The sequence below is a fragment of the Hyaena hyaena genome, unplaced genomic scaffold (assembly GCF_003009895.1).
Source record: "Hyaena hyaena isolate Hyena2069 unplaced genomic scaffold, ASM300989v1 scaffold_651, whole genome shotgun sequence".
NCBI classification, from domain to species: Eukaryota; Metazoa; Chordata; class Mammalia; order Carnivora; family Hyaenidae; genus Hyaena; species Hyaena hyaena.
The window spans coordinates 644,765-788,943 of record NW_024081282.1 but is presented as its reverse complement, the minus strand read 5'-3'; the positions used below and the strand labels follow the sequence as shown (position 1 = coordinate 788,943).

Below are 144,179 nucleotides of genomic sequence, written 5' to 3'. Positions count from 1 at the left end.
CATTCACTGACTGAAGGACGTGTTGGTTGTTTCCAAGTTTTGAAACATCCATGTGCAGTACAGGTTATGGGGTAGAAAATAACTTTTCAAATCTTTTGGGTAAATACCAAGGAGCACAATCACTGGCATAATATTTAGTTTTGTAACAAAGCACTAAAGTGGCTGCACCAGTTTTCTTTACAACAATGATAAATAAGAGTTCTTGTTGCGCCACATCCCCAGCACTTTCTGATATCATCAATGTTCTGGATTTTGACTATTCTAGTAAATGGTGTCTATTGTTTTAATTTGTAACCCATGGTGATTTATGTTGTAGAACATCTTATCATATGCCTACTTGTCATCTGTGTATGTTCTTTGGTGAAGTATCTATTAAGGTCTTTAGCCCATGCTTTAATATGGGTTTTCATTTTCTTGTTGAGTTTTAAGAGTTCTTTGTGTATTCTGAATAATAGTTCTTTATCAATGAGTAAATTATAATATTTTCTCTCAGTCTATGGCTTATCTTATTCTCTTGACATTGTCTTTTCCAGAACAGAAATTTAATTTTTTTATAATGTAGTTAACAAGGAAATCCAGTTATTTCTATGACACACAACATTTAAATTATTAGAATCTCAAGTGATGACTTTATATTAGGACATGTTAAAACTTCAGAGATTTCATATGGTTTCTAGAACGATTATAGCATCGACTCATAAAATATAAGCTAAATGGTTTATTAACCTTTGTTTAATAATGTTTCCCATGTAACATCACACCAAACACACAAACCTAATTAGTCATAACGACTTCACTTAGGTTTGAATTTCTGGAAAGTCGGTTTAAAAACAAAAACAAAAAACAATACCCCAGAATGTCTAAAGAACATGCCTAAATAGGATCACGATTATTATAAGACTTAAAACTTAGTTATCTATTTAACCAAGATGGCAATAAGAGATTTTAAAGGCAAATACAGAATGTTGCATAGTTTCTAGCAAAATTTATCTCTTTAATATTGAGAGGAGTCTTAACCTTATTAAGTAATCTGTGAGCTGATAAAGACCAAACATGGAAACTTTGTTTTATGGGAATTTGTTTACAAATTTTTTTTATCAAGAGCAGAATAACAACTCAAGAAAGTTTTGTCTTTTTGACAGAGATAAAAAGTCAGATTGCATTCTTATACCAGTGTATTTTTATTTTTTTAACATTTTATTTTAATTCCATTAGTTACTTAACATACAGTGTTATATTAGTTTCAGATTACAATACAGTAATTCAACACTTACATACACCATCCGATGCTCATTACAAGTGACCTCCTTAATCCCCATCACCTATTTTCCTATCCCCTTATCCACCTCCCCTCTGGTAATCATTAATTTGTTCTCTATAATTAAGACTCTGTTTCTTTATTTCTCTGTCTAATTTTTTTCCCTTTGCTTGTTTGATTTGTTTCTTAAATTCTATGTATGAGTGAAATCATATAGTATTTGTCTTTCTCTGAATGACTTATGTCACTTAACATTATACTCTTGCAAATGACAAGATTCAATTCTTTTTGTGTCTGAATAATATTCCATATTATATATTTTTATATATTATTATTATTCCATATTTTATATATATATAAGTATCATATATATATATCACATCTTTTTTATCCATTCATCAATCGATGGACACTGGATTGCTTCTATATCTTGGCTCAAGTAAATAGTGCTGCTATAAACCTAGGGGTGCGTATATCTCTTGAATTAGTTCTCTTGTATTTGTGTAAATACTCAGTAGTGCAATTGCTGGCTCATAAGGTAGTGCTATTTTTAGCCTTTTGAGGAGCCTCCATACTGTTTTCTACAGTGACTAAACCAGGTTGTATGCCTGCCAACAGTGCAGGAATGATTTCCCCCCCATATTCCAGAAGTTTTAAAAAATTTAATGAAGTTCAGTTTATCAATTATTTCATTCGTTGGGATCCTTCTTCTGATATTGTATCTAAAAAGGCATTGCCATGCCCAAGGTCATCTAGGTTTTCTCCTGTGTTATTTTATTTTATTTAATTTATTTATTTATTTCTAGGAGAGAGAGAGAGACAGCGTGAGCAGGGGAGGGTCAGAGAGAGAGGGAGATAGACTCTGAAATTGGCTCCAGGCTCTGAGCTGGCAGTCAGCACAGAGCCTGACGCGGGGCTCGAACCCACGAACTGCGAGATCATGACCTAAGCGAAAGTCGGACGCTTAACCGACTAAGCCACCCAGGTGCCCCTCCTGTGTTATTTTCTAAACATTTTATAGTTTTGTGTTTTACACTAGACCTATTATTCATTTTCAGTGTATTTTTGTGAAGGGTGTAAGATCTGTATCTAAAATCATTTTATTGCATATGGATGTCCAGCTGTTCCAGCACCATTTGTTAAGGAGATAATCTTTATTATATTGTTGTCTTTGCTCTTTTGTCAAAGATGAGTTGAGCATATTATTGGAAGTTTATTCCTGGGTTTTATATTCCATTCTCTTGATCTATTTGTCTCTTCTTTACCCAATACCACCTGCTCCTGAATACCAAAGCTTTATATTAACTCTTGAATTCAGATGTCAGTCCTCTAATTTTGTTCTTTTCCTTAAATATTGTATTGGGTACTCTGGGTATTTTGTGTCTCTATATCAACTTTAGAATCAATTTGCCAATATCCAGAAACCAACTTTCTAGAATTTTGTTTCATCTTGCATTGAATTGATAGATCAAGTTCAGGAAAACAGACATCTTGATAATACTGAGTCATCATATCCATAACCATGGTATATCTCTCTATTTATTTAGTTCTTTTATTTTGTTAATCAGTTTTACAGTTTCCCTTTTATAAATATTGTGCATATTTTGTAGAATTTATACCTAAATATTGCATTTCAGGGATGCTAATGTAAATTGTACTGTATTTACTTTCAAACTCCTACTGCTCATTGTTGTATATACAAAAGTTATTCAATTTTGTATATTAACCTTGTATCCTACAACCTTGCTATAATCATTTATTAGTTCCTGGAGCTTTTTGTTGTTGTTGATTTTACTAAACTTTCTATTTAGACAGTCATGTCATATGTGAACAAAGATTGTTCTGTTTCTTCTTTTCTAATCTGTATACCTTTCATTTCCTCGTCTTCTTGTAATAGATAGGACTTTTGGAACAGTGTTGAAAAGGTGTGGTGAAAGGGAACATCCTTGCCTTCTTCTAGGAAAACTTCTGGTTTCTTACTGTTCCGTATGATATTAGCTATAGGGTTTGTTATAAATATTGTCTATCACATTGAGGAAATTCTCCTCTATTGCTAATTTTCTGTGAGGTTTTATAAAGAATGAGTGTTCAATTGTTTCACTTTTTCGGCATTTATTAATATAATACAGTTTTTCTTTTTTAGCCCTTTTATGTAATGGATTAATTAATTAAGTTTTTATTTTGAATCAGCCTTGCATGCCAAGGATAAATCCCATTTGGTCATGGTGTATAATTCTTTTCATACGTTGTTGGGTTTAATTTGCTAATATTTTGTTTAGGATTTTTGCATTTATATTCATGAGAGATATAGGCCTGTAGTTTTCTACTCTTTAAATTCTTTAAGATATATCTTGTAACCCAGAAAGCCATCTATTTTGGTGAATGTTCCATATGAGCTTGATAAAAATGTGTATTCTGCTGTTGTCAGATGAAGTAGTCTATAAATGTTAAATATACCCAACTGACTGTTGGTGCTGAGCTCAATTACATCCTTACTGATTTCTGTCTCCTGGATCTGTCCATTTCTGAAAGAGGGATATTGAAGATGCCAACTATGATAGTGGACTCATCAATTTTTCCTTGCAATTTTAACAGTTTTTGCATTTAGTTTGGGCATTCCCTTTTTCTATTTGTTTTAAGTGCACTTTTAGTTGCTTGTTTAAGTATTTTTATTATTGTTCCCTTAAGATTTTTGTCAGATAATTCTGCCATCTTTGTCATTTCATTGTTGACATCTAATGCCATCTTTTTCTAAAATTTAGATCTTTCTCATTCTGGGTACAAAGAATGATTTTCTATTGAGACTTGGACATCTCTGTATTATATTATCAGACTCTGGATTTTATTTGAACTTTCTGTTGTTACTAGCTTTCCTGATACTATTTTGATAGGAGAAATGGGATGTTTGTATTGTTTCTAACAGACTAAAAGAGTTTGGGTTATCACTGAAGCTGGGTGATGGTATATAAGAGTTCATTGTATATTTCTCCACTATTGTGTTAGTTTGAAATTTCCATACCAAAATTTAAAGAAATAAGGGGAAATACTACATACATTGAAGATGTATTTTGTTTATCAGAGCCTAACATATTCAACGGATACTCAATACATAATAACTGAATAAAGTAACATACAATAAAATTTCTGAAGCAAAAAAAATTATATTGGGGCTTCACCATGAAAACATAATAAATTTTTAGGCTTTGTTATGAGCATTAAAACTATAACAAAGATTTAGGTAAGTTTAAAAATGACCAAATCTGAGACTTCAAAATATGATAAAAAACTAGCAATGAGAAACAAACTCTTGTTTTTTTGTGTTTTTTTACATGAAAACTATCTTATTCTTTAATTTATTTTGCCATAATTTCTATGGGTGGGAAATGTCAGTATGACAGCACAGTTCAGATATATTTAGCGCAAAATGTAATTGTCTGCTTCTGGTTTCTTCTCTTACTAAAGTTTCATATTAATAGCCTGTCATATTAAACTATATGCTTAAAAATGTCACATTGTAGTCTGGAACTTTAGATAAACTCATATTACTGGACATTTTATTATTTATTTATAGTGTCTCCTTTCCTTCCAAAGTAACAAATTTCCTATAGACATTTTTAGGGACTCTGGAAGAGGTATATATTTGGAACTAGACAGTACCTCAGCAATCATGTAATGCAAAGATTTCATTTTACAGATAAAATCATTTAGTCCCCATAGAGAATGTGTATTTGATTGGTTTGCACATCTTTTCTCTCAGCTTTCCTGAGAACTACATTTCAACTATCCTATCCACATGACTTCTATTTCTATATTCTTAAATTTTTCATTTTACTCCTGGCCACAGTTTATTGTTCCAGAAGTTGGTATCTTTATGAAGAGTGTTAGATTTTGATAAATTCCATGTTATAAAACTGTTAACATCCATGTTTTCTATCATATAAGAAAAAACTGGGCAACAAGAGAGAATGGTGAGGCCAATAAAGAGGAACAAATACGAGAACTACATCAGGACTCAAGTTTCTGACCTCTGAGTCCTTGAACCTCTGTCCAATGTGAGCTTACTTCCTTAGATACTCCAATATCCTTCAAATAAATTTCTTTTTTTGTTTTGGTGAATCTTACTATAGGTCATGCCAGACAAAGAACCCTAAAACACAGTGCTATCAAGGTTAAGTAACTTACCCAAGCCTTCAAAGCCAGTTCAAAAGTTGTTTTGGAAGTCAGATAGTCTTCCAGCTCTGTAATAGTCAATAATAAATTTTTGTGAAATAAAATATATTGTAACATATTATATTTTACATATTATAATAAAATATTATAAAATATAAAATGTCATAGAAACATTTTGATGCATTTTATATATGTTTATGACTTTTCTTTCACTGTCTTCAGTAGAAGTTTGTCTCAAGTAATAAAGTAATATACTGTATTTGTAACTTTTAACACAATTGGATAATATTTAGAGTAAAAATAACATTGTATCTAGAATTTGCTTTAAAATACTTCAGCACAGGGGTGCCTGGGTGGCTCAGTAAGTTAAGTGTCCATCTCTTAATTACTGCTTAGGTCATATCTCACAGTTCATGAGTTTAAACCCCACATCAGGTTGGGGCTCACAGTTTGAAGGCAGCTTGTGATTCTCTCTCTGCCCTTCCATTGCTCACCCTCTCTTTCTCTCTCTCTCAAAATAAATAAATAAATAAATAAACATAAAAAATACTTGAGCACAAAAAGATAAGGAGGCAGCAATACCTAAAACAAGATTAGTAAAATAATAATAATTAAGAAAGCTGAGGTGTGGGTTATTTGGAGTTCTTTATACTGTTTACTCTTCTTTTGTAGAGGCTGGAAATCTTTTATTATAAAAAATATTTTAAAACTATATCATAATATCTGACATATGATAGATTCTCATTAAATACTGTCTATCTCTAGCTCCGTAGCCCAATTTTGGAGAAAAATAGAAAGAAATAAGAGTAGCTAAATGAACTGAAGGCTATAATTACTAACCCTGAGTACATTTGCTTTCTGAAATGTGAGTGTTAGAAGGAATTTTAAAGTTCAGATTTCTTAATAGCTAGTCCCAAATTCTAGATACTTTTTTCTCTTTCATTATTTGACCATTTCACCATCTGACAATTTCCACGATACATTTTTATTGCATTTTATTACAATTTCATTTTTTGACTCACACTTTTACAGGCATAGAAAATGAAAACATTTCATTTGTAAAACTAGGGTTTTTTTTTTTTATCACTTGTACTTTGGTACATTTTAAGTACATGGGTTTTTCCTCTCAAGCTTCTTTGTTGTAGCTAAACTTAAATGAAGCTGGAGATTCTCCAACTGTATTCACTGGGGAAAATATGTATAAATGCATACATATACTGTATATTTTATTTTCTTCAGTGCTTTGCTTTAAAAATCAAGAAAAACCCCAATGCTAACAGTAGATAACAATACAGGATACCAAATTATATAACTCAAGGAGCCTCCATTCAGACTGTGTGACTAGATAGTACAACTATAGTGATTTCTATTTATTTCTCTATTCTTATCATTCCATACACGTGTTCCTCATTAAACAGGTATTGCTTTTATAGTCAGAAAATATGTATAAAATTTTAAGTAAAGACTTCTGCAATGTATTTCTTAAAAACATTATTACAGTCTGGATAGCAAGATCATTTTGGTTGGGATACAAAATCATCCAACAAGATCAAGGGTCATGCCCTGAGTAGGGCTCTGTGCTGAGCATGAAGCCTGCTTAAGATTCTCTCTCTCCATCTGTCCCTCTCCCTGACTCACTCTCTTCTAAAATAAAATAAAATAAAATAAAATAAAATAAAATAAAATGAAATAAAATTTTAAAAAGAAAACCTGTTGGGAAAGTCCATGGCAACTTCGATTAGACTGAGCAGACTAATAAATATCTACTATAAATTGCTTATTATTATTTTTAAAAATAAACATATCTCTATGTACATGAAGTATAAAAATTCACTTATTGAAGAAACATTCATCAAGATACCTATTATGTGTTGGATGATTGAGATGCTGAGGATGCAGCAGTGAATAAACCAACATTTCTACTCCCAGTAGTTTATAGTCAAGTGAGGAAGAAAGGCAAAATACAAGTCCATATCTGCCATGTCAGGGCACTGAGGTAAAGAGTGAGTAGTCAAGGAAGGGGTCTCTGATAAGGTAACATGACTGCTGGAATCTCTAATTGGAGGGTTTTGCCTTTTCATGTAGGACTATACAGTTTTCTCTTCTTTTCTTGCTCCTCTTCCTTCTTACTTCCAAGAAACTAATACTAAGAATTTTCAGAGGACTGGCTCATTTCAGGTTAACTACAAAAGACATACCTACAAGACTGGCATCCTGTCCACAAATGCTAGCATGACTGAATCATATGTTAAATCCAAAGTCAAGAAGCTTATTTATAAACACAAGCTATTTATAAATGGCAAGCAGGTTCATTCAGGATTTGAGATATAACTTAATTATCCCTTGAGAACATACAATTTTCTAAGCTTAAAAGCTGTTGTGCTAAGCTTTCTAAAACTGTATTTTTGAACTAATTCCATCTCTCTTGGTAACTTCAGGCAGGAAGGCTGTTTTTGGTATTGTTCTTTCCACTTTACACTTGTGAAGGTGACTATTTGCCTTTAGCAAACTTTTATCCTTATTTGTCTTTCCAGACTGCTTAATGAGCATCACCTCTCACCTTTTGGCTTCTGTAGCTCAGATACTTTATTCAGAGAGTACTGTTTTCATGTAAAAAATAATACAGTGTAATTAAAACTATAGCTATAGAAACAATAAGCATATACTCAGTAAAAATAAGCCTAATTGAGTGTTTCCCAGAGAATATAAGAACATGTGATGTTATATTACTCGTTTTCATTTCAACTTTGTGCATATAAGATGTACTTTGACAGTAATTTCTGTGACACTTCTTTTTTGCTAAAATACCAATTCAGAATCTTAAACATTTTCTTTTTCTTAAAATTAATAATTACTAACCTGATGGACAAATGCTGACTGTCACATCCTAATAATGACACTTAGTAAAATGGAATCAATTATTTTCTTAACAAGTCAGTAAAAAATGAAAGTAAAAAATATAAATATTATGGTCTGGAATGTCTGTTTGCTTATTTTTTCCCGATGGGCATTAGATTACATTAGTATGTCTGAACTTAATCAAAGCTGGATGTTTGAGAGGAGGAAATTCAACAGGACTTTGTTGAAAAAACAAAAAGCAAAACAAAACAAAATGCAAAAAATTGTAGCCAGTAAGCAACATTAATTGTAAATGTTTCTCTCTAAAAGTTTATCTGAGATCTAAAATCCTTAAAGTACTATGAAGTAATTTTAAAAGATTTTAAACATTTTAAAAGATCATCCAATAAAAAAAAGTGTTAGATATAGCCTCATATTTGAAATAGCAGTGCCACCTTGTGACAAGATATTTCAGTATAATTCTATTCCATATTTCCTTATACTTAACCAATCCTCTTGACCTATATAACATATAAAGATATGATGAGAAAAATAAGGTACTTTGGTTCCTTTAGGACACTTTAAACTAATTTATTAATGAAAAAGAGTCAACTTTTCTTTATTTATTAACCATTAAACTAACAATCATCAACACTTTTAAGCAACCATTATATTCAAAACATTTTCCTAGGCTTTACAAAAATTTTTAAAAGAAATAGTAATTGGTTCTAACTATTGCTCACAGAAGCAAATAGAAAGCCTGACAAAATAAGCTCAAGAAACAAAAAAAAAAGTAAATAAATTAAAAAGCAAAACACAGTATTTATCAGAGTACTTTAGACAAGAACGGTATTCTGGAGAGGAGAGAAAATTTCTTTTATCTCACAATCTTTTGCTTAGAATGAATCAAATATTTTAATAGAGGCCAGTTAGGAAGAACATTTCATTTACCTTATTTTAGTGTTTTTATTTTGTTCTATATTTCTATTCCATTTCTCCAGTGATAAAAGATGAAAAAATATTCTGAAAATTTAAATTTATATATAAAAATGCAAAGACCCCAATACAGAGGTGTGTGTGTGTGTGTGTGTGTGTGTGTGTGTGGGTGTGGGTGTGGGTGTGCATCCACATGCTGGAGGCCTAAACTAATGGGCACCTTAAAAACTTTTTAATCTTTTCCAATGCATTTTTTCTCTCAGCATGTATTTGTTATATTCAAAAGGAGATATTTTAAAAAATCTACAGAATAGTTAAATTATATAATATGTCCTAAGGTGACTTGAAAACTATAGTGAGGTTTAGTGCATATGATTCAATCCAAATCAACAACTAGATTGAACATTTAATAGACAATAAAAGGAATAACAAGTATATTTATCTTCCTGTTGTGCAAGTTACTTTGAGAAAATTCTAGCTAATAGCAAGGGAAATTGCCCATTTCTCTGCCTTAAATTCAAACTCTATTTTTCTCCCATCTGGAGGGCCAGACTAGATTATTAGGTATGATGAGGGAGCATGAGGCAGGCTGAGGGGTAAAGTAAAGCTAGCACTCCCCCACCCCAGGTGGGATCTGTATGATATTCCTTGGACACTCCTGGCAACAAGAACAAAGGAAAGGGGTTTAAATGCTTGCCATGGTGATGTGGGAAACTAAGACAAATGAAAAATTAAATTCCTTACTGCCTATAGCCCATTGGCAAGTCCTTGAAACTGACAAAGTGACCTCTCTCTAGGAGCTCAGCTTGATGATCACTTGCTAGAGTCAAAAGAGAACCTTAGCTTAACATTATACCAACTTCAAGGATCCTGGAAGTCAACTTCGTTTGTCTCCACTCCCCCAAGATATAGGCTGGCCATCATACTCCAAGCTTATGGCCCCCTGATATACATCTGAAGGGTCTCATGACTGAGGTTTCATTAAGTGGTAATAAATAGGGTTTCCCTAGCAACAGCTAGCCCCTCAAGGTCCTGGAAATTTTGCTTCCAAAATTCCTTAGAGACTTATTCTATCCTTGAGCCCCTCCCAACCTAAGGATTATAATGAGTTACCATCATGACCCCATGCAGCTCTTTCTGCTTATGGGTCCTGTCCCAATGCTTTAGTATAATCAACTTTTTGCACCAAAGATATCTTCAAGAATTTTTTCTTAGCTGTCAGCTCCAGACTCCATGAACCCCACCATCACCTCAAAACTTCATCAGCTAGACTAAAGAGCTCTAATTTTGGAGAGAAATAGGAAGCAATACCAATGAAAACTGTGTCTAGTTCTCTTCTTCATCCTAGTCAATAGTATTATAATTTAATCTTTTACTACAGTATCTAATTTGGCAACCAAAAAAGCAACCAACAAGAGTAAAAGGGTACGTAAATTGGGCAAAAACTGTTTCCTTAATTAAATTTTAAGCTTTGTGAAAACAGCATCTTGGTGTCTGTGACCCAGTGTAGGTTTAAGCAGTAATAAATATTCATTAAATTAAAATTTTTAATTCCTTCATTAATGCTGTTAAGATAGTAATTTCAAAACTTTTGGAGTGGTTTTATTATGCTGGTGATAAGATATTTAGCTATCATTAGCCTTAAAAATAGTCTTATCCTCCAAATAATTTTTATAGCAAATAGGTATTTATTAGACACTGAGTTGCTTATAATTCATGTCTAATCATAATTTAAAAATAATCAGAGAGGGGGCTGCCTGGGTGGCTCAGTCAGTCAAGTGTCCAACTTTGGCTCAGGTCATGATCTCACTGTTTGTGGGTTTGAGACCTGTGTCAGGCTTTGTGGTGACAGCTCAGAGCCTGGAGTCTGCTTCAGATTCTGTGTCGTCTTCTCTCTCTGTCCTTCCCCTGCGCTCACTCTGTTTCTGTCACTCTCAAAATATAAATAAACATTAAATTTTTTAAAAAATGATCTAAGAGGACCTTTCCCCCCTAAAGACTGCTAAATATAAATCTCTTCCTAAATCTACTGATATTTGAATACAGAAAATTAAAGAGAAGTACATTTTTCCCCTAGGCTAGATTAAGTGGAAATGAGAGAGATTAAAGAAATTCCTCATTACATAAGTTGTGAGAAAATAGAACATTTTCCTTTGGAAATTTGTACATTGATGAGCCACTTTCCCTCTTGGCAGTAAAAGACATTTATAAGTAAGCTGCAAGACAAAAAAAGAAACAGTATACAAACTAAGAAGACAAAGAATGAATCTAGAGGTGAAGATTTAGGCTGGTTCTAATTATTTCAATTTTGATTTCTTCAATATTTTGTTTGTTTCTTTTTATTAGTATTCACTGATACCAAAAAACATACTTATTTAATATCTAGCTCTATATATGTCAGTATAAAAATTCAAATGTAGGGCACCTGGGTGGCGCAGTCAGTTAAATGTCCAACTCTTGATTTTGGCTCAGGTTATGATCTCACAGTTTGGGAGAAGGAGCCCCATGCCTTAGCTCCATGCTGGGTGTGTAGACTGCTTGGGATTCCTTCCTTCCCTCTCCTTCTGCCCCTTCCCTACTTGTGCACATGTGCATGTGTATGTGTGTGTGTGCATGTGCTTTCTCTCTCTCAAAAACATTAAAGATTCAAATGTAAAAAAACAATATATACAATTTTTAAATTTAAAATTAATATTAAACTTTGGCTTATTTTTAATTTGCCTTAGGGAAAGAAGTGGAGAAATATTTATTTAGTAGTTGAAAATTAACAAGGATATTGGATTTCTATTTCAAAATTTAGTCATGAGCAATCATCTGTGTCACAAGTAATGCTTATTCATATTTTTAGGATGAAATAATAACAGCAACAGAAAAAGAAAAAAAATTGAACAAAAACAATACAACAGTGTTTTTAGTTTTGAGCTTTTTTCTTATGTGGCTACTTGGAAACATAAAAGAATACTGTGTTATACATATATCACATATGACTTGGTTATATAAATATATCCAGTGTAAGATTAAGTAAAATTAAAATAAATAATACTGGACATATTTATAATGCCAAAAACATTAATATAAAAATAGTATATAATAATGACTATAGTATCAATAATTTTTTATTATTAAATTATTTATTTTTCTATGAAATACATTATGTGCAGCCTGGAATGGGATGTTTTGAAATTGGGAGAGTTAAATGATGAGATTGAGCCTCATATATGTCTGAACTATATACCTGCTGGAATCTATCTGGTTAGTTTTGTGCTCTATTTACACGTTGCTGACTATCTGCTGTTCTCTAAAGTGATAATGTTATAAAAATGGAATCAAAAGATATCTCCTGCTCCTTGTTATTTCTGAATATCAACATAACTTTAACCAGCTGAAAAAGATAGATGTTCACTATTGGCTTACACTCCTGCGTATGTTAATAGAATTATATTTTAGAGTCATGGAGGCATATTAAATAACTTTTATAATTATAAGAAGCCATTCATAAATTTCTTACATCTTCTGTCAGAAAATTAAAGCCACTTTCTAACATAATAAAGATGATGTTAAATAATGGTTAATAACTATATATTTACAATTTTCAGGTAGAGATGGTGAGTGTAAATTATTCAGAGAAAATATCTTTTGCAGTAGAGATGAGATTGTGCAAGAAGGTGTGACAAACCAAAGGAAGAGAACAAATCAAACCTCTATGAAGAATCAAGTATTTTTCAATATGGACAAAAAGTCTGTGCAATTTTCACTAAATTTGTCAATTTTAGGAATTAACTAACAAGTTTTAACAAATTTTCAGAAATTAAGTAATAATCTTTAACCTAAATATTGAAATTTGTTATTAGTCCCATTGATATTGTAATGACAAAACCCTGTGTCAATCATTTTATGACAATATCACTTCTCATACGAATGGCCCAATCTTACTTCTACACAACATATTTAAAATATGTTAACCTTAGTATTAATAGTTGAGAAGAGTACCAAGAAGATTTGCTAAAATTTTACTTCCTTTTATATCACATTTCAGAACACACTTCTCACCTTTTCATATATTATTCACTTATTCCTTAAATTTGCAAATAAGTACAAAGCACTAATGACTTATGACACAAGGTGTCTAGGTTTGAATGATGCATCCAATTGGCTGGGACAGCAAAACTAAACAGCTAATTACGTAACTGTTTACTACTGTGAAGAGAGGAGAGAAACAGGAATGGGCTATATGGAGGGCACATGAAGAACATGCTCGAGAAGCAAGTATAAATGTCCTGAACTGGAAGACAAAAACATGACTTTTTAGGTAAATACATTAAAGCCAATGCGACTGAAACATAAAAACTGACTGTGTCATGGAATGAAATATGTGAGTAATCTGGTCAAGATTGTACAGAGCTGAACAGTTGTGCTATAGATTTGAGTCTTTATCCTCATAGCAAAGAGAAACTGTTGAAGACTTTTAAGCAGTGATTGATATGACAGATTTGCATTTTGAAACACATCAATCCAGTGTTAATAAAGCCAACAGTCATCCACTACTTAATTTTAGACAGAGAATAGTCATGTCAATGTATGAATATATGAGGCACAAATTTGATGTCTCTACTAGACATTAACTTCAGATAATAGTTAAGACTGTGTAACCACAGGTTGTGTGCATTAATTAAAAATTATTTACAAAACACCGTAAGAATATAATTAAAAATCAAGTTTCTGGGACACGTGGGTGGTTCAGTCAGTTATGTGTCCGACTTTTGGTTTCGGCTGAGGTCATGATCTCACAGTTTGTGAGTTCAAGCCCTGTGTCAGCCTCTGTGCTGACAGTGAGAAGCCTGTTTGGGATTTTTCTCTCCCTCTCTCTCTCTCTCTGCCCACCTTCTGAGGCTCTTAGTTTCTCTTTAACTTTTTCAAGATATAATTTCTCCACCTTAGTAGTTTGGGGCTAACAAGATGACAGTCAACATATATTCCTGATATAATATTACATGATTCTAGATTCTGCCTTCCTTTGCAATCAATTTCTTACCAAAATTAAACATGAAATCACCTGAAATTCAATAGATAATATTTAGAACATTAATTGACCTCCCTGACACTTAATAAAAGTATCTGACTCTGAAATAAAAAATTTAATTCTAAAAACTTTCTTTTTAATTAAGTTGTATCTGTATAAATAGTTGCTGTAATTTTTCCTTTTTCTGTGCAGAAGGTTTTTTGAATATATCAAATGTTCAAATCTATATTAGCTTCCTATAGCTAGGCAAACCACTTCCTCTACACTAACTTGTCCAGGTAACAGCAAAAAGTAACTTTGAAAGTCATATTTGTATAATTGGATGTATTCATAACACAGCTGCAAATCTCTTAAAGTTGTTATAAACCATGCAACACCACTTCTTTCTGACAGTTTGCTGAGCATTTAAATGGAAATAAGAGAACCTAAGCTATCTATTTCAATTCAGCGAGCAATTCTGCAATGCTTAAAAATCTAAATGCCACAGTACTGTGAAAACACAAACTATCAATATTTATACAATTAAATTATCTTCTATAAAAATAACTATTTTCAAGCATTTCGTAATCTCTTTATAAACATACATTTCTCTTATAAAATAATTTAAGCTCCATAATACCCATATTATGTGCATTGTCTTCAAATTACTCTTATGTTCTGATTGAATTTAAGCTTAAATTTCTAAACATGGTTATTTGAAACTGTTCCTCTTCCCCATAGGATTCTTAGATAGGATGCTTCCAATGTGCCACTCTACAGTTAGTGCCAAGGTCACCAGTGGCAAGGTAACCAGTTGTCTATTCAACTTTTCTGCTCCTGTGCCTCTTATGACTTTTTTCCTTATTTTAGCTCCTTTGTTTTTATTACACTAATAAGCCCTAATTCTGACCTCCAAACCCATTTCTTATCTCCTTTATTAACTCCTTTTTCCAATCATTCACTATTTCCCTTCCCATCTTTTCTACCCCCTTTTCTTCTCTTCCTTCCCTTTCTCTCCTCTTTTTACTCTGTAAATATAAGTAAAACTCCACGTAAGACCACAACTACACTTATATATTGAAAACTCCTAAATACATATTTATAGCAAAGATTTTTGTCATAAAGCCTTAATCTGTATGTCCAGTTATTCTCTGAACATCACTACCTGGAGACTCTTGTGTTCAAAGCTGAATTAATTATTATCTTTATCCCATTTCATTCACCTCCAATTCTTCATCCTTTTCAATTCTTTATTGACCACCAATTTTCCATTCATATTCATTATGCTTCCCATTTTAGTGATGGCACCATCTATCTCCTAAACTAAATCAGAAATTTACTGATTATTTTTTATTTTATTTTATTTTTTTATTTTTATTTATTTCTAGGAGAGAGAGAGAGACAGCGTGAGCAGGGGAGGGTCAGAGAGAGAGGGAGTCACAGACTCTGAAACAGTCTCCAGGCTCTGAGCTGGCAGTCAGCACAGAGCCCGACGCGGGGCTCGAACCCACGAACTGCGAGATCATGACCTAAGCGAAAGTTGGACACTTAACCGACTAAGCCACCCAGGCGCCACTAATGATTATTAAAGCATTTCTTCTTCACCATCCGTATTCCATTTCATTCTCTTAATTCCACTTCCTGAATACTTTTAAGATCATTTCCTTAACTTATATCCTCATGATACTGTCTATACTTAGGTTATCCCCATCCTTTACTAGCAACATCCTGACTAGTTTCCCAACTTCATCAAATCATCATCCTTACAAATAACACACTAACAATTCATTTTTTTCATTTTTTTAAATAATAGTTGTTAGTTATCTCCTTTATCAAATCATAGGTATTTAAATATACAGAAAACACAGTAGTCTCTGGAGAATGAACACTCAATGTGTTGCTAAACATTTGACAGTGAATCTATATACTTACTACCTAATCAGAGGTCATGCAATTGGTGACAGAAGCACAGACACTGGTTTCTCTGAGAACATGTCTGAGTGGTAGTGCTGGGCCATAACCATCTTCTATATTTATCCTTCATTTGCCATACTTCTAAGAATTCTCTTCTACACCATTTTGGTGGCATTCTTGCAATATGCCATTGCTAGATGCATGTACTCTGTCTTAGAATTTCAATGCTCAAGTATATCATAGGTACAGAATATGGATGGAACATGATGGGGGCTTTAAGCCATCAAAGAAATCTGCTATGGACCACCTTTAAGCAAATCTCCAACCTTTTAAGAAAGTATGTGTTACATATGAAATTTAGGATCATCTTTCCATCTTTGTGAAAAATGCCATTGGAATTTTGATAGTGATAACACTGAGGTCTGTAAATTGCTTCAAGGAGATGGACATTTTAACAATATTAATTCTTCCAGTCCATGAATTTTCCATTTATTTGCTTCTTCATTTCTTTCAATGATGTCCTGTGGTTCTCAATATACAGGTCTTTCACTTGTTTGGTTAAATTTATTCCTAAGTATTTTATTGGTTTTCATGCTATTGCAAATGGGATAGCTTTCTTAATTTCTCTTTCAGATAGTGCACTGTTAGTGTGTCGAAAATGCAACTGGTTTCTGTATACTGACTTTCATATCTTTCAACTTTACTGAATTAGTTTATTAGGCTTAATAGTTTTCTGGTGGAACTACTATGATTTTCTATCTATAAGATCATGTCATCTGCAAAAAAGAGACAATATTACTTCTTCCTTTCTAGTTTAGATGCCCTGTATTTCTTTGTCATGCCTAATTATCCTGGCCAGGACTTTCAGTACTGTGTTGAAAATAAGTGACAAAAGCAGGCATTATTGTCTTCTGGTCTTAGAGGAAAAGCTCACAGCTTTTCACCTTTGAATATGATGTTAGCTCTTTGCCTGACATATATGACATTTATTTTGTGGAGGCACTTTCTTTCTATATTTAATGTGTTGAGATGTATTATTGTAAAAGTCTATTGAGTGTTGCCCAATGTGTTTTTAATTTATTGAGATGATAATTTGTTTTTTTAAACTTTATTGTTTTTTTAATATTTTATTTATTTCTGGGAGAGAGAGAGAGACAGCGTGAGCAGGGGAGGCTCAGAGACAGAGGGAGACACAGAATCTGAAACAGGCTCCAGGCTCTGAGCTAGCTATCAGCACAGATACCGACATGGGGCTCAAACCCATGAACTGTGAGATCATGACCTGAGCTGAAGTCGGATGCTTAACTAACTGAGCCACCCAGGTGCCCCAATAATTTGTGTGGTTTTTTTACCCTTCACTGTGTTAATGTAGTGTGTCACATTTATTGATTTAGTATATTGAACCATCTCTGCATCACAGGTAGAAATCCCACTTGATCAGAGTATATGTTCCAAAAGGGTGTGCTGTTAAATTCTGTTTGTTAGTATTTTGTTGAGGATTTTTGCATCTGTGTTCACCAGGGATAGTGGCCTGTAATTTTCATTGTTTTGTGTGGTACTACTGTCTGGCATTGATATCAGAGTAATGCTGGCTTCATAAAATGGGTCTGAAAGTGCTCCTTCCTCTTAGGTTTTTTGGAAGAGCTTGAGAAGGATTGATGGTAATTCTTTTTAATGGTTAGTAGAATTTACCTGTAAAGTTATGTGCTCCTTAGCTTATCTGTGTTGAGAGATTTTTGATTACTGATTCAGTCTCCTTACCTATGATTAGTCTGTTCAGTTATCTATTTCTTCATGACCCAGTCTTGATAGGTTATATGTGTCAAGGAATTTTTTAATTTCTTCTAGGTTTTTAAATTTCTTCTAATTTGTTGGCATATAATTGCTAATAGTAGTGTCTTAATATCTTTTGTATTTTGTGGTATCAGTTATAATGACCTCTCATTTCTGTTTTTATTTGGTTGAGTATTGTCTCTTTTTTTTCTTAGTTACTCTAGTTAAGTTTGTCAATTTTGTTTAATTTTTAAAAAAAGCTCTAAATTTCATTGATTTTTTTCTATTGTTCTCCTAGTCTCTATTTAACTTATTTTTGCTCTGATTTTTGTTATTTTCTACTTTCTTCTTACTTTGGGCTTAGTTTGTTCCTCTTTATCTAGTTCCTTAAGGTATAAAGTTAGATTGTTAATTTGAGATATCTCCTTTCCTTAAAGTAGGCAATTATTGCTAATCTTTCCCCTCAGGATTGCTTTTGCTATATCGTATAAGTTTTGGTATGTTGTATGTCCATTTTCATTTGTTTCAATATATTTTTTATATCTTTGTTGATTTCTTCTTTGACTCATTGGTATGGTATGGAACCACAAAGACGCTAAACAGCCAAACCAAACTTTGAGAAAAACAAAGCTGGAGGCATCACATTTCCTGATTTCAAACTATATTGCAAAGTCATAGTAAATCAAAACAGTATGGTAGTGGTATAAGAACAGGCATATAGACTGATGCAATAGAATACAGAACCCAGAAACAAACTAACACATATATGGTCAACTAATCTTTGATAAGGGTGCCAAGAACATACAATGGAAAAAAGGATAGTCTCTTCAATAAAAGTGTCTGGAAAATGATATCCACATGCAAAAGAATGAAACTGGATCCCTATATTACAGCTTTCACAGAAATTAATTGTAAATGAATTAAAGACTTAAATGTAGAACCTGAAGCCATAAAATGACTAAAATAAAACATGACATTGGTCTTGGCAATGGTTTCATGGATATGACACCAAACTACAAGTAAAAAAAGCAAAAGTAAACAAGTAAAATTACATCAAGTTAAACAGCATTTGCATAGCAAAGGAAACAGTCAATAAAATGAAAAGGCAACCTACAGAATGCGAGAAAATATTTGCAAACCATATATCTGATATGAAGTTACTATCAAAAATATATAAGGAATTCTTACAACACAACTGCCAAAAGAAAACAAACAACCTAATAAAAAATAGCAAAAATCTGAATAGACACTTTTCCAAAAAAGGCATATAAATGGCCAACAGGTACATGAAAAGTTCTCAATAATACTAATCATCAGGGAAATGCAAATTAAAACCATAATGAGATATTACCTCACATCTTTTAGCATGTCTGTTTTCAAAAAGAGATAACACATGTATGAAGAAACGGGAACCATTATACATTGTTGTTGGAAATGTAAATTAGTACATTCACTATGGGAAACAGCATGGGGGTTCCTCAAAAAATTATAAATAAAATTACCATGTGATTCAGCAATTCTACTCTTGGGTATATATACCAAAGAAACAAAGTCAGTATTATAAATGGGTACATGCTTTCATTTTCATTGCAGCATTACTCACAGAAATAACCTAGGTTTCCATCAATGGATGAATGGATTAAAAAATATGGTATATTTCTTGTCATAGAAAAGAAAGAAAAACTGCTATTTACGATGACATGAATAAAACTAGAGGACATTATAGTAATTGAAATAAGCCAGAGAGAGACAAATACTCAATGATTTCTCATATTTAAAAAAAATAAACTCATAAGAAACTCATAAGACAGTAAAATGGTGGTTATCAAGGACTGGGGAAATGCGGAGGTGTCATTCATAGGGTACACACTTTCAGATATAAAATGAATAAATTCTGGGGGAGGTCTATGTACAGCATGGTGTCTGTAGTTAATATAGTGAATATAGTATTTAAGTATTGTATACTTTAAATTTGTTGAGAGTAAATCTTAAGCATTCTCATCACACCAAAAGCACAAACTATATTAGATTGATGAGTGTATTAATTAACTTAATGATGGTAATTATTCCATTTTTAAAGATCCTCAAGTCTTTTACTTTGTTCCATGTGTCCAACATTTTTATCACTGTTGACTTAGTTTAAGAGTGGTGATTTAATTCAAAGTCTTTGTTCACATGATCTTGGATAGGCTCCCAAAATGTGTCTAGATGTCAGTAAGGGTTTGTCTGCCCCTTGAGAACAAGATAAGACTTGATAACACTCCCAATCCACCTTACCTTGGAAATCCAAAGCCATCAGGATTTCTGTTAAAAGATAGTAGGGAGGGAATGAGATTGTGTGCTCATGATCATCTCACTGGCAATTTTAAGTCTCTTTCCTCTTTCAGTCCCTAATTTTATTTCCCTTCATAGAAAAAAAATTACCTCCTTTCTAGAACAGACTAGAAAAACACATTTACTCTGAGGTCTTGTCTCAAAATCTCATTCATTATCTGCCAATGGTTTTTCAAGATATCTTCTTAAAGAGGAGCATTTTATCTATGAGAGATTTGAGATGCCAGATACAAAAATAATACATTTCCAACTCCTCATAACTGTCTTGTTACTCAAGTTCTATAATTTGGAAAGTTATCTTTTAACTGTAAAGTAGGCTCCATGTAATGTAGGCCCTATCAAGTAACATCTTGCCCAGCATCCTGAGACCTATAGAGGAAACTGTCTTTCCCAAGGTCCTACCATTAATATCAGAGCCATACTGCCTCTTGAGCCTCTGGATTCTCATTCTAGTGTTCTTTCTATTACATCATACTGCACTTATATTCCAAATAAATGCAATCATTATTTTAGCAACTCACTGAAAGAATTTTCTTTTACTTAATCAAATGATAAAAATTCAAAGTACTTGAGTGCCTGGGTGGTTCAGTCAGTTAAGTGTTCGACTTTGGCTCAGGTCATGATCTCATGGTACATGGGTGCAAGCCCTGCATCGGGCTCTGCTCTGATAGTGCAGAGCCTGCTTCTGAGCCTCTGTCTCCCTTTCTCTCTGCCCCTCCCCCACTCTTTCAAAAATAAACTTTTTTTGAAATTCAAAATACTTAAAATAAGATTTAAACTTGTTTTTCCTTGAATATTTAAATTAATAGTAACCACTCATGGACCAGATGTTCATTGTGAGTTTACATTTAAAAAGTGATTATGTATACCTATAATTTATAACTCTTCCAAATCATAGTTCAAAATGACACAGAGTAATACAATTGCTAAATTAAATTGATCAGTGCTGTGATGTCAATTTTTATCTGTTTACATTTTTAGTTCAATATGTGTAAATTTAATTTAAAAAAAAATTAAAAAGATACTTAAGGGGTGAGAATCCATTGAAGTAATTAAATTAAATTGGTTAGTATCGACCCAATTTACCAAATGTTTATTTTTTATTTTTGAGAGAGAGAGAGAGAGCGTAAGTGGAATAGGAGCAGAGAGAGGGGGCAGAGGATTCAAAGTGAGCTCCCCACTGGTAGCAGAGAGCCCAATATGGGGCTCAAAATCATGAACCAAAAGATCACAACCCGAGTTCAAGTCAGAGTTCAACTGACTGAGCAACCCAGATGCCCCAGTATCTACTCAATTTATATACATTATTTATTTATTCTTTCTAGTCAAGATAAGAAGGTTTTATTATAATAATAACTATAATTTGTTGTACATTCATTGAGGCAGGTACTGTGGCCTATATATATCTCATTTCTGTAACTTCTCTCTAAGTTAGGTATTTTTTAGAAAAATTAACTAAGAACACTAAGGTGCAGAAAGGTTATGGAAAATGCCTACAGCCACACAACAAAGTAGCAGGTATTAAATTCAAACCAGTCCGTTTTATCCAAAACCCAGACTTTTACAAATGGGAAAATTGATTCTTTATTTATGATTATCAATATCTTGGTACTATCTGTTTGTATCTATTTGCATGTAGGTCATTTTTCAGAGGTTGCATGTTAGTATCTAATGAAGAACTATAGTCTCTTTCAATTACTCATCAATTCAGTTAACAGATAATTATTTAAAGCCTATTTTGTAACAGGCACCATGTGATGTGCTAAAGATTTAGTATATCCTTAGATGTTAATAGATATTTGAATAATTATAAAGATTTGTCCTCTTTTTAATTTTTTTAAAATTTTATTTTTGTTTCTTTTACTTATTTCTGAGAGAGAGAGAGAGAGAGAGAGAGAGCATGAGCAGGGGAGGGTCAGAGAGGGAGACACAGAATCCGAAGCAGGCTCCAGGCTCTGAGCTACCTGTCAGCACAGAGCCCGATGCAAGTCTCGAACCCATGAACCATGAGATCATGACCTGAACTGAAGTCAGATGCTGAACCTACTGAGCCACTCAGGCGCCTCAAGATTTGTCCTCATGATAACATTTTTAGGAGCTATTCTCAAATGATGTATTTCCCAAAATAGATAACTTGAAATGCTTAATGCAGTGATAAATTTTGAAAATCTTTTTCTAAGCTGTCTGATATATTTTCCCCTTATAAACTTTGCCAGTTCCTCATTTAAATTTTTTCATCCAAAATCTCTGGAATAATAAGAATGCAGTTTTGCCTGACCTATACAAGGACCCAGTCTCCCAATTATACTGAAACTATTTTCATAGATTTTTTAATGTCTCCTAACATATAGGTTCATTCTTGCACAGTATTAAACTTTAAGCTATAAAATCTAGGACAGGGTGACAGGAAGACTACCTAATTGGCAATATATCAGCATTTTTCTGGGTGACATGTAATGATGGACTTAGTGGCAATAAGAGCATGGGCATAACTGACCTAGCAGCATGTAAAGCACTCATGTAACACATGATTTAACTATATGAACAGCCAATATTCCCAGAATAGATTTTCCTCATAAAATAAAGTGGCCATTTTTTAAAGGTTTAAATCCATGTGTTAAAATACAGATTTGATTTTTAATCATCTACCAAGGATGGGCTAAATGATATACATTTGTTCCAAAATCTAATATGACTTAGGTTTCAGAGAAACTCTTGTTTTTGGGAATTGTCTAGAACCCACACAAGGGCCTCCATTTAAGCTTTTGCACCTCAAATACAAAATGATACAAGGTATTATCTGAGATGTGAGAAAAAGAATACAAAATCCTTATAGGGATAATTCTAATATACTTCCAAATCTTTTTTAAAAATTTTTAAAAAACGTTTTATTTATTTTTGAGAGAGACATAGAGACAGCGCGAGCAGGAGAGGGTCAGAGAGAGAGGGAGACTCAGAATCTGAAGCAGGCTCCAGGCTCTGAGCTAGCTGTCAGCACGGAGCCTGACGCAGGGCTCGAACCCACGAACCGTGAGATCATGAGATCATGACCTGAGCGGAAGTCGGACGCTTAACCGACTGAGACACCCAGGCTCCCCCTAAATATCAGTGTCACCATTTTATGGTATATACAGAAAAAGAACCATTGTCTCACATATATCCCTGGATGCCCCACCATACAAATACTCATCCTTACTGCCTCAAACTCTCTTGTAGGCCACTATTCATGTACCTGTTTATCTTTTCAGAGACCTTTTGAAGAATGTTGCCCTTTACACTCAAATGGCAAGAGTAGGCTCTGGCCACGCTTGTGTTTTACTGCCATGATTCTTGATCCTCTCCTATACAATTCAGTCATTACTAAGATTGGGAGAAAATAGAGTAAACATAGGAGAGGAGGAATTCAAGACAGTAAATTTTATTTTCGCCATAGTTCAAAGAAAAGGCACAAAATCAGATAAACACAATTTCTTCTCAGAAACATCTCATTCCTAAAGACTAAGCCATTCATCAAGTTCACTCTTCACTAGGAGTGCCTATTTCTTTAAAGTGCCATATTACAGTTCTATAACAATCATTAGTAAAACCCAACTCTGTCTGCCATGTTGGTCATACTGTAGAATCATGTGTTTCTAAATCCCCAGTATGCAGTGGGACGAAGATCTAGGATTTTCCAAAGTCTGTGTAACACTCTTAGAAGATTACAACAGGACTACCTATGTTTTAACCTGAGATTGATCATGCAATAGACAGATTAGTCTATGCTTGTGGCTTTGGAAACGCTGAAATAGAAAAAACATACATAGGTTGGAAAATTTTATATTTATATAAACTTTCTCCTTGTATTTATAAGCATTTGTTTCTTTTTAAAAAATTATTATTACAAAAGAATGTGGGTCCAAAATGGCTTCAGTAGTTAGTGATTCTAAAAGATTGAATATACAAAAAAAGCAAATAATTCAGTGAAGAAATGGGCAAAAAATATGAACAAACACTTTTCCAAAGAAGACATCCATTTGGCTAACAGACAACATGAAAAGATGCTCAACATCACTCATAATCAGGCAAATACAAATCAAAACCACAATGAAATACCACCTCACACCTGTCAGAAAGGCTAAAATGAAAACTCTGGAAACAACAGATATTGGCCAGAATGAGGAGACAGAGGCACACTTTTTCAGTGCTGGTGGGAATGAAAACTGGGGCAGCCACTCTGGAAAACAGTATGGAGCTTCTTCAAAAAATTAAAAATAAAACTAGCTTACGAGCCAGCAATTGCACTATTAGGTATTTATCCAAAGGATACAAAAATGCTGATTCAAAGAGGCACATGAAACACCAGTGTTTATAGTAGCACCATTGACAATAGCCAAATTATGGGAAAAGCCCAAATCTCCATCAACTGATCAATGGATAAAAAAGATGTGCCATATATATATATATATATATATGGCACATATATATATATATATATGTGCCATATATATATATATATATTTCATTCTTTTCAATCCAAAAGAATGAAATCTTGCCATTTGCAACAACATGGATGGAACTAGAGTGTATTATGCTAAGTGAAATAAGTTAGAGAAAGACAAATATCATATGACTTGACTCATATGTGGAATTTAAGAAACAAAACAGATGGACATAGGGGACGAAAAGCAAAATAAGATAAAGACAGAGAACAGAGAGGGAGACAAATAATAAGAGACTTAAATACAGTGAATAAACTGAGCGTTACTAGAGGCATGTTGGGAACGGGGATGAGCTAAATGGGTATTGGGGAGGGCATTTGTTGGGATGAGCACTGGGTGTTGCATGTGGGTGATGAATCACTAAATTCTACTCCTGAAAGCATTATTACACTATATGTTAACTAACTTGGATTTCAATAAAATTAGAAAAAATCAAATCAAATAAATAAATAAATAAGAAAAGAAGTTTGAATCTATCACTGGCTTTGGCACTCTAGTTCAGGTGACCTTTGATATTTAGAAATAAATGTGAAGTGAAAATAAGGATTCTTCTATTATTTCAAGGGTATACCTATTATGAAAATATCTATGAGGGCATCAGGGTGGCTCAGTAGGTTATCTCTCTGACTCTCGGTTTCCACTCAGGTCATGATCTCATGGTTTTCTGAGTTCGAGCTGCACTGTGCTGACAGTGCAGAGACTGCTTGGGATTCTCTCTCTCCCTCTCTCTCCCCCTCCCCAACTTGTGCTGTTTCTGTCTCTCTCAAAATAAATAAACTTAAAAACAAAAAAAAGAAAATGGTTATCTCGTCTCTGTCTCTCTCCCTTTCTCTCTATCTATCTCTGTCTCTATTGTGGATATTATGTATTCACTTCTAAATTTAGAAGACTATAATTTAGCATTATAATATATCCCTCAGACATACACTTTTTCTGGTTCCTATCCTCCCAATTTGGTTTTATTAGTTAAATCCAAATTTACTGCCTTCAATATTATGTGTATGTAAACATCTTTCATTCTGAGCCAGGTTTTTCATTATCTTTTGTAGACAAGGGTTTTTACTTTTCCAAGTTCATTTTTAAATTTATTTTTACTTGTTTGACATTCTTCAGAATCTACTGAAGTTTTCTCTGACCTCCAACATTTCTCTCTAATGCTTTTTAATCAAACTATTCACATGGTTAAAACTGTCAGATAATGCAATAACTTTATTTTTGTAAAAAGATCCAACTCACAAATCCCACTAATGTCCTGATCCAGTATTTACTGGTTTACTTTTAGTTTGGTGGAACCCTACTGTCCTGGGACTTTTTGTCATATTGAAAATTCCCTTAGTTTCTTTTTGGTATTTAATTCTATCTCAGAAATCTTATTTTCCGCTTTCTGGGTTTACTACCTCCTTTTGGTGAAAAAAGTTATATTTCAGATTTTCACATGTGATATCTATTCTCTCCCACAAATCATGACTGATGGTTTGGCTAGCTACAAAATTCTAAGTTAAAAATCATTCTCTTCAAGATTTTAAAGATATTATTCTACTGTGCTCAAGCTTCCAGTGTTGCTATCAATAAAGTTTCTAATAATAGCTAACTTAATTTAGCACCTCCTATGCACCAAGTTCTAAACTAGCTTACTTATTTCTTATAACAAACTTAAGAAAAATAGTATCCTTAATGACAGATAAAGAAATTGATATCCAAAGAAATTAAGTAGAGTGTCTCCTTCCCCCACCTCGGTTTTCTGAAGTATTACAATATGCATTGCTCTCAATATTTCAATATTAAATCTATGTACAGTCCTTGTATGCTTGAACTCACAATTGCCTTTTTCCTGTTTTCCCTATAGTCTCCTCAAAAAATCACTGCAATTAATTGTTGAGATTCCTGGAATAATCCTCTAATTTTCTTATCTCTTCTATTTTCTGTTGTCTTTTTCTTCTATGTCCTAAGATATTTCCTTAATTTTACATTTTAAATTTTCTATTGATTTCTTATTTTAGCACATTTTTAATTTCAGAAATCTTATTCATATGTATAAATATATTTCCATTTCTTTTTGTGTGTCTTACATGTTCTAAAATTTTCTTTATAGTATTAATTTCTATTTTTGTTACATTTATTCTTATGTTCCTTATAGTTTTGTTGTTATTGTAAATCATGTTTTTAAATTATCTCTTCAAAATTTGTTGGTGATTTTTACAAATGCCATTGATTTTGTACTGCTGTCTTTTGTTTATCTTCTTTGCTTCTTTTATAATTACTTAACATGGGCCATGTGGCATTCAGGTTTTATTTAAGTTTATTTAATTATTTTGAGAAAAAGAGAGAGTGAGAGGGGAGGGGCAGAGAGATGGAAAGAGAGAGAATCCCAAGCAGACTCTGCAATGTCAGTGTTTAGCCTGACGCCAAGCTTGAACTCACGAACCATGAGATCATGCCGTGAGCCAAAATCAAGAGCCAGACGCTTAACAGACTGAGCCACCAAGGTGCCCCTGTCATTTGGTTTCTGATTATTAACAATTTTTATTATCAGTAGGTCTCAATCCAACTAAAGGTTTGTATTTGAATGTTTGGGTTTAGGGGGCCCATGTCAGCTGGGACAGCATCATTTTGTATATATTGTCTCAGGACACTTTTTCATCAAACTAATGAATGGATAAAGAAGAAGTGTTTTATGTATATACAACTGAATACTACTTGGTAATGAAAAAGAATGAAATCTTGTCATTTGAAACAACATGGATGAAACTGGAGGATATTTTGCTGAGTGAAATAAGTCAGTCAGAGAAAGACAGATACTATATGTTTTCACTTATATGTGGAATTTGAGAAACTTAACAGAAGATCATAGGGGAAAGGAAGGAAAAATAAGTTACAAACAGAAAGGGAGGCAAAACCATAAGAGACTCAAATACACAGAACAAATTGAGGATTGATGGTGGTGGGGAAAATGGGTGATGGGCATTGAAGAGGGCACTTGTTGGGATGAGCACTGGGTATTGTATATAAGGGATGAATCATAGGCATCTAATCCTGAAGTCAAGACTACACTTTATGTTAGCTAACTTAAATATAAGTTATTGAAAAACATTAAAAAATATTAAAAAAACAAACACAACAAAACATAAAAACAGTATTTTGTTGAAACATTCTCTTTCTCAGAAAACTTCTACTGAAATATTAGTCCTTTTTTGCCACCCTTTCTAGGCCTTTTTTGTTAAATGCATACACATTTCTTTTCTAGCTTTTTACTTTCAGAAAAGCAGAAAATATAGCAAATGATTTTTGTCTCAAATGAAAATTATTTTCATTAAAGGGGAATTTTACTGGATATAATTCCGTTTTTAAAATTTTAAAACATATTAATACTCTTGACATAGGAGAGCATTTTTTTAATGAACTTTCTTCTACTAAGCCAGCATTATTGTAAAAATTATTAGTTCTTGGCAGATTGAGGGGCTTTTTTTAGTTTTATAGTATGTTTGAGGTGTCACTTGATTGACAGTTAAATCAAGGGATAGTTCTATTATTTCCATCCCCAATGACATAAAAATAGAAAGCAGGAAGCAGGTTGTCATTCAAAATCAATTATTTCAACATATGACAATAGAAGCCTGGAGTGACAACTGACAAATAAAAGTTCATGAAAATCTGAAACAATTCAAAGACTGGCAGACCTATATGATACTGGACTGAAGAATTCAGTTTTGTTTAAACTGCATAGCTGGGAGCTGGTGGGAGGAGGGAAGCAAGCCAAAACGGTAATATACAATAAAACTTAATAAACTAATTCTTTATTAATATAAGGAATGATAGTTCCTACGATTTCATTATCTTGCATAGTGATATCCTTTATATTCAGAAATATCAGTGCTGGTATTAATGTATCAAACCCAATAGAAAAATCTTGACAGAATATGCATTCTGTTGTTAGTCTTACTCTACCTTTCCAACCTATTTTCCATTAGTATCCCATAAATCCCCTGATCTCCAGCACTAATCAACTGATCTATTCACTGCCATAGTCTTCAGTCCTTTGTGCTTTTGCTATACCTTTTTTATTCTTGGTATATCCCTCCCTGCTTTCTCTTTCTTACAAATCCTCTTTATCCATATGAAGATCTTCCTTTTCCATAAAGCTTTCTCAGACCATTTCAGCACATGCATTATCTCCCTCCTTTGAAATCAAACAACCTAGTATCCACACTCGATTATGAATAATTTTAACTATTTTTCTCTAGTTTCATTAATGTATCATGTAGTTATATTTTGTTTTCCCAATGATACTATGTACTTAAACATGAAAAATATATTTCAAAGCACCTAAAAGAGTGTTATGCACTGAATTAATATGTTGCATTGATTGATGTGTGTTTTCATTATAACATACAATATTGTTTAATCTTTATTTGTAGCTCTTATAGCACATGTGAAATTATAATATACAAAGCTGAGGCTGAAGTTTCTGATAGAAGAATTCCTACAGATAGGACCTAAAACTGAATTAGAAACACTATACTCAAGATAAGGATATTCTGTCAACTTTCAGTGAATGTCATACAGGTTGAACCTGGCAAAATTTCAGATTAGTATAGATGTTATTTTCTGCTCCAAATTCCATTGGATTTTTGGGGGGGATTTCCCTCTTTTTGAGTTAGATTTTAGGCAAATATCAAGTTGCCAGCCCTCAGCATTAAGAGACATATCTTTAATGATGAGATAAAGAAATGTGCATTTAACCAGAAATAGTGGTTAATATGTTATATACAATTTCTCATTCAAAACACCAAACTAAAAAATCATATTCTAGTTTCACTTTACTGATGAGGAAACTGAGTTTCAGAGATGCTGGCGAGGATGTGGAGAAACAGGCACCCTGTTGGTTGGAATGTAAACTGGTGCAACCCCTCTGGAAAACAGTATGGAAGTTCCTCAAAAAATTAACAATAGAACTCCCCTATGACCCAGTAGTAGCACTGTTAGGAATTTACCCAAGGGATACAGGAGTGCTGATGCACAGGGGCACGTGTACCCCAATGTTCATAGCAGCACTCTCAACAATAGCCAAATCACAGAAAGAGCCTAAGTGTCCATCAACGCACGAATGGATCAAGAAGATGTGGTTTATCTATACCATGGAATACTACATGGCAATGAGAAAGAATGAAATCTGGCCATGTGTAACAACATGGATGGAACATGAGGGTGTTATGCAGAGCAAAATAAGTCAGGCAGAGGACAGATACCACAGATACCATATGTTTGCACATATAGGTGGATTAGGAGGAAGTTAACGGAGGACCATGAGGGAGAAGAAGGGGAAAAATAGTTGGGGAGAGGGAGGGATGCAAACCATGAGAGACTCTTGAATGCTGAGAACAAACTGAGGGCTGATGGGGGTAGGGAATGGGGAAGGGGGGTGATGGGCATGGGGGAGGGCACTTATTGGGATGAGCACTGGACATTATATGGAAACCAACTTGACAATAAACTAAGAAAAAAAAAGACATGAAGGGGCCTGAAACATATATTACTAAGTGAAATAAGCCAATCTGAAATGGCTGCATACTGTATTATTCCAATTATATGACCTGGAAAAGGCAAAACTATAGAGAAAGGAAAAAGATCAGTGGTTTCCAGAGGTTAGATGAGAAGGATGGATAAATGGGCAGAACACATAGAATTTTTAGGGCAGAGAAACTATTATGTGTGATACTATAACAGTAGATACATGTCATTATATGTTTGTCAATACCCATAGAATATAAACCCCAGGAGTGAACCCTAATGTAAACTATGGATCATAATAGTAGGGTTCATAAGAGTATGTCAGCATAGCTCATCATCTATAACAATGGTACTAATTTGGTGAGGAATGATAATAGTGGGGTGAGGGGGTGTAGGAGTACATGGGAACCTTGTATTTTCTGCTCAATTTTGCTATGATATAAATTGCTCTAAAAAATAAAGTCTATTTTTTAAAAGGTAAAAAAAATAAATGCCCACTGAATTATGAAAATATTATGATTTCATGACTCCAAACAAATCTTTAAAAATATCAAATAAAAAATAATGAGTTGGATTTGACAGATTGGCACTTATAGAGAAATAGTAAGTGTCATCTTTTATTCTAGTGTAAGTGGTGCTATACGAATACAAACCTTTCAACAAACCTATTTTTACCTAAGTAGGTTATGTGTGTGGCTCCAAGCCACACTTTTTTTTTTCTCCCTTTGAAGGTTTAAGTTCAGGGACAAGAAGAGCAAACAGACTGTGTATTTGCCCATCTGTTCCATTTCTTGGGAAAGACCTTTAAAGGTCTGTTAATATATCACTTTCCCTTCTGTTTTCGTTAAGTAATGTTTGTATTGGAGTTCTTAGATGATTTCTTCTAAAACCTCAGGATTTTCTACAACAAACTATAAGCTACATCTGATGTATCTAGATTTTTCTGCTTTATATGTACTTTATTATTATTTTTTTGTAGAGACTTGTAAGGGCAAACAAAAGAAAAGTTTAGATTCACTTAATTAAACTAGCCCTGAGTTAAAAACCTGAAAATTTTTTCCCACTCACTACCATATTGGAAGAAGGAATTTATTTTAAAATATCCAGAAGAATAAAATGCAAATGTTCAAAAATTTTAGTTTAAATACTCAGATATTTTACTATCATTTGCAAAAACTATCTCATTTATCTCTTTATGTCACAGAAAGTGATTTCTTTAGAGATCTGGTGTATTGAACATAAGTGTCTTTTTGGAATCTCTTATCATGTATTGGTCCAGCATCTAGCTGTACTTTATTTGGAAGTTTAATGATAATAATGATACTAATAATCATAATGTTGACGTTACTCTGGAAAATCACTGATATTGCCTCAAATATTCTTTGTGATCATATTCTATGATGATGTTTAGTGGTTCAGTTTTGATGTAGAAGTGAAAGTCTAATCATGAACAATAATTTTTCAACATAGTTATTTTCCCTTCCATAAGAAGAGAAATGACTCAGTATTGCTTCTATACATAAAAATAAACATCTAAAGGAAGAAACTGTTAACACTTTTCTAAGTACGATAAATCATTAAGAACATAAGTGGATTTTGGGGCGCCTGGGTGGCTTAGTCGGGTAAGCGTCCGACTTTCGCTTAGGTCATGATCTCGCGGTTCGTGGGTTCGAGCCCCGCGTCAGGCTCTGTGCTGACTGCAGCCTGGAGCCTATTTCAGAGTCTGTATCTCCCTCTCTCTCTGACCCTCCCCTGCTCACGCTCTCTCTCTCTCTCTCTCTCTCCCCTAGAAAAAAACAAAACAAAACATAAGTGGATTTCAAATGTATTATATCCTCATCAGTGTGGCATTATTTTCCCTGTTTAAAGAATATTAGGTTGGAGGCTCCTGGATGCCTCAGTGGATTAAGCATCAGACTCTTGATTTTGGCCAAGGTCATGATCTTGCAGTTTGTGAGTTCAAGCCCTGCATTGGGCTCTGCACTGACAGTACAGAGCCTGCTTGGGATTCTCTTCTCTCGCCCTCTTTTTCTTTCCCTCCCCCGCTCTCACTCACTGTCTCTTAAAATAAATAAATAAACGTTAAAACTTTAGAAGAAGACTACTAGGTTGACATACTAGAGGCATAGCTAACAAAAAAAATTTACTGCTTTTATAACTTGAAAACATGATGGGATAAATAGCCAGGAATGACATTTCTGGGTCATATGTAGTTCTATTTTTAACTTTTTGAGGAAACTCCACACTGTTTTCCATAATGCCTGTACCAATTTACATTCCTAACAGCAGTGTACAGTGGCTCATTTTCTTCATATCCTTGCTAACATTTGTTATCTTTTCAATAACAGACATTCTAACAGGTGTGAAGTGAGATATCCTTATGTTTTGATTTGCACTTCTCTGATGATTAGTGATGTTGACCACTTTTTATGAACCTATGGGCAATTTGAAGGTCTTCTTTAGAAAAATGTCTATTCAGGTTTCTTGCTCATTTTTAAATAGGTATCATTGTTTTTGTTATATTAATAATAATAATATTGTTTTTGAATTGTAAGAGTTCATTATATATTTTGAACAAGTAAACTCTTATATATTTGGTTTAGAAATATTTTCTCCCATTCTGTAGGTTGTCTTTATTTCATTGACTGTTTCCCTTGCTATGCTAAAGCTTTTTAGCTTGATGTAGTCCCACTTATTTATTTTTGCTTTTCTTATCTGTGCTTTTAGTGTTATAGCCATGAAATCATTCCAAGACCAATATCATGAAGCTTCATCCTTATATTTTCTTCTAGGAGTTTTATGGTTTCAGGTTCTACATCTAATTCCTTAATTCATTCATAATTAATTTTTGTGTTATAAGATACGGGTCCAGTTTTATTCTTCTGCATGTGGATGTATAGTTTTCCCAGCACCATTTATTGAAGAGACTGCCCTTTCTCCATTTTGTGTTCTTGGTGCCCTTATCAAAGAATAGTTGACTATATATATATATTCCATCAGTCTATGTGCTTATATTTATTCTGATACCATACTGTTTTGATCATTATACCATTGTAATATATTTTGAAATCAGACAGTCTGATGACTCCAGCTTTGTCTTTCTCAATACTTCTTTAGCTATTTGGAGTCATTTGTGGTTCCATATGAATTTTAGGTTTTTTTCTATTTCTTGAAAAAACATTATTGGAATTTTGATGGGTACCTTATTGAATCAACTGACCATTTTGGGTAGTATGGACATTTGCCTAAATATTTATTTATGCTGAGAGTGCAAGTGAAGGAGGAGCAGAGAGAGATAGAGAATATCAAGCTGACTCTGTGCTGTCAGCACAAAGCCCAACAAGGAGCTCAGTCTCACATACCGTGAGAGCTGAAATTAAGAGCCAACACTTAACTGACTGAGCCATCCAGGTGCCCTGATAGTATGGACATTTTAACATTAATTTTTCCAATCCAAGAACACAGGATATCTTCCCATTTATTTATGTCTTCTTCAATTTCTTTCATTAATGTCTTACAGTTTTCAGTGTATAGATTTCTTTCACCTCCTTGGTTAAATTTATTCCTAAGTATTTCATTGTTTTCTAGCCTGTTACAAATGAGATTGCTTTCTTAATTTTTCTTTTTGATAGTTCATTGTTAGTGTATTGAAATTCAATTGCTATTTGTATGTTTATTTTGTATCTTGCAACTTACTAAATTTATTAGTTCTAATAGTTTTTTTTTTTGTGAATTCTTCAGGAGTTTCCATATATAAGATTATGTGATTTGCAAAAAGAGACAATTTACTAATTTTCTGATTTGGAGGCCTTTTATTTTTCTGTCTTGCCTAATTTCTCTGGCTATGACTTCTACTATGTTGAATAGAAGTGGTAGGAATGAGCATCATTGTGTTTTTCCTGATTTTAGAGGAAAAGCTTTCAGCTTTTCACTATTGTACATGATGCTAGCTGTAGGTTTGTCACATATGGCTTTTATAATGTTGTGGTGCATTCCTTCCATACCTAATTACTGAGAGATTTTATCATGAAATGATGTTGAGTTTTGCCAAATACTTTTTTGCTTCTATTGAAATTCCATGACATTTGTGACCTAACATATCAGGGCTAACCAGGAATTAATTTAATTTGGAAAGAACTGGGGAGGGAATGAGAAGAATCACTAGCATTCCTTCTCAAAAATTGATATATTTTTCTTTTATTCTCCTTTATGACATCAATTTATTTTATAAATAATTATTGAGCTTTTATATAATATGTGCCAAATACTGTCTTGACTCAAGGATTAAATAAAAAACAAAATAAACATTGTCCCATAGTACTATGATGAGTGATATAAAGAAAAATACAGAAAGTTATGACATAATAGAGGATTTGACATAATCCTGGGTAAATGCCCATGTATAACTAGTTTTTGAACTAAAATGTGAGTGTTGAATATGATTTAATGAAGGGATGAGGTGAGAAAAAAAAAAAAAACTTTCCCAGTAGAAGAAGCAGAATGCCCTTTGAGTTGAACTCAAGGAGAAAAAAAAAGTTGAGGAAAAATAAAGCTTGATGAGTAAGTAAAAAGTTAGTATGTCTAGGGAAAAAAATTTGGTGAGGGTAGTCTTCAGACATAGACAGGTTTTATAGCCCTGCTAAAAATTTTGGCCTTTTAAGGTAAGTGGTAATGCATTGGCAGAATTTTGGAAAAGTGGTAATGGTGGTGTTGATGGTGGTTTTCTCATCTGAAAAGATCACCATGGCTGCATGATAGAGAATGGAATGATTAGAAAAGGGCTACAGCAATGCTGATGCTGCAGTCAGACTCTCCATAATCAATAGAACTTGAATCAGCTCTAGTGGTCTGGTATTCTAAAAGTTAAGATTTCAACTAATAGACATCCTTGATGTTTCATGCTCCTGGACAAGTTCTTTAAGCTCTATACAAATATACTGTTACCCCATGATAGAACCCCTTCTGAATATTCCTACCTTATGCCCTTAATGTTCATCTTCTCTTCCCTTGCTGGGGATATAAATATCATTACTTGCCATTATTACCTGACTACCCCATCATTACTTATCATGGACATTCTAGTCCCCTGCTAACCACCAGTTCATTCTTAAAATGAACCTCTAGATATAATCTTATATAAAAGCATGTAATTCTGATATGTTACAAAACTGGTAAGAGGTAGTCCCAGTGCCTGGCTTGTGATTATTCTCCCTGTTTCCATCCTGAAAGGCATTTGTTGTAAACAATAAAGTCTGGCTTTAGTGGTAAGCTTGTGGTCTTTCTCTCATAATAATGTAGTTAAAATAAAATATTTTAGTTATTTAATAAAAGGATGAATAGATGGTGGCAGTAGAGAGACAAAATAACATAGTCAGGACATATTTAGGAGGTAGAATAAAACGTAATGATTGATTGGATGTAGGAGATATAAGAGAAGGGGATTTCAGAGATGAGACCCAGATTTCCAACTTGCAGAACTGAGTGAATGATGATTCCAGTCACTGATTGAGGGAACTTTTTTATAAAGAACAGGAACCAGCCATACTAAAATCTAGATTATGGGCATTCCACAAAGTATAGAGGCAAACACCCAAAAAAGTCTCCAAGATGAAAAATAACATGGCATATTCAAGAAAACAAACAAACAAAAAAGCCAACATGGATGAGGGTGTGAGATTGCCAAGGGAAAGAGCAAAGCTGAGTTTGGAAAGCTAGGTTTATACCAGAGAATGTGTGGTTTTGTAGGTTATCAACTGGGATTTTATTCTAAATTCAATAAAAATTTGAGTTTTAGACATGAAGGTGGTAGTTTGATTTAAAGTTTATGAAAATTCTTTTGTGGTTTTTAGTAAAATAGACTGAATAAAACAGTAGAAATGGATCAATCATTTTGGAATGCAAGTGAGAGATAAAGGTGATCTGGATGAAGAGGCATATGATACAAATTAAATGCAAGAAATCAAGAGATAATTTGAAGATACAATTAATAGACATGCTAAGGTTTATGTGAGGGGATTGAAGAGTTGTTGAGAGAATTAATACAAGTGAAGAGAATGGCCTTTGGTAGAATGAAGTACATTTTCTTTATTATGACAGGAGAGAAGAAGAAAATAACAGGGACAAGTACAGATAAATTTACAGGTAAAAAGAAGAGAAAGTTTTAAAATTGTGGCTTTTATTTTATCATTCGAGCATAAGAAAAACAACTGAGAGTTATAAGACTCAGATGAGATCCTTAACCAAATTACACATTTAAAGTCAAGGTGAAGGAGAATGAATAGCTAGCGGATCACAGCATATAGTATATTGAAAGCCCTAAATAAACATCCACCTATACTAGGAGTTAGAAGATGAAAGAAAAAACACCCACAAAAACATCAAGTTAAAGGCATTCCAAAGGGAAAGAGAAAAAAAAAATAGAGAAAGAAGATTCCTGTAAGCTCCATATAGTTAAGAATGATAACTTGCATAACTTAAGCTTATTTTTCTTAACTTATTAATTGTAAAAGAACTTTCATACTGTTAAAATCACTCAAATTTTCTAATTCTAATTAATGAAAATTCTAAAAATTTTCTAATTTCTAATTCTAATCTAATTAATGATGATTCTATGGGAATCATCATTAAATCAACTATCCCTAACTAATTCTTAGAAATACTTGATGGAAGAAATACAAAAATACATACTGGGCAAATTGTATTAATGGCAAGAGACATACTTATCAGGATGCCTCTATGAATTCTTCAAAATTCCTTTGAAAAATAAGTCATCATGAGTCTTCTAAAATATAACATGATGTTGATTGTTAACTACCTTATAATTATATATTATATGTATGCTTTTCTGAGCTTTTCAAGTTGATTACTCATAGCTTTTATAAAAAATTAATGAAGTATAAGAACACACACACACACACACATAAAAAGAAATACACTTGGTTATTTCTGAGTATGTGTATTTACTTACTTCAAATTTTATAATTTAGATTCAGCATGAATTGCAATAAATGGATCTTCAGCAGAGTTACTAACAGAAAAATGAGCATTGCCATCCCCAGAAACATAAATTTTAATTCCAGTACAATTGCCATCAATTTTGTCTCCAGAAATAACATCACAATATGTGCCAGCAGGAAGACCAGTTTGCAAAGTTAAAGATAATGGCCTGCAAAATAAAATTTAAGATTTAACTTGAATTTAACACAATTAAAAGCAAGAATTCAGACTATCTCTAAAAGCTTAGCTTTGTGCTGTAGAACTCTAAGCAGTGAAAGTCTCAGTGAGAAGAAAATCCCAATACAAAGACCTCTCCAGTAGATGTGAATCTAGTTTTCTAGGACTAAAAGTAATCTTACAAAAGATTTAGTAATTCCCTAGTCAACAGTGAATATTACCACAAAATTAAGGTTGAGGAATATTAGTAAAGATTTGAGTGAATTGTCACCCTTCCATAAAAGCAATTACTGTGGTAAACACAAGTTTTTAAAATTTGTTCTCATCTAAACTTAAGAAAATACTAATTACTTTCAAAAATTTAAATTTGATTATTTCTTCAAAATATTTTTCGCAATATAGTAAAAGTAAGAGGCTAAAATGAATTTGGGCTGGAGATAAAGTAATCTGGCATTTTTGTGAAGTATATGGTTTTAAATATAAAGCTGTCTCATAAATTTATGGGGTGCCTGAGTGGCTTAGTTGGTTAAGCGACTCTTATTCGGCTCAGGTCATAAAAGACTTTTGACTTCGGCTTAGGTCATGATCTCACTGTTTGTAAGAGTAAGCCATAAGTGCAGCTCCTCACTGACAGAGTGGAGCCTGCTTGGCTCTCATCTCTCTCTTTGCCCCTCACCCCACTCTCACATGCTCTTTCTCTCTCTCTCTCAAAAATAAATAAAAATTTAAAAAAAGAGATCTCACAAATTTATTTTGCTTCTCCCATCCAGAAAAGATGGTAATTAAAGGACTAGCCATGGCTTCTTTTGGCAAGAAAGAGAGATATTCAATTTATTTTTTGTAAGCAAAATATAATTTAGTCTAGAATGAGCTACACATGAGTGAAACCTGGCATTGGTCTGAGACATTTCAACTGTTTGCAAAGACATCTTCTAAGCTGTAGTTCTATATATTAGGGAATCAATATACTAGAGGCAGAGATAACCAATGGAAGCCAGTAAGAAGTCTCAGAGTTAAAACTCAAAAATCTCCTGAGGTAGATCAGTGACTGACCATAAGATACATGTTCTTTATACATATGCTTTAAAAAATATATTATTTGTCAGAGAGATCAGGAAATGAAGAAAGAAGACCAAAAACTAGATACAAGAGTACTTGAAAAAAAGAGCTTAAAAAAGGTACTTCAGTACTGAAGCAGTATTTTTCCATTATTTGAAAAGGGGAGGAAAGGGGAAAAGGGCTACGGCATGTTCTTCTAGTGATTTCACAACTTTTATATTAATTACTCTGTGTATTTTGTGTGGGGTGTATATGTGGGAATACACATGTGCATCATATCTGCACGTGATATGCACATAAAATAACTCCACTTAGAACAGAAAGACATCATAAGGAAGAGATCAGAAGAATAAGACTCATCATTTTTCTTCTGGTCCTTTTCAGATTCTTGTGTTTTTCTTAACCCACTGACTAAATAATTTTTCAGATATAATAAAAGTAAGTGTGCAACAAGAGAAAGTAGTAAACCAAGAACATACTAGTATAAATCTTACTTAAAATGTTATTTCTAATTGATATCTACTTACCAGTCATCATTGTTAAAGACAATAAATCCTCTGTTTCCTCTTCCAAAAGCTACTTGATTGCTACCATTATCCCACCAGTTTGTAAAAGGTTGACCATCAACTACATTACGGAACATAACCATGTTCCTAAAAATAAAATACCACATATAATGCTGATGAATACTTTTAAACAGTTTAAAATAAAATGGTAAGAATGTTTATTATTAGAATCGATCTCTAAATAAGAATTCCCACCTTATTTGACGCCATCGATGTTCACAGACCCAGTCATTGCCACAGGTAGTGTCTGGATTAATAGTAACTTCTTTAATTACTCCATTATTATTTGGTGGCCCAACCCAATCATTAACATCCTTAATTAAGAAAAAAAGAAAAAAGAAAAAATTTTTAAAAGCTTAGATTTTTAACATTTCATGTATTTGTCCCTTTCTTCTTTAGTACATAGACAAAACCCATCTGTCTTACTATGTCTGCAACGTCTTCATTTAGAATCCAACTCCTTCAGTATTTTTATAGCCCTTTACCAAGTCCTCACCATTTTCTTCCCAATTTCTAATTCTCTAGTGCCATATATTAAAGGTCAGATTTTTTTCTTTACCTTTTCACTTTCTTTCCAAGGAATTGCTATGGTTAAGCTTGAAAAGAAAGTGAATGACATTGAAATGACAAAGACCTTAGTGTCAGACACAGCAGAATGAAAACATAGATTCTATTACTATTAGTTAAAAAAAAAAATTAGATAACATTTGAGTGCCTGGGTATCTCAGTCGGTTGAGTGCCATACTCTTGATTTTGGCTCAGGTCATGATCTCATGGTTTGTGAGTTCAAGCCCTGCACTGTGCTCTGTGCTGACATTGCAGAGCCAGCTTGAGATTCTGTCTCCCTCTTTATCTGCCCCTCTCCTGCTCATACTCTCTTTCTCTCAAAATAAATAAATAAACATTAACCCAAAAAAAGAAAAGAAAACATACATAACATACATAACTTCTTGTGCCTAATTAAATAATTATGTGAAAAATGTCTTGAATATGATAATTGCTGAATAAATATTCACTTCTTTCATACTTACTTTTGGATAAATGTGCTAATCAATACATCACAATATTCTTTACAAAATTGATCAAATCTTTAATCTTGTGATTTTCTGACTGGTACTTTTAAAGACAGAGAAAAAAAAAAACCCAGAAGAAACTAGGTAAATATCAGTCTGGTTCGTAGTTAAAAGCATTTTTACTTTAGGTATGAAGTTGCTGTACAATGCTGCATCTGCAATCTTCAGTAAAAAAAAATTCCACTATCTTTCCAAATACATTCATTGTTTTATTTCTTAGTTCCTAAAATTGCTACTCAATACCACATGTATTATCCCAAATATTTTCCTCATCTTTACCTTTCCAAAAATAGTCTACAAATTTCTCTTCTTTAACTTATGTATTTTCCTTCCACTTATAAGATACTTTCCCTATTTAACTTCAGTTCAACTGAATAACTTCTTTGCATTCCATAAAACTTTTTTAAAAAGTATTTAACAAATATTTATATTGTTCATACTATGGGTAGGTGCTGTTTTAAGTTCTTTACAAGTATTAACTTGTAATCCTCATATCAACTCTATGAAGTAGGTACTTATGAGAAGTACATATTTTACTTACTATATTCTTATTTTTAAGTTTTTTTGGGGGGAAGAGGTATGTTTGTCATATTTCTGATATAGCTTGCATACTCTTTGGCAAGAGAGACCATAATATCAACTGCCTTGCTAAAAGCACTCTGCATCAGGTTTACACTTAAATACTTTATGAATAGTAAATATAATAGCATCATGTACAATTACAACACAACTGTCTTTCCTTTCTTGGGAAAAAGGTATTTTGGACAACATAAAAACTTACTCTTCCATTTTCAAAATATCTTGGCCAACGGAAGCTTGACATTACTCGTGTAAATCCATATGGATGAGCAAGCATAAATCCAACTGCCATTTTGTACAGTCTGAAGGTTACAAAATGATATCATCATAGAAGAAAACAATATTTTTAATGTCATTAAAACGTAGGTAAAAAAAAATGGGGGGGTATTTCCTACCTAGAGTCCCAGAATGTTAGAATAGATGCTCCTCCAGCTCCATGTCCTCGCTGATTGTCATGATTGTCCACAAAGACAAGGGCTCTGTCAGAAGGCATGAAACCCCATCCTTCTCCCCAGTTCCTATTAAAACACATATACACATATATGTATTCTTTTCCAGTAGCCTTGGGGTAACCTAAATTTGTATTTCTTTTGGTATAGCATCCCCAAATGAAATTCTTTCTCTAATTAAATGATTATTCTATAGGAGGGTTAAAATATATATATATATATATATATAGAGAGAGAGAGAGAGAGAGAGACTATACATTCCATGTATGTATATATGTATAGACTACTTGTATTACATTCATGTTACAGGTATAAGATTTTTGCTATAAAAAGTCCTTTTAGGGGTGCCTGGATGGCTCAGTCAGTTAAGCGACCGACTTCAGCTCAGGTCATGATCTCATGGTTCGTCAGTTTGAGCCCTGTGTTGGCCTCTGTGCTGATGGCAAGCTCAGAGCCTGGAGCCTACTTCGGATTCTGTACCTCCCTCTCTTTCTGACCCTCCCTTGCTCATGTTGTGTGTGTTTCTCTCTCTCTCAGAAATAAATAAAAAACATTTTTAAAAAGTCCTATTAGAGGTTTCAGTATAATTTAGATGACACTTCAGAAGGAACAACATCCATACCATATCATACAGAATGGAAAACTGGGTTAAAAATCAGGTTTCAATATTATTGTTATAATATAAACATTCTAATATTTGAAATTAATTAATTGATATAATATATGTAAACTCCATAGTATAGCCACATTTTAGGTACTTTATAAATGATATAATCATTTAATAATAACATGGCCTTCACATATTGTATGCAAACACTGGTCAAATATAGTAGAGTTATATAAGACATAGACTAAAGTCTCTAGATTATATTTGTGGTTTCTAGACATCCTCTTAATTGACATTCTAAATAATAAAGATGATAAATTGGAATTTGGGGAACTATAACCCTTATATTAGTAATTGAATCCATAAAAATTCTAAATAAGTTCCAAAGAAGATAACTCAGATTGGGAAAATAAGACTAATACATCTGTGAAATAATTTAAAAGACAAATCATATTTCATTTACTTTAAGTAAGCCATCTTCTCTCCATTCCACTTGCGCAGAACTGTGCCTAATTTTGCACCATACTTGAATTCTGTCACACGGCCATTTCCAAAGTACTCATTGCTTTTAATTGGCTCACCACCAAGATCAATTACCTAGTAGAAATACAAGGGAAATATTACTTTAAATAAGAACTTTAAAGAATTGTAACCAAAAGGTTAACATTATATAGAAAATGGCTTGAAACTATTTGTGTTATTTGAAATACCAAAAATGGGTTTCTTTATGTCAAGATTCTCTTTTTATTTCTAAATTATATGCTACAATATTAAAAATAACATAATGCAAAGTGGTCTGTTGTCCTGTGAGAATGTTGACTTAATTTAGTTTTGCACATAAATGATAATAACAATGGCTCATACTTACATAGCACTTGATATCTGTCTGACAATATTTCTAACTGCTTGATAAATATTAACTCATATAATTCTTGGACAAAGATAAAGACATAACTATTATCATTCATCCCTTTTCTTCACTTGAAAAAGAATGCTACATACAGAGGTTAGTCAATTTGCCCAAGTTAACACAGCTAATAGTGCAATTGCCAAGATTTAAACTCACGGTGGCTCAAGACAGAAACTATGTTATTATCTGTCTTTTCTAATGGTCTCTGGGGAGATGGTAAATGACATAGATGTTTGCAGCCTAAATAAATTCTCTGCACTTCCATAAAACCTCTTGTGATAAAGAGTTAGATGTTAGATGCTGTTTCAATGAAAGAAGTTTAAAGAACACTCTTCTATATAAATGATACAGCCATTAAACTATATAAATTATATCTTTAATTAAATCTGCCATTTATTTTCTAATGAATTAAATTATATTATTTCATACAACTATGAAATACATATACATATATGTATTGATGTACCTCCTGGTAAATGAAGGGTTTACTTCCTTCAGGGAACCAGTTTGTATTTAGATTATGCAGTTTATCTAAAATTGCCTTCATGTCTCCAGGCCACATGTGCTTAGAAGCATCAATTCTGAACCCTGCTACACCAATGTCAATGAGGTGGTTCATATATTCAGCAACCTTAGAACGCACATAATCTTTCTCCAGTGCAAGATCAAGAAGACCAACCAGACGACAATCTCTGACCTATTGAGATAAAAATGTTGTGACCAATACATAAAACAGCACATTAACCTGACAATCCATTTTATTATTCATTCATTTATTCATTAACAGGTATTTCTATAGTGTCTTCTTTGCATTGGGAACTGGAGATACTGACATTCTAGTATGGACGTACCTTTGAAATATTTTCTAGTGTAAATATGTAGTATGTAGGAAATAAAGTAGATGAGTTTTTTGAGTGGGACAAATTTAATTGAGAAAAATATTTTAAGTACTGATTTCAGTTTCTAATTTTTAAAGAGTCAAATTTGGAATCCTTATTTTCATAAGGAATCTAAACCAGCATTTTAAATGAAGATCAAAAAACTCTGTGAGGATAATTAAAGGCACAGATAGCTCTTTTTTCTGATCACTGTATTTTTTTTCTTTAATTACCTGATAGGGGTCATTATAATTCTCAATGTCTCCACTTCCAGTTCTACATTTACCATCATTAAAATCCCAACCAGAGAATGGGACTGCTGGAAAATCTCTATTTCCAGGGTTGAAGTAACTTCCACAAGTACTGCTTGTTCCTGCAACCACACCATTCCCGGTCATATGATTAATTACAGCATCCACATAAATATGCACCTGAAAAACAAAGTTTCTATTTTAGTTTGACTTTAGAGAGGTAAAAACCTATAGTATTACCGATTAAAGTTTACAGCATGTTAATCACACTCCAAAATAGGTCTTTGTTATTTTTTTTATCTTCCTAGTAAACCAAAAGTCAAGTGTGAAGGGAAATCAATGTGAACTGAATACCTATTTGCATTTTACCCTCTTGGTAAAATATTTACATGTATGATAAACTGGTAGAACTAAAACTACCATAACTATGAAAAAATACAAAGAGCCTTTTTGGCGGAACAGATAAAAATCAGCGAAGACAGTAGAAAACATTGGTTTTTGAAATTTGCATGCATCATCCTAAGAAAGAAGCAGCTAGCCTCTATTATCTATTAGCATCTGAAGGGAGGAAGGTAAATCTCTCATGATATAACAATTTACCATAAAAAACCTACAGGAAGAAGACCCAGAAATGTAGGCATGTATACAAGTCATATAAAAATTATAGCAAATATTGCAACTGGAATTTCCAATTCCTAACTAGAAAAGTATTCCCCAGAGATGCATTTAGTTATATTTGCCTTATATGTAATTTTGGCTTTAAACTTTGACTGAAATTTTCTTTAGTAGATAAATGGCACATATACAAAGATTTACAAAAGCTGAACATAGGTAACAATTAAGTTTTAGTTATAGCTTAAGTGTAAAGTAAAATTAAAAAAAAAAAACTATGGAAAACATTCTGCTCATAAGGAACAGGAGACAGGAAAGATAAATTATTTTCCTGAATAATATTTTTAGAGGAAACTTTAATTCACTTACACCAACGTTGTTACATCTAGTCACCATGTCTTTGAATTCATTTTCATTTCCTGATCTTGTGCATAACTTGTAGCTAACTGGTTGGTATCTTTCCCACCAAGGTCTGAAAGGGCTAGTAATCACAACATTTTCATTGGGTGGAGATATCTACAAATAAACAATAAGTATTAAATTATGGGTTACTTTATATCATCGGATATTCTAGAATGGAGTCAGTGATCTAAACTTATTTCTGAATCTTTGCATTTACAGTTACATTTTTAACTACCACATTGGAAATGTCCTCCTGAAGAAAGTTTATATCAGAAATAAATCATAAAGTTGTCAATAATACTAAATTTTTTTCTTCCTTAGTAAACTGTTTTAGAGTACTTATTTGTGCAGTAAAATGTTTCAGCTTCACAGATACAGATCATAATACCATTTACCATTGCAAACTCTGCAATTTATACTAAAAATAATACCCACCTGAACCCCTCCAAATCCTTTGGGAGCTAAGTATCGCTCACATTCAAGAGCAATGTCAACCCAGCGCCACTCAAACAGATGGACAATAGATGTCCGTCCAGGTTTGGTATTTGGGGCATACTGAGCCCTGCAGAATCCAATGATTGAAAGCAACAGCAAGAATTTCATTTTGCTTTGAAGTTGTCAGTGTTCTTTGCAGCACCTATTTATCTTCCTGTAAGAAACACATTTTACTAAGTAAATATTAACATGAATAAATACATAGAGCATAAAGTGTTTATTCATGATCTGAAAAGGATTATCAATAATAATATTAACAGGCAAAGAATATCTAAAAACACTTTTCCAGGAAAACAATCTAAATGACCTCTTAGAACTTAATGTTTTCTTTTTTTTTTTTAAATGTTTTTTATTTATTTCTAGGAGAGAGAGAGAGACAGACAGCGTGAGCAGGGGAGGGTCAGAGAGAGAGGGAGTCACAGACTGAAACAGGTTCCAGGCTCTGAGCTGGCAGNTCAGAGAGAGAGGGAGTCACAGACTGAAACAGGTTCCAGGCTCTGAGCTGGCAGTCAGCACAGAGCCCAACGCGGGGCTCGAACCCACGAACTGCGAGATCATGACCTAAGCGAAAGTCGGACGCTTAACCGACTAAGCCACCAGGCGCCCCAGAACTTAATGTTTTCTTTACTGAGGGAATGTTAACCTTTTTCAACATTTGGCATTTTATATGTAAAGAATCCTTAATCAAATATTATTTAATTAGGATTAGATTTTCTTTCTTAAGTCCTCACAAATAGAAGGAAAATCACAATCAAAGACAGTTGAATTTATAATCAAAACATTGCCTTAACTATCTATTTGCAAACATTGTAATGTTTCAATTTCAAAAAGAAACAGGATATTCAATTAAGTTCTTTTTTTATACCACCAACCCTAAGTTTAAGTTATTTAGCTTCTAAAATTAAGATTTAAGAAACTATTTGGAAGTTGAATGCTCATGAAATAAAGAAATAGACACTTTTCCCCACTCCATCAAAGCATATGCTTAATGCAATGGCTATAGTAGTAGAGTTTTGTTCCCCCCTTATAGGCAAATATCTCATACCTGATATGACACTAAATTAATAAATTCACATTCTATTTCCTTCTTGATGTAAGTAAAAATCTATGAAAGAGAATAATAGTACAGGTGGAAAATACTTACATTAATCCAACAAGCATTAACTGAATTTTGCTTTTTGTTTAAGCATGTGCATGATATCAGTGATGAATAAGACAGGCAGGATACTTGTTCTCAAGGAACTTACATTCTAGTGTGGAAAGAAAATATATGAGTAGATGATGATGGTGATGATACAATTGAAGATATCAGTAAGAACTAGTATGAATTAATAGTAATAAAATAGAAAGTGATTTTGCCATTACGGCATTTTAAACTAGATAGGCAGGAAAGATTTCTCTGTGGAAATGACTTTCAGCTAGGATTTGAAGGATTAGAAGGAGCCAGTGATTTGCAGATCAGAGAAAAAACAATCTAGAGGAAAGTACAACAGAAAAAGCCCAAGGAAAGAAAAACTCAAGTGACATTAAAAAAGTAAATAAATAAATAAAAGTCAATATAGCTAAACAATATGTTATAAAGGGAAGGGCAAAATGATACGAGGTTTGAAAATTAGGCCATAGCATTTAGGATCTTGTAGAATATAATGAAAGAGAGAGCCATTGAGTCTGTAAGAAAGGGAGCTAAGAACCTCGTGTACTTTAAAACAAAATCACTCTTGCTGCTGTGAAGAACTGGTTATAGGAAAACAAGAGTAGAGGTAAGGAGGTCTGTTGGAAAGAGGTGAGTAGCTTGGATTAAGAGCACTGACAGGATATATTTCATAGGCAGAAAGGTAATAGGTTTATGGATAGACTAGAGCTGAAGAATGAAGGAAAGAGAGGGGTGTCTGGATGGCTCCGTCTGACTAAGCAACAGACTTCAGCTCAGGTTGTGATCTCTCCGTTCATGAGTTTGAGCCCCACTTTGGGCTCTGTGCTGACAGTTCAGAACCTGGAGCCTGCTTAGGATTCTGTGTTTCCCTCTTTCTTTCTGCCCCTCCTCAACTTGTGCTCTGTCTCTCAAAAATAAATAAGCATTCAACAAAATTAAAAAAAAAAGAATAAGGGAAAGAGAAAAATTAAAGAACTAGGTATTTGGTAATGATACCATTCATTAAGATAAGGAAAAATAAGGAAGTACCAGCTTTTGGAAGGGTTACATAGAACACTATGGTCCATAATTATTTCTTTAGCAACTCTAATGCTCTCCTTTGGTTCTTGTTCCAACTCACCATGTAAACATTATGTGTCCTACTTTGTTAGTCAGCTCAAGTTGCTATAACAAGATTATCACAGACTGGGTGATAACCAACATCAAATATTTATTTCTCATAGTTCTGGAGGCTAGGAAGCCTAAAGTCAAAATGTTGATAGAGTCAGTGTCTGGTGAGAGCCCCCTTCCAGGTTTACAGATGGCCATCTTCTCCTTGTACTTTTATATAGTAAAAACCAGCAGAGCTCTATCTCTCTTCTTACAATGACACTCATCCCATCATGGGGCTCACTTAATGAATTCATCTAAACCTAATTACTTCCCAGACTTCACAACCTTATACCATCCTCTGGGAGTTAGGGTTTCAAAATGTAAACTTGTGGGGGAGGAAACACAAACATTTAGTGCCTAACACATATCCATTGCAAAACTAAAATTTCCTCATATTTCACAAGTAATTTCATTGCTTCATAATTTTCTAAGTGTTTTCCCTTCTATGACCACCTTCCATCATCCTTGTACACTTAGTAACTACTCTTCCTCCTAGATACAGTTGAAGCAACATCTTTTAAGCCTATCCTGCTATTCCCAGGCATAGTTATCTATAAGATAGCTTTTTAACATATATCACAATATTAAGTTGTATTTGATTTATACTGTAAATATAAGTAATTAAGTATTAAGTATTTACAGGTCTTTCATTCTGGACAAAACTTCTTAATGGTAGGTTTACCATATAATATTCTTAGAAACTAGGAAAACAAATAGCATAATGGCTTATGTGATCAACAAATTGTTGTAACATAAGCTCTAAATTCTAGGCACTGTGCAAGGCTTTGGCATAACTTGGGTTACGACCCCAATGATTTTTTAAAATAAACAAACAGTTGGAAATTATGTGATACAATGTAATCTTAGCAAAAAAACCCCACCCTTTTTACATATAAAGGACTAAAGCCCAGATAAACTGAGTAAGTTGTCCAGGCTCATATAGTATATAACAATCCAGAATTTGGTAATAGATCCTACCACAAATCAATATTCTCTATATTACACCAATATTCCTCATAGTATTCTAGAGGTGTGACATCCAACATGGTAGCCACAACAACATTTGGCTATTGAGAACTTAAAATATTAAGTCTGAACAGAGACGTACTATAAGTGTAGAGTATACTCCAAATTTTGAAGAGTGAAAAATTAATATAAATATTAATATTCTTATGTCATTTATATGTTGAAATAATATTTTGTGATGCATTAGGCTAAATATAATTTATTATTAACCTTAATTTCCCCAGTTTCCTTTGGTTCTTTTAATATATGGCTACCCAAAATTTTCAAATTACATATGTGGTTTTCATTATATTTCTAATGGACAGTACCATTCTAGAGACAATGTTAAGTCAGAGAAAGGACACATCTGTATACAAACATAAGTAACAATAAAATGAAGAATATGATTACTATTTTAAGATACAAGTAAAGTGCTTCAGGATTTCATTGAGACAAAATAATTTGTTTTGGATGAGAACAGAGGAAGATACAGTCAATTCGAAGAATGGGTTTGACTTTAACCTTTAAATAAAACAGAGAAGGTAAAATAGCTCTGACTAAGAAAAACAAAAACAAAAACAAAAATGAAAACAAATGTAGGAAACGGGCAAAAAAAAATGTGAAGAAACCAATATAGTTTTGTAGAACATTAAATTAGGTGCAGGGGAGCCACAGGAGTTAAGGGAGGAAAGTCATATTGGGATCTCTTAAAGTCAAGAAGAAGAAAGTAGTATTTCTTCCTACAGCTATAAGAAACTATTTAGAAGGGTGTTCTTCATTTGTGTTTCTTTGTTTTTTAAAAGGAAAGTAACATGATTAGAGCATTTAGAATATATCAGATAGATTGAGAGACAAAGAGAACTGAGATAGAAACAATTGAAAACTTGGGCTGTAGTAAATGAAGTAGTGAAAATCTGAGCTAGGATTATAGCAGTAGGAATGAAATTGGGATTATAATAAATTGTCTCAGTGAGACATTGAATTGAATCAGTGAGACATTGAATAAATTGAATCAGTGAGGCCCAGTGAATGACACTGCCTGTATCCAAATATTTTTGGCGTCTCTTCCTTCATAGGCAATGGAATTGGTTTATAACTTGTTTTGTCCAGTGGATGTCAGCAAATAAGACACAGGCAGAAGTTTGACTGGCATTTGCACAATGGATCTTGATCTCCTGAAAAACTAAGACCATGGTGTTGTTTGGATAACTAGGACAAATTACCACATGAAGAGATCTAAGTGTTCCTATCATTCCAACCATCTGAGTTGATCTACCAACTAACTGTAGTTGAATGATTACTCCAGGGCAAAAGCAGCAGAAGAACCACCTAGCCAACACATAAAATTGTGAGGCATAATACATTATTACTGTTATTCAGCAATAATTCATTAATATAAAAAGGAAAGATGTAATAGATTTGGTGGAGACCAATCCTACATGAAATGGTAAGTAACTCGATGTTGGAAAATAAAGAAAAGGAAGAGTCAAAAGGGACTCTGATTTAAAACTTAGTGAACCAAAGAATGACAATGCAATTATCATTCATAGTACAATCCAGAAGCAGACTTGGTTACGGAAACTGAAGAACTAATACCAGGATATACTGAGTTTGAAGTATAAAAATTTATTAGAAATGAAGAAAGAAGCAGACAGATTTGGGAATTTTCAACAAAGCAATGATAGTTTCAGAAATGGGATACAACTGATATTTAACAACTGATTTGGTCACAGACACTGACCAATCAGAATAGATACCATCTATAAGCAACTAATATATATAAGTCAGTGAACATGAATGAATAATCAGGCCTGGAGAGTTGGACACCTGAGAGTTGACAAAGTACCAAGAGAGCTATTGAGTCCAAATTTACAATTTTGGGTAAAGCCTAGAAGTGTATATGAATAGGCAGACTGGAGGGAGCATATACAGAGGTGCCTTCATAATAGGGAAAGGACTTCCATTACCAGAGAAAGGTTTTCAAAAACAAATAGGAAGGAAATTTTGCAAGGAGGACAAGAGACTAACTGGATGTAGATGAGCATTAGAATAAGAATTGGAGAGAAGACTGATGAGACAGTGGATGATATAGGGCTGATGATGATAAAGAGGTGGGTATTAGATAAGAGGAGCATGGTTTGAACTTAAGGTTCATATTTGACTTAAGGTTCCAAATGTTAAAATGTAATGGTTAAGAACATGACCTTAAAAGTTAGACAAACTGCAGTTTAAATTCTGACCTTGTCATTTATCAACTGTGTGACCCTGAAAAATAATCTCTTTACCTATGAACTAGAAACAGCAATATGTACCTCATAAAGCTGTCATGATGATTAAGTGAGTTAACACCAATAAAGCTGTTATCCTGGTACATGGCTACAGTAAAAACTCAGTATCTTTGGTTGCTGTAATGTTGTTATTACTGTTTTGTTATTTTAACTGCTGGTATTGTTCAAACTGCTTTAAACTCATGCTCTCTTTCTACTTCTACTAATTATCACTTGGACATTCTCTCTTTTCATTCCACTCTTTCCAAACTCTAATCATATTTTCTACTTCTCAGAGCTATTTGCATATCCTCCCCCTACCCCACAGAAGAATAGATAGTGATAAGAAGGAACTGGCAATGTTTTTTACCTGCTATTTTTTCCATTTCTTTTCTTTTTCTTTTTACCTCTTTAGAGCTTCTAGCAAACACATGTTAATTTTGAAAAAAACTTTTCATCAATGCCTCATCAGTTAACTCTAAACTAACTGTTCTTTTAATAACAATGTGTTATTCACATGTATGTTAGGATGTCATTTTAATAAGGGATAACTTGCAGGCGCAATTTAAAGAATTTAAATTACATAGGTACAACCCAGCATAGTTGGGTAATCTTTATCAAGGGTCAGTCATTTTCCTATATTTTCTCATTTAATCTTAATTTTCCTCTCAATCTAAAGAGCTATAAACTCCATTGGCATTAAAACAACTAAAGCGTGCTTGTTTTGTGAAGTAAAATCTGCAACCAAATCCTTGACATCTTTGACATCAATAACAAAACAAAACAAAAAAAATAAGAACTTGAGATAGTTACTATGCCTTCTTCTCATTATGGATTTCCTAAAACTGTTATCCTCAGAGAAGTTATTCACCGATATTAGTACTGATATCAATGCTCTGCTGCCCACATCTCATATTTCTTGGATTGCTTTACAAAGAAGAAATTTCCTTTTAAAGTTTTAAGGGCTACTATAATAAGTCATATGAGATGTCTTGGGAGTTCCTTAAAAATATGAGCTAGAACATTTGATAATATCCTACCAACAAAGCAAGACTCCTTAAAAAGTATTTATATCTGAAGTGCCAATAAACCTTTTCAAATGTTAAAAAGAAAAAAATCTATTAACTCAGACTTCTCCATAAGTTTTCAAGTTTCTGATGTTCTGAAGTATTTTTTTCAATCAGTATTATATAAAACACACTTATTATTTTATTTAATGTCTACAATATAAATGATATCATAAGACTTGGAAAAAATTCAGGATTTCTCTTAACACATGAAATACCATAAATTTAGTCATTTAGCTTAAAGTCTACTTAAATCATATCACATTTTAAATAGAATAAAGAAGCTGTATTAAAATGTTAAGTAAAAAGTAATAGTCAAAAAACCAGTATCTATTTCTATAGCTCCCTTTCTACCTTTATAAATGTCAGTTACCTATATAAGTATAGATATATACCTATGCTTAAATAACATACTTACATAGTTCTTTCCCCTTTTCCAAAGCAGCCTCGCATCTCAGGTATTTACTAATATATTTTTTTAACATTTGTAAATAAATTAACATTAACCAAGAATAAACAAGTTATCTACTCTTGTCATTTGTAGTTATTAGCCTAGACACTTCATATCTGTATAAATATCTTTATAGCAAGTTGTTTAAAGTATTATTAAAAATTTAATGGAAATAAATGTCCTATCTTTGCTTGATATTTTGTCACTTTTATTTATCTGTTTTTTTTCTATTTTTCTAGTTTTCAATATTCTAGAGCTTTTGATAGTATTATTAATATTGTATTTGTTCAAGTTAGTGGTTTCTCTTACTGAAAAAAGTCATAATTCTTCAAATTTTACATTGAATCATGTACAATTTTCTTAAAACAGTATCCTGCCACCTATGAGCTCTCTACCTCCATTTAAAAAAAAAATTAAAGGAAAAACAGGAAAATGAACCTGAACACAAGATAATAAATCACCTGTGAAGTTAGAGAAAAGAAGTCAAATATAATCATATAATCAAGTTTGCCTACCAGATTCATTAAATGAGAGAAACATTTTGAGCCAAGACTCAGACACACTTCAAACAGAAACAGTACATTTTGTGCTGCTGGAAACTGAAACTTGAGTTGTCAACAAACCTAAAATAGACTGTGAAACTCTAAACCATATCAAATCATATGACAGAAACCACTTATTTCAAGACAAAAAATGAGGGGTAGGGACTATAATACTCATAAAACATTAAGATAACTTACCACATCAACTTCTTTACACCAGCAAACTCTCAAATTGACAGGTCAGTCTTTACAATCATACAGTAACAGAAATTGTATAGTTCTTGGTTTGCTTTCTCTTCAATGAGAAAAAATGCTGAATTTAGGACTTTATAGATTTTCTATAATCCTCTTCTTCTCAATAGGTGCTCTTACAATGCTGTTCCAACTCTCCAAACCAAATCTGTAAAAAAGAAAAACTCTAATGTGAGCTCCACAATGACTTGATTAGCTGCTATCACTCCTGATTCCCACGAAAACCACTGTCTTCCCTCCTCTGCTCAGTTTGCTTCCCTGCAACCTCTTCTAATAACACTGTACCTTTTCAGTTATTTGTTCTTTTGGTCTTACTCTCTCTTTCTCAGTATCATTTCCCAATCTTCATTAGTCTTTTTATTTCCTAAACCATTTATATCAATCTATAAGAAAATTTGTTTTCATAGGATAACCTTAAAGACGCAGATTAAAATGACTGTGTTTTATTACATAAAAAAGTGTGACTAGGATGTAAACGAAGTCCCTAAACCAAAAACCTAATTTTGCATCTGAGTTGTGCCACCTAATATGTGAACCTGAGAGAAAAGAGAAGCCTATATTGCATTTAGGTCTTAGTTGGAAAATGTGGGTAACAGTATTATTGACAAATGTGATAAAAATACAAAAATAAATAAAACCAACTAACAATATGCATTGAGTGTTACTATGTGCCTTTTCCATTTAATACCACTTTGGTTCCTTACACAAACATAAATGCAAGATAGAATTATGATTATACCTAATTTTAAAGAAGGAAACACATTAAGTAAGACAATTTTTCCATGGTCAAATTTTAGTAAATGCTGAGACTGAAATTCAAAACCAGGCAGTTTAACTCCATAGCTCTTAGCCATTACTCAGTCTTATCAGTCTCCGTCACTGAGCTGTAATAAAAGTCAAATAAAATCCTTTATGTGAAGACATTTTAGAATCTGGAAATTTCTGTTTAGATAATACTAATAAGTTTATAAGCAAAGGTAGTAAGGGTTATTAGTTTCATATTTCCTGTTTATTAAATTTTCACACTAAACAAAATTAATATTTCTCTGTTACAAATGTTTTAATTCCTGATTTCATTCCCACAGAAGGTATTATTATTCATAAATATTCAGTGCTCCTCCATGAAGGTTATATATACACCTTGTCCTATTGAATTTGGGAATTTTCATGTCATTTGCTTTGGCAATAAAATACAAGCAGAAGTAATATGTTTTACTCTAGGGCCTCAGTATTAAAGTTTCAGTGGCAGATTGTAAAGTGACTAATATGAAAAGTCCCCTTGTTGATCTAAGATAAACACAAGAAACAAACTTTGCTACTGTAAGCCACTGAGAATTCAGGTTTTTTGTCACTGCAGCATAACCTATTCTATCCTGATTGACACAACCATTAAGTTCCTGTAAGCTCTATATGACATTTCTTTTTTCTTGGGATGTAGGAAGAAAAAATAAATGATTAGATCAGAGAATATTATATTGAAAGAGACTACTGGGATAGTTCAATGGTTTTCAGATTTTGAGCTCTAAGTAATCAGTAGAATTTTTAAAAGATTGTATTAAAAAAGACAGAGAACCTGTGGAGGACCAGTCAGCCTGCTAGGAGAACCTGGCACACCATCAGACTGGTATAGAGCGGAGTTTGGAGGCAGAGGAAAGACTGGAACTACTGAGGCAGGCTCCCTCTCCAGGACACCTATGCAACACTCTGGGATTTTAGGAATAGGAGTTACCTCTCTGGCAGAGGAGGTGAAAAGCAAAAGAAGTGACAGACTGCCCAGCTGCATGTGGGTTGCAGCTGGAGGGGCTTGTTTCTCTCCTGCATCACCAGAGTTCTAAGAAATGACTTCCATGACTTGGAGGAAGGAAAGAAAATGGAAGGAGGCAGACAAGGAATATCAAATGGCATTTAAAGAACTCATTTCCTTCTGTATGCTTCAGGATTTCAGCTGTAGATCCACTGGTGGACCTTTTGAAGTGCCCTACACTAAGATCCACTTAATGGGCTGTAGGCACCCCCAAAGTCCCACATCGCCCTGAAATCTGCTGACAGCTCTTTTTGCACACTTCATCCTAACAGCCATCTACCATAGGAGAAACCAAAAACTTGAGCTATAGAGCCATCTTCTGGACTACAAAAGAAAGTTTTCTAATTGTTAGCCTGTTGAACTATAACAAGCCAAATTACACAAATTCTTAAGTAGGAAAAGTGCTGCTTCAAATGTAAAATCAGAGGCATATCTTGTCAAACACAATGAAAAATCAAGGTAATATGATATAATGGAAAGAAAATAATTCTCCATATACTGAACTCAAAGGCACAAAATACTGAGATACAACTGTTAAAGAATTCAAAATAACTTTTATGAAGAAATTCAGTGAGCTACAAGAAAACTGAGAAAGGTAATTAAATGAAGTTGGGAATAAAATTAATGAACAGAAGGAGTTCCTTACCAGAGACTGAAATTTAAAAAAAAAGAACCAAACAGAGGTGCCTGGGTGGCTCAGTCAACAGACTCATGATTTCTGCTCAGGTCATTATCCCAGAGTCGTTGGATCGAGCCCCACATCAGGGTCCATGCAGAGAACATAGCCTGCCCAAGATTCTCCCTCTCTCTCTCTTTCTCTCTCTCTCTCTCCCTCTGCCCCTCTTCCTAGCTTGTGCTCTCTCTCTAAAATAAATAAAGTGAAAAATTAACAAACAAATTCTAGAGCTGAAGAAGTAAAAGAATGAAATGAAGAATGCATTAACGAGCACAGATAACAGGGAAGATAAGATGGAAGAAAGGATAAGTGACTTGAAGGACAGGAATTTAGAAATGATTCAGTTAAAAGAGGAGAAAAAACTAAGATTTTTTAAATTAAAAGCAAAGAGGGGTGCCTGGGTGGCTCCAGTCAGTTAATTGTCCAACTTCTGCTCAGATCATGATCTCATCATCCCCATGTCAGGCTCTGTGCTAACAGATCAGAGCCCAGAGCCTACTTCATATTCCTTGTCTCCCTCTCTCTCTGCCTGTCCCCTCCTTGCACTGTCTCCTGCTCTCTCAAAATAAATTAACATTCAAAAAGTGAAAAAAATCCTATGAGTATTATAAGATTGTATCAGAAAAGCAAATAGAATAATTAATGTACCAGAAAAAGAGAAAGGGAGGGGGTGAGAGAGTTATTTAAATATACAATAGGGGCACCTGGGTGGCTTGGTTGGTTGAGCTTCTGACTTCAGCTCAGTTCATGATCTCATGGTTCATGAGTTCAAGCCCTGCATCAGGCTCTGTGCTGAAAGTGTGAAGCCTGCTTGGGATTCTCTCTCCCTACTTTGCTCTCTGCATCCCCTCACTTATGCTTTCTCTCTCTCTCTCTCAAAAATAAATAAATAAATAAAACTTAAAAAGAAATTTATATATAATATATATTTGTGTAAATATATATATAATAGCTGAGAACTGCCCAAACGTGAGGAAGAAATTGAACATACAAGTCCACAAAGCTAGAATGCCCTATTATTTCAATGGAAAAAGACAATATCCAAGACAATTTATTAAAAAAAAACTGTTAAAAATCAGTTATAAAGAATCTTAAAGGCAGCCAGAGGTATCAAAGGAAGTAATCTACAAAAATACTCCCATTAAACTATCTGGACTTTTTACCAGAAACTCTATAGGGCAAGTGAGAATGTAATGAAATATTCAAAGTATTAAATGATAAAAATTGACAGCATTTATTTAATGAAAAAACAACCTAAATAAAAAATGGTACAACTAAATAGATATTTTCCCAAAGAAGACATCCAAAATGTCAATAGGTACATGAAAAGATGATCAAATTTACAAACCAATCAAAACCACAATGAGATATCACCTCACACTTGTTACAATGGTTATCATTAAAAAGGCAAAAGATAGTAAATGTTGGCAAAAACGTGCGGAAGAGGGTACCCCTGTACCTTGGTAGGGATACAAATTGGTTCAACCACTGTGGAAAACAATATGGAGCTTTCTTAAAAAATTAAAAATAGATCTAAAACATGACTCATCAATTCCATTTCTGGAAATGGAAATAAAAACAAGATTTCCAAGACATACATCTACAATCCCATGTTTACTGCAAGCATTATTCACAATAGCCAAAATATGGAAATGACGAGTCCCTCAATGAATGAATGGAGAAAACATTGTATATATATACTATGGAGTATCATTCAGCCAAAATGTGTTTACTCTATCTTTATTCTTCAAAATTATTTTCTCTGGGTAAAATTACATAAGTATTTTATTTCACTACTTTGAGTATATTCTACAAACATCTGGCTTCCTGTGATGCTATAGAGAAGTCAGATGTCAGTCTGATTGATATTCCCATGGAGGATATTCTTTTTTCTTAAAATTTTTCTGCTTTAAAAATATTGTCCCTGTTTTATGTCTAAATATGGGTTTTAAAAAATTTATCCTGTGTTCTTGGAAGTATCTGTGTGTGTGTCTTACCAGATCTAGAAAATTCTAAGAGCTTATTTTATATACCCATGCTCTCCACAATACACTTATTTATTTTGCTTCTTTTGGAACTACAGTTGAATATGATAGTTTTCACTCTATCCACCCTGTCTCTTAGTCTCTCTCCTATATTGTCCATCTCTTATTATTAGCAGTCCCCCAAAATGAAATACTTAGGTCTAACAAGATATATGCAAGAACAATATGAAGAAAATTACAAAAGTCTCATGAACAAAATCAAGGAAAAACTAAATAAATGAAAAGCTATTCCATATACATAGGTAAAAAGACTCAATATTGTCAAGATAGTAGTTCTTCCTAATTTCACTTGTCAATTCAATATAATCCCACTAAAAATACTAATAAGTTATTTTGTGGATATCTACAGATTTTAACATTTATATGGAGATTAAAAAGACAGAAAAACACAATATTAAAGAACAACAGTCAGAGGATTGACACTCCTGACTTTAAGACACTATAAATCTACAGTATTCAGGAGAGTGGTATTGGGGGGGGGGGGGAGACAAATCAATGGAACAGAATAAAGATCCTAAAAATAGATTCACAGCTATAGTCAACTGACCTTTAACAAAATAGTAAAGGCAAAGGCAGTACAACGGAGAAAACGTTGTACTGCCAACAAAACGTACTAGAGCAACTGGACATCCCCATTCCCAAAAAAGCAGGGTAGGGGTAGTATTCTAGACACCGACTTTACACACTTTTACAAAATTTAACTCAAAATGGACTATAGACTTATATGTAAAATACAAAATATAAAACTCTCAGAAGATACTATAGAAGAAAATCTAGATAGTCTTGGATTTTATGATCACTTTTTAGATACAACATCAAAGGCACAATTGATGGACGAAATAATTGATAAGCTTGATTTTGTTAAAATTTAAAACATTATGTCAAGAGAATCAGAAGAAAGCTACAGTCTGGGAGAAAATATATGCATAAGATATATCTGATAAGGATTATTACACGAATATATAAAGAACATTAAAAAATCAACAAAAAAATGAACAATGCAATTAAAGAATGAGCAAAATATCTAAACAGACACCAAGGAAGATATACAGATGGCAGGTAAGCATCTGATAAAATGCTCAATATCATATGTCATTAGGGAGTTGCAAATTAAAACAACAAGATATCACTACACACTGGTTAGAATGACAAAAATCTAGAACACTGACAACAACAAATGCAAAGGAGAATGTGAAGCAACCCGAATTCTCATTCATTGCTGGAGCAAATGCAAAACAGTACAAACAACTTGGGAGGCAATTTGGCAGTTTCTTACAAAACTAAACATACTTTCACCATATAAGCCAGCAATCATGCTTCTTGATATTTATCCAAATGAGTGGAAAACTTATGTCCACAAAAAACATACATGCAGATGCTTATAGCGGCTTTATTTATAATTGCCCAAACTTCAAAGCAACAACTTATCCTTCAGTAGTTGAGTGGATAAATGACCATGTCACATCCAGATAACACAAAAACTTTTCTGTGATAAAAAGAAATGAACTATGAAGCCATGAAAAGACACAGAGGAGCCTTGTATGCATAGTACGAAGTGAAGAAACTCAATATGAAAAAGTTACATACCGTAATGGAATATGATATTCTGGAAAAGGCAACAGTTTGGAAACAGTAAAAAGATTAGTAGTTGTCAGAAGTTTGGGGGAAGGAGGGATAAATAGGTGGAACTCAGAGAACTTTCAGAGCAATGGATCTATTCTGTATGATAATGTTGGATATATATTATGCATTTGTAAAAACACATAAACTGTACAATGCTAAGAATAAACCTAGCATAAGCTTTGTGTGATAATAATGTGTCAATGTAGGCACATTAATTATAATTAATGTACCATTCTAATGCAGGATGTTGATAGTAGGGGAGATTTTACATGTGTGAGGGCAGTGAACTCTTTGTAGTTTCTCTGAATTTCGTTTTGAACCTAAAACTGCTTTAAAAATAAATACCATTAAAACTTTTTAAATAAATAAATACCTTTTAAAAAAGATACTAGGCCCTATTCTCTAGAACCTATAAATGTTTTTTTATTTGGAGAAAGAGTCTTTGCAGATGTAATTAAGTTAAGGATCTTAAGATGAATAGAGTAACCTGAATTATCCTAGTGTGTCCTGAAAACCATCATATGTATCTTATAAGAAACAGGAAGAAAAAGTTAATGCCATGGAGGTATAGATTGGAGTGATGCAGACACAAGTCAGTGAATGCTGGTAGCCACTAAAGCTGAAAGAAAGAAGGTTTATTTTATCCTTAGAGCCTCTAGAGGTTGCATGGCCCTGAAAACACCTTCATTAGTGAAAATATTTTGGATTTCTGGCCCCTAGAATTGTAAAAAGGTAAATTTCTGTTGTTTTAAGCCATGAAGATTATGGTAATTTGTTACAATAACCATAGGAAATGACTACAAGCATGTGCTCTTTTGTATATCGGTAGTTGTTTTAATCATGTTATTGTGGATTTGGTATGGTGAGGTCAGACTCGTATCAACAGAGAGAAACCAGGAAGTTTTGCAATTTGTTATGCTCACAGTACCCTGAGGAGAAATAGGACACCACACAGGGCCACTAAGGGGAAGCACACCAGTTGGTCACCAAGCAGAGAAATGGAAGGAAACTATGTGCAAGTTCCTTTTTTATGGTTTCTACAGGAAGAAATGGGTGAAGCGGGGTAGGCAAGTTTAGGATGTCTACTTTTAATAATTTCAGTAGGTTCTGGGGTATAAAGATACTCTGATTGTACTTGGATGATTAGGGAAGGTATACGCAGAGTGTGAAAATCTGATAAGGGAAGTTGTTTCTGATGTGGACTTGGGATCAGATCCCCAAGAAGGTCTGACTCACCTGTAGTCAGGTCCTCAAAATTGAATCAGACAGCATTTGTAAAAATATATTACAGTAATCTGTTTCTTTATATTGCTGGGTGGTAGTCTATTATACACATGTACCATCATTTGTTTATCTAATGTGTTGATGGCCATTTAGATTGTTTATGTTTTGGCAATTGTGTATAAAGCTGCTGTGAAAAAAGATAAACAAGACTTTTTATAGGCATGTATTTTCATATTATATGGGCTAATACCTGGATGTAAAATTGTTGGTTCTTATTATATGTAAAGTTTATAACGATAGCCAAGCTATTTCCAAAATGATCGTACCACTTTTTACTCCCACTAGCAATCTATGAGTAATCCAGTAAAATTCTTTTTTTCCTAATGTATAAATCTGAGTTTAATAAATGTATAGCATATCCCCATCTCAACCACAATATGCAATATTCCACCACACCCCAAAATACCCTCATCTCTTTGTAGTCAATTTAACCACCCACATCTAGCCTTTGGCTCATTAGGTTTCTGTCCTATAGTTTTACCTTTATATAATTTCATGAAAATGGAGTCACACACTGTATGACTTTTTGAGTCTGGCTTCTTTTATTGAACATGATGCACTTGAGATATATCCATACTGTTACATGTATCAGTCATTAGTATTTCATATAGAGGTATGATAGTTGAAGAACATTTTGCATTGTTTTCACTTTTGAGAATGATGAATAAGGCCACTACAGATGTTCACATACAGTTATTTTTTATTCAAATTTCTATATTGTGGTAAAATACATATAACAAAGTTTATCATTTTAATTTTTGTTAAATGTACCATTCAGTGTAGTATATTCATAATGTTGTGCAACCATCACCACCATCAACCTCTACGGCTTTTTTCAACTTGTAAAACTGAAACTCTTTACCCATTAAACAGAAACTTGAGGGGCACTTGGGTGGCTCAGGCCATTAAGGGTCCAACTCTTAATTTCAGCTCAGGTGAAATTCTCTCTCATCCTTTGTGAGATCAAGCCCTGCATTGTCAGTGTAGAGCCTGCTTGGGATTCTCTTTCTCTGCCCTCCTTGGCTCATGCTCTCTCAAAATAAACAAACACTTGAAACAAACAAACAAACAAACAGCCAGAAACTCTCCATTCCTCCTCCCTAGTTCCTGGCCACTTCTATTCCGCTTTCTGTCTCTATGATTTTGACTACTCCAAGTATTCCATATAGTGGAATCATACAATATTTGTCGGTGACTGCCTTAGTTTATTATAATGTCATCAAAGTTTATCTCCACATGACAAAATTTCATTCTTTTTAAAGACTGAATAATATCCCCTTTTACGGATAGACCACATGTGACTTATCCATTCGTCTATTGATATACTCTTGCGTTGCTTCCACCTTTTTGGCTATTACAAATAATGCTGTTATGAACATGGGTGAACAAATATCACTTTGAGAACTTATTTTCAATTTTCTTGGGTTTATATCCAGAAATGGAACTGATGAATCATGTGGTACTTCTATTTTAAATTTACTAAAAACTGCCACACCATTTTCCATAGCGTCTATCCTTCCCACCAAAAATGCACAGGGTTAAATTTTGGCACATCCCCATAAACACTTGTTTCTTGTTTTTGTTTTGATAGACATCCTGAATGTGATGTGGTATCTATATGCATATTAATCATTTGTACATATTCTTTGGAGAAAAGTCTATTCAAATTCTTTGTCCATTTTAAGAATATATTTTTAATGTTTTTATTTAATTTTTGAGGGAGAAACACAGCGTGAGCAGGGGAGAGACATGGAGAGAGGGAGACACAGAATCTGAAGCAGGCTACAGGCTTTGAGCTGTCAGCAGAGCCCAATGTGGGGCTTGAACTTTTGAACCATGAGATCATGACCTGAGCTGAAGTTGGATGCTTAACTGAGCCACACAGGAACCCCAAATTCTTTGCCCATTTTTAAGTTAGACTGACTTTTTTTGTTGAATTTTAGGTGTTCTCTATGTATTCTGGATATTAAACCCGTATCAGATTTATGATTTGCAAATATTTTCTCTCATTCTGTGTAAATTTTTAAAAATTTTTGTGAAGTCCAATTTGTCTATTTTTTCTTGTTACCTGAATCTTTGGTATCATATCTAATGAATCACTGTCAAATCAAATGTTGTGAGCTTTTGTTGTTTTAGGTTTTTTAGTTCTTTCTTAAATTTAGGTTTTTGTTCCATTTTGAATTGTTTTTTTAAGATTTTTTTTAATGTTTTATTTTTTTTCTGAGAGAGAGAGCGAGAGAGAGTGAGCAGGGGAGGGTCAGAGAGAGGAGACACAGAATCTGAAGCAGGCTCCAGGTTCTGAGCTGTCAGCATAGGGCTTGATGCGGGGCTCGAACCCACGAACCATGAGATCACGACCTGAGCCAAAGCCGGACGCCCAACCAACCAAGCCATCTAGGCGCCCCGCTGAATTAATTTTATATATCTTAAGTAAGGGCCCATATTCAATCTTTTGCATGTGGATATCCAGTTCTCCCTCCATCATTTGTTGAAAAGACAGACCTTTCCCAGTGAATGGTCTTAGCATCATCCTTGTCAAGAACCATTTGAACATGTATGTAAGGATACATTTCTGGATTTTATTCTATTCCATGGGTTTATACATCTGTCTTTATGCCAGTACCACAATGTTTTGATTACTATAGGCTTATAGTAGATTTTTTTTAAAAAAATGTTTATTTACTTATTTTGAAAGAGAGAGCATGCACACACAAGCGGGGAGACAGAGAGAGACAGAGAGAATCCTAAGGTGGCCCCACATTGTCAGCACAGAGCCTGATGTGGGCTCAATCCCATGAACTGTGAGATCATGACCTGAGCTGAAATCAAGAGTTGGAAGCTTAACTGACTTAGCTACTCAGGCGTTCCTGGTAGTAGGTTTTGAGACAGAAGAGAGTCCTCTAGTTTTGTTTTACTTTCTCAAGATTGTTTTGGCTACTCGGAGTCCCTTGAGATATGAATTTTAGGGTAGGATTTTCTATTAAAAAAGAAAAGCCAGTGGGATTTTGATAGAGACTGTATTGAATCTATAGATCACATTTGGGTGTATTGATTTAATACTATTAAGTATCCCATTCCATGAAAATAGGAAGTGTTTCAATTTATGTCTTTAACTCTTTTTCAGCAATGTTTTGTAGTTTTCATTGTATAAATTTTTCACTTCTTTAATTCCTAAGTATTTTATTCTTTTTCATGTTGTTATAAATGTAATATTTTCCATAATTTCCTTTTCATATTGTTCATTAGTATATAGAAGTGCAACTGATTTTTTTAAAGTTTGTTTGTTTGTTTATTTGGAGAGCATCTGGGTGGGACAGAGAAAGAGGGGGAGAGAGAAAATCCCAAGCAGGCTCTGCACTGTCCACACATAGCCTGATACAGGCTCAAACTCATGAACTGTGGGATTATGACATGAGTCAAAAACAAGAGTCAGATGCTTAACTGACTGAGCCATCCACGCATGCCAAAATGCAACTGATTTTTGGATGCTGATTTTGTATCCTAGTACTTTACTAAATTAATTTATTAATTCTTAACAGGTTTTTTTAATGGAAACTTTAGGGTCTCCTACATATAAGATCATATTTACAACTTGATAAAATAATAAAATAAAAAGTCAACAAAGAGCCTAAATAGACATTTTTCCAAAGAAGATATACAAATAGGGAACTGGTACATGAAAAGATGCTCAACATCACTAATCATCAGGAAAATGCAAATAAAAACCACAAAGAACTAATACCTCACACCTGTTAGAATGGTTATCATCAAAAAGATAAGAGAGATAAATGCTGGTAAAGATGTGGGGAACAAAAAGAGAATCCCTATACATTGTAGATGGGAATGAATGTAAATCAGTACAACTATTATGGAAAACAGTGTGGAGGTTCCTCCAAAAACTAAAAACAAAATTACCATATGATTCAGCAATCCCAGTAATTTGTGACAACATGGGTGAGCATGAAGGGCATTATAGTAAGTGAAATAAGCCAGACAAAGAAAGAAAAATACTGCACAGTATCACCTGTAAGTGGAATCTAAAAAGAAAAAAAAAGAAAAAAAAAGTCAAACCTACAGTCAAAGAGTAGAAAAGTGGTTAACAGAACTGGAGGATGGCAGAAATACAAAAAAGGTTGGTAGAATATAAACTTGCAGTTATAAAATGAATAAGGTCTAAAGATCTAATATATAACATGATAACTATACTTGGTAACAGACTATAATTGAAATTTGTGGACAGAACTTAAAGGTAAATATGTCAGATAATGGATATATTATTTAACTCAATTGGAGGGGGGGCAGATTCTTTCCACAATGTATATGTATACTAAATCATCACACTGTACAGTTTAACTATTAAAATTTCATTTCCCAATTATAACTCAATAATGCTGAAGAACATATCATTTGTAAACAGATAATTTCACTTCTTCCTTTTCAATTTGATGCTTACCCACCCTCCACCCCCTCCCCTGACTAGAATTTCCAGCACTATGTTGAAGAGAAATGGTGAAAGCGGGAATCCTTGGCTTGTTCCTGACTGTAAAAGAAAAATTTTCCCTGCTTTTCAGCATGGAGTATGATATTCACTGTAGGGTTTTCATATATGGCTTTCATTATGTTGAGGTAGTTTCCTTCTATTCCCAGTTTGTTGAATGTTTTTATCATGAAAAAGTATTAAATTTTGTGAAGTGCTTTTGTGTATCATTTGACATTACCATGTGGTTTCTCTGTATTTTTTTTTTAAATTTACTTAATTTGAAGGAGAGAGCACACGCATGACTGCAAGCAGGAGAAGGGCAGAGAGAGAAGGAGAGAGATAACCTCAAAAAGGCTCCATGCTGTCAACCCAACATCGGGCTTAAATTGACAAACCATGAGATCATGACCTGAGCAGAAATCAAGAATTAAATGCTTAGACTACTGAGCCACTCAGGCACCCTAGTCCTTCATCCTTTTAATGAGATGTATTACCTTGATAAATTTTCATATGTGGAACCATCCTTGCATTCCAGGAATAGATCCCACTTGGTCATGATGCATAATCCTTTTAATATGCTGCTGAATTCAGTTAGTTAGTATTTTGATGAGATTTTTTTTCATCAATGTACATAAGGGATATTGGTCTGTAGTGTTTCTCTTGTAGTGTTTTTGGCTTTGCTATCAGAGTAATCTTAGTCTCATAGCATGAGGCAAGAAGTGTTCACTCCTCTTCAATTTTTGGGAAAAGGGTAGGAAGGAATGGTATTCTCTCTCCCTTAAATGTTTGCTAGAACTCAATAGTAAAGCCATCAGTTCCACAGCTTTTCATTCAGATTCTGGTTACCAATTCAATCTCCTTACTAGTTATAGGTCTATTTTTGTGTAATTTAGTCTTAGTAAGCTTTGTACATCTAGGAACTTGTCCATTTCGTCTAGTTATCCAATTTGAGTAGAATTTAGTAATGAGTAGAATTTAGAATTTAGTCATTATTAGTCCACACAATTTTAAGTGTGTCAAGCAAGTTTGTTCATGTTTTTGAACAATCAACGTTTGGTTTCATTGATTTTACTTTTCTATTCTCTATTCCATTTATCTCTATTCTTTGTTATTTCCTTCCTTCTACTAGCTTTGGATTTTTCTTTTTCTAGTTCCTTAAGTTGTAAAGTTAGCTTGTTGGTATATTTCTCTTTTTTTTAGTGTGATTTATAACAATTCTCCCCTTAAAAATAACTATCCCCTAGTTTTGGTACACTGAGTTTTCAATCGTCTCTGAAGTATTTTCTAATTTTTTTTTAAATCTTGTTTCAAACTTTATTCCCAGGCTTCTTCAGCTTAATTAGCTGCAAAGAATGAATTGTGTATAAGCAAAAACTGAAAAGAGCTGCAGTGTCCAAGGGGCTTGGGCTTAAAAATATTAGAGATTTAGATTCTATCAGTTCCATGAACAAACTTTTTAAAAAGCAGTCATAATATAAAATAGCAGCTCCCAGTAACTTTTTCAAGTTTTATCTTCTTCAGAAGCTGACTCAATTCAGTTTGCTTCATTCTTGGAAGCTTCATCAAAATTATCCACAAGATCTGGAACTTCATCATCATCATCCTCTCTGGTAGCAAGTGGTGCCTTTCCATCCACAGATTGTTTGGGCAGAGCTTCAGCCAGCCTTCTTAAACTAGTCAGACTGTCTGCACCAAGCTGGTTTAAGATATTGGGTAGCATTTCTGTCAGCTGCTTTGTCTCAGCATGGCCTGTAATGGTGAAAGTGTTCACTGCCAGGGATGCCTGAACTTTAAGGTTGTTAAAGTGGATCACTGTTCCTTGGTTTGTAAACATATTCACTTCCTCAATACCAGAGATATTGTTTACCCCTAACTTCTTTAAGGAGAACTAAGTTTTTTTTATCATCTGCTGTAGCTGTTCTATGAACCACCTTCTTCTTTCGGTGAGCAGTTCCTTTCCCACCAATGCGCACTTTTACTTGCAGTTTGGCAAGTTTCTCCTGGTTCATGATAGTCTCTTTCATCTTGTTGGAGCGGAAATGGGACCGTGTGGGGGACTAGGATTGGCGCTCAGGGGGTCTCGGGTGGACCAGCTGAAATTAGGCGCACACACGCGGGGATGCAAGATGGCAGCTACAGTATTTTCTAATTTTCTATGTGATTTCTTTTTTGAGCCACTGGTTGCTCAAGAATGTTGTTTAATGTCATTGGTAAAGTGAATTTTCCAATTTTTCCTGTTATGGATTTCTAAACTTAATCCTGCTGTGGTCAGACAACATACTTTTATGTATCTTTTTATAAATCTATTGAAACTTAATTTGTAGCTTGATATACGGTCTACCCTAGAAAATGTCCCATGTGCATTTGAGAAAAATGTGTATGTTCTTGGTGTTAGGTAGAGTGTTCTGTATATGCTAGTTCTTGTTAGTTTATTGTGTGAGTCCTCTCTTTCCTTAGCTTCTGTCACACTCTACCCATTATCATAAGGGGAGTACTAAAGTTTTGAACTATTATTGTAAAATTGAACATTTTACCCTTCAATTCTGTCAGTTTTACTTCATATATATTTTGATGGTCTGTCATTAGGTGTATAAAAGTTTACAACTGGTATATCCTTTTGCTCTATTGAAAATTTTATTAAAATTTAATGTTTGTGTCTCTTGCAATCTCTTTGATTTAAAGTCTATTTTATCTGATATTAGTAAAGCCACCCCTGATCTTTGGATTACTATTTGCATGCAGTATCTTTTCCCATCCTTTCATTTTAAATCTCTTTATGTCTTTTGGTCTAAAGTGTGTCTCTTGTAGACATAATATAGTTGAATCAAGTGTTTTCCTATATTCTCCCTACTGTTGTGTTTTTAAGAGTTGAATTCATTTATACTTAAAGTACTTACTAAAAAGAGGGACTTCTGTCATTTTGACTGTTTTCTATATGCCCTATGGGTTTTTGTTGTTGTCATCATTTCCTGCTTTACTGTCTTATGTTGATTTTTTTGTAGTCACATGTTTACTTTCTCATTTCCTTTTGAGTTTATACTGTAGCTTTTGTGATTACCATGGGGTTTACATTTAACATTCTAAACTTTTAATGCTTACCAACTTCAATAACATACAAAAACTCTGCTTTTACAGTTCTGTCCTCTTTTCATTGTTGAAGTCCCCCAAATTATGTCTTCATACGTGTGTTCCCCAAAATATAAATAATTATTTTAAATGTCATTAGTCTCAAATTGTGTAGAAAACAAAATGTGGAGTTATGAACCACAGTTACAATGCTGGTTTATAAATTAATAATTATTTAAAAATGTATTAAGTCTTTTAAATCATATAGAAAACAGGTGTAAACCTGTTATAAACCACTATTATAATGTTGGCCTTTATTACTGCCTATATATTTTCCTTTAATGAGATCTGTATTTCTCCAAGCAGCTTTGAAGTGCTGTCTAGTGTCCTTTAAGTTCACTCTGCAAGACTCCCTTGAGTATTTCTTGCAGGGCAGGTCTAATGGTAACAAACTCTCTCAATTTTGTTTATTTGGGATTGTCTTAATTTCTCCTTTTCAAATTTGTTAAACATTTATTTAAAAAAAATTTTTTTTAATGTTTACTTTTGAGACAGAGACACAGAGCATGAGCAGGGGAGGGGCAGAGAGAATAGAGGGAGACAGAATATGAAGCAGGCTCCAGGCTCTGAGCTGTCAACACAGAGCCCGACTTGGGGCTGAAACCTACAAACTGTGAGATCATGACCTGAGCTGACATCGGACACTTAACCAACTGAGCCACCCAGGGACCTCTATCTAAACACTTATTTCTTCTTGAGAGACAGCGCACGAGCAGGGAAGGGGCAAAGAGAGAGGGAGACACAGAATCCAAAGCAGGCTCTGAGCTGTCAGCACAGACATGAACTCAGAAACCATGAGATCATGACCTGAATTGAAGTTGAATGCTTAACCAACTGAGCCATCCAGGAGCCCTCTCCCTCATTTTTAAAGAACGGTTTTGCTAGATATAGGATTCCTGGTTGAGAGTTTTTTCTTTCAGTATTTTTATCTATCAGTCCATTTCCTTCTGTTCTCCAGAGTTTTGAGGAAAAAAAAAAAAAAACCTGATAATCTCATTGAAGATCCCCTGCATTTGACAATTCACTTCTTTTTTGCTGTTTTCAAGACTCTTGTCTTTGTCTTTTGAAAGTCTGATTATGGTGTATCTTGATAGGGTCTCTGAGTTCATTTTACTGGAAATTTATTGAGCTCTTGGATCTCTATATTCACAATTTGCATCAGATTTAGGAAGTTTTCAGCCAGTATTTTTCAAATACTATGTCCCTTCCTCCCCTTTTCTGAGACTCCTGCAGTGCATGTACATCCGTTTGATGGTGTCCCACATACCCCTTAGGCTCTGTTTATTTTTCTTGAATCTTTTTTGCTTCTGTTCTTTGGACTTAATCATTGACCTATCTTCTTGTTTGTTGATTCTTTCTTCTACCTACTCAGCCTTCCTTGGAATTCCTCTAGAGACCTTTTCATTTCATTTATTGTCCTTTTCAGCCAGGTTTGTGGTTTGTTTGTTTTTTTTTTTCTCTAGCTTTCTGTGCACCTTCCTTTAATCTTTTGAGCATCTTTATAGTTTGTTTTAAAGTCTTTGTCTTTTAAATGCCATCAGGTCTACTTCAGGAACAGTTTCTGTTTTTCATTTCCTTTTGGATGGATCATACTTTCCTGGGTGGTTTTTTTTTCCCCCCTATGTCTTCTGGTTTTCTGTTGAAATAGCATTTTAACCTTACAATATCTTAGTTCTGGAAATCAGTTTCTTTTCTTTTCCGAGGATTTACTGAGGGTTTTGTTGTTTTTTTTTTTTTGTTTTTTTTGGTAGTTGTTGTTACTGTTTTTTGTTTGTTTGTGTTTTGATTGGTTTTGATGTCTCTATGCCAAGGATTAGCCCAAGGTATAACACCTAAGGTTTTCTCATATCTTGTTTGAATCCTTCCCTGGGCATTTGTGGTCAATTTCTAATTTTTCCCATATAAGCAGTTTTTGAATTACCTAGTATTTAATGTCTAGCTCCCAAAAGGGGGGAAAAAAAGAAAGAAAAAAGAAAAAGAAACAGGGGAATATAGGGGGATCAGTCTTTTTATACTCTTGGAAGTCATTTCACAAGGGGTTGGGGGACTGATTACAACGTTAAGAGATAGAACAAACATGGTTTCTCAATTCTTTGCACCTCCATGATCAAAAGCATAAATCAGCCATCAGCACTGATTCCCAATATTCTGAGGTGAAAGTTCTTTTTATCTATACTGGCTCCCACTGTGTGTAAGCTGCTCCAGAAATACATGCAGAGCTGCCTGCTATATGGTTGGGGTTGAGAAATGGGCATCTGCTACTCTTTTAAGAGCTAACTTTGAATAAAATTAACTTCAGTTTAATGTCAGAACTTTCCCCTGTAAGTTGCAAGGCTTCAACAGACTCCAGAGTTCCAAAATAGTTACATCAAATAAATACTACTAGTGCAATTGTCATCTAGATGGGGAGATGGATTACTGGTGCTTCCTACTCTACCATGTTTCCAGTATCCTTTCACATACAAATTTTTTTGTGTGTGAACAGCTTTTTGTTCCTCTTAAATACTCCTTAGTATGATAGCTAGGTCACATATAAGTGTACGTTTAACTTTATAACAAACTTCTTCAAACTGTTGCAAAACAGCTGGACCACTTTGTACTTCCATCAGCAATGTATGAAAGCTGTAGTGCTCCATTCTTGGCAATTGTTGGTATTGTCGGAATGCATTTTAAGCCATTCTAGTAGGTGTGTAGTACTATATTATTGTGGCTATTTTACAGTTGTCTGAAGGGCTCATTAGCACATCATTATGTGCATCTTTTCATGAGCTTATTTGCCATCTGTGTTTAGTAAAAGATCTTCAAATTTATTATCCTTTTGCGGGACTTTTTTTTAAACTGCGTTTTGAAAGTCTTTTATATATTCTGGATAAAAGTCAAATGTATGCTTTGCAAAAATGTTTCCTAGTCTGTGGCTTGACTTTTTATTTTCTTAGTGTCTTCCAAAAAACACAAGATTTTTATTTAATGAAAGCCAATTCTTTCTTGCTTTCCTTCCTTCCTTCTTAGGGGGCTGTACATAAGAACTGGTCTAAGCAAGGTCATGCAGACTTCATCCTGTTTTTCTCCCCTAGGAGTTCTACAGTTTTACACTTTATATTTAGGGCTATAATTCATTTTTGAAGAATTATATTTTTGTGTAAAGCAAAAGCAATGTACTGAGGTCTTTATTTTTTAGTTTATGGATGTCCAATTATTCTAGCATCCTGTTGAAATGACTGTCCTTCACTGAATTGCTTTCTCACCTTTGTAAAAAACTACTGCACATGTGTGCATCTATTTCTGGACTTTTCTGTTCCAGTGATCTATGTGTCCATCTTTTTGCCAATACCACACTAACTTGATTAGTTTGTAATAAGTCTTAGAATTAGATAAAGTTATGCAATTAAAATTCTTTTTTCAAAACTGTGCTGGCTATTCTAGTTCTATCGTTTTTCTAAAGAAATTTATATCAGGTTGGCAGTATCACAAAATACTGTTAGGATTTTTGAATAGTAATGAATCAATCAGGGGAGCTGATATTCTTAAGAATCATGAGTCTTTTGATTCATGTACACAGTATCGCTCCCCTTATTTAGATCATCACTTTTCATTATCAAAATTGGTGAAGGGTTGTAGGTTTAGTACACATTATGTAGACTTATACTTAATTGATACTACTGCATTTCATCTTGTTCTCAATCTTGGGGGAAAACATTTAGTTTTTAACCATTGTCAGGATGTATGTAGGCTTTGTAAACACTATTTACCAGATTAAGGAGGCTCTTTTCTAGTCCTATTATTATTGAATTTTTATTAAGAATGTTTATCAAATGCTTTCTTTTCATTTATTAAGATGATCATATGCTTTTTCTTTCTTTGCCTGTTGATATGGATTACCTAATTGGTTTTCAAAGGTTGGACTAGCTTGCATTTTCCAAGAAAAACTGCATTTGGTCATGATTTATAAAATTCTTTACACATTACTTGATTCAACTTAATATCTTGTTCAGGATTTTTGCATCTACACTCATGCTAAATATTGGTATGTCATTTCCTTGTAGCCTGTCTTGTTTTAGCATCAAGGTAATACAGGACTGTCATTCATTCATAAAATGAATCTGGAGGTGTTCTCTTGTATAGAATTGTTGGTTTCTTCATTTAATGTTTAGCAAACGTCACCAGTGAAGCTATCTTGGCCTTCAATTTACTTCACAGGAAGACTTTTAACTAACAAAATAAATTCATTAAGTAGATATAGGATTGTTCAGGTTACCTACTTCTTGAACAATCTTTGGTAGTTTGTCACTTTAATGACATTGACCTATTTCATCAAAGTTGGAAATTTATGTAAGTATATTTTCAAAATATTCTAAATATTTTCTTACAACTTTGGGTTTTTTTTTCTTGGTAATTTGGCTAGAACTTTTTCAATGTTCTTGATCTTTTCAGGCACTGGTTTTGTTTACAATATTTTTTACTGTTCTGCTTACAATTTCACTGATTTATGCTTATTTTTAATATTTCTTTTTTCTGATTGCTCTGGGTTTAATTTGCTCTTCTTTTTCTAATTACTTAAGAAAACTGAATCATCAATCTGATTTTTCTTCTTTTCTAACATAAGCAAATTCTCATTAACACTTTTTTTGGTGTATTCCACAAATTTTTTATGAATTTTCACTTTCATTCAGCTCAAATACTTTTTAATTTCCCTTAAGAATTCTTAGTCCAGGTTATTTACAAATATTATTTAATATACAGAAATTTGAACATTTTTCACATTTTTCTGTTACTGACACCTAATGTAGTTCAACTAAGGTCAGAGAATATACTTTATATAATCTGTTAAGGTTTTGAACTTATTAATGTTTTGTCAGTACCAAATTATGTGTCTTCTAAATGATTCATTGTTTTTTAGTTCTTGAGATGGAAAGGAAAAAAATCTTACTATTTTTATCCATAAAGACAAGCTTACAGTTCAAAAACAAAAAGTATACTGTGATATTAAAATTCCATGTAGAATGATTAGTGAAAAAAATTCTAAAAATGTTCCTTTGGGGAAGACCTCTGAAAACATAGCTGCAAAACACTGGACTAGAGGTGTTCCACTATTTTATTTTGATTTAAGTTTTGATAAATGTCATACAGAAAAATGTAAAAGAAACAAAAAAAAATACAGACCCCATGTCCCAAGACCCAGATTTAACAGATATTAATATTTTACCAAAATATTCTTCAAATAACTTTTTGAAAGAAAGGTACAATATATAGAGCTACCCAAACCTCAATCTTTCCCTTCTCTTCTTTTCTTCCACAGCAAGACTTTAAATGCTTCCATAAATAATAATGGTATTTTACAGATCTTTTTCTAAGCTCTGAAAAGTTTCATATAATAAATTACCTTTACTAAGACTTGCTTCTTGAATTCTTAAAACTTTCAAGTATCCTAGTATATCAGTGCTATATCATAATTTAAAAAATTAACATTTCTTGTGTAGTCAAATACCCCTTTTCTCATTTTCAGTTGATGTAGTTTTTAATGGATGTAATCCCTTTTAATCACAGATGTTCTAACATGTTAATTCATCTTCTAGATTCATCCCAAGGCCTTAAAGCTTCTGCTTGTTGCATACAGGGTCTCCCTTTCCCGGTATTTTTTCAATATTTAATGAGTTTGAGCTATGTATTTTAGTTTTCTTACTAGCCTTTATGTGAATCCAACACCTCTACAATAGTTTGCTTTCAGGAAATGTCAGAGTAGGATACATACAGAGGATATGTAGTAGCTTCAGTTCTTGGAATGAGAACACTATTCCTCTTGAGATCATCAGTTCTCTTATGCACCTAACATATGTGGTTAACTGTCACCTCTCCTGAACAATCATACTGAGGTCAATATTTTTTGTATATGTATTAGTAAGTTATAAATATAACAAAATAACTTACAGCTAAAGTTTATTAAAAGAAAAAAACCCTCCTCCATTACTCACAGTGGGAAGTATTCTCTTCTTATAGGGTGGTGAAGATCAAGTAATTACTATAAGCACACAATACAGTAGCTTTTGAATTTCAAGTGCTGAATAAATGTTATTTTCCCTTACTTCTTTTAAAAGCCTTGATGTACCTTGATACTGATTTTAAAGGAGTCTTATTTGTATAGCATATACTTTCCAAATCATCTAATGCAGCAACCTGAATGCTACTGCCTTCTGTCTGACTTACCTAATCAGGATTACGCTGATTCTCTTTATGTTACTAATAGTAGGAGGCAAAGCCATGCTAGGTTGAGATGAGGAGCATATACATTATTCTGTGCCTGACTCCTTAAATTTTATACTCTATGTGTCTCACTTCCCTCATACTTTTCCAAGTCTTTACAGAAGGCATAAATGGAAAACTACCACATGGAAATAAAAGTCGTGTATATTGTATATTGTAGACAAACATTTGATTTTGGCTGTCCAGTACCTACTTTCTTAATTTATAGCACTGTGCTTTTCCTTTGGAAAACAAATCCTTTCTCTTATTTCATGTGATTTATATGAAACTTCACTCCTTATGCTTTAAGGGTAACACATATGACCCATAGTCAGCCCACAAGACTGCCAAATCCCTCCAGCAAAAGGAAAAAGTACTTATAGTTTATTTGTAAAGTAACTAAAAAATTCAATGACAGACTAGCTGTTAGGGTTTTTGCTATAGGTTTAAATTATTAGTGCTCTCCATGATGACTCTTTTAAAAAAACTCATTGATAATGAATAATTATCACAATTACCAGGATAATGGTTAGCAGCTCCAGGTATTGCTCTACCCAGTTTAAAAAAAAAAAAACAAAAACTGTAAAGCCCTGGAAATCCTTTGAATTGGACCTATTTGGGTCATATACTTAATTTATTAAATAGACACAATGGTGGGATGGTTGTGCATTATCCATAAACAGGTTAATTCCTGGACAAAGTTCTTAAACTTGTCAAAAAGTCTGATGGTTCAAGTGTGGCAAGGAAGTATGAAGACAAAGGACAAGCTGTCCCCAAAATCTGCCACTTTGGCATACTGATTATTAAGAATGCTCTGCCCCTCCCCACCTTGTCTCCAGAAAGCAGAAAATAAATGAAAGGGACTCTCCCTGAGGTATCTTTATCATCAGATATAGGATATTCAGAGCTAAGAATGTTGTATGAAAGTGTCTTGTTAGTTTTAGCAATTTACCATAGCTCAAATTCTATTTAGATTTCTTTACTATTTGAAACTCCCAAATTAAGTTTTGTTTATCTTGTCAATTCCTCATTGATTTACGCCTCTCTGTATTGGAGTAAGCAGTTAGGTTCTAGCAGAATACCTGGAGGGCATCAACAAGGAAGTCACGGCCAGCTATTGGGAAAGTCAGAAGCCTGTCCTGGCAAGCAGTCCACAAGAATCTGGATCAAACCAGACAAGCCCAAGATGGCATGACAGGAAACCTCTGACCAAATTAGTAAGAAAAAGTATCAAACACTACTTCCTGCCCCCAGGTAATAAATATTCCACCCCCTAGTTAAAAGCTAGGGGGATAAAAGAAACCCAATCCCAAGGTACACAGCTCTCTCTTGAGCTCATTTGCTCTCACATCTCTAGAGTGTACTTTTCATTTTAATAAATTTTGCCACTTATGTTGCTTGTCCACTATGTTGTGTGCCTGGCCTTGAATTTTTTCTCAAGACAAGAGAGAGCTCTTGACATATTCAGGGTGGGCTGGGTTGAGGGCCCTGGGCCCAGAATCTCCCTGGTTCTCTCCAGTTCACTTGGCAACATCTGCCTAAAATGTATAAAGTCATACAACTTGGATATTTCTTGGAGACTCCATGTTATTATTGGGCCTCCATGTAATTAAAATTTATTTTTTTCCTACAATGAATTTGTTTCATGTCACTTCTTAGTCCAGGTAATAGAATCTTGAAGGAAATTTTTTTCCTCCAACAGTTGGCTAGTTGGCAGGATCAACTTTAACTGGCTAAAATACTACTCACCCTGAGATTGCTGTAGCTGAGAAATCCTGGCACATCTGATAAACAGCTAGCCAAAGGTAAGATTTCTTACCATGTCCTCTTCCTGGAATCTGTCTGCAGCGTCTGGTGGAACAAGTGGCGAGAGTCCTTTTTATTTCTAAATTTAGATTAGCAAGAGAAAATATTCTTGGAAATAGCTCCTTGGGCTTAGCAACTCTGATAATTTGGTAGAGTACTCTTGGTTTTTACTAAGTGATTTCCTTCCAGATATGGTCACTCTATTATTATGCAAAGGAATCACTACAAGTTAAGAATACCAGCAAAGGCCCTTATAAGCCTGCTGTTCAAATTGGCATTACAGACTTCTGAGTTCACAATTCTCATCAGACTGGCCTATGTTTCAACAAACTTTGCAGTGTGGGTCTCCCACGTGAAAACTGGATGAGGTTTTTCCTTTTTTCTTGCTTATGTCTTGAGAACTTGGCTTTGTGATCAGTGAAAATATTCTCTTTGGTCTCCACCACTCTGGAGGACGCACTTACTGGGGTGCCCCTTGGTAGCCAAGTAGAGTGGGGTTCTGAGATACTAAGTTGTAAGCAGAACTCTCTTTGTTCATCCATCCCACCTCTCAGAAAGGAGAGTCAAAAAAGGTCCCAGTCCATAGCAGCTTTTGTAGTTTTTATTACTGCTGAGAAGTCTCATTCCAGTAGCACCTGCCTGGTGTCACAGATTAGTGGGTCGATGACTGGAGGCATCTCAGGTTTTTGTGTGTGATCAAAGACCCATCCACACTGCCTGTGTAAAAAAGGCTTTTGGTTTCTTAGACAATTTTTGGGAATAAACTTTGGGCTCATGAGGACTATATCATCTATGCCTTCTCTAGGGATGCCCCTTACATCCATGTTCTAAGCCTAGAAAGTTGCCTATGAATCTTTCCATAAAAAGGCTTATTGGCTTAAATTGCAATTAAAATTAGTAAGATCTTGGAGTGCCTGAGTGGCTCAGTCAGTTATGCATCCGATTTTGGCTCAGGTCATATCCTTGTAGTTCATGAGTTTGAGCCCTGCATCAAGCTTAGTGCTAGCAGCTCAGAGCCCAGAGCTTGCTTCAGATTCTATGTCTCCTGCTCTTTCTGCCCCTCACCAGCTCGTGTTCCTTCTCTCTCTCTCAAAAAATAAATATTAAAAAACAAAAAAAGTTTAAATAAATAAATAAAATTAGTAAGATCTTACTCATCAATGGTCAGACAATAAATCCTTTAGATTGGCTATGTTTCAAAAAAAAATTCTTTATAAAGAGACCTCAATTGTCTTAATAGTATAACTAACAGCCTTAGGGATTCCCTTGACAAGATGAAAGAAATTAGACTTAAGAAAATACTGATGTCTACATCCAAGGTAAATCCCTTTCTTAAAATGTGCCCCCATCTGCCTTTTTTAACTTCCTCTTCTGTACAAAAAGTACTTCAGCCTAAACTCTGGATTCAAATTCACAGGTTACTCATGTAAATGCTAAATAAAATCCATGACATGAATTTAACAAAAGCACTGAAGACAGGTGATAGAGCTCACTTTCCTGTTTCTTAACAACTCCTACTTTCCAAAGCTCTGTAATCAGGCTCTGCCAGATTTAGGCATTCCTATGTAATGTCCTTTGCAGATGTATCCTGAACCCTCCCACCTAAGGGGAAAATAAATTTCATGTCCCTTGGACAGCAGTGTACCTTAAAAATTACAAAGCCCATTTTAACCTTCACTATAAGATCCCACCAAATTTAGAAAGAAATTAGAGGATTAGTAGACATTCACAACCTTCCTACTACAGAATAAACAGACGACCTTAATTTTTCCTTGCCTTTCCACAAATGAACAGCAGAAAGCTGATATTCAGTGGCTAATAGAAGCCAAGATTGAATTGTGAAGAGGGTTTTTGTTGAAATAATTTATACAGAACTTTTTACAAAGATATAAATCTTCTGAATCCCACATTAGTTGGAAATCTCCTGATCTAAAGATGCATGTTTAGTTGAAATGGCTAATCAATCCTGATATTCTAGCTATAATTCAGTTCTTTGTGGGAATTAGAAACAAGTTTGCCTGCCAAATTTCTACAAAACCAAAAATGCAACTTAGAAGCAAATCGAAACCCCCCAGTCTCTACCAATCCCAAAACTTCACCTATTCCTCTTAACACACTTATAGATACTATAAAAGATCGGAATATTGAAGCAGAATTGTCCTGTATTTTAGAAAAGGAAGGTAATTTCTAAGTAGAAATTACCCTGTAACTCTTAGAAAAAAACCCACACAACTTAACTTCTTTTTCAGTCCCTTTAAGTTATAAATCTTATATGTCTGAAGTGTAAACACAGCCCACAACTGCCAAAGTAAAGGAAAAAAAGAAGGAAGCAGGTCTTTTTTTGTTTTAATGCTTATTTATTTTTGAGAGAGACAGCACACAAGTGGGGGAGGTGTAGAGAGAGGGAGACACAGAATCCGTAGCACGCTCCAGGCTTTGAGTTGTCCATACAGAGCCCAACGCGGAACTCAAACTCATGAACTGCGAGATCATGATCAATCAACTGAGCCACCCAGGTGCCCCTGGAAGCAGGTCTTTTGAAAAATAGAAATTGCAAAAAGGGCTCTCTTGCCCTGTTATCTCTTCAAATATTACTAACTATAAGGTTTCTGTATCTGTCAGTATATGTATCTATTTTGTATACATGGCTTTTTCTACCTCTAGTTGGTATTGCTAAAATGAATTTGTAAAAGGGCTTTCTACTTAATTTGCTTAAAGAAAATGAAGCACATAATTTTGAATTCCCTAAAAATTCTCAAAAATAAAGAAGAAACTCAATCCAAATGAATTTCAACTTCATGTGATCTGGGAAAATATCTGGCATTAAAACTAAAGATTTTTGGTTTAATTAAAAAAGACATGTCTTTAGAGTTATCTGCATTAAAATAATACTTTTATTCTGCCTGGATTTACCAAAAACCAAATAAGTTCATGTAATCTCTACTGCAAAACTTGTCAACCCAAAATAATATAAACTGAGAATAATGTCGGACTTTGCAGACAAAGCTGTTTTTGTGGGCAACATACACATATTGGTTAAGAACAAGTAAATTAAGTAGATATAGATATAAGATAAAAAGGTTTTAGGTAAACTTTTTAAATATTGTCCCCAAATCTTTTTGGTAATCTGAAACCTAAAAGTTTTGCTAAGTGAGAAGGTAAATTCAAGGAATATCTAATAAATCATTCCCAAATATGATAAAGTAATGAAACATTAATTACCGAACACAGGTGTATCTACTTTTGGCTTCCTTATTACAGAGAAACTAAAGATAAATTTGGGTCTGATACTAAACATTTTCTTATGTTTTACTGAAAGATTATACTTTGAAGAATCGCCATTTCTTGAAATTATGAATTATGTTTCATGTCAATTTAATTCTTAGATCACCTAGATGAAACTTTAAGAATAGAGGAAATTTTCCTGCTCGACAGAAGCAATAGAAATTCTGGGCATCACAATGAAAAGATGACTGAGGTTTGTCTAAGATCTCAAAATCTTTACATCACCTTAGGAATCGGTGTACTACTACTACTACTAGAGTTAATATTTATTGACAATTTGACTATATATTAGATAAACATATATCAGATTTGTTTTAGGTATTTTTATATTCATCAAACCATCTCTAAACAACTGTATTATGATTATGCCTAGGGAAACTGATAGAGAAGATAAACTTGTCCAAGGTCATAAAGCAATTAAGCCTTAGAAACAAGATTTGATGTTAGAATCTACACCTATAAAACCACTATAATACACCACTTTTCAGTTATTAAGCTGAACTTCTGTCATTGCAGAAGAGTTTTATAAATTGAGTTTGTAAAATACTGTTTTTTTGGCCATACCTAACAGAATTACATGTTCCAAGGAATAATTTTATTTAGTTCTTAGCTCACTACTCCTGTCATAAATCCTAATAATTTCAAAATCCACTTATATATTTCTTTTAATAGCAAAATTTTTCAATATCTTTAATTCACATCTTTCCATGACCTTGCTGTCACTAAACTACCATGTCCACATCCTTGAACTTATAGTCACTAAATACTGTATTCTCTCTACTATTGTCAACTGCAGTCACCTTATTCTCTTATTTCAACCTCCCAAATTTCTACTTCCTACTCTTGTAAGTAACTCCAACATATCTTTAACCATACTGCAATCTGTAATTTATTATACCACTTCTCTATTGTGCCTCAACCTTCATTTTCTCACTTTGCTCTGTACCCAGATCTCTTTCTATGCCTCTTCTTTATAATCATTCCCTTGGATAGATCAACACCTTTTCATTTCTTCCACTTTGTTGTATTAACCTAGGGAAATTCCAATTCTAATTAAATTCAATTCTGTCTACTTAGTGATAGCACCAATGTCAGAATAGTTGGAGATTAAATACAAAACCATTTGACTAGTCTCACTTAAATTAACAACAGACTTCAAATGACCATTTTATGTACCTTTTAGCTAGCCTTCTAAGAGTCTATTTACTCTGCCACTCAAGTATCTATTTTACACCTTCCTTTTTTCCCCTCGATCCAATACTCTTTTCCTCTTAATGACATTGCTTCCTTCCTATTTCACTGAAAAAAACCAGAACACAATTTCTACATGCTCCTACCAAACTATAACTATTTAGACTTACAGTCTATTCTTCTCCTGTTGCTATCAATGTGATGTTTGCATGCCCATCTTTAAAACTAACTCTTCTATTTGTATACCATATCTGTAATTCCGGCAATCTTCCTTTCCCTCCTGCATCTTGTTTTGTTTTTTCCTCTACTGGGTTAGTCCACATTAACATACTACAACCTCAATCTTTATAAAACAAAACAATCTTTATAAAATAAAAAACCTCCTTGATTCTGTATCTCCCTGGATTAGGAGTGCATTTTTGTGTTTCCCTTGAGAGTGAGACTCTTCAACACAGTTTTCTTCATTTCTCACTATATTAAATTCCTCTCTACTATTTTAAGACCTCTCATTTCTTCCATCCATCAAATCAGTTTGTCAGGAGGTCTGTTAAGAACAGATCTGATATAGTTGATCACTCTGTCCTACTTGAGATAACCTTCTCCATTTGGCCTCTACCTATTCCTCAGTCTTCTTTACATACTTGACATCTAAACAGGAGCATGTTCCCAGTTCACTTTACCATACTTCTAATGCTTATCTTTAAAATTCCCACTTTCCTCATTTCACAATGCTGTGAGGAAGAAGCTGTGATTCCCAACAGCACTGTAACAAAGACCCAAATCTTTGGGCAATGATTCTAAGGTGAAGCTATTATTACACACTCACAGGAAACTTTTAGTAAGAACATATTAAATATTATCAAAGTTTTCTATTACCACATACCTGAAACTAATTTCACTAAGATAATAGGATACTTTTGTTCGGGAAACATTTACACCTTTTAGTGATAATCGTATCGATTTGGGGGCACCAAAGTAAAAGACTAAATTAGGGCAGGAATACAAACCCCGGGAAAAATCTCCCACTACTAAAACAAAACAAACATTAAAAACCAACAAAACTCGTAGCCAAACAAAATCACTCATAAAATAATTACAAAAAATAAGTAGTAACATTACTATAAAGAAAAGTATGTAAGTGCATTGGTATTCAGATGAGAATGAAAATAGAGCTTTTTCTGTAATCATAAAAGAAAACTTCTATTTAGTATTGTAAAATTACCTTAAAATTTTTTATGTAATTATCAAATTACACTTTCCAAATGTACTAAACATAAAGAGAAATTAAGAACATTATTTATTGGAAAGAAAATAATTTATTATATATGAGGAAGATGATTAAAATACATGTAATATATCCCAAATAAACAGATTTAAATGCACATAAATCTAATTTTTAAATAGACTTTAAAAGCTGTTACGCACAGTTCCATAGTCCAGGTGTCAATTTCTTCTCAAAGTTGGAAAGCAGTTGGAAGACATGGAATCAAAAGGAACCTAAAACACCATGAGAATTCATTAAAAATAATGATGATTATAAAGCATTTCAATAGTTTTAAAATAACTAAAAGCTAAAACATTTATATTTAGAAAATTAGTGAATCATGTCAGTACTACAAACTTGATTGTCTAAATAAACAGCTTATACAGAAACTGATTTATAACATTAAAAAACATTTTAACTATTTCTATTAAAATAGCAATTCCAACATCGTCAAATATTTGTACTCAGAGTGATAATTATTAATAGAATTTTGAATTATTTTTATAGTACTAGTAATTACAGGATTTGTAAAAAATATAGAGGCTCCAATTCTTGGTTTTCCTGCTTGCAGGAAGCTGGATGGCTAGGCATCTAACCATTTTAATCTAAGTAGTATCCATACTGGTTAGCCCTTGTAACTACTAAAGGAATCTTTTTTCTTTATTTTTATTTTTAAAATTTATTTTATTTTTTTAAATGTTTTATTTATTTCTGAGAGAGAGAGAGATAGCATGAGCAGGAGAGGGTCAGAGAGAGAGGCAGAAAGAGAATCCGAAGCAGGCTCCAGGCTCTGAGGTGTCAGCACAGAGCCTGACGCAGGGCTCGAACCCACGAACCGTGAGATCATGACCTGAACCGAAGTTGGACGCTTAACCAACTGAACCACTGAGGCGCCCCTAAGGAATCTTTTCAAATTAGATTCTTGGTCTCATTCCCAGAAATTCTGATTTATTAGTTTTAGGAGAGACTCCAGGATTCTTTATATGGAAAAATTGTTCCTTAGTGATACTCAACCTTGGTCACACATTAGGAGGGTTGAAAAATTCCAGTATCTATGTTGTGCACTAGATCAATTAAATCAAAACGGAGACAAACCTAAGCAATGGTATATTTTTTAGCCTTTTTTCTTTTATCAGTATTTTTCAAAAGTTTCTCAGGTGATTTCCAAAATGTGGCCAAGATAAAAAACCACTGTTTTGAGTAATTCTGGTCATCAACCATTCTGGAAACCACTGTTATTCTGTATACCTACCAGTACTGTTTCTTTTCACTTAATGTGCTACCCTGAGTCAACATTATGTCTTCTTCCCTCTGTTCCTATTTTCTTATTCCTTTTGTTTTGTTTAGAAAAAGAGGAAAAGAGATACTTCTGCTTGCTATCTATCTCAAAAGAGATATCAGTAATAAAACCTCAGATGTGAGGTCTGCTCCTTTTACTTGGAATTTACAAAGAAATCTAGTTATCTTAATTTTCATTAAATGTACGTTTTTTTAAAAGAAAAAAAATCCTTTCCCCAAACAAAATTTAGAACATGTTATATAAAACACCTAAACCAGATACATCATAAAACAGAAGTCATATGTTACTGAATTAGGTTTAGGAAATACATAATATAAGCAACAAGACTAAATTCTGTGTTAAAGCAAATGCATACATTCTCCAAGTAAATACATTGACCTGATTCACTAACTTTCCCTGGAAAATTTATGTAATCTCAAGAACAGCATAGAAAATTCAGTAAATAAAAAAAAACACAAATGATTTGTCCAATTAACACTGATAATTTTAAAAACTCATTTGAATAAATTATAAAAAACTGCTTATTCTGAATCAATGAGTGGGAGAGGGACAAAACATTTCTAGGAAGAACAAAAAACACTGCCCCAAAAAGGATACAACAAGAAAGGATACACTTTGTATGACAGTATTACAGCAGTATTTACGCAGGAATGCTTCTAAAGAAGAACAGCAGAATGTAGTTTAATTTTTTTCTCAGTTTTCACATTATATTTACATAAGATTACTTTTTTAAACACACACTGAAAATTGTTAACTTCTAACTGGTCCATTAAGGTATTTGTAAGAATTCTGACTAAATCAGTATATATACTTCACAAAATTCAAATTAACAAGGCATTTCGTAAAAGGAATAAACATTATGCAAAATTTTCCCTATTTATATTTTTTTCAGCTTAACCAGTGAAGCTGACCAAGTTATTTCATGTTCTTCCAGTTTATAAAGGCAGGAAGATTTAAAATAAAACAAAATGAATATATTTTCACTCAACTTCCTAAAATCAAACAATGTAACATAAATTTTGAGGTTTAAAATGGTTAATTCTACCATTTTAAATCATTAAATTACTTAAGTATGCATTAAAATTACTTATTGGAAAGGCAAAAGATTTCATACCTCAAAAAATATGTAAATAGGTCATGACATGTAAATTAGTAATGTAAAATCTTAGGCCTCATTAAGTGTGACCAATTTGTCTCGCTTGGCAGACATTTTCCCAGTCTCAGCACAGGAAAACTACCCAAGACCCTTAGCCCAGACCTATTGCCCAGACCATTTTTTTAGCCCACAAAATGTGTGAGGGTGAGGGGAAGTCTAGTGAACTGTTTTATCAGCCCTTCAGATGATTGTAATACATATTAAAGGTTAAGAAGTATTGCTTTCCTCTAGCTAGAAAAAGTTTTAAGACACTCATTCTTCTCATAAATTCATTCTCCAAGCTAAATTATTACATACATATGGGATTTATTCATAAGGTAGTTATAATTTTGAAATTCACTGGGAATTAACTGCACAGTGACACAGAGAGGGAGACATGGGCTGATTGATCAATTAACTGATATCCTTTAAAAATTTTCGGAGATAACCTGAATTATCACTCTATCAGGTTTTTATCCTTCCTTAATTTTATCTCAAGACAGTCTTGTTCTTTTATTACGTTATATCCATACTTACCTTTATTAATTTTTAGCACTTTCTTTTTCCTTCTTTAGAATCTTGTTTTGGTCTAGCAGATCGAGCAAATTGCTAATATTTAAAAATTAAGGTTTCCTTCACAAACATGACAGTAATCTTCTCTAAATAATTATTAAGAACTTCCTAATGTAGGGTGGAAGTACAGTTTTTAAATTTTTTGTAATGTTCATATATTTTTGAGAGAGAAAGAGCATGAATGGGGGAGGGGCAGAGAAGGAGACACAGAATCCAAACCAGGCTCCAGGCTCTGAGCTATCAGCACAGAGCACGATGTGGGGTTTGAACTCAAGAACCATAACATCATGACCTGAGCTGAAGTTGGACGTCCAACCGAGCCACCCAGACACCCCAGAAGTACAGTTTTTAAAATTTATCTCTTATACTTGTCTTCTTAGTCTCAGCCATTTGTCAAATACTTTCTTGAGTGCCTACCTGCTGCCCATGATTTGCAGAAGTAAAAAATTTACCTTTTCTTTATATATTTTTTACACCTGGACCTTCACTATATATATCCCTCTGATTTCTAGCCTGCAAACCACATTAACTACTTAAGGCAGAATGTTTAATCAATGATATATATTGGTAAATTTTCAAATAGAAATATGAATTATATAATAAAACAGTAAAACTACAGTGAGTCATTATCTCTTCTTAATGACTCCAAGTGGATTTGTGGATACTATAGTCTTTTAGGCTTAGCCTAAGAATGTACTACTGAGATGTAGAAATGAAATGTTTAAACACGGCTAAATTTTAATTACCTTATGCTGCTAAGGTTCCTTTATTCTCTAATAAAAATCTAAACAACCACCTGACTCAGCTAAGTATGTTTGCAACTTAGTGTCAAGCTAGAATGCCAAGTGTTGAGATTTCTAAACAATAAAATAAAAATAAGTTGCAAGTATACCCTTCTACTTAAAAGACACACTATCTTTGGGACAGATTGTTTAAAGGATACAACCACCATCGGTTTTCCAAAAAGAACATATCCATTAGCTTCCTTTAAGGCTTTTGCTGCTGCTTTTTCATTTGGAAGTCCAATGAAAGCTTGTCCTTTCATGCGACCTTCTTTCATCAAACGGATATCAAACCTAGAAGACAAGGAAGAAAAAGAGGTTTTGATTTAAAGAATGTCAAACAATTTTGATGACAGGAAAAGAAATGTGTTGAACATTTAAATTTTTTTCTACTGCAGAGTATAAATGATTACACTCTCTGATTAAAACATTACTGAGGCTTCCTAAAATTATGTTTTATATTCCGTTCTAAATTTGATTCTAAGTAATTTAAGTTTGATAATGTGCTTTTATCTAGCTTTTTGAAGCTATGTTAAATGTATTTATGTAGCTTAAAAATTATAGTTAGAAACTACGAAAACAAACTTAAATTTTTGTTTCGTAGCTCTATTTTTAAAAAAATTTCATGTCAGCTCAATACTATGTACTCAAGTGACAAAAAACAACTACATAATCAAGAACAGAAAGGCTGAGAAGAACCACAGAAAAGTAACAGAATTTCAAAGTAGAAACTGACTTTATTGATCATCTAGTCAAAATCATTTTGGGGGTGCAGGGGTGGCTCAGTTAAGTGTCCAACTTCAGCTCAGGTCATGATCTGGCGGTTGGGGAGTTTAAGCCCCACGTTGGGCTCTGTGCTGACAGCTCAGAGCCTGGAGCCCATTTAGGAATCTGTGACTCGCTCTCTCTCTGCCCCTCCCCCACTCACACTCTCTCAAAAAAAATTAAATATCAAAATCATTTTTACAAGTGACGCCTACAGAGAATGACTTCTTTAAGGTCATATAGTTAAAGCTGGAGTGAAAAAAAATCAGAATTTTTTATTCCAAATATAGTGTTCTATTATTTCATAATGTATTCATTTTTCAACATTTTTGGGAAAACTAGTTTAGAAAATCAGAAAAACCAACTGCAATTTAAAGTACTGCGTACAACTGCGATAGTCCATACAAAGCATTTAAAAATGCAGTGATTTTTTAATTCACATGACTAGTCCCATGGAAAACATTATTAATTGATCATTTTGATGTATTCAGCTCTCTCCATATAGAATTCTTTCCCCTCAAATTCTATATGCAACAATAGAAAAAATAGAGGAAATGGGTACATACACACACACATATGTATTTATGTACACTAAACATTTTCTACATACATTTATTTTTTTGTTTCTTATAATTATGATTCAAAGGTAGCAACAATAAAAAGCAGTATTTTGCATGCCTAGCAAAAGTAACTATTGGTATCCTGATAAGAACAGATATTTGTTACTAATGAGTATAAACAAGGTTAACTAGTTACAGTTACTTTTACCTCTACACTTCTACCTCCACTCAAAAATCTCTTTACCTTTTCTCCTTTTCCCTACTTCTAATTTATATGGCTGAAGGTCTTATAAATACTTCAGTTAACTAATTATGGCATTTTAAAGAATGAAATTCTAACTCTAAACATTAGCTTTTATATCATTTACAAATCACATCTGTCTCTTTTTGCTCTCATAAAAATGGGAGAGTTGCTTAACGCAGACTAATTAAAAGAAGGGAAGTTCCTGGCAATGTTAAGAATCTGAAAAATTAGCCCTGACTGCTATATAGTCCTGAATGAGTCATTAAAGCAGTAGTTTGCGAAGTGTAGTCTTTGGGCCAGCAGCTTTGGCATTATCCATGAGCTTTTTAGAAATACAAATTCATGGGTCCTACATCAACCCAGATGGACTGAAGGAACTTTTTACCAAGCTCTCCAGGTGATTTTTACTCAGGTTAAAGTTTGAGAACCACTGCTTTAGAATTAAATAAATAAAGTTTTATTGGAACTCAGCCATAAATATTAGTTTATGCCAGCTTTCATACTACAAAAGTAGAATTGAGTAGTCCTAACAGACACTGTATGGCCTGTAATAAATTAAAAATAGAAAATGTTTGCTATCTTCCCATTTACAAAGAAGTTTGCTGACTACTACTTTAGACATCTAAAACTTATGCAACAGGGAAAATGTTGGGATAAAACAGTGATAATTTGTAACAGATAAAAACAAAGCATAATTTAAGACAGGACTCCCACTTACATTATCCGTTGTGTTTCTGAAGAAAAGTCAACATATCTCCCAAAAATAAACTTAAGGTCCTAGGATTTTAGTAAGAAAAAGACAAATAAGAAGGCTTGGAACAAAAAAGTAAAGTAAAAAATCAATTTCTAAATTTCAACTTACCTTTTCTTGAACATGTTTAGCTAAATTCTTTACGTAAATTCTACAGTTCGGTTCACCAGGTTCATAACTTCTGAAAACTGAAAGTGTTTCCATTTCTTATTTAAAAGCAAAACAAAATGATATGAAATTAGATTTTTTCATTGTTTTTTTCAAAGAAAAACCATAACAACATTCAAATACAAATGTTAATAGACCAAAAGCATTATGAAAATGTCAAAACTATAGCCACTAACAGCAATGTTATTAATAAAAATACCCACTTAAGATGTTAACTGATAATATAAAAGTTTAAAAACTTCAGGCATCTTGAATAACTAAAATTTATCCAATAAAATATCTACTATTGAAGTTCTTTTATAAGTTATTTTATTAAAAAGACAAGCAATTTAATATGTTATCAATCATTCATGTCACTGTTTTACTTAAAATCAATTTCCCAAACCACCAGGCACCAACACAGTCAAATATAAGTATGAATTAGTCGAACCTGATACTTAAGTATTTCCTACAAACTGTGGCTTCTGAATCCCTATAGAGCTACTCCTGTTTAGTGTCAATAATCAGTTCCTAACAATTGATATTCTATCCAAAAATACTAGTTGGAGATTTATTTCCCATTATTATGGGAAAAAATACAACATTACACATCAGTCAAAAACCTCTAGGGGTGCCCAGGTGGCTCAGTTGGTTAAGGGTCCCACTTTGCCTCAGGTCATGTCTCACAGTTTGTGAGTTTGAGCTCCGTGTTGGGCTCTGTGCTGACAACTCAGAGCCTAGAGCCTGCTTTGGATTCTGTTTCTCCCTCTCTCTCTGCCCCTCCTCCACTCACGCTCTGTCTCTCTCTCAAAAGTAAGTAAATATTTAAGAAAACCAAAAAACAAACCTCTAATTTCCAAAAATGTAGTAAAACAGGAAAAAATTCTTAGAAATAAAAAAACTGTCATTATAGCATATAAAATCTTTAAACAGACTTTTAATCACTACAAAACTGAAATATTTTTTAAACAAACAACTGCTTTGCATGCATCTCAAACACAATATTGTGATGATATATTTATTGTATTTGGAAATACAGAACTACAAACTATGGACCACTAGATTTTATTTAATGTCATATAAAAGTTTTGGGAATGAAAACAAAATTTTTTCCCAATTATATATATACTGAAAACACTGCATTGAGAGACACTTTACTCCCTACCGAATATGGGTATTAAAAACCAAAAGCAGTGATTAAAAACATTAACTGGAAAGATGTTTTGAAGGATATGCTTTAATTAAGGAAAGAACATGAAAGATTTGTTTCTGAAGCATCAAAGAAATGGAATAAGCACTGGTTTATTTCACAAAATTACCTTCTCTAGAAATTCTGCCTTTTTCCAACTCCCTTCTAGAAATACATTCTGATGGCATTTCATCACAGTCTTCTTTAATCTCCTCTGTGATGTTCAAATTAGGTTTGGGGAAGATTTTTCCAAATCCTACATTGGGTGTATCACCTTCAGTAGCAGGTAAATCTAAAAGTTAACATTAACATCATCAATTAAAAATTCCCTCCCTTCAAAACAGGTTGTGTTTTCCATTTTAAGATATCTTCTGGTACTAAAACTCTTCAGTGTTTTTCTCAATGCTTTAGAACTTTTCTGTAGGCAAAACTTTTTCTGTAAATGTTCAAATAGCAAATATTTTGGGCTTTGCAGGCCATATGTTTTTTGTTATTATGGCTACTGAACTCTGCCACTGTAACATGAAATAGCTACACACAATAACTAAACAGCCAAATGGTTGATTTGTGTTGCTACCTGTAAGGGCCTGCAAAGGGGAAAGAAAATGAATTCATTTTCAATATATTTAGTTTGAGGTGTCAGAAGGGATATCTGATTAAAATGTAGTGAGCAAGATAAGCAGAAATGGGTGTTGGAGGGGACGGGGCGTCAATAGTATTTTCTTTAATCTCCCCACTCTAAACTATGAATAATTACACAAAAGAAATATGCAATTCATTAAATAAGTTACATAACTAACAAAGACATTCTGTAATGGAATGTGGTCATTTACAATTATTTTTACAATGCATCTGATGACTTCATAATGCTACATCATAATATTACAAAACCACCATTAATCTTATCAAAGATTATTAAAAGATTAAGATCAGACATATGCTGAAATCATAAGACACTTTCATTTGAAGATACCAAAAAAACTTCATTAAACCACTCCCCACTCTTCCACCAAAAAAAAGTCAATCCTACTCTTGGATCCTACAAGAAGTACAAAAAAACAAGTCTTCATTCTTAAGAGATTAGTGACTAAGAAAATTCAAAAGCACTGCAATTTTTAAAAATTTTTTAAATGTGTATTTATTTTTGAGAGAGAGAGAGGAAGAAGAAGGAAGAAGAAAGAAGAAGAAGAAGTGGAAGAAGGAAGAGGAAGAAGAAAGAGGAAGAAGAAAGGAGGAAGAAGGAGGAAGAAGGAGGAAGAAGAAAGGAGGAGGAGGAAGAAGAAGAAGAAGAAGAAGAAGAAGAAGAACAAGAAAAAGAAGAAGAACAAGAAGAAGAACAAGAACAAGAAGAAGAAGAAGAACAAGCAGGGAATGGCAGAGAGAGAGGGAGAACGAAATCTGAAGCAGGCTCCAGGACGTGGGACTCAAACTCATGAACTGCAATGTTACGACCTAAGCCAAAGTCAAAGTCAAATGCTTAACTGATTGAGGAACCCAGGTGCCCCAAGACAGTAAATTAAGCTGGCATGGGAAAATAGGGTTAAACATTCAAAATAAACATTCAGAAAAATTCTAGTCATACTACCAAAAAAACTCTAAAAATCTATGAAAGTGGTGCAAAGAATATGCCACATTTAGAATTATAAACGTTTCTACATAATGTTGAAAAGTTGTTGCACAACAGTTCTCCTGTGGCCTGAAAGCATCAATAAGAGAAAAACAACAACAACAAAAAAACCCAAAAAAACTTAAAACTGCTTCTACTGTTACTTCAACATTTACTACTTGACACTGATGTAGAATGTGATGACTGTTACCCTCTCATACATGTCTAAACCTTTGAGTAAATTAAACTTAAAAAATAAAAATATTACATCTAAGGGTAGCTAACATGAAATAACAAAGAAAAATATACAGAAAGAAAAATATAGGGCTGCCTGGGTGGCTCAGTTAAGCATCGGACTCTTGATCATGGTTCAGATCATGATCTCAGTTTGTGGGTTCAAGCCCTGCACTGGGCTCTATGCTGATGGCACGGAGCCTGCTTGGGATTCTCTTTCTCCATCTCTCTCTGTCCCTCCCCTGCTTGTGCTCTCTCTCTCTCAAGATAAATAAAAAAAAATATATAAATACTGAAACACAAAATGAGCAATCTGTGCCCTTACTGTTCATTTATTCAACAAACAACAATAATTGCTAATATTTAGACATTTAGACCAGGCCAAGCAGTTTACTTGGATCATCTTGGTATTTCTCTTGGCCAATATTTATTATCTGCTTTTCTGTGATGGGCACTGTGCTCTGGGGCAGAGGTACTGCATATGCTATCTCTCTGGTGGAGATTATGGTCAGATGGCTGACTCCAACCCAACCCTAATGCCAGAAGGGCCAGGACAAGAGTCTACAGAAGGAGCCTTCATACCATACATTGAAATACTGTAAAGTTACAAATCAAGTTTAACTGTTAAATATGTTCTATTCTCTTAATGAAAGAAAAAAAAAAGAAGGTAATGCCTTCTCACTAACCATGATAAAGGAAGGACTTAAAATCAGTTCTTCCACTCCTTTGTAACAGTTACTGGCTCTATGATCATATATTCACACAAGTACTCAAAAACAGATCTGTAAAAATGTATGTTCCAGTGGTTTCTCAAATAGTAAAAAAGCAGAAACAACCTCAACTTCTACCAGTGGAGCATGGTTAAATAAAGACTGATGAAAGGCACCTGGGTGGCTCAGTCAGTTGAGCATCTGACTTCAGCTTAGGTCATGATCTCATAGTTCATGGACTCAAACACTGCATCAGTCTCTGTGCTGACAGCTCAGAGCCTGGAACCTGCTTTGGATTCTGTGTCTCTCTCTTTCTCTCTGCCCCTCCCTCACTCATGGTCTGTCTCTGTCTCTCTCTCTCAAAAATATATAAACATTAAAAAAAAAAAAAGTATATATTTTATGTTCTAATACAGTAAGGCACTCCCACTAGACTTTAAACTCCAAAAGGTCAGAGACCATGACTAACTTGTCTTTTAGTGCCTAGCATACTGTTTGCTATGCTCTAAGCTTTCAATAAGTCACTATCAAATCAATGGCAAATACTACATAAAACATGATGCCCATTTTAAAAAAGAAGAAAACATGTGTTTACACATGTGCAGGATAAGGTCTGGAAGAATATATTCCAAATTATTAACAATGGCTATCTCTGTGTAGTAAGATAGGGAACAGTGAGTGGGGTTTGAAGTATTACCTCTTAAAATGTTACTTTATATGTTTTATTTTTTATCAGCTTGTATTATATCCAATATTTAAAAAAAGATTTAAAATGCAAAGTAATGCCATTATAATGTCAAATTAATGCCTAAAATAAGCAGAAGAAATATCTGTAATGCTAATAAATTATCTTTAAACTTAAGAACACTATCTTAGTAAACAATCTTCCATGTCTTTTGCATAAAAAATATTTACATAAAATCTACAACACACTCAACAGTCACATAGTTTGTTTCCTAATCAATACAATTATACTAATAAAACCATACAACATCAGACCTAACAATGAAAAGTCAACAGAAGAAACTTTTCTATTGTATTTTTAGTGTAAACATCAGCAAAAACCAGGCTAAATTTCACCCTATAGTTCATTACTAACAAAAGGCAACAGTGATGGTCTCATCATTAAGCACTAATTTTAGTTATAGGGAAAAGTTCAAAATGGATAGTATTCCATGATATTAACCAAGCCTGCATATTTTAAAATTTTAATTCTGACACATAAAGCAGATTGAGAGGAATTTTTACATAGCATATTAAAGAACTAGAATATGCTTACCATAATTTTGTTCTTCACGATTTTGTTCTTTTTCTAGATCTTTCTTAAATGCAGATGGCATATCAGTAGATATATGAAATTCAATTTTCTTATTACCTACAGGTTGTGGTTGGTCAAATACATCCGAAGGTAACAGCACTGGATGTAAACTGCTGTTTATAAACAGTGATAACATTACTTTGTAACTGCAAATAAAATCCTGAGTAAAACTTCATTTCATATTTACCTTAAATTAACACTGACAAAGTGCTTATAATACTAAAGGCATTGCACAAAGTAACTTCAATTAATACTTTAATAAATACTAACAAATTTTCTAATATGAGTACTATTAAATTCCTAGTTAGACAAGGAGATTGAGATTAAGGGACATCACTCATTAGATGACAGAGACAGTACTGGAGACTACTGATTCCAAACTTCAGGACATTTACCAGTATACAAAGAAGTTTATTCTATGTTTAATATAAGCATTTTTATGTACTGTATTCTATATGCTGTATAATAAAGCTGTGCTGTCAAACAGAATTGCTACTAGCCACATGCATAGCTAATGAGCACTTGAAATATTGCTGTCCAAATTAAAATATAAGCATATAAAATACACACCAGACTATGACAATTTTGTAGAAAAAAATGCCAAACATCAATAACTGTTTATAGTAATTATATGCTAAAATAATAATCTGGGTATTATGGGATAAATAAAATATACTATCAATATTAAATTCATCCACTCTTAATGTGGCTATTAGAAAACTGAATTTGGTTCACATGATTTATCTTTAATTGTTTAGTGCTGCTATAGAGATTAAAAGCATGGGACTATAGTATCAAGACATGCATAGGTAAAAAACATACATCATATTTAAACTTAATATAAAGCTTAAAAAATATAAGACTCATTCCTTTAAAATGGAAAAAAAAGGTGCCTGAGTGGCTCAGTTGGTTGAGCATCTGACTTCAGCTCTGGTCATGATCTCATGGTTAGTGGGTTCGAGCCCCATGTCAAGCTCTGTGCAGACAGCTTAGAGCCTGGAGACCTGCTTCTGATTCTGTGTCTCCCTCTCTGCCCCTTCCCTGTTTGCCCTCGGTGTCTGTCTCTTGAAAATAAACATACATTAGAAAAACGAAAAAGTAAAAAAAATAAAACAGAAAAAAGATTTTTAGCAAACACCTTTCTTCGTTACATATAAGCTCAAGACAAATTTATATTGTAGAGTAGGTAAAAAAAAAAAAAAAAAAAACCTAAAATTGCAATTAATAATTTCATCTAAGATATCAAAATACAAAGAATTCCATGGCAAACAGGCAAGTAAAATATCTGCCATAATTATTTTTAAATGACATGAGATAAGCAAGTATACAAAGTACATTAAAAACCCTTATTTCATAATCCAAAGCAAAATTACCTGTGTGAAGTAGATGGTGTTTTCAACATATCCTTTATTTTTTGCTTTTTTCTAACATGGTGCTGCTTTATTGTTTTCGGTCTTTTGGGCTGAAGATTTGCTAGTTCCATTAGTTTGGTCATTCTACATTAGGGAAAGAAAAATAAAAACAAAAATTTCTCATGTAAGCACATAAAATATAAATTAAGCTATAAATATAAATGACACATTCTAATATAAATTATGATTTATGTAGCATAATTATAGTTTAAACATTTTTTAAAATTTTTTCTTGATTTTTATTTTTGAGAGAGAGAGAGAGAGAGAGAGAGAGAGTGCGTGAGCAAGCAGGGGAAGGGGAGGGGGAGAGGGAGAGGGTGACAAAGAATCTGAAGCAGGCTCCAGCCTCTGAACTGTCAGCACAGAGCCTGACATGGAGCTCAAGCTCACAAACTGTGAAATCATGACCCGAACTGAAGCTGGATGCTCAAACCAACTGAGCCACCCAGGCACCCTATTAAGTATAGTTTCTAAGCCATCAACTAAGATAATTTAAAATAAGCTCAGTTTCTAAATTTCCTTGGTCACCTTTCATCTTACTTTAAAGAAACTGAGAATTTACTTAGTTTCAATTTATCTCTAAAAGACATATTTTATTATAAAAATTATCAGTTGTTCAATAAAATGACTAAGTTTTACAGGATGCCAAAAAGTTAAATGGAATACAGCAGTATCAACTATGTAATTTTACTGCTCTTTCCTTGACTGATGAATTCAAAAAACCTTACAAATACAATTATCTTGATTCTTCTAAAGAGAAACTAAACTATTTTTATTTTAAAGCATTTTGTGTTTAAATGTTGCACATGAATCATTATACAAACAAGTTACTTGAGAATAATGTTTTCAAATTCAGTACTATACTCTGAAGTAGTTTATAAATAACTATCAAGGTGAGACAATTGATACGTTGTATGTAGTTTATCTTCATTTTGAGTATGACTAATATTTAGAAAAGATCTTGTCTAGGCATTTTTTAGATCCTCCCAGGATCAGACATAGTGTTTCCATAGAGCACAAGCTCAAAAACCACTAGTCATTGATTGCTCTATTTCTACAGTTATATTTGTGAAATTTGAAAGCAAAATAAACATGCATGCAAAATTCAAGAAAGGAGAAGTGGTTAAAATAAGCTTTAAATCTAAGCGAGGAAAAATGTAAACTTGTGCTATGTAAAATAAAGCCTCTTAACAATCACAGTTTACCCCAAATTTTATGAATTTAGTAATAAGAAACAAGCTTCTATTCACAAACTTTTCAAAGTATACTAAGCCTCCACAACAGTGCCAGGCATAAATTAAGCAGGTAATCAACAAATATTTGTTGAATAAATAGTACAGGTTTTTTTGTTTTTTGTTTTTTTTTCTTTTTACATTGACAGGAGATAATAGAAAAGCATGAAACCAGAGACTGTTCCATGCGGACTTTATTCTCATTACTCAAGATGAATTACTTGCAAAATCCTCACGATGTCCCTAAATGAAAACCTAAATAAAACAACAAAAAGAGTTTTCACCAGTCTACGTAAAGAATTTTATTTTTACAAAAAAAAGTAAAATTTACAGAGGATATGTAATTAACACAAGGCAACACTCTAAGCTGTTCTTTATTTAGTAATAAGTTAAAGTACAGTCTATCAAGAACTGCCAGCTTTCCTAAATGTGTCTATTCAAGACACTCTATTTACCCCATTTATGTAGTCTCGGCTCTACCTACACTTTGATTTTAATTCTTTCTCTTGAAAGAATGTATATATTGAGCAACTACTTAAGTGAACATTGACTTCATAACCCTGAACTTGTTACTGTTTATTTGTAAATATTGCCTAGATTCTCCGCTTGGGTTTTGACTGGTGTATGGATGGTCAACCATTCCTGTATCTGACTTCTATACACAGTTACCAAAGATTCCCAACCTATGGGGCTCCTGTCTGGCTCAGTTGGTGTAGCGTAAGACTTTTGATCTCGGGATTGGGTTCGAGCCCCATGTTTGGTGTAGATAAAAATAAAAAATCTTTGGGGATCTTGGATGGCTCAGTTGATTAACTGTCCAACTCTTGATTTTGGCTCAAGTCATGATCTCATAGTTCCTGAGTTCAAACCCTGTGTCAGCTCCACCCTCAAGAATCTAGGATTCTCTTTGCCTTTATCTCTCTGCCCCTCCCGTACTTGCTTTTTCTCTCTCTCAAAACAATTAAACTTTAAAAATAAATAATAATCTTAAAAAAAAAAAAAAAGATTCCCATCATGTGCACACACTGATCTTCTGGAGCAGGGACTGGCAAATTACAGCCCTGGGACCAAATTCAGCCAGCTACCCGGTTTTGTACACAGAAAGTTTTGTTGAAACACGACTATATCCACTCACTTAGGTTTATCTGTGGCTGCTTTCCTACTACAACAGAACTCTCTATCCCTATGCAGAAAATGTTTAGCAATTCCTATTTTAGGCTATGCTATGGATTATACACCTGAACATTATTAACAATTTACTGGTTTTCCCAGAATCTTTAAATAAAATATATGTAGGTTGTCAAGAACGACCAATAAATTCATCTGCATTAGTTACTATGAATGGCTTTGCATAAATCCCCAGAAATGCTCTGGAAATTACTCAGAGGTGAATAAAATTAATGGAATAAGCTGAAAAAAATATGAATACAATCTATTCTTATTTTTGTTATTTGAGATAGTTATGTTTTATAAAGCCCCCCCCCGCAAGTCTCCACAAAGAATTAGTGAATAATGAATTAATACCACTAGGGGAAAGTCAGGATTAGTTTCTTACAATAGTTTCAAGTCTATTCTCTAACATTTTATCAACTGATCTATAAACACCTCGTTTTACGTGTTTCTGGTTTAAGGACATCTATTTTATTTTATTTTATTTTTTTTTAATTTTTTTATTTTATTATTTTATTTTATTTTATTATTTTACTTTATTTTATTTTTATTTTATTTTTTCCAGAGTGATTTATTTTTCTTTAAATTTATTGTCAAGTTGGTTTCCATATAACACCCCGTGCTCATCGCAACAAGTACCCTCCTCTGTGCCCATCATTCCCTTTCCGCTCTCCCCCACTCCCATCAACCCTCAGTTTGTTCTCAGCATTCAAGAGTCTCTCATGGTTTGCCTCCCTCCCTCACCCCAACTATTTTCCCCCTTCTTCTCCCCTATGGTCCTCTTTAAGTTCCTCCTAATCCACCTATACGTGCAAACATATGGTATCTGAAGGACACCTTATTTTAAATATTGTTGATTCGTTAACACTGAATTCACAGTCAACAGCACTACAACTCAAACCTGAAGAAGGTTTATGTAATGTGTTTTCTACATGAGGCACATCACAGCCTTCTCAATCTTGTAAACATTAGACAGAACTACAACACTATGGTGGGGACCACTTTAAACAACAAAATCACAAACAAGCAGCATAAAAATGTGAAAAGCTTAGTATTAAATAGACCATGAAAAACATACTACAGTATGGGAGCTGAAGAAGGCAGGCTGTCACCCTATTTTACCTCATCTAGGAATACGCACATCAAGCAACTCAAATTTTTCACTATCTGTGCATGCCCATAAAAGCACTATAAGTATTGATTTTGGGGTTACAAATAAATTTTAGCAGGTAGGCAAATTCACAAATACACAATCCACAAATAATGAGGATCAACTGCACTTTAGAGTATCATAATCATCAATCTAAAAAATTACTTATAATCAAAAAAATTTTCCTTAGGTCTTAATATATAGTCCCAGGTGTTAATCTGCACCTAATATATATGCTCAGGGGTTGGAGGATTGGGGACAAATTCTAATCACCCCAAATTATGAACAATTATAGGCAAAATTTAATAAGAGTAAGAGAATTTCTCATATTGTTTCTTCAAATCCAAACAAACATTTGATATTACAAACCTCTGTCGGTCTTCATCATCACTGCTTTCATATTCTGATTCTTTACTTGATAATTCCTCATCCTCATCTGGCAAAGGAGGTTCCTCTGGTGGCTGAGGAGATGTAGGTGGAAGAGGTGCATGTAATGGCATATAGTCTTCATACTAATTAAAAGAAAAAAACAAAAAGACTATAGCAATCTATGATATTTATAGAACAGAAAAAACATTTCCATTCAAACATACTATTTTCAGATCTCTTTCCCTCATGATATTCTTTTACACATTCAACATTGAGGAGCACCTGCTACAGAAGATGATTAATTGATCACAAAACTTATTTCTTTCTCCTTCACACCTAGCTGGACTAAATTTCCAAACCTCCTTTACAGTTTGATCTCACCATATAACAGTTTTAGCCAACAAAATGCTAGCATTAAAAAAAAAATCCACCCATAATCCTCTCTTTCTTCTTGATCTGCAGGATGTATGGTAATACCCTCAAGGATATGGGAATGCACATAGTGAAGTTATGTCTTTTGAATGATTCAGTAGAGTAGAACACCATTTTGTCCCATTTGGGATGAACCTGACATGCATTAGAAATAACTTATACTGTGTTAAGTGACTAAGATTTGAATTTTATTTTAACAGTAGTAAGCCTAAACTTTATTTTTTATTTTGAGAAAGAGAGAGAGAATGAGCATGCACATGTGAGCTTGTGAGGTGGAGAGGCAGATAGAGAGGGAGAGAGAGAATCCCAAGCAGGCTCCACACTGTCAGCACAGAGCCTGATGCAGGGCTCAATCCCACAAACAACAAGATCATGGCCTGAGCTAAAATCAAGAGTTGGACACCTAAATGACTGAGCCCCCATGCACCTAACAGTTAGCCTAATCTGACTAATAATCCTGAAAGGTGCTAGGCATTGAGGTCTTGTGATTACAAAATATTACGAAAGTAAAAGTACAGACATTAGAAAAGTAACCAACATGCAATACATAGTAGAAAAGCAAATTTTCTATTTAAATGTTAGGACTCAAAATAATTTCTCAGTGCTACTGTCTAAACAAGTACTAAGAGTATCACACCAAAATAGTAACTAGAATTATTTAAGAGCAGACATAGATGATCTAAATTACTGACAGATTTGCAGAGTAAATTCTAATAAAAATTATTAGCAACCTTTCTTGTCTTTTGCAAATGAAGTTCCATATGCAGTAAACCAGAAACAATGGAAATTTTACGTAATTGTTAAATGTAATTATTTTATAAAATGGCAGAATGTTCTGGGTCAGAGGACTGAACAACAATGGCAGATGATGGCCTCTGGTTCAGTAGATCAAGCCACTCCTTTTTGTTGTTAGTAGGCTTCACTCCCAGCATGAAGCTCAACACAGGGCTTGAACTCCTGGCCCTGAGAGATCAAGACTTGAGTTGAGATCAAGAGTTGGACACTTAATTAAGATACTCAGACACCCAAGCATGCAACTATATCAAGGTCATGAGTCCAAGTCCCATGATGGATATATAGCCTAAGAAATAAATACAGAAAAAAAAGATATCACAGAAATCGTGACCTCTATTACCAAACACATCTCTTTCATGTTCTGACTTTCTTCCACTTTTAGTTGTCCACTTGACTAATTTTACATTAACTTTATATTTGTCCCTTATTTTCAATGCATATTAGAGGTTACAGGCACAATATTTGTGACCTTTATCTTAAATAATTCCAACTCAGAAGAGAAGTTGTAAATCTTTAAAGTTCTAAGAGCTTTTTTACCATGGGAGGTCGTGCTGTAATTGGTCCAAAAGGTGTGGGCAAATTCATTTTATTCATAAGATGAAGTACCTTAAAGCAGAAAAACACTTAAAATCACATAATAAAATGATGATTGAACTCACATCTTCTATTTTACATACTTTAAAGCTTTGCAATAACACTCGTGATTTAACAAATCACACACCCCTTGCCTTATCCCAAAACAGGGATAATGCCAGGCACTAGTGTATCTCAGAAGATTAACTTTCCTAAAATGTTTGTCAATTCTACAAATACTATTATTCCCATTACTAAAAACATGTTCTTGCAACATAAATGCTATCAAAATGTTATATATTTCCCTTTAATTACTGTAGAATTATGCAACAGAAGGTACAATAAAGAAAAAAAATATCATCTACATTTTGTATTTCAAAGTATGTTAATAATGTTAATACTTTCAAGCATTTGCTGAATGGTCTACTATGCCTTTTCCTTTAGGAAAGAATCTCTATATTAAAGGTGTATGCTCAAGTAACAAAAATTACCAGAAACTGAATTTCCCAAATCAGCTTATGTTTATTATTATTATTAATACTAAACATATTACCTATTTATGTAATTAGAATTATAGAATTAGAATTACATAATTAGAATTATGTAATTAGAAATATGTAATTACTAATACATGTAATTAGAATTACATATTCTAAACATGCCACAGTTTAGAAACACCTCTACTTGAATACAGTATCACTTCATTACCTTTTGCAATGGACTGAACCCCCACCCATATACACATCCTAATACTCAATGTGTTTTAGAAGGTAGGGACTTTGGGAAGTAATTAGGTCATAAGAGTAGACTCCCACAAATGGGGTTACTATCCCTTATAGAAGAGACCCATGAGAGCTCTCTCACCATTTTTTTGCAAAGTATGAATAAAAAAAGAGAAAACAGTCATCTGCAGTCCAGAAAAGGGCCCTTACCAGAACTCAACCTTGCTGGCACCCTAAGCTTGGTGTTCCAATCTCCAGCACTGTGAGAAATAATTTTTTGTTGTTTATAAGCCACTGAATCTATGGTACTTAGTTATAACAACCCAAACTGACTAAGACACCTTTAAATTACTGTAATATCATTGCCTGTTAGAATTAGTCTGATTAACACTATTATGGAAAGTATAAAAATTAGCATGGAAAATAACTTATCAAGTTATTCAAGCATCAATTTTGTGCAAAGTTACTTTTCATTCTACTTACCTGTACATAGAACTTAGGCACACTTGCCAAAGCATTTACAATGTTTGCTAGGATTGTGCTTGAAGGTGGTGGGTACATATACTTGAGGCATGAATTCAGAGGAAAAGTCAGCCTAAAAAATATTTAAAATGTTTATCATGTTTAGTAAGTTTCATATCAATAACTCAATTTTTAGGTAACACATAAAATTGCTTACATAGATTTAGATTTACCTTGCTCCTAATAATCCCAAATAAGTACATTTAAAAAGAAATTTGCTTTCTGACTGCACTAAAGGTCTTTCTTATCAGACCTTATATTATAGCTTTTAACATTAAAAAAAATTTTTTTTAATATTTATTTTTGAGAGAGAGAGAAAGTGTGTGAGGAGGGGATGGACAAAGAGAGAGGGAAATACAGAATCCAAAGCAGGCTTCAGGCTCTGAGCTGTCAACACAGAGCCTAATGCAAGGCTCTAACTCACGAGCCATGAGATCATGACCTAACCTGAAGTTGGACACTTAACTGACTGAGCCACCCAGGCGCCCATATAGCTCTTAACATTTTAAAGGACCCAAATTCAGTGACAAACTCTAATAGCTCAAAATGTTTAATCAACATGTTAAAAATATACATGACAGATAATATTCTGTAAAAGATTTTATATGCAATATAGGCACGTACACACGTACTCTGAACAACAAAACCGAAAAAACAACAAAACACTAACAAAAAATGCTAACCCGTGGTTTGGTGCAATCCCATTTTCTATGGTTAAACAACCAAGTTCTTTCTTTTCTTTATCATCTTCCACAGGGTCATCAGATCTAAAAAATACAGAATGAAAGTTAATCTTTAGAAATAGAGTAAAAAAAATGCATACAGAAAAGACATATTACCTTTTCAACATGGTACTGTATTATGAAAATAGTTCCATAATAAATAAAACTTCCAACCATTTCTCAAACAAATAATCCCAAACAAATAATCCCAAACAAATAGCAAAAGAAAGGTAAATAGTAATCAACGTTAGTAAATGTCCTTCTTTATCCTAGACATTATACAAGGCATACATTTTCATTTATTCTTTTTACACTTCAATGAAACCCTATGAAGATGGTATGACAAATCTCATTGAAAAAAGACAAAAAACAACAACAAAAAGCAAAAAACTACCCCTGAAGTTCACATGGTATACAACAGTGGTATTCAAATTTCATACTGTGTTATCAATATCACTTAGACGGTTTACTACAATTCAGACTGCTGGGCTTTATCCTCCTCTTCCCACCCCCCAAATTTCGAATTCAGTAGGACTAGAGTAAGGCCCAAAAATCTGTATTTCATTTTTCCTTAATGCTTATTTATTCATTTATTTATTTACTCACTTATTTTGAAAGAGAGAGAGAGATACAGAGCAAGTACAAACAGAGGAGTGACAGAAAGGAGAGAGAGAATCCCAAGCAGGCTCTGTGCTAACAGCAACATGGGTCTCAATCTCAGAAACTGTGAGATCATGACCTGAGCTGGTATCAAGAGCCAGATGGATGCTTAACCAACTGAGCCTCCCAGGCACCCCAAGCATCTGTATTCCAATCAAGATCCTAGATGATGCAGCCCGTCCAGGGAGTACTCTGAGAACCACTAGTGGAAGGCAAATTTATAAAAGTTTTATAACTACAAAGAGTTACAGTTTGGAACCAAATACAAGTTTTTGATTTCAAAGGCCATGCCTTTTCATGACACCCTGCTATCTGTAATACAAGGACTTATACTAGTTATATTCCTCCACTTAAAGTTGAAGGAGTTTCACTCTATCCTCTTCCCACTGATTAAGTTCTTAATATTAAATCAACACTCAAGATTCCTAATGCATAATTAAGAACATAAATATACTAGATTCAAGAGATGTATAATTTATTATCTTAAATTATTTACTTGCTAGTCTGAAAACAACCCAATAGAAAACACAATTGACTAAAAATACTTTAAAATTTTAGGAAAACCTAACTATCTACATACCTTTTCTTTTTTTCAGTGTCTGAAGAGGGACATGGGGAATGAACTCGATCTTGTTCTTTTGCAAATTCAACAACTAAAGTATGACCCAAAAGTTTTAGCTGATGTAGTCTTGTCAATGCCTTCAGTTGGAAAAGCAAGAGTAAAATATTTTATAATTCTACCAAAAATTGTTAGAGAACATCTACATAATAACTTATACATGCTCTTTGTTAATGCTGACATTTTCTTGGCTATTTCTTACCCATTTCTAATGTCAGGCTGGTTAGCCTTTGTCATTTATTAAGGGACTGCTTCCTATTACTTACCAAAACGAAGATACGCTTAAATCCAAATCTGCCTATACCTAGGCAGCTGAAAAGGTTAGAAAAACAAACAGAATCAGTCTGGGCTTACTTTAAATTCATGACCACAACCACAAATTTGGGAGTGGAACTTAATGATGCCATACATATTGCGTTTTTAGTTTTTGTTTTGTTTTTTTTAACTAATTTTTAAGAAACTATTTTGTATTTTCTTCTGGTTCCTCAACCTCACAACATTTCTCTCCCATTCTTTTAGCCTAGTACTTTGCTTCCTACTTTGGGAAAACTAAAACAACTAGATGAGAACTTCAGATTCCCATCATAACTCCCATCTATCAGCATATGTATTCACATATTCTACCTTCTGCTATAATGTATTAACTAGTCATGTTTTTAATCTAAATCCAGTTGCTTGGCTTGTATACTAATAAATCCCACCCTCTCATCTACTCAAGAGTCTCTCTTCTACTCCCTGGAACTGTTTGGGAAGTGTTCTTTAATTTTCTGTCCTCTACTAAATTGTCCATATTAGCACTAATATGCTTCTCTCTCTCCCATCCTAACTTGTTTTTCTTCATCCATTGATCCACTTTGCTCTTCTCCCCTCCTTTATAATTACTGTTGCAGAAAACTCCTTAAGAATTACCTAAGCCCTTTACATAAAATCCCTTTCTTCCCATCCAGTCACCAACTCAGTCCACTGCCACTGCTTGTCAAAGACAACAATTTCTGTACTGCCAAGCCTATGGTCTACTTTCAGTCATCATTTTATTGCATTTAACACAGTTGATCACTCCCTCCTTGATACATGTTCTTTACTTGGTATTAAGACATCATACTTTCCTGCTGTCTGCTTCCTAGCTCACTGGTTTCTACTCTTTACTCTTGGCTTGTGCCTTCTCAAATTCTAAATGTTGGCATACTCCAGAGTTCTATTATTGGCCCTCTTTCCAGCTACTATCTTGGTGATCTAATCAGCATCCTAAATTTAAATTCCATCACTATGCTTATAATTCCCCAATTCATAACCTCAGCCCAAACCTTCCTGAAGGTTTCCTCCAAGAAAACATATCCAAACTACCCGACAGTTCCCATAAGGTGTCTAACAAACATCTCAAAACATCTCATTTCAGAAATTGAGCCACTAATGTTCTCTCCTCATACCCTCAAATATTTTCTATCTGGAACTTTCCACATTTCAGTTGCTGGTAACTCCATTCTTCTACTTATCTTGGAATCATCTGTAAGACTTCTTCCCACAGTGTATCCAAGCCATCAAGAAATTCTGTTTGCTTCTACTTTCAAAATATATTTAGTATCTAACCACTTCTTATCACCTCGTTCCAAATAGCTATCATCTCTGAACTAAACTGCCACCATAACCTTTTTGTAGATTCTGTTGTTTCTACTCTTCCCTGCTTTACATCTCTTCTCAACACAATACCCAAGGTGATCCTTTTAAAAATATGCTGTATTATGTTACTGCTTTGCTCAAAATACTCCAATTGCTCCCCATTTTACTCAGAATAAAATCTAGGATCCTTAGATTACCTAAATGAGGGTTGCCTGGGTGGTTCAGTTGGTTAGGTATCCAACTCTTGATTTCAGCTCAGGTCATGATCTCAGGGTTTGTGAGTTCTGTCAGAACAGAGCCTGCTTGGGGTTCTGTCTCCCTCTCTCTCTGTACTTCCCTGCTTATGCTTACTCTCTCTCATAATAAATAACCTTAAAAAAAAAAAAGAATACCTACATGATGTGGCCTCTATTACTTATCTGACCTCAAATCCAATTATTTTCTCCTCATTCTGTCTGCTTCAGCCACTCTGGCTTACTTGTACATGATATTCTCCTACACTACAGCCCCTGTTCTAGCCAATATTCTGATCAAAATGCACTTTTCCAGATATTCCCTTCGCTAACTTCCTTCACCTCCTTCAAATGGTTACTGAAATATGACCCTAAACACCTCAACTGCAACTTAACCATCCCCATCTAGCACTCTTGATCCTGTTTGTTTTTCCTTTATATTCCATAGCACGTATCATTTTCTAAAATATTAAACAATTACATTTATTATTTATAATCTGTCTCCCCTTTAGAGAATGTGAGCCTCAATGAGGACATAAATCTTTATTTACTTATTATTTTTTCATAAATATTTTATTCACTGATTTACCTGCCTTAACTAGGGCTACAATTTTATTTTACTACTTTTTGCCTCATTTTAAAATATGTAAATAATTTTCAAGTCCCTAAATCAACTCTAGACCTCTTTACTATCAGTGAACTTTTGACTGTCTGAAATACAGAGCATCTAAGTTCAACTGCTTCAACTTTCTTCCTTGCAAAATGGATGTCACACATATTCTCTTCAAGGACATATGGTTTTTAATTTTTAATGTTAACTAATTTCCTTCATCTCTCTCAGCTACTTACTTTGTAATTCTACTTCCTTTTTACCTTCTCAATCCCATTCTCCTTTCCTGGCCTGTCTTCCTTGGGCAATCATATCATTCACCAGATTCAAGAAACTCCATTTTGACCTTGTCTCAGCTCTAGAGCCATGTTTTTAACTGTATTAAAAATATATCCACAGAAGTAGCTCACTGACTCCAAAAGTTAATAGATAACATTTGTATTTATTATCTACCTTTGCAAAATTCTTTTAAATCCTGCCCCTAATGTCAGCAAATGTAATAACCTAACACCTCAGTCCAAAAATCTCAAACCTCTATCTCTATAGGAATCACAAGACCTACAAGACCTCAATCTCTACCAAGTGCATACCTATTTCTTCCTTTGTCTTCTTATTGATTTCTTCAGATCTTTTATCTTGCTTTGCCCATTATAAAATTTCTTGTCTTAGCTTTCTACTTGGTCTACCTACCTCTAATTTTTCCATATCTAATCCATTACATGAACTCTACAGGTATCTTTGACAGAGCTGACCATATTATTGGCCAGCTCAAAAGTATCAGTGCCTTAACTAATATCTACTAAACAAGATTCAATCCCTCCCTCCCACCCAAATTTAGACCTCAACCTATTTTCCAAGTCCTATTTCCAGTTCAACCCTTAATTCTTACTCTACTTACAACTTTCCATGTTCTGTAGCTTCACTTAGTGTTCCCCCTACCTGAAAGACCCATCTCCCTTTGTTTTCTTCTCAAAATCCAACTACTCATTAAGGTCTACCTCAAAGGTCAACTCCTTTGCAAATAAATCCCTAGGATTTTTTAAAATATATGTATTTTCCATTTAATGCTTAAAACATCTTGCCTTGCAGCAGTTTAAGAGTTATCAATCTTTACATCCTTTAGAACTCGTTATTTTTAATCACCTATGAAATTACAATTCAATTTTAATTTGCTTTCCAGTTAATCTATGTTTATCTTTTTTTTTTTTTTTGAGAGAGAGAGGGAGACACAAAATCTGAAGCAGGCTCCAGACTCCCAGCACAGAGCCTGATGGGGCTCGAACCCACAAACTGTGAGATCATGACCCAACCTGAAGTCCAACACTTAACTGACTGAGCTACTCAGGTGCCCCTCCAGTTAATCTATTCTTATGTCCAAAAAGCTAAACGATGGAGAAGATTTGCCAACTGATAAACCAAATGCAGTCTGTGAGGAAAACCCTTGAAATACAGATCTTTTTGCTTTTGAAAACTGTAGTTTAACATCACATTTTTCAACAAAAATTTGTTAATAGGAAACTGCTGACAACTTTACTAGTAAAAAATAAAATTATTATACCTTTATAGCTGCCTTTTCATTAGGGAAAGTAGCAAAAGCTGTATGTTTCTGAAAAAGAATCAAGGTACAAATTATTTGTAACATAATTTCAGTTTTTTATAAGGAAATCTGATACTCTGCCAGTTGACAGAAATTTCAAAACTCAATAAAATCATGGAAAAGGATGGAAATCGAGATTGTTTTAACTGATAATTTCAGTACAGTGATTCTGAATCTTTGTTTCAGAGTTCCTTGAAATGACAGCTATGTAGCCTTTGAAATATGAAGGTGTACACATATACAGAATGTTTTACACATACTTTCAAACAGTTCAATAGACCAGAAGTTTAAAAACCCCTACAACACAGATGACAACCCTTAACTATTCCAATATACAAAGTATCTTCAATATGTAATACATACGAAGATCTTAAAAACTTTCCTCTATAAGCTAAAAGTTCAAAAATGTTTACCAACAGAAAATCATTCATTAAGTGCATGTTTCCTCTGTGATTTATCCTTGTAATAATGGTTCAAAGAAGCCTATTTTTAAATATAAACTGTAAATAGTTTAAAAACCATCAGAAAAAAACAGTAGTCTAAAGTAAATGAATCCTTATGCCATGCAAGAGTTCCTGTCAAGAGTTGCTTAATTATATCACACATTATAATTTTGTCAGATCTGATCCAAGATGACCTAATTAAGTGTACTTAAACTCAAAAACAGAATATTTGTACTTCTGGTATACATGACTGGTCTTTCTTCTCAGTACCTCTTAACCCTGGCTGCACATTAGAATCACTCACATTAGAATCCTCAATTAGAGGAGACTAAAGCCACGGATATTTTGCTGCATTGCACACCATCTTGCAGAAACTTAACATCACCATTACTATTTTAATGGACAGAAATCCATCCAAAACATCTTCAGGCATAAAAGCAAATAAGCTGAGTAAATTCCTGTGTAGAAACTTCGAGCAGTCTTAAAAATATCATTCCCCAAAAGACTCCGTCAGAAATAAATTTATTTACTGAATTTTATTTTATTTTAGAACGAAAGAGCGTGAGCGGGGCAGGGGCATAGACAGAATCCTAAGCAGGCTCCAAGCTCAGCGCGTACGTAGCCCGAGACGGGACTCCATCTCACCACACAGGAACATGATCTGAGAGAAATCTAGAATCCAAGCCTCAACAGCCTGAGCCACCCAGGTGCCCCCTTTTTATTTTTTAACTTTACTTTAGAAAAAGATTTTATGAATAATTTCTTCGGAAAGAATCTGGTAGAAATTCTGTAACTGGTTTACTGAAGTACTATTGTAGCTTCTCTATTTTAACGACTGTCTTTACAGTGGCTTCTAAGTGAACAAACACTGTTGAAAAGGTCTTTGTACTTTATATTTGAGAGTACTGAGTTTAAAAGGAATGCTCTCAAATTCAGAGGAGTTTTGAGATTCCCAGGATGGATGAGAAAAGGGAACATAAGCCATTTACCACTCTTCTGCCTTGCCCTTCTCGGCAGCGTTGATTAATACAGGCTCAAGCCAATTAAAACTTCGCTTAGTACGCAAAACATCTTGAGTTAAAAGAGGAAAGCTGGGGACGCCCCCGCTACAGAAGCGCCTTTTCCCACTCTTTTCTGTCTTCCTTCTGTCAAAGCTTTCCCCTCCCAGAGGCAAGGGCCTTCCCGGGGGCTGGGACGGCGGCGCCCTTACCAGTCGTCCCTTATCTGACAGGACGCGCACCGACTGCGCCCCGAAATACTTCAGCAAATCCTCTTTCTCCTCAGCAGTCAGCTCGGCTGGCAGGTGCCTCACTAGAAGGGTTCGGTCGCCCCGGGACGGAGAGAGCGAAGCAGAGCTCTGGCATCCTCTTGACATGGGCGGTAGCGGCGGCTCCGGGGCCGCCATTTCCCTCGCAAAACTGCAACACGGAAAGCGACAGAAGAGGCCGCAGGGAAAACGAGCTAATCAACAGAAGCTGAAGATAAAGGAGTATTTTTCCGCCTCGCGCTAAGGATTCTGGAAACAGGGAAATACCGCGATACAGGGTCACTTTCTCGCGAGACTTGCATAAAGGATGCGTGACTTCTCGTAGACCGTTTCTCAGAAAGAGCTAGGTTCCAAGCGAAGGGAAGGCAAAGTGGTTTTAAATTCCAGGTAGCTGCTGAAGGTATTTAAAAAAAAACTTTGCCCTAGAAAAGCGTGAGGGTTTAAAAATCTTGTCAAAAAATGGGGCGCCTGGGTGGCTTAGTCGGTCAAGCGTCCGACTTTCGCTTAGGTCATGATCTCGCGGTTCGTGGGTTCGAGCCCCGCGTCGGGCTCTGTGCTGACTGCCAGCTCAGAGCCTGGAGCCTGTTTCAGTCTGTGACTCCCTCTCTCTCTGACCCTCCCCTGCTCACGCTGTCTCTCTCTCTCTCCTAGAAATAAATAAAACATTTAAAAAAAAATCTGTCAAAAAAGGAATGAGGGGCCCCAGTCGCGTGAAGGGAAAAGAACGTAGACCCAGGGACAGAAAGAGCCGCTGGTGCGCCTGTGCGGGCGAGGAGCGAGTCCGGACGCGGCGCCGGCCTGGGCTGGAGCTGAGATCCCTGGGTTCCTGTTTCCTGGCCAATTGCGAGAGCGTATTGACTGGCTGACTGGCTGGAGCACTGGCTGTGTGCTTGCAGTCTTGGGGTAGTAAAACCTAGAGGTAGCATGCTCTTCCTTTAATTCAGTAAGGGACCCTTAGAACTCAGTTTAAGGAGCAAAAAAACTTCACAAAGAAATGTGTTTTGTTTTCTTAAACCATCGTGCATATAGCAGACTCAGGCTCTGCCCAGTGTTTATTTCACGGAATTGGTGGCCCCTAGGGAGATATACTCTAATAAATATAAAGAAATAATTATATAGATAAAGCGATAGGTCTCCACATATTTACTCCTCATAACAACCCTCAGGGTGTAAACAGTCCTTTCGATTTTATAATTGAGGACCTTGATCTACAGAGGACATTGATGTACAACGAGGGCATTAACTGGTGAATGGCAAAGCTGAGATTCAACCCTGTTAGCGTGACTGGCGTTACCCTTTGATCTACTATCCTGCCTAATGGAGTGAGGGAGAGATCGTCCCAAGAAGTCAATCAGAAATCTCCCTCACTGAGGGCCTTGAGGATTCTAGAGAGAGGTATTCTTTTTGTACAGGTGCTGCTGTTGTCTAGAGGCCTAAGGAACCTCTGCCTGCTCTTTTAATTTCCTATTTAATTAGATAGTAAAGATATAACGGTAAACAATATGTTAAACTTATGCTTTCATGGAGAATTGTTGGAAAAGCAGGGAAGGGACAGATTTTTTAAACATGAAGTCCCTGATGATTATTATCATAAGAAAGCTTGAACATCTAAATTCTATGGTTATATTAAGCGCTATGAGCAATTCAGCAGGCTCTAATTTAGTATTAGTATTTGGTAGTATTTGAGGATTTTGAGTTTTTTCATATAATTTATTGTCTATTACACCCAGTGTTCATCCCAATACGTGCCTTCCTCAATGCCCATCACCCGTTTTCTCCTCACCACCCCCCCCATTCACCCTCAAGTTTGTTCTGTGCATTTAAGAGTCTCTAGTAGTGTGCCTCCCTCCCTCTCTGTTTGTAACTTTTTTTTTTCTGGGAGGGATAGATTTTAATAAAAACTAGAAAAATATGGTGAAACCCAAAAATGTCAGATATGTAGAGCCAGACCTTGATGCTCCAGTATGTTTGTTGGGAGTCTCCATTATCTGGACAGTAATTGGAAACTGATTTTTCTAGTAAGAGTGTGTGTCGGTGTATAATTATTAAATTTTGGATACGAAAATTTCTCTTTGGTTGCTTGTGAAAAATATAGCAGAAGCCAGTAGAAGCTACTGTCGTAGCCCAGGCAAAAGACATTGCTTGAAATAGTTTGGTAACAGTAGATATAAAGAGAAGAAACTAGAATTGAGACATATTTTAGAAGTAGAATTGATAGACTTTTAGATGAAGAAGAGTGATTAAGGATAGTTCTGAGTTTTCAGCTTGAGCCCCAAACTGTTCAGCATATAAGTGGATGATGATGCCATTTACTGAGCATGAGAAGAGGAACTAAAGTGTAGTTAGATTAGGGACAGCATTGAAGAGTGGGAAATGGAAGAATATATATTAAATTTCAGGTACCTATTCAGTAGCCATGTTTCAAGTAAGCAATTAGATGTGTAAATATGGTATTCTAGAGAAATGTCACCCCAGGATGCACATATAGCCTCAACACACAAAATATATATATCCAAGGAATGAGAGAGAGTGTAGGAGATGGGGGCCCAGTATTCATCCATGGAGCATGCCAATGTTGAGAAATGGAGGAGAGGAGGAAGAATAAGATAATAATCCTTTTTCTTTTGGCACTTAACTTCTAGTAGTAAAGATAGACCATAACATGTAGATAAGTAAATAAGTTCCTTTGGAGAGTTATATGTGCGTTGGGGAAAAAAAATAGAGACGGGGTATAGGCATAAAGTGATTGGAGAAGGCATGATAGTTTAAACACTGTCTTTTGCAGGCTTTTGTCTGTGTCTCTTACCATTAGTTAAGTGATTACCATATATAATAGACATATAATATAAATATCTGTTCAAGGAATGAATTCAGGAATGGATTAACTGAATATTTATAACTGCTTCTTATGGTCAAAAATTGCTCCATCAGCCATCAACATAAATTTAATGGTCCTTATATACTATAATAGAGTATCATAACTCATTGTGATACACTCACTTAAATCTGTCTTATCCTTCCTTCTCTTGCCAATAGCTCAGGCAGATTTCATAATTTCTTAGTTACTTTCAATTAATAGTCCCAGTGGTCTAGAAATGTCAACTCTAAATTACATTCAGGCTTCACTTTTTATCTTCTTCTCATATCAGCCTACACCTGAGAGATAGAAGGAGGATATAATTTGTTTTCATCTCTCCCATGTTTGAGTAGAAGTGGTTGTGCTCTGCTCTGAGTTGTACATTTCTCATTTTCTTTTCATGTTATACTGCAGAGGTTCCCAAATTTTTTCAGCTCATGTTGCTTTCATTGTCTCAATAATTTTTCGATAGCACCCCTTGATGCCTCCTTGCTTCCTGTTCCCCCATGACTTTCAAGAGGCACTTGTTCATTATCAAAGCAACAGAAAAAAACAGTCACTCTCTTGCAGTTTGTGAGTCAAGTCCCACATCAGGCTCTGTGCTGACAGCTCACAGTCTGGAGCTTGCTTCAGATTCTGTGTCTCTCTCTTTCTATGCCTCTCCCGCACTCACGCTCTGCCTCTGTCTCTCAGAAATAAACATTAAAAAAAATTCAAGCCAGAGATTCATGTAGTGTCTGGCAGATATTGAGTATTGCTGTTTTACTCAAATATTTAAAATATTCCATTGCAGGGCATCTGGCTGGCTCAGTCTTGATTTAGGGTCATTAGTTCAAACCCTGCATTGTGTGTGGTGATTACTTAAAACAATAAATGGTAAATAAATAAAATTTTAAAATCAAAATAAATTATTCCATACCATTCCTACGAGGTGGCTGGGGTACCTGGGACACCTTAGCACATGGTTTAAGAATTGTGGCTCTAACTTATTCTTGGTTTTGGTTTTCTTCGTTGCAGGGAAGAAGGAGGGAAAGTTAGAGGTTGTGAGTATCTTACTTCATTGATCAAATGTTGGTTCTTTATCTCACTCTGATTCTCTTTGGTTCTATCTATCTGTGGATGGAAGCCTCTGCTAATATGGTTTTTAGGGACTCATATTCATCAATTCTCCCTCTATCACTGAGTACCTTTTGAGATGAGAATAGCTTTCCCCACTCCTTGGCCTTTACTTTGGTTTCTGCATTTACCTGCATTCCTTTCTATTTCCAAACTTCCTATTTTTTCTCATGAAGCCAGAAGCACTGCTGGGGCCTATTTCTGTTACTTCTGGAAGTCTATGAACTAACCTGCGAAAGGACTTTACTCCTTTTTTTCCCAAAATTTTTAAAAATTAAGATAAAATTGACATAGAAAATTATATCAGTTTCAGGTATACAACATAATGATATTGATGTCTGTATACATTACAAAATGATCACCACAATAAGTCTAGTTTATATCATCTTACATAATTGCAAAAACTTTTTTTCTTACGATCAAGAACTTTTGAGATCTACTCTTAGCAACTTTCAAATATGTAATGCAGTATTATTAACTATAGTTACCATGCTGTACATTACATCTCCAGGATTTATTTATTTTATTACTAAAAGTTTATATTTTTTGACATCCTTCACCCATTTTTCCCATCTTCCACCCCACCTATGGCAACCACTCTTTGTATCTCTGAGCTTGATGTTGTTTTGTTTTGTTTTGTTTTAAAGTCCCATATATGTGAGATCAGATGGCATTTTTCTTTGTCTGACTATTTCACTTAGCAAAATGCCCTTGAGATCTATCCATTTTGTCACAAAAGGCAAGATTTCCTTAACTTTTATTTTTGAAAAATATTCATAATATTTCATTATATATCACAAGTTCCTCATCCATTCACTCATTGAGGGATGTGTAGGTTGTTTAGACTATTTTGGCTATTATAAATAATGCTATGGTAAATGTGGGGGTACATATATCTTTTGAGTTAGTTTTCTTCGGATCATTTGGTGGATCTACTTTTAATTTTTTGAGGAGTCCCCATGCTGTTTTCCATAGTGGTTATACCAGTTAATATTTTACATTTCCACCTACAATGCACAGGTATTCCCTTTTTCTCCACATTCTTGCCAACACTTGTTATTATTTCTTCTCCTTCTTCTCCTCCTCCTCCTCCTTCTTCTTTTTCTCCTTCTTCTCCTTCTTCTTCTTCTTCTTCTTCTTCTTCTTCTTCTTTTTGATAATAGCTATTCTAATAGGCATGAGTTGATATTTCATTGTGGTTTTGATTTGCATTTCCCTGAGGATTGGTGATGTTGAACATCCATTTGTGTATCTATTAGCCATCAGTATGTCTTCTTTGGAGATAAGTCTACCTAGATTTACTGCTTATGTTTAATTGGATTATTTCTGTATATTCTTTTGCTATTGAGTTTTATGAATTCTCTTCCTAAATTTTTGCTAAAAATATTCTCCTCTTCCTTCATAGCCCAACATAAATTATCCTTATTTATTTACCTTCTACTTACTCTAAAATGTGTTTCTATCTGACTTCTGATTTCATTAGTCCTTAGAGTAATTCTCGCTAGGGTCAACAATTACTTCCAAATCTCTAAATCTAGTGGACTTTTTCAGTTCTCATTTTCAGTTTTCAGCAGCACTTGAAACATTTGACAACTTTCTTTTTGAAACATCAGCTTCCCTTGGTTTTCAAAACATACCATTTCTCTTATTGTTTTAACTCACTTTTTCTCTAATCTGACTCTAATAAATTTCCAACTCCTGTTTTCTCCTCTGTCCCCTATCTTTGAACTTTCTTTCCACTTTTACTCTTAGATTACAACCTTGTTTCTTAATCTCACTGAAAAAAATTGAGGACTCCCATACTTGCACTTGTTCTCCTTGGTTAAGCCAATCTCTCACTTCAAAAGTGGATTTCCTGCCTTCTTGGGTACTCTACTGAATCATTCTCACTCAGTATATATTCTACTATCATTTTGCTTTTTAAAAAAAATACGACAGGGTCACCTGGGTGGCTCAGTTTGTTGAGCATCCAACTTCAGCTCAGGTCATGATCTCATGCATGGTTCATTGGTTCAAACCCCGCATCGGGCTTTGCGCTGATAGCTCAGAGCCTGGAGCCTGCTTTGGATTCTGTGTCTCCCTCTCTCTCTTCCCCTCCGCTGCTCATGCCTGTCTCTCTCTGTCTCTCAAAATATAAAAATAAAAAACATTAAAAAAATTTTTAAAAGGGAAAGTAAATGATTTGGAGAACAAAAGCAAAAGAAATATAGAAAAAAAGTAAACTTCCTTTCAACTTACAGCCCAATAACAAGTACTTGGGACAGGTAGAGTGATCTTCCTTTAGGAACTCAAGTGCTTCACCTTTAATACTTTGCTAGAGGCAAAAAGCAACCTTAGCTTGACATTAGCTCCATCTCCAGGATCCTGTAAGTCTTCCTTAACATATAAAAATCCCTTTGGAAACTTCCTTTATCTCTTCCCCCCACCTCCTCCTCCTGCAGAATATATATGTTAGCTATCGCCCTCTGAACATATGGCCCACTGAAATACATCTGAAGGATCTCATGACTAAGGTTTGAATAGACAGCAGTAAATGACCCCCCAACATCCTAGAAACCTTGATTGCAAATTCCTCAGAGACTTAAGCTGTCCCTAACTTCCTTCTAACCTGAAAGTATATAATCAGTCACTCTTCACAATTGCAGTGCAGCTCTTTCAGGAATCTGTCCCTGTGCTTTAATAAAATCACCTTTTTTTGCACCAAAGATGCTTCAAGAATTCTTTCTTGAACATTCACTACTGAACCCCAACATTTCACATCAGCAAATACACAAATTAAAACAAATGAATTTTTGTTTCCATTTCCCTCTGCAGCTACCACTCCTTCTGTTTATAGTAAAACTGCTAGAAATACAGTTTATATTTGTTGTCTCCACTTTTTTTCTCCCATATTTTCTTTGGTTTTGTTAAAAAAGAAAATTCCAGGCCCAAAATGGTATCACTTCTGACAAGTTACCGAAACAGGACTAATATGTAACCTAATTATAGTTTCAACTTTCCCCAGAAATATTATTTTAGCTGGTCAGTCAGGAATTTTCTGTTGAGAATCAATCTGTCAGATGGGCCCTCTCCAGCCCCTGAAGGAAGATGAGGTAATTCACTTAATAAAGACTTACTACCATTCCCCATAAGGGAAAATAACCTTTCATAGAACAGTCCTTTCTTTTCTTTTGCTAATAATTTCTTTTTCCACCCTCCTTCCTTTGAAAACCTTTTATTTTGTACAACTCCTTGGAGCCCCCCTCTACCTTCTTGAAGGGATGCTGTCTGATTCATGAGTCACTTGTTAAAGCCAATTAGATCTTCAAATTTATTCAGTTGAATTTTGGTTCTTTGACAGATTTGGTGGCAGCAGTGGGAACCAAAGCAAACCTCCATCAAAATTCAGGGACAATGAAAACAGAAACTTGTGCCCTATGAACCTTGTTGAATTCACTGTCTTTCTCGCTGTTTCCAAACACCATTGGTGAGTTACCCTCAGTTTGAGTTCTGCTCTCTTTGCATTTGAGCTCTGACCTAATTGACTTTTTTGTCCAAGGTTAATAAGTCATTCTAGACTAAGAAGTAACTCTAACAGATCGTCAGTCAACCCTTGTTTCAGTCCACAATTCCATGTATGTATCCCTTCCCCAGTTCTAGTCCGCAGCTCCCATTTACTGAGGTTCACTAGTTTGGTCCATATTGGGAATTATTGGTAGTTACCAGCCAGAGTTGGACTGGGTTGGACTTAAGAACCAGATTCAGATTGGGTTCAGAACCAGATTGGGTCTGATTTGAAAACCAGAATAAGTCTGGGATTGGACTGGGTCTGATTTAAGCTGGACTGCATTTAATGTGAGGTTTGGTGTTTTAAATAAAAATTAGTTGCTAATGGGAATATTGGAAGCCAAAAATAAAGCTGCAAACATTGGTGGACATGGGTTGAGCATTTAAAGGCTTTTAGAGGGGCTCCTGGGTGGCTCAGTTGGTTGAACGTCCAACTTTGGCTCAGGTCATGATCTCATAGTTTGTGGGTTCGAGCCCCACATCAGACTCTATACTGACAGCTCAGAGCTTGGAACCTGCTTCAGATTCTGTGTCTTTCTCTCTGTGCCCCTCCCCTGTTTGTGCTCTGTCTCTCCATCTCTCTCAAAAATAAATAAACAAGCAAACAAATAAAGGCTTTTAGAGTAGTTGCCACCTCAAGAAGACTCCCATGGTAGGATAAGTTAGCTATAGAATGGGATAAACTGACACTAGGTCACTTGCCAACTTCAAGAAAATATCCATACAATGAGGTACACTGTAAAATACCAACCCCATGGCACATTCCTCTTAGGTGTTAGTTTACCTCCAAGAATCCTAGCTGAAAGTCCTAGATAAATGAAATAGGATTCTTTATATCTAGAGAGCTGAGCACACAACTGCTTATTTTATGTCTAAGAACTATAGTCCTGGAAGTTGCAGATATCTAGCAAGATGGAACAGTTTTACTAAAAACAACCTAAATTTACAATTACCCTTATGGGAAACATTACAATTAGATAAGATCATTTAAGAAGAATTCTTGAAATTAACACTTCCCAAATGAAATAGAATGGGATACTTATTTTAATTTGCATGCAGAAGTCTCCAAATGTTTTCCAACATCTAAAATAGTTTCAGGGGAAGATTTACTGCAAAAGTCTAATAAAAAAATTAGAGAAAAAGTACCTAAAACAAAGATTATATGACTTATATCTACTCTGAAGAGACTATTAAACAGCTATCTTTTTTTTTTTTTTTAACGTTTGTTTATTTTGAGAGAGAATGTGAACAGGGGAGGGGCAGAGAGAGAGAAAGAAAATCCCAAGACAGACAACTCAATGCTGTTTGCTTCTTCACAGGCCAAATATAGTGAATTTTTAAAAATGTTTACTTGTTTTTGAGAGAGAGAGCGAGCATGCAGGGCAGGGACAGAGAGAGAGGGGACAGAGGATCCAAAGCAGGTTCTGTGCTGAGAGCAGAGAGCCCAATGCAGGGCTGGAACTCACTGTGAGATCATGACCTGTGTGGAAGCCAGACACTTAACTGACTGAGTCACACAGGTGTCCCCAAAATAGTGAATTAATGAGTGCTTTCCAATCATATATTTATCTTTCTTGCATATATCAAAGTTCCCATTTTAACAATTCGTAAGTGTTGAAAAGCACAGACTTAAGAGTGAAACAGCCTGTTAATTAACCTGGGTTAATATTCCTCTTCTGCTGTGTGACGCTGGGAAAGTAATGTGACTTTCTGCCTCAGTTTTCTGATCAGTAAAATGTAGAAAATATCTTCCTCATAGGCTTTTTATGAGTATTATATGAATTGATATGGCACAGAGTCAATACTCTAGAAGTTGTTATATTTGATGGAATTTTTACATTTAATTGATGATTGAGTAATGTCTATCTTCCCCACAAGACTTTTAGGAACCATATTGTCTTTTCGCATTACCGTATCCCAAGATCCCAGTTCATAATAGGAACTCTATAAATTCTGTTGAAAAAAAAAGAATGGTACAAGTTTTGAAGTAATGAATCCATGTTTGTGTGCACTGAATGCATTTTCATATTCTGTAGTTACTAGTAATTGACACCAGATGGCAGACTTGTCTTAGGCAAGGCAAATGTTGCTGGCGTCAGGCTTCGGAAAACGGAGTGAAGGTGCAAGATAGGGGGAAATGTCATATGTGTGTTTTTTAGGATGGCAGGGTGATAGGAAGATGAAAGTTTAATAATAAAATAAGAAAAATCTGTTATATTTTATTCTGCTTAATTCCATTATATGTTCTACCCTTCTGACCAGCTTCCTTTGCAGCGATGCTTTTTAGCATTTCTGTCATTCAACTAGCTCCTTATTACATTATTCATAATCTTCTATTAAAAAACAGTGTTTGGAAAGTTCTCTTATAATGTTCATTGTTAACAAAAGTTTCCTAATTCTTTCAGCCCTAGACCTGATGGTTTTAAAAGTCCATTATGATTTTGGCTGGGAAATGGGTTACTCTATATCTTATACCCTCCATTCCTCATTCTTGGACAAGAAGTTTGACTTTTATTTTGATTATTGGTCACTGGAACCATATGTCATTTAGTTCTCCTCTAGCTATCAGTGTACCATCTTGGGAAAAGAAATTGTTGGGTTCAATGCCTTTGTGTTTGTTTAACTTTACTTTTCTCTAGCAAAATTATTAATAGTTACCTGGTATAAAAGGAAGAAAAGAAAGTGTTGAAGAGCCTACAAATTAGGTAACTTCTAAATGATCAAATTTTTTGATTCTGAAAATTTTTATAAATATCCATTAATTAAAATTGATTAAATGTATGCAGATACTTTGACAAATTAAATGTACTAAAATATATTCAAAATATAGACATGTAAAATCAATAATAGTACTTTAAGACGGTAGTCTTATTATTTTTCTCTTTGTAATGTGATGTGATTGGCTAAATGAAAGAAATTCGATTAACTTTTTTTCAGCTGCTGAAGAAATTATTTTTTTCTTCCTTTTCTAGGTTTAGTAAGAAGGGTGATCATCTATTACTCAAGTCTCTCAATTACAGTGGTTTAAAAAGACAGGAATATAAATTATTTAATTATTAATATTAATTTTTTACAAAGTGAACCCAGACTTTGCTACCACTAGCAGTGTTGGAAGCAGTTCAGATTTGTTGATAGTCTTTCTCAGTTTAAATGATTCAGAGTGGAAGAACATATTCAGTACAGTGATTTCTTACATCATGGGAAGACTTGTAGCATGAATTCTGAGTCTTACATTGACTCTACCTCCTCTCTAATCTCTATTCTCTTTCAAACCTGATTCATAAAATTATTTTATATTCAACTTGAGAGACAATTTATGAGTTGTGCTATTATAGTAGAAAGGCATCCCCAAGTAAATTTTTCAAATATATGACTATCCCACAAATATCCCAGATTAAGTCACCCTAAAAACACACATATTTAAAAACAACTGTAACTTCCTAGATATTAGTAATATATATTTATATTGAACTTCTCTGCTGATTAGCAAATGAAGGAAAGAAAAAATATAACCCCATCAACTGTTGATAGTCTGTTAACAGTTTAGTATATTCTTTTTACTCCTTTACCTATTTTGTATACATGTATTTGTAAAAGTTGAAGTTTATCATTCATATTAGTTTGTAACTCTTAGTAATGTATTATAAACATCTTGTATAATTATACGTTGTTATTCAAATCATGTCTTCTACAGTCCCAATGTGTGAATTTAACCAATCCTATTATTATTTTCACTTATTATATATCCAAATATAGTATTAGGTAGACATGAAATAATGTATCTAATATAAATGTTATAGAGTGTATTAATAATAAAAAGGACATCCATGAATCTGCCACCTCACTTCTAAATTAAAGCATTGCCTAGCAATGATCTCTCCACATTGGCAATTTCCCTGGTGTAAATAATACCATGTGAAGAAGTCATAGTGAACAATGTAGGTTGAGCTCCAGCACTCACAGTTCTGCCCTTGTAGAATTTTTTCCATCTGCTTGAGGTCAGCTTTTTCCTTCTTGCATTTCTCTAGTATCTTGTTTTGATCTATAACACTTATGAGTAACAGTTTGGATAAGGATAGGCAGGCTTGTAGGGCTCACATCTCCCCCAAATAATTTTAGAGACATTGTCTTAATCTAAAATTAGCAAAGATTCTTTTTCATAATGGAGACTACCCACATCAGTGCAGCACCTTTCACAGTAAAGAAAGTACTTACAATATTATATAAAATAACCACCTTGTTATCTTTTGTAAAATGTATCTATTTTGAGAGAGAAAGGGCATGAGCAGGGGCGAGGCGGAGAGAGAGAGGGTGAGAGAAAATCCCAAGGTCTTGTGCTGTCAGCACAGAGCTCAACAAATGGGCCAAGACTCCAATGCTTAACATACTGAGTCACCCAGGCACCCCTAACTTATTATCTTTTTAAACGTTTCATTCCAGAATAGGATCTTTGCTTTCCCTTTTCTTCATCAAGAGTCTTATTTAAAGTAATTTTTCTCTACTTCTAGAAAAAAGGAAAGGCTAGCTTAAAGAGTTCTTTTGCTTCTATCATGTTTTAAACAGCTTTATTTTTAGACAATTTTAGATAAACTAAGTTTACTAAGTCAGAGAAAATAGCTATTTCTTAAGATTAAAATTGGTATCTATTCTCTTCTGGATAATTTTTATAGTATACTTAGCCAATCAAAGTGTGACAGTCAATATTTGCTAAACAAATGATTTTGCTGAGTAGAATTGCTCAGTAATTCTAGAAAATACCCTAAAATGAATTTTAGGGTATTTTCTAGAATTTTAGAAATTTCTAGAATTAAGCAAACTGGCAACCTATTCTATGTAAAATAAAGCATAGCTCCTATCAAAAAAATACTTGCAAAAGTCTCTTGATACTTATATGGAAAACTTGCTCTCCACTCTGCCATTCCTCAGAGTTGATATTTGAATTGAGTTACTCCTAGGTAATTCAGGGCTAGACTCTTTTGCTTGAAGCAATTACCATCTGATTATTGAGTTTATTTCATTCATATGTAGAAGAGCGAGTCCAATTAAAGTATACTTGCGGACTTTTGCTGTGAACACCAAGGCAGATCTTCTCTTCAACACTCGACTTGACATGAGTGGCTCAGATTTTGTTAATTGGAGAACCATGGCCTGAGATCAGAGCCTCCATGGGGAGTAGAGACTGAAAACTGATACTGGTGCAGTTTTATCTCTGAACTAGAAATAGATTTACTCCTATAGTGTCCCTTTATGTTAGCCAGTATTCCTCCTTTTTTGTAACATCTAGTTTTGTTGCATTTTCTGTCACTTGCAACCAAAAGAATTCACACTTACTGATTTTGTTTATTTGGGCTATTTCTTTAGTTTTTTATTCACATATCTTTAGTTTATGAATGATTCTAAAAAATTCCATTTTATGGTTTTCAAGCAAACAGTTGACAAAAATTTGAAGGAGGAAAATGATTAGGCCCACTGCCATTAGTCAGCCATTCAATCAGTCAGTGCATATTTATTAAACCATCATCAGACTAAGAAATTCATGAAGGTGGTGGACCATATCTTTCTATATATATCTGTGTCCACAATTTCTAGGGTAATTTATTACATACTGCAATTACTCAATTATTACCTGATGAAAGAATGAACAAAATAATTAAGAATACTATAATTGAGTAGAAAAAATCTGGGTTATTTTGCCTGAAATATTTGATGGTTGAAGAAAAGCAGATTTATATTTATGCTGTTAAGCCATAGATAGGCATAAATGGGCAAGGAAAAACTCATATTATTAATTCTATAATCATGAGAAAGTACTTTACTTTTCTGAACCGCATCTGTACAATAATTATAATACCAAGCTTAAGAAATTCTTTGACGATTTAATGAAATAATGCATGTAAAATGCCTGTAAGAACTCAGTAACTGTTAGCTACACTTATTATAATGAATAAATGATGAACTTTGGCATAATTTAATAATGTTTGGTTTTTACTGGATTGTTATAACTTTCAAATTTTGTTGAAAGCTGAATTTTGTCATTAAATTTGACACTAAGCATATCCAGTAAAGGTTGGATTTACATATTTCATTAGGTAATCACTTATCAGCTTTTCACATCAGCTGTCTCAATTTAAGAATATTAGTGGTATTCATTTTCATAGAATGCTGACAGCAAGGAAGATGAAAATCCTGCCTGGCTTATCCAACAATACTAATTCTTAGAGCAGATTAGGTATATTAGAAAAGAATATGAATTAGAGCTATCAGTCATGAAACTTAAGGACATCTTAATAATAGAGCAGGAAAGCATATTATTCAAAGTCTTTACTTCTAATTAAAAATCAAGGAGAGTCTGAAAAGCATCTTATTATGACTTTTATGGTGAGAAAATTCTGCTAAATATCCACAGATTCGTTCCAAATACTAATGAAATACAAAATAGGCTTCACCTTCATTTACTCAGTTCCAATGTGCTTTAAACACATTCACTTAGTGCATTTGTTTGGTTTTAAATTTATATCCAATCAGTTAGGCTATAGTACAATAATGATTTCAGGAGTTAGTGCATTTCTTATTTTATGTTCAAAGTATTTATCAGAAAAATAAATAGCCAAGAATTGAGAACTATTTTTGTCCACTATTACCTATCTTCATATCTTTACTTCAGAGTTCCTAAACCCAAAGCCTGTTCTTCAAAAGTGCATTCTAGACTACCTATATCACCTGACTGCTTTTTTATAATATGTATTAAACAATTTAATCCATTTCATCAGGTGTTTTTGAATCCATAATAGAGCCTACACCGCCAGACTCTCTTGAATGACACTTGAGAAACTACGTTTTTAACAAACTCCCCTTTTGATGCAAAGGCAAAGTCTTATTCTCCATGGAACTTAGAACACACATACATAAACCTTTTAGTTGCTGTTAATGTCCTAGTAATGGACACTTTACTAAAGTCAGTCTACAAAATCGAGTCCTATATTGTTGTTTAACAACAACAACCAAAAAAACCCACTAAAATTGGTACTGAGAATTTAATAAAGGGCTTAATTAATGTATCCATATAGTTATATCACAAATTAATTCTGTGAAAATATATAAAAATGGAATAAAAAGTATAACTGAGGGGTGCCTGGGTGGCTCAGTAGGTTAAGTGTTTGCATCTTGGTTTTGGCTCAGGTCATGATCTCACAGTTGTGAGATTGAGCTGAGCCCCACATCAGGCTCTGTGCTGAATGTGGAGCCTACTTGGGATTCTCTCTCCCTCACTCTGTCCCTCCCCTTTTTATGCTTTCTCTCTCTCTCTCTCTCAAAATCAATAAATAAACATTTATATTAAAAAAGTATAGCTAAATATTAAATAAATGTTATCATTGTGGACCATGGAATCAGGGAAACTTTCCAATGCTGTAGAAATTAGTATGGTGTTATTTATTAACATTCCAAACATAATGCCCAACATATGAAATGGACTAAATCACATCTAATATGGACTAATCAAAATATAAACCAAGTACATATTTTAAATTGCATTTATGTTTTTTATGTATTTATTTTTTTCTTTATTTTAAGATTAGACATATATTAATGTAGTCAGATCAGTATTTGTAAGAAATAGGGTTTTTGGAGATTTTTTTACTCATATGGTAGACTGAATTATTTGTTTCAGCTCTTTTCCCTGCTTCCTGCAATCATTTGCTGTAGCTTTTCAATTTTACCCTTCTTCCCACACATGAACGAGTATACTTTCTTCCCTACCTTTTAATGTTTTGCTCAGTCATATGACTTGCTTTGGCCAGTAGGATTTTAGAAGATAAAACACAATGTGTTTGGGAGCACCTGGGTGGGTCAGTCGGTTGAGCATCCGACTTTGGCTAAGATCATGATCTCACGGTTTGTGGGTTCGAGCCCCGCGTCGGGCTCTGTGCTGACAGCCAGCTTGGAGCCTGGAGCCTGCTCTACATTCTGTGTCTCCCTCTCTCTCTGACCCTCCCCTGCTCATGCTGTCCCTCTCTCTCTCTGGAAAAAAAAAAAAAAAAAGCATGTAAAACAAAACAAAACAAAACAAAACGAAACAAAACAAAATGTGTTTGCATATTCAGGCTTTCCCTCCAGCTCCTTGCCCTTGCCATGAGAAGAATACCCTGACTAGCTACTGGCTCCAGGAGGAAAATGAACATTATGTGAAATAGAGCCACCCCAGGAAACCCAAAGACATGTGAATAAAATTTCTGAGAGGTTTTCTGGACAGTTTTAATGCATCAAAATATAACTGATAGAATTTAATTCTCTTTCTTTTACATAGCTTTTCAAGACATTTCTTCTAGGGAATATTCCCAATATTCTTCCTTTTTCTTAGGCTGCAACAGACCTGCCTGTGAATTGCTCTCTCTATATCTTTATCACTGAATTTACCACATTATACTATAGTTGATGTTTAGCGTGTTATAATCTTCCACCAGGCTAATTTTCTTTAGAGTAGGAAGTGTATATTTTTTAAAGAAAAATGTACTTTGCACATAATAGCCAAGTAATTATTGGATCAATAAATTATAGGAATAAGTTTGATAATCTGTGTGAAATTGCATTCCATCTGGAATGATACAATACAGTCTTATGGTAGATTTATGTAGTGATCCCAATTTTCACTTCATTATAATGGTAATATATATCCACGCCATTGCCATGTCTCCAGATAGGCAGGAGGTAATTCATCAGCCTTTAATTTGAGGCTTGAACATTTGACTATCAGTGGGCTATGAACTTTTAGCAGCCATGACAGAAATGAGATGAAAGAGTGCGGTAGTTGAGTCTTCCCTGTCGTGCTTCTGTTATTGTCACATGAAGAACATGTCCTGGGTAACCCACTAGTCGCACTGATCCAAGAAAGATAGAGCAGACTTGAACCTAACCTATAGTTTGGAAACAAGCTCAGCCTAAATCATCCAACTGTATGGGACACAAGTGTGTGAGCAAGAATAAATGATTGTTGTTTTATGCCTCAGAGTCACAGGGTAGTTTGTTACAAGCACAGTTATGGCAATAGCTGATACTTATCTATGAAAAGATGCTTTCTGTATGACTAATTAATGAATAAACCACACAGTTTATTTTATATCCCCAGAAAAATTTTCTAGTACTTACATATTTTCATAATCAATCAAAATGAATCTAGTATGCCTATGACATAAGGCAAATCCTATTGACAGTTGGATTATATCACCATTATAGCAGATGGATGGTTACAATTTTAGTTAATTTCAAGCTATGAATCACAGTATTCACTTCCTTCCCCATTTCTCTCTCTCTTCCCCTCTCTCTCCATGCACACACACACACACACACACACACATATGCACACACACACAAATGCATATAAATACATGTACATCTAATTATTAAGCTAAAGCTTACATATATGGTCAATGCTGCTGGTTATTCATTCCCTGTCATTCATTTTCCTTCTTCTTGCAATGCTAGGCACTAAGTCATCTAGACTAAAGATGCCCAGTCTTCCTTCAAGCTAGATGTGCTTGTATACTAGACAATGGCATATGAGCAAACATAATCTCTGCCACCTTCAAGTAATACCCTTAAAGGAAAGGACAATACCTTTCCTTCCTTCTTTCCTTTTTACTGCTAGCTATAATTTGTATAGGTGGCAATGAGCCATCTAGGACCGCAGAGGTAGACAAAGCACAAGACAGAAGGAAGCTGACCTTCTGATTACTTTGTATAGTGCAACTGCCATACCAGCAAGGCCTTTAACTTGTGTGAAAACAGACTTCATTCTTGTTTGTGCAGTTGTTAATACTGTATTTGAAATGTATATAATAAAAATGCATAGTCTATATAGTATTCATGTGAGCTACTCTAATTCAATCGGCTACTTTTAAAATGGATTTTTTTTTTTTTTTACAAATAGTTTATTGTCAAATTAGTTTCCACATAACACTCAGTGCTCATCCCCACAAGTGCCCTCCTCCATGCCCATCCCCCCCTCCCCCCCACATCCATCAGACCTCAGTTTTTGTCAGCATTCAAGAGTCTCTCATGGTTTGTCTCTCTCCCTTTCCCCCACCATTTCCCCCCTTCTTCTCCCGATTGGTCCTCTGTTAAGTTCCTCCTAGTCCTCCTATACGTGCACACATATGATATTTGTCCTTCTCTGCCTGACTTATTTCGCTCAGCATAACACCCTCAAGGTCCATCCATGTAGCTACACATGGCCAGATTTCATTGTTTCTCATTGCCATGTAGTATTCCATGGTATAGATAAACCACATCTTCTTGATCCATTCATCTGTTGATGGACACTTAGGCTCTTTCCATGTTTTAGCTATTGTGGAGAGTGCTGCTATGAACATTGGGGTACATGTGCTCCTATGCCTCAGCATTTCTGTATCCTTTGGGTAAATTCCTAGCAGTGCTATTGCTGGGTCATAGGGGAGTTCTATTGTTAGTTTCCTGAGGAACCTCCACACTGTTTTCCAGAGGGGCTGTACCAGTTTACATTCCCACCAACAGTGTAGGAGGGTGCCCGTTTCTCCACATCCTCGCCAGCATCTAGAGTTCTCTGATTTGCTCATTTTAGCCACTCTGACTGGCGTGAGGTGGTATCTCAGTGTGGTTTTGATTTGTATTTCCCTGATGAGGAGCGATGCTGAGCACCGTTTCATGTGTCTGTTGGCCATCTGGATGTCCTCTTTAGAGAAGTGTCTGTTCTTATCTTCTGCCCATTTCTTCACTGGGTTGTTTGTTTTTCGGGCGTGGAGTTTGGTGAGTTCCTTATAGATTCTGGATATTAACCCTTTATCTGATATGTCATTTGCAACTATCTTTTCCCATTCCGTTGGTTGCCTATTAATTTTCTGGGTTGTTTCCTTGGCTGTGCAGAAGCTTTAAAATGGATTTTTTAAATTACAAAATATTTGTATGTTAACACACTTGTATATTGAGTAAGAAACCAGAAATTTTAGCCTCTGTACTTCTGTCTAGGAATGGTAATTTTAACAGTTTGGTCTTGTTATTGCTTTTGCACAACTGGGCCAGTTGTCATGTCAGCATTACTTCCTGTGCAAGGTATTAGATGACAATTAGATTAACTTGGCTGGGCTATGGTGCACAGATATATAGTCAAACATTATTCTCCATGTTTCTGAGACATTTTGCGGGGGGGGTGACGAGATTAATATTTAAACAGGTAAACTTTGAGAAAAGTGGATTGCCTTCTACAGCGTGGTTGTGTCTCATCCAATCAGTTGAAGACTTGAGTAGAACAAAAGATTGACTTTCTCTGAGTAAGAGGGAATTCAGCAGGAGAAGGCCTTCAGACTTCAACTATAGCAATGGGTCTCCAACCTGCCAGCCTACCTTGTGGATTTTAAACACGCCAGCCTCCACAATCCAGTCAGCCAGTTTCTCAAAATAAATCTCTTTATATACATCCATCCTATTGGTTCTATTTTTCTGGATAATCCTAATTCAGATTACTGACTATGAAGTATGTTCATATACATTTCATAGGGGAAACTTCTGTTTCAAATGACAGTAAAATTATGATGATAATTGAAATATAGCTATGCAGATTATATTATGATCCACTTTATTTAAAACCTCAGTGTTATATTGTCTTTAACATATTACCAACCACCTATATTGGCCCCATATGTTATTTCTTAATTTCTTTATCAAACAAAACTATTGTGTATAGTGAACTAGTTCAACCATAAGTCAAATAATTTACCATGACAGGTAAACAGAAATGTTTACCCAGTAAGTTTTACCTTAGGTTTGGTCTGCAACCAGTGGAAAATGCACCCTAATACTAATGAATAGATTCAGTGAAGCTAGCCAAAGCACCTGCCAAAAATACCTTAAAAATGTTCCTTTTCCAGAACCCAAAAAATTAAAAGTGTTCAAAATGTTAATTCAAAATACTAAGGGAACAAACTCATACCGTGTGTTAACCAGTGTTTATATGAAGTGGGATTTCAAATTACTGAGGCTTAATTATATAAATATATCTGGGGCTTAGCAATAATTTTTGGGTAAGGTGTTTGGATAAGACACTACTCAAGTAAGTAAGTGTCTTTTTCTCAATGTTTTTTTTATTCAGTAAAAAACCTTTCTAAGTTCCCTTTTTTTGTGAAGGAAGGGATGCTTTTTTAATGGATGAAGGAAAACAAATAATAATAATAATAATAATAATAATAATAATAATAGCTTCTTTCAAACTTATGGGTCAAAAATGAATATTTTACAAGCTTCAGGGGAAGCCCACTCAAGGTGGGACATACCAGGAAAATAATTTCCTAAAGGTATTGATATGTATTCTTACCTTCTGGCTCACAGGAAAGCTGACTAAAATAAATGCCTCTCCTATGCTTTAGATCCCATCTCCCTATATTCCTTCCAGGATATTATTTCACAGATTAATCACATTTCTTTCTTCAAAACTTCATTTTTATCGCTCTTCAACTATTTCCTTTTCTCTAGAAAATGCATGTATATACTTGATTTTTTTTGTCTTGAAAATACTCTTCCTTAGTTCTGTGTACCCCAATCACACTTATTCCTTTACTTCATAGCCAAGTTTCCTGCAAAGGCTTTTTAAAAGATTGCTCTGTCCACCCCTTTATTTAGTAATCAGAGACATTTCTAAGCCAGCGTGTAAAGCTTGTGTGTTGCATAGATGGTCAGACTCTCTGACAAAATAAATGTAGATATCCCCTACTCTCTATTTACTGGTGAGGAAACTGAGGTTGAGACAGGTAAAAGCATTTGCTGAACGTAATCCAAACCTAAAGTCTTGTACTCTAGAATATAGATATTTTCATCCTCCCTAAAATCCTGTTTACTGAATGATTGCTTACTCTATTAGTATGTATCAGGCATTGGTTAAGCTCTTTACCCACATTCTGTTGGTTAGTTCTCATGACATCTCTATGAAGTGGATGCTACCATTCATTCCTCAACCTCCATGGATCTTCCAAATTCAAATGAAATGTCATTTCTCAAATTGTGAATAATCTATTGAATGTCAGATTAAGTTAGCATTTTTTTCCTTTTTAATTATTTGTAGCATTTAGTATTTCTGAGTACTCCTTTTAGAGAAAGATATCTTCTTTAATGTTAGTGAAAAAAATCTTGGTTTACACATATTTGTAATAAGAAAATTGGAAAACACTAATAAAAAGAAGAAAAAATCAACAGTACTCCTACCATTTAGAGGTGATTATCATTACTATTTCATTGTATATACTTTAAAAAACCTCTGATTTGCCTACATTCATATATGTGAATATTCATAGATATTCATACATATTTTTTAAATACAGTCTGTGAAATTTTGTAAATTACATTTTCACTAGCCAGTGAAAAGTTACTATCTTACATGTCAATAAACGCTTTCTAACAAAATAATTTTTAATGGTTTAATGGTTGCACAAAATGGCTGTATCATTTATTAATCAATACTTTATTGTCAGATGTTTAGGTTGTTTTTGAATTTTTCCTTAGGTATTCAAATAATGCTGTGATTTTCTTTAGGATAATTGGCCAAGAGTATAATTATAAATCAGAATATACTCATATTTTGAAAGCCTGGAAGACAGATTGTCATATTTCTCACAAACAGCTTTCCGAACCCCCCACCAATCTTGATTATTGATTTACTTGAATCACTCTTTCCTGGCTCAGTCTATCTTCTCAAACACTGCTTGTCAATTTTCTTTACTGATAGCTTCTTTCTTTCTGGACCCCTTAAATGTTTCTGTTTCCCAAGGATTTGAGTGTGCTCTTCTCACTATACATATCTCACTGGAATATAGTATCTAGGCATATGGTTTCTACGTTAGTTTCCTATAGCAATTTCATCACCATTTTTTTCTGCCTCACTAAACATTTCCTCTCAACTTTACAAGACTCTACCCTTGATATAATTTTAAAGTCAGTGTCATTTGCTTTCAAATTTTAATAGAGCAGACTCCAGTTCTCAGTACTTATTTCTATATTGGCTATTTATTACTGCCTAACAAACCACGCCAAAATTTGGTGGTTTAATACTTCAAACAGTTCTCTGGATCAGCATTTGGGCTAGACTCAGCTGGTATCATGTGACTGTAGTCATCTCAACACTCAACAAGGGGTAGATGGCCTAAAGTAGTATATTAGTTTCCTATTGCTGCCATAATAAATTACTACAAACTTAGTGGCTTAAAACAATGCAAATTTATTTTCTTAGAGTTCCATAAATCAGAAGGCTGGATTGGTTTAGCTGGTTTCTATGCTCCAGATTTCACAAGGCCAATATCAAAGTGTTGGCTAATTGAGCACTTATGAGAAAGCTCTATAAAGAATCCACTTCCTTATACTTGTAGGGCAGAGGTCCTCCGTTCCTTGTTGACTTTAAGCTGGGGACTGCCCTTGGCTCCTAAAGAAATCTTTCTTCATCTCAGAACCAGTGTCAATGTGTTGAATGCTTTTCATGCTTGGATTCTCTCAGACTTCTCCTTTTGCCAAACTCTGACTGACTCATTCTTCTGCTTTTAAGTAAAAATTTAACTAGTCACATAAAACATGTTAATTTCAGAACTCAAAATGAAAAAAATTGCAGGGGCACAATTGAAATTTGTACTTTTCTAGCTCAGATTCCTATTCCTTTTTTTTTGTTTGTTTGTTTCAATAAGAATGGGAGTATATTAAGTTGTTCTGGTATATTTCCTTTCATTTATTCTGTAAAATTCTTTTGTTTTCAGGATGGAAACCAATTTAAACTAGGTCAAGTAAAAAGTTGTTTATTATAAAGCCGTGGATGTCTCAGAATTTTAAAAAATATAAATGAATAATGTTGGACCTCAAGGGACCTGTATTGGGGATGTCAGAAACAGAGACCAGTCTTTGTTATTCCCAGGAGCCCTGTTGACTCTAAAACCTGCTTTCTAGCTTTTTCTTTGATGCTTAGCTACTCTGTGTCTTTCTTTCTTGCCACCTTGTAACCTATTTCATATGATGCCAATTAGAATCACCAGTAACAGCTATAAATTATCACTGCTTGGTATCTGTTCTTATTAGTAATTGATTACTATCTTTCTGTCTCCGTTCATTTTTGAAAGACTCAGATTTATCCTTGGACTGCCAGTGCCTTGATGGGCTTTGGACTAGATGATTATTCATGATTGAGCATGAGGAGGTGGGTGAAAGGCTCATCAAGTTCTATCTCTTTAGGGTCTGTGGTTATAGTAGATTCTAGAAAATGAGTGTCTAGAAGAGGAAATGATAGGCATGACTACTAGTTAAAAATTTTTAAAGTAGAGTTTTAAGGAATATTTAAATAATATATCATTACTGCTCTTAAATATTCAAGATTAAAAGTTCACTATATTTCTCTCTAGTCTTTTAATATGCATTTTTGTAATTATGATCATGTATGCATTTATATACTTTTACTTTGCTTTTTTGTTATTTCTTGATACAGCATAATTTCCTTAACATCATTAAAAATGCTAAAAGACAAATTATAAGTGGCCACATCACGTTAAATTATTTAGGTGTATAACTCACTTAAGTATTCCCCTAATATTGCAAATTTGGCTTTTTCCCAACATAATAAATATTAGGTTGATTAAATTCTTTGCTCATAAATTTTTGTCTGCATTTTTGGGGGTAGATTTCTGGTGACTAATAAGGAAGCAGGGTATGAAATTTTAAGATTTTTCAATTGCCAAGTGATTGGCAAATTTCTAGGAGGACAATATCATATTATAATATTGCTTTTATTAATCCTTTTTACCTATCATCTAGTTATGATCTAGGGGAAAATGGCAGTCCTGATAATATGAGCCTTAAATTAAAATTTAATGCCGACTGTAAAGAGAGAAATCTAGGTTTGTGCTTTCATTTTAACTAAAAACTTTTGTTCAACAAAATAGAGGCAGATTATGAAAACTACTCACCCCCCCCTTTATTTTCTGAAAGATCTATTCATTGAAGCCATAATTTTTAAATTTTTATTTATTTTTAAAATTTTATTTAAATCCAAGTTAGTTAACATATTGTGTAATAATGGTTTCAGGTGTAGAATTTAGTGATTCAGCACTTATATGTAACACCCAGTGCTCATCCCAACAAGTCCTCTCCTTAATGCCCATCACCCATTTAGCCCATCCCCCCATCCAACACCTCTCTGGCAACACTCAGTTTGTTTTAAGAGTCTCTTATGGTTTGCCTCCCTTCTTGTTTATATCTTATTTTTGCTTCCCTTCCCCTATGTTCATCTGTTTTGTTTCTTTAAGTCCACATATCAGTGCAATCATATGAATGATATTTCTCTATTTCTGACTTATTTTGCTTAGCATAATAGTGTGTATATATACACATACACACACATATATATACACACTATATGTACTATATACAAGTATACTATATATACTATACTACACACACACACACACACATTATAAACACAAGTATGTTCTTGTGGTATATATATATACCACATCTTCTTTTTCCATTCATCAGTCCATGGACATTGGTCTCTTTTCATACTTTGCCTATTGTTGATAGTGCTGCTCTAAACATTGGGGTGCATGTCCCTTCAAATAAGCATTTTTGTATCCTTAGGATAAATACCTAGAAGTACAATTGGTGGGTCATAAGGTAGCTCTATTTTTAATTTTTTGAGGACCTCCATACTATTTACCAGAGTGGATACATCAGATTGCATTCCCACCAGCAGTTCAAAAGTGTTCCACTTTCTCCACATCCTCACCAACATGTTATTTCCTGAGTTGTTAATTTTAGCCATTCTGACAGATATGTGGTGGTATCTCATTGCAGTTTTGATTTGTATTTCCCTTATGATGAGTGACATTGAGCATCTTTTCATGTGTCTGTTAGCCATCTGAACGTGTTTTGAAAAGTGTCTGTTCATATCTTTTGCCCATTTCTTTACTGGATTATTTATTTTTGCAGTTAAAGTAATAATTTAAAAATTACATTTATTTCAGGGCACCTGGCAGACTCAGTCAGTAGAGCATGCAACTCTTGATCTCAAGGTTGTGAGTTTGAGCCCCATGTTGGGTGTAGAGATTGCTTAAAAAGTAAATTAAAAAAAAATATTAAAAATTGGATTTGTTTGGAACAATTTATCTTCATTTCATTGCCTCAACATAGCCCAAACATAATTTGATAAATCATTTCAAATTGGTGGCCCTATTGATATTTTCTTGTATTTTTCATAGCAGAAAACTATTTATGAGCTTTCCCACACTTTCTACTAATATTTTTTTTTGTGTTACTTGTTAAACTAATTAACATCATCAATAGTTGGCATCATATTCTCTCTGTCCTCATACTGGATGGGCATTCTAATGTCTCATAATCTTAACGCCTATGACTAATTATTTTCCTAGGAGAAATTCCTCAGAAGGTAAAGTAATAGCATAAAGATTGAGGGCATGGCTCTGAACTCAGACGTGATTTCATATATATGTGTTTCTGCTATATATCAGCCTAAGTTAGGCAAGTTGTCTAATACATTTTCCTCATCTGTGAAACAGGGATAATGCTATAAATTATTTCATGTTATTGTTGCAAGGAGTAAACTAATGCATGTCAATTACTTAGTCCAAAGTAAACACTCAACATGTCAGTTAATATTATTGATTTAATAAGTTAATAAATGTTAACCATTAGCTATTTCTACTCTATTTACTTTATTATTTTTACTTTATCTAAATCTGATTCTCTGAAATAAATTAAAAATAGGAATTGGTTCCTAATTCAGCTGTATTTTCTCCATATATACACTACTACATGCCACAAAACTGGCTTATCCATATATACTTTCAAATCTTACTGGATTATTAGTTTTCATGGTAAATTTTTCTCTATGTGACCCATAATGAAAATTGGAAACATACCAAATATTATTAAAACATATTCTTTGAAGATCACAACATAGTTATAATAAAAAATTAAATTTAGGAAAATTAATTCTGAATTCATTCCAGCCATATCACGTATTCAGCAGCACATCTATGTCAATACACATGATGATAATAGTGCAGCAGAATTTAGTAAAAACAAAGCCACATATTTACTGAGTTCAAAGCAATTACTTGTTTATACAAATGAATATGAAGGTGGTGACTCTCTGGCTCAGTCAGTAGAGCATGTGACTCTTTATTTTGGCTTTCAAATTCAAGCCCCACGTTGGGTGTAGGGATAACTTAGAAATAAAATCAATCAATTAATCAATCAATACTAAGATAGAGAAAAGAAAAATTTGTGGACAGCCTAATACTATCAGTCAGGCTTTGGTGGTCCTGTCAGCTGGCCTGACTTTTACACCTAAGTGTTGGTGTTGTCTAGTTGAGCATGGAATAATTTTGTAGATGGAAACGGTCACTGTATGACCATAAGAGAACAAGACAAAAACAAGCTTACTTTATAATCATGTCTGAATACAAAATATGAATAATTATGGAAGCTACAAGATAGCAAACACTTCCCTTTCTTAGTTAATATGAATGGCTGCTGCTTCTTAACCAATTATTGCTTTAGCCTCACCCTACTATACCTTTCCTTTATAAGTGAGATTTTTGAGAAACCCAATTATAAAATCGTCCTGCTTTCTAACAGAACTCAATTCAGGGCATTCTTTGTTGTGCCCTCCCCCAAATCATCATAACCCAAATCCTACAATCAGTCTTTTCAAACTGCCCCTACCTGAAAAGTCCCACAGTTCTTCATAATGGTAGCAAGTAATAAACTTAATTTGTTTAACTCTAGGTGTGTTCCTAGTGGTCTTTGACTGGAAGGCATTGACAATATAAAAGTTGTCAATCTATTCAGAAAACTTTACTTTTATCAACATCAGTTATCTATTTTGTTGAATAGTGAGACCACTTCTAAATTTTCATAGATGGATTTTTAATAGTAAAATCTTTTAAATTTGTATAGTTTTTATACCTTCAAAAAACCAGTTCTGCAGATTGGTGATTGCCAGAGAAGGGAGTGGGCATAAGTGAAAAGGAATAAAGTGGTAAAAAGGTATAAATTTTCAGTTATAAAATAAATAAGTTCTGGATTGTAATGTACAACATCGTGACTAAAGTTAAAAACACTGTATTGTATGTTTCAAAGTTGCTGAGAGAATAGATCTTAAAAGTTCTCATTACAAGAAAAATAACTATGTGTAGTGATGTGTGTTAATTAGACTTGTGTGACCTTTTTACACTATAGACATATATCAAATCATTATGTTGTACACTTGAAACTAATGTTAAATGTCAATTATATTTTAATATAAAAAGGTTTTTAAATTCAGTCTATTTTTTCATTTAGTGATTGCCACACATGTTCTTTTTTATTTAGTAATATCCATCAAATAATGTGTTTGCCAAACAAATACTCTTAGATACTATTTAATTTACTTAAGATAAGCTCATTAAGGAGCTCATTAGAGCCACATTCTGAATTGGAATGCATCATTTAGTACCAAGCTGAGATAGTTAATGGTTTGTGATTTCAGAATACAATGTGAAAACTTTATAATGCTGTACTTTTTAGTAGGATAAAGTAAGATATAGTTAGTTACACTAATTTCCATATTGAAACACTGCCTGGAATAATTGTTTAATCACTAGTTCCAAGGACAGTAATATTTACCAGGATAAACATTTAAGTAAATGGAGCCTTCTGGTGCTCTGGTATCAACTATAAATTTAATTTACTAGGGAAAAGTTTCTCATGAATTCCTTTTTCATTGTTTTACCTACACCAATTAAACTAGTTTTGGCATTTTTCCCCCCAAATTCTTATACTGAATGTCAGGGAGCAGAAGAAAAAGTATTATTCCTATTGTACTTGTTGCAAATGCAATGTTTAATCTACCAAAGATCAGTTTATGTTTATCTCCTACTTTGTCATAAAATTTATATGTAGTAGCCAGATAAGATAATCTATTTAATGTTTAAAATAAGTAGTAATTTATATGGACAATAATATGTTCAATGAAAATACAGAAGTTTCATACAAAATTAAATTTATACTTAGGTCAACTGAATCTTTCGAATTAACCACTAGAGGTCAATAGTACTAGATTCTATTTGGTAGAACTGTAAGGAAATAGGATAAATATTCTTTTTGTTTTAAAGATGCCTTTAATAAGACTTAGTGATTCTGAGTTAAAGGACAAAAATTTGCATGAGGGAAGAGAATTGAAAATAGTAAGCATGGACATTTATTGAGCACTTACCATGAATTAGGAATTGTTAAAGTAATCCATATGCATTAATTCATTTAATCATTACCAAAAAAAAAAAAAAACCAAAAACCTCTGAGAAGAAGTGACACAACTTCTAAGCGTTCACCCAAACCATAGCCTCCTCTTCTTTTTCAACAGAGAGCACTTTCCCAGTTTCTTTTGTAGTTAGAAGTGGTCATGTGCTTGAGTTCTAACCAGTGGAATGCACAAGTGATCTGTAGTCCTTCCAGGTCTGGCCCATAAAACTCTCCCACAGGTGAACATCCATGTTCCTTTTATTTTTTCTTTTAGGATGTCCTCAGTAGATGCACGTTAAAAATAGAACATTTCTGTCTTGGGTCACTGAAATTAAATCTCTCTTATATAAGTTAAATCTAATCACAACTAGTTATGAATGGTTATAACTCACTATATGTATGATAAGGTCTTTTAGTTCTTAAAGGAATACAATGTTCTTAAAATGACACCTAATCACATTTTGTACCCATATGATTTAACTTTTCAATTTTTTGGTCTTTTCTTGCTGTGTATTTCTAGAATTATATATATTTTCACTTTCATATTTTATAGCAGAATGCTCTTGCAGAAATATATTTGAATATGTCAATAAATAAACTGGAATTTGCTACATACATTTCCTCATTTATAAAAAACTTGGAAGAGTGTTATATCTGAGATAAAACACAAAGGATCACTAAAAAATTTTACTTAAAAATATAATTATAGACCAAATTCTAAGGGATTTTTTCAATTCTAATTTATTTAAGACTAGAGAATTACTTAGATTATTATGGAAGATTGTTAGATTTCAATTTGAGTAAGGTTTTTTTGACATTTAAATTTTAATCAGAATATTTTCTTTAATCTCTAGCCTCTGTTGTCAGTAAGTTGTTTCTCTACTTAAAAAATTATATTGCCTTTTGGTTATTTCAGAGAACAAATAGTATTAAAGTAGAACTTTAAAACTTGGAGCAAAAAATGTAAAGCTATATATTTAAAAAGGATAAATGTCAAGGTCATAATGGTCTCTCTCCAGAAAAAAGGGTTAATGCCTTTTCACTGGAGATGCAAACGTTTGATTAAATTCTAAATCTAAACTTTGTGTAAGCTCTTTCAGAAGCTTTGGACAGAAAAGAGCAAAGAATTGGTGACAAAATGATCACAGCTCTGTAGGTTTGTAACATACTCTTGAACCTCTGCAGTGAGTCTAACTGGACCTTCCAGATCTAAAAAGAGCTGAGCACAATCTTGTACATTCTAGTCCTTCAAAACATAAGGTAATTAACTCCTATGAGGGGTGTAAATTGTAGAGAGGAAGTATAAACACAAACATTTTGAAGAATAGGTTGACTTTGAATTAAATACAACTTGGGGCGGGCGCCCGGGTGGCTTAGTCGGTTAAGCGTCGACTTTTGCTTAGGTCATGATCTCGCGGTTCGTGGGTTCGAGCCCTGCGTCGGGATCTGTGCTGACTGCCAGCTCAGAGCCTGGAGCCTGTTTCAGTCTGTGACTTCCTCTCTCTCTGACCCTCCCCTGCTCACGCTGTCTCTCTCTCGGGCGCCCGGGTGGCTTAGTCGGTTAAGCGTCGACTTTTGCTTAGGTCATGATCTCGCGGTTCGTGGGTTCGAGCCCAGCGTCGGGATCTGTGCTGACTGCCAGCTCAGAGCCTGGAGCCTGTTTCAGTCTGTGACTTCCTCTCTCTCTGACCCTCCCCTGCTCACGCTGTCTCTCTCTCTCTCCTAGAAATTAAAAAAACAAACAAAAAAAAAACATTAAAAAAATGAATTAAATACAACTTACAAGCTTTTATCATGGTTTTTGTGGACTAGTTAGTAGACAATATTTCTCTTGGTAACCCTGTGCCAGGAGGCTTGTTATTTCTATTCTAAACTGAAGTCTGGAGGAAGTTGAAAATGTTCCTGTTTAGATATACAAAGAAAGGGAGGATGAAAAAGCTATGCATAGTGGAATTCGTGACAGCGAGGGCATGACAGATATATTTATGTAAGCAGATGAGCAATGTAGTAAATTTACATTTCATCAAATTGAAGATGTATACATTTTTCCAAATAACTAACATACTTAAAATTAGCATGCATTTTACAACTCCTACCAACTGTCAGTCATGATGCACTATTTAATGCCTAAACGTATGCAAATTTGGCATAGCTATTTATATTTTACTCACCTCTTTGAATTATGTGTGTTATTGGAACTACATGTATTGTTACTACACACTAAATAGTTCAACTGTAGAGATAACCAAATCTTGAAATAGATAAAACAAATCTTAAGGAAAGAGAGGCTGGAATGACCAACTCCACAAATCACACAAGATTATTGTTAGACTATTGAAACATAAATTTGTTTAAAAACTTTCTGTTGTCTGAACAGAGGTGCTTAAGTTTCAGCAAAATGTAATTTGAATGAGGAAAAAAATAAAACTATGAGCTTATTCAGATAGAATAGCACTAGCATCACAATTTTCAGAGTGGATATCAGCAACTTAAAAGAAAAATCTTGGAAACATGAATCTTTGAAGAAATGTTGCATCACCACCAATTTTGATGGCACAGAGAACAATGTTGTGTTGAAAAAATAAAGAAAGAAATGACTCCAAGTTAAAAACAGATAATAGTAGAGTCAGGCTTTATGAAGAAGTTTCTAGGAGTAACCAAATTTCTTTTTCTAACATTTTTCTTCATGTGATATATGTTAAAAATCTATGTCTAGGGGTGCCTGGGTGGCTTAGTCAGTTGAGTGATTCTTGATTTTGGCTCTGGTCATGATCCCAGGGTCATGGATTGAGCCCTATGTTGGGCTTCATGCTAGTGTGGAACTTGCTTGGAATTCTCTCTCTTTCCCTTTCCTTCTCTTTAAAATAAAATTTGAAAATGTTTAAAAATCTATGTCTGAATAAATATAAAATATTTTCAATAAAAATTATAAGTGAAACACCATTTAACTGGGAACATTTTGCTAATATTGTTTCATAAAAGATTGTGGGACATAATGGCATCTTAGAATAAATAAAATATCATAATTTATTATATTTTCCATAACCTAATATTATTTTCAAGCATATTAAAAATATAAGCACAAAGTTAAGGATATATAATATTTATATGTTAAACTACCCATATATTGGTATATCCCTCAATGAATCTACCTCACTCTACTTATATAATAAGCAGGAAAAGGTAGAATAGCTTCATTATCATAATTGGCTGATAAAAATTGAATGCCTCCAGTTATTGAGCACTAGACTGAGTGCTATTTGTTGACTTCCTCACACAATCCTGACAAAGATCTGTATCAGATTATCATTCCAGTGTGCAAATGAGGAAACCAAGGCTGAGAGAAATAATGCTGAGAGTCGCATATTTAGTATGTAATGGAACTGTAATTTGATTTCAGGCAATCTGGATGCAGCATCTATGCTCCACCACTATACTCTACAGAGAAACTATACTGGTTAGTGATTAAAACATAGACATGGAAGCCTGATGAGTTGGCAGATTCCACTCTGCCTTTAACCAGTTGCGTGACCCTAGAGAAGTGATTTAACTGCTTTGTTTGAATCCTCTCTTCTGAAAATTGGTGATGACCAGAAAGAGGATTATCTGCCCTGAAAGAAATAACCTGGTGATCGCAGAAAAATCCATCAGGCATTTTTTTTTTCTCTGCTGCCTACATTTGTTTGTTTGTTTGTTTGTTTGTTTACCAGAAAACCAGCTATGATGGCTCCTTTCCAGTTCTATTCAATTGAACAAATATGATTAAAGATCAGTGTTATCTTTAATGAGTTTTCCTATAGCCAAATTAACTCTACTCTTTAAATTGGGTGTTCAGTGAGTCTTTTGAATTTCTCATTGATGGTAGCAAATTCAAATTTAAAGTCATCGTTATTCCCTTATTACAGGACTAGAAATGGATACTCTAAAATTTGCTTTATGTTCCTAAAGACTTCCCTAAAGATGAAAATGCAAAGAACACTTGAAAGGATACATGAAAAATCACAAGGACAGATTATATAGTTATATAGATTGTTAAAATGTACTTATGTTGCATTTTTTTTCCAAGAAATACCACATTGAAATAAACTCTTGTTGCTAGAACTAAGTTATTTGTTTTGGTTCTAACAATTACCTTATATAGGGGTGCCTCCATGGCTCAGTCAGTTGAGAATCTAATTTTTGATTTTGGCTCAGGTAGAATCTTGCCATTCGTTAGATCCAGCCTGCATTGAGGCCTGTGCTGACAGCACTGTGCCTGCTTTGGTTTCTCTTTCTCTGTCTCCCTCTGTCCCTCCCCTGTGCATGTTTATGCTTGCACACTCTCAGTATAAATAAACTAAAAAAAAAAAGAGGTATATTCCTAGAAATAAAAAATTACTCAATATAGGTGGTACAGTCAGTTAAACATCTGACTCTTGGTTTTAGTTCAGGTCATGATCTTGAGATTTGTAAGATCCGGTCTAAGATCTCGATCTTCATGCTAACAGCATGAAGCCTGCTTGGGACTCTCTCACTACACCTCTCCCTGCTTGTGCCCTCTCTCTCTCTCTCTCTCTCTCAAAATAAATAAATAAACTTTTTAAAAAGCACTGAATAAATGTCTATTTGATAGGCCAATTGTGGCTATTAAATAATTAATATAAAGAATCTAATACAAAGACACAAAATTAGTTAATGCTGCTGTTCTACTCCTTTACACCTTCTCTGCCCCAGCCTTTTTCAGAAAGTAAGATCACTTCTAGGCTACATGAGGCACTGAGAAAGTATTTTTGACGTAACTTACTTTAGAAATAAGTTACCTGCTTTTAAGAACACAAAATTTTGGGCCCATAGGAGGCATTGTGATTTGTTTATGAAGATTGAGAACAGTGGATAGAGAAAAATACATGAACATATTTGTTTATTGTCAATCAGCACAAATAAAAATTCTTTATAGTGTTCAAAAATTATGCCTTCCTGTTTAATTCAGGAGCCATTTCTTTTCATTCTTTATTGTCAAAGGTGTGATTCCTGACCAAAGACATATCTCCACTACAAGACAAAGATAGCAGCTTACTTTTTTACAGTGCTATGGCTCTTTGGAACATATTTTTATTGAAACAATACAGGTCTTTTTGCCTTTCTATTTCCAATGCCATTTATTTGTCACTTCTTAATAATGTTGCTCTCTCATCCATAATGTTGGTCTGGAATGGCGTCTTCCAATGCTTCTCTCAAACTATGTGTTTTATTTGATGACATTCATGCAAGTCTTATTCAAAGAATGCAGGAAATATAATGATAATTTATTTTTTATTTAAGTCTTGTTAAGCTTACCATGTGGAATTTTATAGCCATAAATATAGAGCAACTCATTTACAACAATGTCTTCTCTTAAACTCTGGGACACAATAATTGCAGTCCTAAAAATGTTATCTCCTTTAATGCAGACTACACCTGTATCTACATATACTGACAGCCGTGAGAGGAGAGATGAGGAACATTAGGGGCAGTGCAAGAAAAGTGGTCCTATTCATACAATGATTGTTCTTTGCCTAGAAAGGCTTAAAACTTACCTCAAAAATAATGAATCACATCAATTAAAGGCAAGAAAGGACATTGATTGAAAGAACCCATTGGCATTACAGAACAATGGTGTTGAAAGCCCTCAAAGAAGATATACATAGCCACCCCTGGAAGATAAGATGGCTTAACACATGGAGTTGAGTCTTCAAAGAGAGTAAACATCCAGGATGTCAGTGGCAGGAGACTCAGAGTAAAGAATGTCTGCTGCCAGTCCCACCTTTCTTGGGTGTTGTTGACCAAAGTTGGCACAGTAGTTAAACTATATACAATTGATATCGATGCACAGGGGCCATGTATAAAGCTCAAGACCAATGTTCTATGAAAAACTAATATGGCTCATAGCCTAGAGCTTGGCCTGTATTTGAAATGCTCTCAAAAATTATATCAATAGGATTCTGGAGGCCAATCTTACATTAAAGAAATACTACTCCAGCCAGCAGAAATGATTGGTTGGCTAAGCCACCTTCCAGGAACCAGAGACCAACTATGGTTTGTATAAATATAAAAATCAAAACTACTTATGCCATCTAGTCAAGGCCACACTTAGGGTAAAGAGTTGGAGGGGTGCCTGAGTGGTTCAGTCAGTTGAGTGTACAGCTCCTGATTTAGGCTCAGGTCATGATCTCACTGTTAATGGGTTCAAGCCCTATATCAGGCTCTGTGCTGACAGTACAGAGCTTGATTAGGATTCTCTCTCTCTTTTCTTTGTCTCTTCTCTTCTCTCTCTCTCAAAATAAATAAACAAACAAAAAAGGATAGAGAGTTTGAAAGTTCTCCAAAGGGGAAAAGTAGGGATCAAGTTCCTTGTGGGTTCTGCTGTGGGCTTGAGAGGCCCTGCCCAAATGGCTTTGACAAATAAAATATTCTAAAGTATGGAGAGCTTCAGTTGTGAGACCTCTAACAATGGCCCTACTGGGCCATGTCTGGGGCTGATTCTGCACAAGACTTTTAGTTTCTCTGAGATCGTTGAGTTACAGAGCAGGGATCACACTTAGTCTGACTTCAGAGTCTTCTGTAAACTTACTGACATAAGTCATTCCCCAAGACATCATAAAATTAGTTATTAAAGGATATCTTATGCCAAGTTACAACAAGTAAATTTTCTTAAAACTTTAAAATCTTGTCTATATTCTAGTATATTCCCCAGATCCCTCCAATTTTAACCTCCTCCCATTAAACATAACGGTGTCAACGTACTCAGAAGAGTTGAAAGGGTGGGCCTACAAATGGAACCTTTGCCGTATATTCAGAGGTGTTTTTCCTCAGGGTTTATCAACTGATCCTTTCTTTTTCTAATATATTTTTGGCATTTTATGCCCTACGGCTCACAGTTGTTAACAGAGATATATTCTTGGCTCCTGACAAATAT

At 34.1% G+C, this 144,179-nt stretch overlaps 2 protein-coding genes and 1 pseudogene across 4 annotated transcripts; all 3 read right to left on the bottom strand.

Annotated features, from left to right (window-relative positions):
• Window positions 1-37,186: 37,186 nt before the first annotated feature.
• AMY2B (amylase alpha 2B) lies at window positions 37,187-53,177 on the bottom strand. Its single transcript, XM_039216656.1, has 11 exons — window positions 53,101-53,177; window positions 45,206-45,419; window positions 44,738-44,884; window positions 43,739-43,936; window positions 43,094-43,324; window positions 42,181-42,314; window positions 41,057-41,179; window positions 40,864-40,963; window positions 39,205-39,323; window positions 38,971-39,096; window positions 37,187-37,376 (listed from the first exon to the last, which is right to left on the bottom strand). Exons 2-11 carry the CDS (start codon window positions 45,371-45,373, stop codon window positions 37,187-37,189), a joined length of 1,536 nt encoding a protein of 511 aa, XP_039072587.1. The 5' UTR covers window positions 45,374-45,419; window positions 53,101-53,177.
• A 13,355-nt stretch (window positions 53,178-66,532) lies between these two features.
• LOC120219797 lies at window positions 66,533-67,090 on the bottom strand (annotated as a pseudogene).
• A 15,034-nt stretch (window positions 67,091-82,124) lies between these two features.
• On the bottom strand, window positions 82,125-109,659 carry RNPC3 (RNA binding region (RNP1, RRM) containing 3). 3 transcript variants are annotated; one of them, XR_005525395.1, is made up of 16 exons: window positions 109,378-109,659; window positions 107,686-107,733; window positions 103,629-103,747; window positions 102,350-102,433; window positions 101,628-101,739; window positions 100,387-100,455; window positions 98,623-98,765; window positions 94,663-94,785; window positions 93,251-93,402; window positions 89,552-89,713; window positions 88,197-88,291; window positions 88,053-88,111; window positions 85,927-86,059; window positions 84,948-85,019; window positions 83,873-83,931; window positions 83,084-83,306 (listed from the first exon to the last, which is right to left on the bottom strand). XR_005525395.1 is itself a non-coding variant. In XM_039216654.1 (15 exons), exons 1-14 carry the CDS (start codon window positions 109,570-109,572, stop codon window positions 84,960-84,962), a joined length of 1,554 nt encoding a protein of 517 aa, XP_039072585.1. In that variant the 5' UTR covers window positions 109,573-109,659; the 3' UTR covers window positions 82,125-82,208; window positions 84,948-84,959. The 3 variants fall into 3 exon arrangements, 2 of the variants coding, with proteins under 2 accessions (XP_039072585.1, XP_039072586.1); XM_039216654.1 differs by lacking the exons at window positions 83,084-83,306; window positions 83,873-83,931 and adding an exon at window positions 82,125-82,208; XM_039216655.1 differs by lacking the exon at window positions 83,084-83,306 and having other exon boundaries at window positions 83,764-83,931.
• Between the last annotated feature and the right edge of the window lie 34,520 nt (window positions 109,660-144,179).

Bases quoted from the DNA above. Each gene is read 5' to 3' on its own strand.
- AMY2B (XM_039216656.1), bottom strand. From the start codon at position 45,373: ATGAAATTCTTGCTGTTGCTTTCAATCATTGGATTCTGCAGGGCTCAG. The intron at 41,180-42,180 runs GTAAATGAAATA...GTGTTTTAATAG, and splicing joins GAGAAGATGGCTTACTTAAA to GAACTGGGGAGAAGGATGGG. The intron at 37,377-38,970 runs GTAAGTAGATAT...TTTATTTTGCAG, and splicing joins GTCTTTAACAATGATGACTG to GCCATTATCTTTAACTTTGC.
- RNPC3 (XM_039216654.1), bottom strand. From the start codon at position 109,572: ATGGCGGCCCCGGAGCCGCCGCTACCGCCCATGTCAAGAGGATGCCAG. The intron at 101,740-102,349 runs GTTAGCATTTTT...AATATTTTTTAG, and splicing joins GGGATTGCACCAAACCACGG to GCTGACTTTTCCTCTGAATT. The intron at 98,766-100,386 runs GTAAAAAAGCTC...TCTTTTAATTAG, and splicing joins TTACAGCACGACCTCCCATG to TATGAAGACTATATGCCATT.